General features: G+C 32.4%; 1 protein-coding gene across 1 annotated transcript; it reads left to right on the forward strand.

The window, feature by feature from the left end:
* The first annotated feature begins 14,545 nt into the window (after positions 1 to 14,545).
* On the forward strand, positions 14,546 to 15,022 carry LOC139900448 (uncharacterized). Its single transcript, XM_071883222.1, has one exon. It carries the CDS (start codon positions 14,546 to 14,548, stop codon positions 15,020 to 15,022), a length of 477 nt encoding a protein of 158 aa, XP_071739323.1.
* Positions 15,023 to 144,179: the final 129,157 nt, after the last annotated feature.

Here is a 144,179-nt window from a genome sequence, read left to right on the forward strand (position 1 = left end):
TCGTTAACATACATTTGATGTTCTAACATAGTTTTGAAGTCAAAATATAGCTTGTGAAAGATGTAAGGATCTAAGAGTGATGATTTTGGTCATATCTCGAGTTGAATTTTGAGATTTCAAAATCAGAATATGTAATTAAATTTTGAATGAGTATGGTTGTTTTGATTTCTATAAAAGAATGTATATTGTTGTGAAAGTAGGGAGTATAATGGATGATTTGCTGAATCAGATTCGAAGAATGTAATATATTATTTGTGAATTTATATATCTCTTGGGTATTACCTACCCGTTAAAAAAAATTTCACAATTAATATTTTGTACAAAAAAATTTTATTACAGTCTTTATGAAAATATATATATGTATATTTTCTTCAGATGTAACATAGATTTAATGAGTTAATGTTAAATTAAACTCATTTGATTTACGGTTGAAACTAGAATTTAATAATCCCTAAAGGCTTTAAAAAGTACATAACTTTTACGCAGTATTTCTTTAATGACATTGAAATTATGAATCAATACTTCGTTATTTATTGATGTATGATGTTCGGTTCGTGGAATTCTTGTGAATTTCGCAAAGTACGAATAATGTTATCTGAAAAGTTTCGGGTACATCGATGATGAAAGTGTAAAATCAAATATATACTTGATTTATTATGAATTGGAATTTGTTGAATTGCGACAGAGATTGTAGTTAACGCTAGTTAAGTTGCGACCGAAGGACGTACATTATTGCATATTTGTAATATGAATTAACCGAGTAGTTAAGATTCACACACAATAGTTTAGCACGGAAAGATTTATTTCAAAATATATATAAATATATATATATATATATATATATATATATATATATATATATATAATATACATATAATTTCTTCAGAGGGAATGAGTTAATACTTCATAACTCGTTGATACAATATACACGTTATTGATTCGTAATGATGTCCACAGTGATTCTTGAACTGACGGAGTTTGTGATGTTATCGGTGTTGTTGATTCGGATGTTGACTGTACTGACGATGCTGGTAACTCTGACGGTACTGCTGATGTTGTTGGTAAAGCAAGTTTAGCTTGTTAATGACACACCATTTTTGTCAGGGTTTCTACTCTTCCTTCTATCATTTTTGGTTCGCTTAACTGATTTATGGTTAGGGCTAGATTAGATAATCTCTAAGACTTTAGAGATTACATAATCGCCGCGGAATGTTTCTCCAATGAAGTTATGAATTAATACTTCGTCAGTTATTGTTGTTGGTACTCCTTGGTATCTATAGTGTGTATGACGTTGATGCTCGTGGGACAGATTGTGAAGTTGAGGTTTACGACGCGGTTGTGGTTGGAGGTGGTAATGGTACTGTTGGCGTTGATGATGGTGGTACTGGTTATGCTGCTGATACTGCTGCTGCTGGTGTTTGTAATCTCTGCACCATATTCTCCAAAGCCACTACCCGAGCGCGAAGCTCGTTGACTTCTTCTATTACACCGGGGTGATTGTCGGTTCGGACGAGCGGATAAATAAAATCTAAAATTTGATGTAATATATAATCGTGACGAGATACTCTGGAAATGAGGCAGAACATGGTGTTTCGGACAGGTTCGTTGGTAAGTGCTTCAGGTTCTTCGTTAAGAGGGCAATGTGGTGGATGGAAGAGATCACCTTCTTCTTGTCTCCAATGATTGAGGAGGCTACGAACCCATCCCCAATTCATCCAGAATAGGTGATGACTGATTGGTTGATCTATTCCGGTCACACTGCTTTCGGAGCTTGAATGGGATTCCATTTTGGAATCTGAGTGACTTGAACTGATGACGAATTCCATTTCGTACGATTGGATAAAGGATTTTTTTTTTCGATATGAAATGATTTTGGCTAACGGATGGTATTCTAATTACATAGAATATATATATATATATATATATATATATATATATATATATATATATATATATATATATATATATATATATATATATATATATAGATCAAAAGATTCCGTAGATTACGGAGGACTTTGCGGGATATGTCAGGCAAAGGTTAAAGTAACAGATACGATAAGATATGATTTAGCAGATATACTAAGATATGAATTTTTGTCTATATACTATTCATGCAATCAATGCAGCAAGACGTGTCTTAGACTAAAAATGATAAGCAGGTAATTTCCTGAGGATGATAAGTAGTTAATTTTCGACACAAAATGATAAGCAAAACTTTTGACATGCAGACACGGTCAAAGTCCAGACTCACTAATGCATCCTATCGACATATCAGTTAGACACACTAATGCAGACCTGGTTCGCTAAGACCATCGCTCTGATACCAACTGAAAGGACCCGTTCATATATATTATAAACGATTCACAATAGTTGATTACATTGCGAGGTATTTGACCTCTATATGATACATATTACAAACATTGCATTCGTTTTTAAAAGACAATATTTCTTTACATCGAAAATTGACAGGCATGCATACCATTTCATAATATCCACTATCCAACTATAAATTGATTTAATAATAATCTTTGATGAACTCAATGACTCGAATGCAACGTTCTTCGAAATATGCTATGAAAGACTCCAAGTAATATCTTTAAAATGAGCAAATGCACAGCGAAAGATTTCTTTAACACCTTAGAATAAACATGCTTTAAAGTGTCAACCAAAAGGTTGGTGAGTTCATTAGTTTATCATAATCATTTATTTTCATCATTTTAATAGACCACAAGAATTTCATTTCCAGTTCTCATAAATATACGTCCCATGCATAGAGACAAAAATAATCATTCATATGGTGAACACCTGGTAACCGACATTAACTAGATACATATAAGAATATCCCCTATCATTCCGGGATCCTCCTTCGGACATGATATAAATTTCGAAGTACTAAAGCATCCGGTACTTTGGATGGGGTTTGTTAGGCCCAATAGATCTATCTTTAGGATTCGCGTCAATTAGGGTGTCTGTTCCCTAATTCTTAGATTACCAGACTTTAATAAAAAGGGGCATATTCGATTTCGATAATTCAACCATAGAATGTAGTTTCAATTACTTGTGTCTATTTCGTAAAACAGTTATAAAAACAGCGCATGTATTCTCAGTCCCAAAATTATATATTACAAAAGCATTTAAAAAGAGATTAATGAAACTCACCATACTGTATTTCGTAGTAAAAATACATATAACGTCATTGAACAAGTGCAAGGTTGGCCTCGGATTCACGAACGTATCAATATTGAGATTCAATATTGCAGGAAAGGTACGTAGACGCAACGGAAATGATAAACACTATATTGACCTCACGAGCATACCCATGAACCATACTCAATCACCTCCATAGCTATAACCCATAATTTCCTTAATCCTATCCCACTCGAAAAACAATTTCAAAATCACTCGGACAGCACTCCATCATAATATTTTATGTATACTAATAATATCTTGAAATAATACGGAGTAAATATATATATGTAAATCGATTGAGAGAGTTTAGAGAAAAATATTTTCAAGTTTCTAAGAAATAATGAAACCTATTGAATTCTATTTATAATAGATTTTTGAATTATTAAAGTGAATTATTAAAGTATGAATTATTAAAGTGAATTATTAAAGTATGAATTATTAAAGTGAATTATTAAAGTATGAATTATTAAAGTGAATTATTAAAGTATGAATTATTAAAGTTAAAGTAAAGTGAAAATAAAGTAAAGGTAAAGTTTAAGTATAGTAAAAGTATAAAACTATGTACGTATAATACGCGTATAAATATATAATATTAATTTAAATCGTTATATATTTAATAAAAAAATATAAATATCGTTATCTTTATCATACTAGTTAAGTAATGAGTTGTCAAAAGTGGTTCTAGATATTTATAAAAGTTATATACGTTTTAATAATAAAGTTCTTTTTAAACTGAAAACATTTTTGTACGTTTGAAACTAAATAGATCAATCGAGTCTTTATGAGATTCAATCTTCCACTATCCTTTGTCTAGTTCTCAATGATTGACAATTTGTTCTTATTTATAAATCACTTTACCATTTTCCGAATATTGTTAAAATGGAAAGATTTCTCAAATCAACGTGGGCCTTTCAACAGAGACTTGTAATCATAATTCAATATATCTGATAATTCAATCATTTGATCTTATCTTCTAATTCCATTGATAAACATTTTGAAACAGATACAATCATATAAAGTATTTAATCTAATATTTTGTTTACATTTCAAGTTATAATATATATACACATATACATATATAATCATATTCGTTTAATGGTTCGTGAATCATTGGAACTTGGTCGAGGTTGAATGAATGTATGAACATAGTTTAAAATTCTTGAAATTTAACTTAACAAATATTGCTTATCGTGTCGGAAACATATAAAGATTAAAGTTTAAATTTGGTTGGAAATTTCTGGGTTGTCACAGAATACATGCAGTGCTTTTATAAATGTTTTACGAAATAGACACAAGTAATCGAAACTACATTCTATGGTTGGATTATCGAATCAAATATGCCCCTTTTTAGCTTGGTAGCCTAAGAATTGGTGTTTATTATAAATGCCACTAATTGACGCGAATCCTAAAGATAGATCTATGGACCTCGACACATCCCATTCGGGTTACGAATGCTTTAGTACTTCGATTATCATATCCGATGAGAGTCCCGGAATGATGTGGATATTCTATATGCATCATGTTAGTTCGGTTATCAAGTGTTCACCATATGAATGATTTTTAATTCGCGGGTTACGCGTATTATTTTTTGTACTCGGGTTACGTGTACAATTAAATATCTGGAAATCTTGAGGTCTATTAAAATGATGAAAATGAATGACTATGATAAACTAATGAACTCACCAACCTTTTGGTTGACACTTGAAAGCATGTTTATTCTCAGGTATTAAAGAAATCTTCTGCTGTGCATATGCTCATTTTAAAGATATTACTTGGAGTCATTCATGGCATATTTCAAAAGATGTTGCATTCAAGTCGTTGAGTTTAATAAAGATTATTATTAAGTAAATGACAGATTAGGTCATTTATAGTTTGAATATTATGAAATGGTATGCATGCCTATCAACTTTCGATGTAATGAAAGTTGTCTTTTAAAAACGAATGCAATGTTTGTAAAATATATCATATAGAGGTCAAATACCTCACAATGTAACCATATGTTATTGTATTTGTCCTTATGGATTAGGACGGGTTGTCTCATGTGGTATCAGAGCAGTGGTCTTAGCGAACTAGGTCTTGCATTAGTGTGTCTAACTGATAGTTATTAAGATACATTAGTGAGTCTGGACTTCGACCGTGTCTGCATGTCAAAAAGTTTTGCTTATCATTCTTGTCAGAAATTACCTGCTTATCATCTTAAGTTTATGCGCGTCTTACTGCGTTGATTGCATAAATAGTGTATAGAAAAAATTCATATCTTATTATATCTGCTAATTCATATTTTAGCGTATCTGTTACTGTAAACTTTGCCTGACATATTCCGTAAATTTCTCCATAATGTACGAAATCTTTTGTGCTATATATATATAGATATTCTAAGCAATTAGAATACCATCCGATAGCCGGAAATCCTTTCATATCGAAAAATCATTTATTCAATCATACAAAATGGAACTCGTCACTAGTTTAAGTTCTTCAGATTCCGATATGGAGTTTCACTCGAGCTCCAAAAGCAGTGTAACCGGAATGGATCAACCAATTAGCCATCATCTATTCTGGATAAATTGGGGATGGGTTCGTAGTCTACTTAATCATTAGAGACAAGAAGAAGGTGATCCCTTCCATCCACCACATTTTCCTTTTGGCGAAGAACCTGAAGCACTTACCGATGAACCTGTTCGAGACACCATTTTCTCTTTCATTTTCAGAGTATCTCGTCACGATTATATATTATCTCAAATTCTAGATCTTATTCATCCGCTCGTTCGAACCGACAATCACCCCAGTATAATAGAAGAAGTCAACGAGCTTCGCGCTCGAGTATTGGCTTTGGAAAATATGGTGCAAAGATTACAAGCACCATCAACAACACCAATACCACCAACAATATCCACATCGCAAGCCTCAATACCATAAGAACCAGTAGTATCACCGGCATTAACAGTACCATTACCACCATCAACAACAACATCCGTATCCCACACCTCGACATCACAATTTATACCTTGAGCATCAACGTCTTACGCACCATAGATACCAAGGAGTATCAACAACAATAATTGATGAAGTATTGATTCATAACTTCATTGGAGAAACATTTTGCGGTGATTATGTAATCTCTAAAGTCTTAGAGATTATCTATTCTAGCCATAAATCAGATGTGTGGACGGAAATGATTGAAGGAAGAATAGAAACCCTGACAAGAATGGTCTGTGATTTACAAGCTATACTTGTTATACAAGCGCCACCGGTAGTATCACCAGCATCACCATCGGTATTACCAACACCCACAACACCTATAACACTACAAGCTCCACCAGTTACATAACCACCAATGATATCAACACCACAATCACCTATGGATATATTGAAATAACGAGTTATGAAGTATTAACTCATTATTTCCAAAGAATTTATATATTATATAAATTTTGGAAACATAATATATCTTTTCATACTAAGCTATTACGTATGAATTGAAAAAGGAGTAGATACTACTCGGTTAATTCATATTCATATGACTAATATGCTATAATGTACATCCTTCGTTAACAACTTAACCATTGTTAATTACGATCTCTGTTTCAACTCAATGAATTCCATTTCATAATAAATCAAGTGTACTATTCAAATACCTGTTTGATAATACACTTTCATTTTCGACATACTCAAAAATTTCTAGAAAACATCATTCGTACCTTGCGAAGTTAGCAAGAGTTCTATGAGCATTAACGTGATTCACCGAGGAAATATCAATAAGAATAAATAATGAAGTATTGATCACAATAGTGAAATACTCTGTGAAGATTATGTAATCTCTAATATTAAAGATTACTCATTTCTAGTTCCAGCTGAAAATCAAATGAGTTTAATTTAATATTAACTCATTAAATATGTATTACATCCGAAGAAAATATACATATATTTTCATAAAGACTGTGATAAAATTATCTGTTACAAAATATTACTTGTGAAACTTTTAACAGGTAGGTAATACCCGAGAGATATATAAATTCACAATTAATATGTTACATTCTTCGATTCTGATTCAGCAATCATCAACTATACTCACTACCTTCACAACAATATACATTCCCTCATAAAAACCAGAACGACCATTTTCATCCAAATTCGATTACATATTCTGATTTTGACAGATCAGAATCCAAGTCAAGATTTAACAGAAAACATCACTCTTAGATTATTACATTTTGCAAAGCCATGCATTGAATTCAAAACTGTGCTAGAACATCACATTTATTCATAAAACCCAGAAAGATATTGGAATCATTAAAAATTCACGACAATTTCACCATTTGGATATTGACGATGACAATCTGCATTTAAACCCTTCAAAATTGCTGAAGACACTTCAAAAATGAACAATCTGAATATGAACCAACCACACGTTATCTACAGAAAGAAAGATTTATGCATATAGTTATGCATATAGAAAACTCTTGGAAGCTATGTAAAAATTAACATGTATCCGTGCTAAAATCCATTGGCGTTGTTATTACCAAAAATAACTTTACAATCCCTTTCCAAAGTAGTCAGTTTTGTCACAGCTCTAGCAAGTTAACTTCGACTTTTCAGTCAAAACAGTCTTATTATAACTTCGATATATGCGTTGCCCTTTCACTATCGTTATCAGGGAACCTTTTACATTCCACCATATTAACAGTAAACGTATCAACAACTTCATTACCCTTTAACTTAAGCCTCTCTAAAACCCTATCATGTACTCATCTGCATCTTGTAATGGTAATTGCCATACCAAAAAGCTTGAATCATTATTCTCGAATTTCACAGTAATTTTACGCTAACAGTTATATATATACATATAACGTCTACCTCCTAGACTTGCATACTAGTTCTCCGAATGTGAAGTTTATGAAAAACACCCTAAACTGCGAACTAGTTCTCATAATTTTGGAAAAATGCTGATGAAGCAGCAAAAACTGTAAACGACCTTAACAGTCGAGAGTTTGTTGATAAAGAGTAGTGTGTTGAAAAAGTTCAGAAAATGAGAAAAATTTGGTGCTGAAAAACGGTTGAGCAAACCATGAAGGAGGCTGTGGAAAATCACAAGGATGAAATCTGCCTTCAAAGAATCCAAATGATTCAGTGTCTATTGATATCGTTAGCAAACACCTTACTCCTTATTCTAAACCTTCGCAGACAAATTTCCCGCATCATCCTTTGATTCCAGATATTTTAAAATTCTAAAACATCATCGAATCTTTCATTATAAATATCTTCGGTAATTCTGAAGATATTTTCATAACTATTCTTATCTGAAATCATTTATCCCTTCGCACTATCAGTGTTACATCATAAAGGAAACTGTCTAGTTTTTATATTCTGTAAACCTTCGAGTTTAAATTATAAATGTTTTAGAAGTAATGTTGGGAACTGAAGCATGAGTTAGTATAATATAATAACACTTGATCAACGTGATTATATTACAGTAAGTCATGCTGAGTTTCTAATGGAACGTGATAAAGGTTCACATATCATACCCTCATCATGAACCATGTTACATAACTCCTTTATTCTATTTAACCTCTAAACTATCAAGAAAATATTTTTCCTGATGATTCGGTCTTTTCTGGATATTCTGGTAATTTGAAAAATTAAATCGTGCTACTACCTTTCCTTTCTACTTTATATATTATGATATTTCAAAACTCCATACCTACGAATTCTGGACCATTACTTGCGAAAAGAAAACAAGCATGAAGCTCCAAAATAGAAAAGGGGTATAAATCGCAGCAAACGAAAAAGATCATTAACCGTAGATATCAATAATTAGGGAAAGACAAATACAAGGAAGGATTATGAAAATCAACACCCCAAGAGTGAAGTAGATGTAAACATATTCCTCCGATGGGAGTTGGAATAGAAGGATGATTGTTGTGATAGTCAGAATAAGATCAAGGATCAGAACTGGATGGAGCATATTGACGAATACTTTAAAGTATGAATTGAGGGAGAAAGGGTAGAAGGTATGAGCTGTGGAAATAAGGAAATAAAGAGAGTGGATTTATAGCAAAATATCCGACCGAGCAATTGAGACAGATTTTCTCATTTAACAAAAGAAGATCCTAATTTCCTTAATTATCGAAGAACCAAATCTTATTACAAAGATTTTCTTTAAATCCCTTAAATTTTGAAAATCAATCGTGACTACGTCACCGGTTAAGACAAACCTACATTTACTCATTTCACTGTTTTGCGATAGCTTCACTCGTACTCTTCACATAAATAAATTGTTTTATCCATATTACTCATTGATGATAAAAACTCTAATTTCTAGCTCGTATGCGTCATGAAAACATACTTATTGTCAGCAATGACCATCCTAATAAAATTTCGGGATGAAATTTCTTTAACGGGTAGGTACTGTGACGACCCGAAATTTCTGACCAAATTTAAACTTAATCTTTATATGTTTCCGACACGATAAGCAAAGTCTGCAATGTTGAAGTCTCAAAAATTTTGAACTATGTTCATATATTCAATTACCCTTCGACTATTCCCAATGATTCACGAACAATTATATTTAACTTGATGTGTATATATAATTATATATAAATATTAATTAAAGATGTTAACAAAGTATTAAATGTATAATACTTCACACGAACATATTTGTTTCGATATATGTTTAATATATTTATCGACAGAATTAAAAGATAATATCAAATGCTTGAATTATCAGATACATTGTGATATGATTAGGGGTCTTGGTTGTGAGGTCCACATTGATTTAAGAAATCTTTTCCTTTTAACGGTATTTGGAATAATCGGTAAAGTGATCTGTAAGTAGGAACAAAGTGTGAATTAACTAAAGTTAGATAAAAGTTAGTGGAGGTTCCTGTTTGATTTCTAATACATGCTTTACAACAATTTACACGTGACTTTTAATAAGGTAACTTTTTAATTTTATTATTTAATGTAAAGGTGAAATTATGAAATATAGAAAACTTAGAAGATGAATATAGACAAGTTAAGTAAATTGAAGTTTTATATAATTTCATGCACTTAGTTACCCATTGAACCTTACCGACGATTCATGAACAATTGTGTGTAAATAATATATATATATATATATATATATATATATATATATATATATATATATATATATATATATATATATATATATATATATATATATATATATATATATATATAAAGATAAGGGTATATATAATAATGTGAAATAATAAAATATAAATTAATCAGTAGAATTAAATATGTAAAATAATATATAATTTAATAAGGGTATTATTAAAAAGAAGATATATATATATATATAAACATATGTAATTACAATATTATTATTATATGTAAGATATAAATATTATGTATTAAAATTTATAATATCTATTTCTATTATGAAATAATATAATAATTATATATATAAAACATTGTTAATATATTCATATTTACATGAAAAATTATATAATAATATATACATATATAAAATGTAAACATTAAATATTTAGTATGTGTTATTATACAATATATTATATTACAAAATATTAAAATTAATTATAAATTAAAATATAGTTACTATAGTAATATTATTATCACTTTCAATATTAATATCAACATTAATATTTTTATTATCATTATATATAACATATAGATATAAAATTTTATATATATAAATATGATTAATATTATTATTATTGTTATTATTATTATTATTATTATTATTATTAATATTAATATAATTAGTATTATTATTATTATTATTATTATTAATATTATTATTATTATTATCATCTTCACTAATATTATTATTGTGATTTATTATTGTATTATTTTTATTATTACTCTTATTATATTATTATTATTATTATTATTATTATTATTAATATTATTATTATTAGTATTTTAATTATTAATAATATAAATATAATTATAATTATTAATTATTAATATCATTTATGCAAAATCGTATATATAGAATCAATCGATTTTGGTTTGTATCACTAAATTCGTTACATCACTGTATCAATCGTACAATCAGTTGAATTTAGCTATATGTTTATTAATTTTTTTTGACTGATTGAACAACGATGTACTTCTTGTCTGTAATTCGATTTATGTCGACGTCACAAATCAATTAGAATCCAAATCCACTGTTAAATCATGTACTTAATCACTCTATATAATTTACAAATGGAAATTGGAGATTAAAACACAAAAAAAATCAAGAAAAACAGTCACGATACCTCTGTTCTTCATTTTTTAGCCAAACTTCGAATTAGAGTTTTATTTAAAAATCTATAAATGTAGTATTGTTAGAAATCGTGTGTTTAAACTATCGACAAGGTTTCAAGTTCCAATTTTTAATATCGAATTCGAATTTACGAGTCAAAGTTCAGATTCAAAAAGTCATGTGTTCATCGAGAAATTTGAGCTGGTTTCGATGTTTAAGGATCAACTGATGATTCCTAAAGTTTATAGGAGTGATTTTCAATCTATTTCATGTAGAAAGTTTCTTTTAAAACGTCCTAAAATTCGAAATCAGTTTTGAAGTTTATAGTTTACGCGTATAGACTGTAGGTGCAATTTTATTTTATATTTTTTTATTCAATAAAAATCCCACAATCCGTTTATATTCAATCACAAGTCTCAAACATTTGGGTAACTCTCTGTTTAGATTGAATTATGATTATTGTCGAATTTGATTTTGATTTGGAGAAGATAAAGGAGGAAAAACAGAAACGGTTTATATATATTTAAGTTTAGTAAAATATCAGAAAAATACGAATGGAGGAATGGTTAGTGTGGGTGTCGGGTGAGCGAGAGGTCACGGGTTCGAGCCCAATCTGTGGCATTTCTTTTTAGAAAAAGCTTTGAAAGGTATACACTTTTATTTTTATTTCTATCATTATTATTATTAGTAATTATTATGATTATTATAATTATTATTGTTATTATTATGATTGTTATTATTATTATTATTATTGTTATTATTAGTATTATAATATAATTATTATTATTATTACCATACTTATAAGTATTATAATCATTATTATCATTAGTATTAGTATCATTTTTATGATTATGATTATTATTATTATAATTATTATAAAAATAATATAAATTATTATTGTTTTCATAAATATTAGCATTAGTATCATTTTTAGTACTATTATTATTATTATTATTATTATTATTATTATTATTATTATTATTGTTATTATTATTATTATTATTATTATTATTATTATTATTATTATTATTAGTAACATAAGTATTATTATAAATATTATCATCATTATTATTAATATGATTATCATTATTAATATTGTTATTATTAAAAATTGTTATCATTATTATCATTTTTACTAATATTATTATTTTACTATCATTAAAACTATCATTATTGTTATTATCAGTATTATCTATATTATTATTATTAAAATAATTATGATTACTAAAATAAAGTTTTAATGACGTCAATAAGGTTATAAGTATAAAAATAATGACTATATATATATATATATAAATATATTTAGTACACATAACTTAACTATATTAACATTTATATATATAAAATGAAAATATATAAATAAATAATGAAACTTATAAATTATTAAATATATAAATTACATCACTAATAATAATATATATATTTGTTCGATTACAAGTATATGTTTTAATATATATATGAATGATATAGGTTCATGAATCCGAGGCCAACCTTGCATTTGTCAATGCCATCATATGTATTTTTACTACGAAATACAGTATGGTGAGTTTCATTTGTCCTCTTTTTAAATGCTTTTGAAATATATATTTTTGGGACTGAGAATACATGCACTGCTTTTATAATTGTTTTACGAAATAGACACAATTAATCGAAACTACATTCTATGGTTAGATTATCGAATCGAATATGCCCCTTTTTAGCTTGGTAGCCTAAGAATTGGTGTTTATTATAATTGCCACCAATTGACGCGAATCCTAAAAATAGATCTATGGACCTCGAAAAATCCTATTCGGGTTACGAATGCTTTAGTACTTCGATTATCATATCCGATGAGAGTCCTAAAATGATGGGGACATTCTATATGGATCCTGTTAGTTCGGTTATCAAGCGTTCACCATATGAATGATTTTTAATTCGCGGGTTACGCGTATTATTTTTTGTACTCGGGTTACGTGTACAATTAAATATATGGAAATCTTGTGGTCTATTAAAATGATGAAAATGAATGATTATGATAAACTAATGAACTCACCAACCTTTTGGTTTACACTTGAAAGCATGTTTATTCTCAGGTATTAAAGAAATCTTCCGCTGTGCATATGCTCATTTTAAAGATATTACTTGGAGTCATTCATGGCATATTTCAAAAGATGTTGCATTCAAATTGTTGAGTTCAATAAATATTATTATTAAGTAAATGACAGATTAGGTCATTTATAGTTTGGATATTATGAAATGGTATGCATGCCTGTCAACTTTCGATGTAATGAAAGTTGTCTTTTAAAAACGAATGCAATGTTTGTAAAATGTATCATATAGAGGTCAACTACCTCGCAATGTAACCATATGTTATTGTATTCGTCCTTATGGATTAGGACGGGTCGTCTGAATAACGACTTGTTATTATTGGAGAAAATTAATAACACAAGTTAAAATGTACATACGGCAGTGTGTTGTGTGCCAAAGGAGTAAACCCGACTTAAGTAGTTACCCGGGACTACTACAACCGCTACCCATTCCTAATCGTATTTATTCAGAAATATCAATGGATTTCATTGAGGCGTTACCATAGTATGAGGGCAAGACGGTCATATTCGTAGTGGTAGACCGATTGAGCAAGTATAGCCATTTTATTCCACTTGCTCATCCATTTACGGCTTTCCAAGTGGTACGTGTTTTCCTTTACAACATTTACAAACTACACGGATTGTGTAAAACCATTGTAAGTGATCGTAACAAAATTTTCATAAGTTTGTTTTGAAAAGAATTATTCAGGATGTTGAAGGTTGAGTTGTATCTATCCACGGCTTACCACCCTCAAACCGATGGTTAAACTGAGATTGTTAACAAGGGGTTGGAATGTTATTTACGTTGCATGACAAGTGATAAACCAAAGGATTGGGTTAGGTGGTTATCGTTGGCCGAGTATTGATATAATATGAACTATCACACATTGATTTTCACTACACCCTATGAGGTGGTATATGACCAATCACCTCTAATGCAATTTTGTATACTCCCGGTGAAAGTAGTCTGGAGACTGTCGACCGAACTTTGGTTGCTAGACAAGAGGCTATCAATATTTTAAAATTCCATCTCCAACGCGCACAAGATAAAATGACACATTTTGCGGATAGGCATCATACGGATTGGGAATTTAACAGTGGAGATTGGGTATACGTCAAATTACAACCCCACCGCCAAGTTATACTACTAGGAGGGAAACAACACAAACTATCACCAAAATACTACGGCCCTTTTGCAATTGAAGCTAGAGTTGGTCAAGTTGCATATAAGCTCAAATTGCCTGCCACATCACAAGTCCATCCGGTCTTTCATGTTTCACAAATTAAACGACACTATGGCAACACAACACCAATTATGGGCACGTTACCTCACTTTAACAATGATGACATTATTGCTGACACTCCTCTCAAAATATTAGCACGCAAGATGGTAAAACACAACAATCGAGTTGCGGTTTATGGTTTAATCCAGTGGGTCAATGGTATAATCGACGATGCAACATGGAAGCCTTGGGAGGATATTGCTGTTCAATTTCCAGATTTTGATATCTTGTCTAATGATTCTTGAGGACAAGAATCGTTATAAGGGGAAAGATTGTTATGAGAACACGTGTGTGACAACCCGGAAATTTCTGACCAAATTTAAACTTGATCTTTATATGTTTCTGACACGATAAGAAAAGTCTGTAATGTTGAAATCTCAAAAACTTTGAACTGTGTTCATGTATTCATTTACCCATCGACTGTTCTCGACGATTCACGAACAATTATGTGTAAATAGATATGTATGAATATATATGATATCGTGTATTTCATATGCATTTTCCTTAGCGATATCGGGTACATTTTGGTCCTTTTGGATACGATTTGGAGTTATTTTGGTTAAAGTTGTGAAAGTTTGAGTTCCAAGACCAAGAAGGTTAAATTTGATGTTATTTGATGGTTTTGGATGTGTTTCGATGTTTACAAGTGAAAAGGTTTGATTCGGTTCGAGTTTTGGTGTTAGTATGATGATTTTCAGCTCGTTTCAGTAATCTGATAATGGAGCGCCGCTCCAAATAGGCGCGCGCCGCGCCATTTAACTATAAAAACAGTTCGAGCATATCAGAAAACAAAATGTGAGTTTCCAGACAATCGGCGCGCCGCGCGGGTCTTATGGCGCGCCGTGCGGGGATGTATCCGGGTTCAGAAATCTTCTCCTATAAAAGCCCGAATTATACCCTAATTTATCATAATCGTATCCAGACGAATTCCAGCCACTTTTTGACGAACTTAGGTGATTTTTGGAGATCTTCAAGGTCATTCTATGGTACCAATCATTCTGGAATCAAGTCTCTATTCGTGTATCTTTCAGATTTCAATCTTTGATTAGGTTTATTCTTTTGTTATCAACAATGAATTTCTCTATGTTTTTGATTGTTATTTTGATTTCAGCCATGATTGTAGGCTAAACCTTTAATGTTTGTCTAGATTGAATATTTGCAAGTGTTTGGATGATACTTTAATGTTTTATTGATTGATGCATGATTAATTATGAGTTTTGATTAAAGAACCATTCTTGTGGGTGTTAATTATTGTTACTAGGTTGATTAGTGAAACTTGTTTGAACAAAGGGAACCCTGTTTCAATTTAGTGATCTAATTTCCAATTGATTTGTCTTAACCGATTGGGTGCTTACTGGACCAAGGGGGTAAACCGTGTAACGTAATTAACCAAAATAGGGGTGAATTGTGTGGAGCGAACGCGTAACCAATTGAATCTTAATCTTATAATTAGCTAGTTACTAAGTCACAAATGAATGATGGTTTTTGGTGAAAGGGAACCCTAAGCCAATAAGTCCTAGTTTGATGTGTTTGCTAAAAGAGAACTCTGGGTGAACCGACTCTGTAATTGCGTGCATTGATTAATAGAACTAGTGCTTAATAACAAATCATCCAACACTGCGAATAGGATATCTGGGCGAACATTCTTTTATCCATTGAATTCAAATATCTTTATTTTTCTGTCGAGTCTGCATTTCCTTTATTTAAACTTAAAAACCAAAAATATTGTCTTTTATTTTCAAAGCTATCTTGATTTGGCTAATCGTTAAATAGCCGCAAAACAAACTATCTCGTACTTTCGATTTTCATAGTTTAACTTAGTTTACTTTTATTTACAAACTTAATTCTCACGTTAATACTGTCCTTGGAACGATCTTGAAATTACCATTTTTATACTATTGCACGATCGGGTACACTGCCCGTTAGTGTGTAGTAATCTTTAAACCAGGCATATTTCCAGTGATAAATTTATATACTAGATTTCACACATCAAGTTTTTGGCGCCGCTGCCGGGGACAGTTGTGTTGAAAATTAAGTTTGAAAATTAAGTTTGTTTTTAGTTAATTTTAACTGTTTATTTTATTTTAATTCTAATTGAGTCGGTGCGTTTAATCGGTTTGTTAGCTGTGTTCTTGCAGTTACAGGTAGTGCATGCAACATACGCGTTCTTCAGATTCTCCAATTGTTAAACCATTTGACGAGCCTGAAAGAGAGTTGTTTAAAGCTTTAAGTCAGAAGCAAAAGTTAACAGTGGATTCATCAGTTTTATCGGGTGATACTTACGTTAATTTGGGTAGTACTTCTGAGACTGTGGTGCCCGAGACACCACCTGAAATTTTTAACGAAGAAGACTCTTACGCTTCGTCTGATACTACAGAAACTGAAGAAATGGCCGAAGGAGAAGCACCCCGTCCTCAGACTATGGCAGAAAAGTTGAAGGCCACCCGAGGAGGCCAAGGCAATTCGATTACTCAGCCGAATATTACTCAGCCTTTTCAAATTACAGGGCCGATCCTGAATTTGATTTCTTCTGATTGCCGATTCTATGGCAAAGATACCGAGGATGCTAACGAGCATCTTCGTAATTTTAATGATGTTTGTAACTTGTTTAAGCTACATGAGGTTGCCGATACTTCTATTAAGACTAGACTTTTCCCTTGGACTCTTAAGGGAGAAGCCAAGAGATGGTTAGACAAGAAACCTGAGGGTACGATTAGATCTTGGGAGACTTTGGAGGATAAGTTTTTGTCGAAGTTTTTCCCTGCATCTCGAGCTGCTCGACTTCAAGCAGATATTTCTTAATTTAGACAAAAGAGCAGTGAGACATTGTTTGATGCTTGGGACCGTTTTGCTACTTTGTTACGCTCGTGCCCGCAACACGGGTTGAATGATTTACAGAAGGTTCAGATTTTCTACAAAGGTTGTGATATTCCTACGCGTCAGAGTATTGATCAAGCTGCAGGTGGTACGTTAATGGATAAGACTGAAGAAGAGGCGTTAGAGATCATTGAAAAGCAAGCTGCTTATTCTCATGAGTGGCATCAGGATCATGAATCTTACCCTTCAGCTTCAGTTAAGAGAACAGAGACTACAGGTACAGGTGCTTATGATGATTTTGGGTCTTTCAGTGCTAAGTTGGATTCGTTTGGTAGGAATTTGGAGAAGATGAACAAGGATATTCATGGTATGAAGGTTGGTTGTGAATACTGTGGAGGTTTGCATCTGGGCAAAGATTGTGATGCGGGTTTGACTATGAATCAGAAAGAAGAGGTCAACTATATTAGTCAGCAGAATAACAATCAGTTTCAGGGACGTGCTCAGTTTAATAGGAATTTCAATAATCCTTATAATCCGCAAGGTAATCAGGGTTCGAGGTTCCAACCGGGTTCTAGTGGAGGTTTTCAGCAGCAAGCTCCCGGTTATTTTCAGAAACCACAGGTCGAAGAGAAAAAGTCCAACCTTGAGGCTATGATCGAGAAGTTAGTGATATCTCAGACTCAACTTGTCACTACCGTTACTCAGAATAATGAAAAGAATGACCAAATGTTTCGAAATCAACAAGCAGCTATTCATAATCTTGAACAGCAGATTGGTCAACTTGCTAATAAGAGTAGTGAGAGGAAACCGGGAGAGTTACCTAGCAAGACGGATACTAACCCGAAAAACGGGCATGTTAATGCTATCACCACCCGAAGTGGTTTAGCATATTATCCACCGAGGAAGCCCGACGAGTATGATTTGAGGGTACCGTTAGTTAATGATAGTGAGCCGGTTGTTGAAAGTGAACCGGAAAGGGAAAAGGAGCCGGAACAGGTGGCTGAAAAAGTTGTTAAGGAACCGGTTACTGTTGCTGCTAAACCGGTAGTTAGAGAGTATCAACCACCGCTCCCATTCCCGAGGAAACAGCGTTTGGAGAAGCTAGAGGCCGAAAAGTCCAAGTTCATGGACTTGATTAAAAAAGTTAACATAAATATGCCTTTTATTGATGTTATTGCAGGTATGCCTAAGTATGCGAGGTTTCTTAAGGATTTGCTGACTAACAGGCAGAAGCTGAAGAACGTGTCTTCAGTCAGGTTGAATGCCGCATGCTCAGCGGTTGTTGCAAACAAGCTTCCCGAGAAGCTTGAAGATCCTGGAAGTTTTACCATTCCTTGTTTACTTGGTAATTTGGACTGTATGAGGGCTTTGGCGGATTTGGGGGCTAGCATTAATTTAATGCCTTATTCTATTTACTTAAAGCTAGACCCCGGGGAGTTAAAACCCACGCGTATGGCTGTGCAGCTAGCCGACCGCTCTATTAAATTCCCTCGTGGAATCATAGAGAATATGCTAGTTAAGACCGGGTCGTTAGTTTTTCCGGCGGATTTCGTGGTTTTAGATATGGAAGTGGATGAAAGGATTCCACTTATTTTGGGTCGGCCGTTTTTGAATACTGCTAGGTGTATGATTGATGTTTATGGCCAAAAGTTGACCCTTAGGATAGATGATTTGAGTGCAACATTCTCAATCGACCATGCTTTGAAATACCTTGGCTACACTGATGATACATGTTATTTTCTTAACACTGTGAATGTCCAGTCTGAGTTTTTGCAGGAATTCCCAGAGTTACAGGGTTCAGGAGAATGCTCATTGGTTGAGATTGATGAGGATGTGCAGGTTGAGGAGGTGGATCTTTTAACCACCTTGATGGAAAACGGCTATGAGCCGACTGAAGAGGAGTTCAAAGAACTCGAACGTGATTCAAATTACCGGAGCAAGTCTTCAATTGAAGAACCTCCCGAGCTTGAATTGAAGCCACTTCCAGATCATTTGGAATACGCTTACTTGCATGAGGAATCTAAGCTTCCGGTAATTATTTCTTCTTCTCTTTCAGCAGGTCAGAAAAATGAGCTTATTACCATGCTAAAGGCCCATAAACCGGCCATTGCATGGAAGATTCACGACATTAAGGGTATTAGTCCCTCCTATTGCACCCACAGGATCCTAATGGAGGATAACTCCAAACCCGTGGTGCAACGCCAAAGGAGGTTGAACCCGCACATGCAAGATGTCGTGAAGAAAGAGATCATAAAGCTCCTTGATGCTGGTCTGATTTACCCGATTTCTGACAGTCCATGGATTAGCCCGGTACACTGTGTACCTAAGAAAGGTGGTATGACTGTTACCACCAATGATAAAAATGAGTTAATTTCCACCCGGACTGTCACGGGGTGGCGTGTTTGTATCGACTACCGTAAGTTGAACGACGCCACACGTAAAGACCACTTCCCGCTACCTTTCATGGATCAAATGCTAGAGAGGTTGGCGGGAAACAGCTTCTATTGCTTTCTCGATGGTTTCTCGGGCTATTTTCAAATTCTTATCTTGCCCGAGGACCAAGAGAAGACTACTTTTACGTGCCCGTATGGCACGTTCTCTTATCGACGCATGCCCTTTGGCCTTTGCAATGCTCCGGCCACTTTTCAAAGGTGCATGATGGCCATATTCCATGACATGATAGAAGATTGCATGGAGGTGTTCATGGATGACTTCTCGGTCTTCGGTGACACTTTCGATTCATGCCTTCTTAATTTAGAACGGATGTTGGTCAGGTGCGAAAAATCTAATCTTGTGCTCAACTGGGAGAAGTGCCATTTCATGGTTCAAGGGGGCATCGTTCTCGGGCACAAGATTTCTAAAAACGGTATAGAGGTGGATCCCGCAAAGGTTACCGCTATTAAGAACCTTCCACCTCCCACCGATGTTAAGGGTGTTAGGAGTTTTCTCGGGCACGCCGGTTTTTACCGGCGATTCATTAAAGATTTTTCTAAGATTGCCAACCCGATGAATAAACTCCTTGAAAAGGACACCCCATGGAACTTCTCCGACGAGTGCCAAAAGGCATTCGAGCTTTTGAAGGAGAAACTCATCAATGCGCCAATCATAATTGCTCCGAATTGGTCCCTTCCGTTCGAGCTTATGTGCGATGCATCTGATTTCGCTGTTGGCTCAGTTTTGGGTCAAAGGGTCGAGAAGCATTTCCGACCCATCTACTATGCAAGCAAGACCTTGCAAGGAGCGCAATTAAATTATACTACCACTGAAAAAGAGCTCCTTGCGGTGGTCTTTTCGTTTGATAAGTTCCGGTCCTACTTAGTCTTATCTAAGACTATTGTCTTTACGGACCATTCTGCTCTAAAGTACCTTTTTGCTAAACCGGATGCAAAACCACGACTTCTTAGATGGATCTTGTTTTTACAAGAATTTGATGTGGAGATCCGGGATAAAAAGGGTGCTGAAAACTTGGCGGCCGATCACCTTTCACGTCTTGAGAACCCCTCCCGTGAGGTTCTCGATGAGACGACCATTCATGATGATTTTCCTGGCGAATATCTCATGAAGGTGGATAAGGTTGATGAGCCGTGGTATGTGGACATTGCTAATTATCTAGTTGGGAAATTCTTAGAAAAAGGGTGGTCACATCAAAAGAGGAAGAAATTCTTCAGTGACCTTAAGTACTATTTCTGGGAGGATCCCTATCTTTTTCGTTGTTGTCCCGATGGAGTTATCCGCCGGTGCGTTTCCGGTGATGAGTGTCTGCGTATTTTGACCGAGTGCCATAGTGGGCCTACCGGTGGGCATTTTGGACCCCAAATTACGGGGCATAAAGTCTATGATGCCGGCTTTTATTGGCCGACAATCTTCAAAGATGCCCACTTGGTTTGTAAGTCTTGTGATTCATGCCAAAGGGCCGGTAAAGTCACCAAACGTGATGAGATGCCTCAACAAAGCATCCAAGTTTGCGAAGTATTTGACGTTTGGGGAATTGACTTTATGGGGCCATTTCCGAAATCTCAGAATTATAGTTACATACTCGTTGCCATCGACTACGTGTCTAAATGGGCTGAAGCGCAAGCTTTACCCACAAATGATGCACGAGTTGTGATTTCGTTCCTTAAGCGTTTATTCTCTCGATTTGGAACTCCTAAAGCTTTAATTAGTGATAGGGGTACTCATTTTTGTAACGCCCAAATGGAGAAGGTATTGAAGCGATATGGAGTTCTCCATAAAGTTTCTACTTCATACCATCCCCAAACGAGCGGACAAGTTGAGAATACAAATCGAGCTCTTAAAAGTATTCTTGAGAAAACTGTGGGTTCGAATCCGAAGGAGTGGGCAAATAAGCTCGATGAAGCTTTGTGGGCGTTTAGAACCGCCTTCAAAACGCCAATTTGTACCACTCCTTATCGGTTGGTTTATGGGAAAGCGTGCCATCTCCCGTTGGAGATTGAGCATAAAGCTATGTGGGCACTTAAAAAGTGCAATTTAGATTTGAAGGAAGCCGGACGCCTAAGGGCGGGGCAATTGAACGAGCTTGGTGAATTACGCCTTGATGCGTACGAGAATTCATTGATTTATAAAGAAAAGACCAAGCAATGGCATGATAGGAAGTTAAAGGGTCCAAAGGAGTTTAACGAAGGCGACCGAGTGCTTTTGTTTAACTCTAGATTAAAGCTTTTACCGGGAAAACTCAAGTCCCGGTGGACGGGACCATTTGAGGTTGTTAAGGTGTTCCCATACGGTACGGTCGAGTTGAAAAATGCGAATGGTATCACCTTTAAGGTTAACGGACATCGTGTGAAGAAGTATGTTGATGGTCCGTTAGTGATTGATGACGAGGTTCACGTTGAACCCGATCCCAACGCCACTTGAAGTTGGGGACGAGTCGAGTGAACGACTCGTTAAATAAGGTTCACATTGTTGTAGAGTTTGTAAATTTTTGTGCTTGTTTCATAATATGTGCAACATGATCATGATTAGATTGTTATTGGGGTTGGTTTGGTTGTTTTATGGCGAGAAAACTGGGTTTAGAGGCTTTAAAGAACGAATTTTTGAAGTTACAGTACATGGAGCGCCGCTCCAATAAGGGGCGCGCCGCGCCACTTGAGTATATCTGAAGTACCAGTTTTTGAAAACAGCTCGGCATCAATTTTTAGTTATTCTGCGCGCCGCGCGAGACTTTGGAGCGCCGCGCGAAATCCCTGCGCTCCGCGCGATCTCCTGGAGCGCCGCGCCACCTGGTGTCGGCCAGCTATTTTGCTTATTAATTAAAATCACACCCGAATTTTCTCAACCACATATATTAGAAACGGGATACCAGCTGTTTTTATACCCTTTTACTTCAATTATTTTCATTCTTACATCTCTTAAACACCTACAAATCCTTTGATCTTTCAAAACCCTAATTCTACAAAGTTTGATTCCTTGTTTCAAGTAACCTTAATCTTGCAAGAATGGCACCTAAGAAGGTCCGAATTTGTTCTTTTCTTTACTAATTTCATCTTATTATATGTTAATTGCTTGTTTAATTCTTAATTATCATGATGAATTAGTGTGGGGTTGCTTTAATTTGGGTTATATGATTCAATTAGTCATGGGTTTTTGTTAGATTATGTTTATATGCTTTGATTTCATGATAAAGTTGGTATTTTTGGAAGTTTAACATGAACTTAGGGTTTGTAGGGTTTTGAGTCCGAATTTTGTAAGTAAAAAGGGGTTAATTGCTTGAAGGTGTGTTGTTCTTTGAATTGTTCATGTGTTTTTGAACTAGTGTGGGGTAGTGTCCATATGGGCGGGTCAATTTGTTTTGAATGAATTTTTGCTTTATTGTTCCAATTATGTGATATGCCATGCTAGTGATGATTAAGTATATGATTTTGTATTGAGATGAAGCTTTTGTTTAATGGTTGTTGAATTTGTTAAAAGTTGCTAACATGATGAAGTTGATTGGATTTTTGGAATTTAAAAGAGTTATAAGTAATCATGTTGGTCATGTTTTGGTTGTGTTGTTTGATGATTAAGGTTATGAGTTATTTGTTTTAATGGATAATGTGGTTTGGTTGAGAGTTGTTTTTGAAAAGTTTCCACAAGAGTTATTGGTTTACTTGGTTATTGTTTCTGAAAGTGATTTAACATGAAACAAGGATTGATTGTAAAGGTGTTTGGTGCTTATTGTGATGACTAACACTAACTTTTGAGCTTTGTGTTTGTTTTCTTTACTTGTTTCATGAATGCAGAGAACAAGAGGTAACCAACCACAGCAACCACCGAACAACCCTGAATTGTGGTTGACCCAAGTTGGTAATATTGAGGGTTTGGAACAAAGGTTTAACATCAATCTTGCTCGTCCGATTGAGCAAACTTACTACTTGGATTGGACGCAACTTCGCAATGAAAGTGTTCATGCTTATCGAGAATTGCGTGGTTACTTATGGGTTACGTATAGCGGTAATGAGTTGAGACCGTATGAGCGTTTGTTTGAGATTAACGAAGATGTTTATGAGCAATTGACTGTTGAGTTCTTTTCGACCGTAAGTTGTCGGCCCCGAGTTGCTCCTCGTGATTCGGACTTTTTGACATTTAGGCTTGGCGGGGCGGACCGTCGAATGAGTAAGGTTGAGTTAGCTCGGGCGTTGGGTTTGTACCCCGAGTTAAATGATGATATAGATTTACAGTACCATTTGTTGGGGTGCCGGGTTTTCGGTGACGGCGAGTTTAGTGAAAGTGAGTATTGGCCAACGATTATTAATCCGGGGGTTAGGGCGTTCAGTTCTAGTAGAAGCATTCAGTCTAATCTTCGACGTCCGGTGGACCGTATTCTTTTTAAAATGATTGCTACTATGTTCATGGCCCGGAGAAATGCAAACAAAATTAAACGAAAGGATCTTTGGATCCTCCAGCAGATAAAAGCGAGAGAGGCAATTGATGTGCCGACTATGTTGGGGTCCTGGTTTCAGGAAATCGGTGAAGATAATCGTCCCGAGCGCCCGTTGTTAGGGGGCCATTTTGTGACACGTATAGCTGAGGCATTTTCTGTGCCTACTGATAGGTGTACTATCGCGGGGGTCGAAGCAATGGTAACAAACATTTTGTTTTTCGCTAAAGCCGATTTTATTAGGCGAGGACCGAACGGTTGGGTTTTGGTAGAGGATGAAGAACAACCACAGGGTCAAGGTCAACAGCAACAGCAACAGCGAGGTCAAGGTAGAGGACGTGGTATTGGGTCCACGTATGAAGCAGGGAGTTCTAGTGGTAATGTTCGGGGAGTATGGACTCCCGATGAGGAAGCTTTTAATGGGTTGGTGAATAGTGTTGACGGGCTGCATCTTGAGTTCCAAGATAGTCGTTCATTTTATAATGATCAGGTTGAGCATAATCAGCGTATGTATGACGAACAGCGCCGTCATAATCAGGAGTTGATGACGTGGCATCAGGGTAACTATGGGTCGCTTAACACGAGTTTGGGTCAGGTTCGGACAGAGGTTGGTAATTTGGGCGACCGTGTTGACAGGATAGAGTATGATGTTCGAGGGATTCGGGCCCACAATCAGTGGGAAATTCATCAGAGGCAGCTCCAACGGCAGATGCGTCGTGTGCCGGATGCGTACATTCCTACGCAAACCACTATTCCGGACTACACCGTCGTGACGCCTCCGAGACCGGATCCGTCTTATGACCCATATCAAGCGTGCCAAGATACTTATGGCGTGACTTGGGACCCGTTGAGAGATTTTTGGCCGGGAAGCGATTGATGTGTTGCACGTATTATTGTTGTATTTGTTTAAACTATTTCCGTTTCGATTTGGTTGTACTTGATATTTTTATTTTTCGTATGATGTATTTGAGACCTTATTAGGGGCAAGGCGTTTCGGTACCGGGTGGTACCACCTTGTTCCCATTTATGTATTTGGTGTGTTTTGCTTTTTCTTAGGTGTGTTGGTGAAACGGTTTTTCAAGTCTGGCATTAAGTTCAGCAAAACTACTTGAGTGATGATATTTGTGTGAGAATCGGGAATGGACGATGTTCTTATGCTGGCAGTCAGTTCAGCGCCATCTGTCACTGTCATTCCACGATCTGTGGTTAAGCTCGATAAGTTTTTATTTTTCTTACCCTTTTGATTTTAATCCATTTTTGATCTCAAATAATGGGGACATTACTTGATCTCAAGTGTGGGGTGGGGGATGTAAAATCTCTCGGGTTGGTTATTAATAGAATCATCATTATTTTGGTTTTGACATTTAAAAGACTTAACGTTTCACGGGGTTTTGGTCGTAAAAAAAAATTTGAAAAATTTAGGGGAAAATATAAAAAAAAATGAAAAAATTAGTTAGTTAAAAAAAAAAAAAAAAATATAAAAGTAGTTAAAAATTCGACCAAAACCTTTGTTTAAGTATGGCTTGGAATTTATATTTCATGATGTTTAAAGAAGCCAAGGTTGTTCCACATGTTCATTACCATTGAACATGAAATCCTACGAGTTCGGGGAACTCAATAGTAGGTCACCTGTACCAAAACGGGTGTAAACCGTGAGAGAGCGGTGATTGCATAGCGTGATTGTGACCGAATCACGTGCCAGATCAAAAACTTTTGGTTACTTGGTATAGCATACTTCCGAAACTATATCATTTTATTATTGTATCATTTAATGATGTGATACTGTGGGAAGAGGAGCCTTGAGCTTCACCAGTGCTGTCCTTTTCAGGAGCAATAGCTACGTGCTTGTGTTTGCTTAGACAACACAACCCATAGCCAAAAGCTATGGAACCCGAAGGTTTTCGGGATTTTTCAAAACCGGTGTCAATTGAAACAGATTGGCACTTCCGAGTGATTCAGATCCACTCATTTAAGGAAGTAAAGTCTTCCGACCGTCCTACTTGGTACGTATACCTCTTAAGCGTGCCATTTCATTACCCATCATTTCACGATGAGGTACTGTTAGAGGAGAAAGTCTTGAACTTTCAAAACACGTTCATTATTTTGAATGTGAAATCCTACATGAACATTCAGTTCATACGTAGGTCACTTGTACAAAAACGGGTGTCAACCGTATGAACGGTGATTGGATCGTGTGGTCGAAGCCGGGCCATACGCTAGATCGAAAACTTTATAGGGCGGTCTTCATTGTTTCTCCTAACAAGGACAATGTATGCGCTCGACCACCTTTTATGACCATACAGGATGAATCCACTCCATCCTAAAGGGAGTCAAGTCTCCCGAACGACACACTTGCTGATTCATTTCAGAAGTTGTAGTCCAGACCAGTTGTAGGGTGACGAAAAATCTTGAAAAGTCATTGCTAAAATCGACTGGAAATCTACCAGGCCTCAACATCAAACAGGGAAACTGGTAGTCGAAGCTTATCTCAATGAGGGAGATTTGCTAGCCAAATGGGAAGCGCACCATGATACACAAAATGTCAGTGATTGATCAGATTCCCAGTGGATAACCTCCGGAAAGGTAAGATATCAGCTTTTAAGCCTGATGAACTTCAATCTTTATGATTGACTTAACGGATTAGACGGTTACCTCATAACCATCGATGATATCTGGACGTAATGTGTATCCTCCTAAGCACATTATTTTCTACCGACATCTCGCGATGTTAGGTACTGTGGGAGGCTTGGCTTGACCAATTGCGGGGTAGCCCGTACGTTCTCTTGGCACACATGTTCGATTGTTACATCTTTGGTGCTTGGTTCCCACTTGATTCCCGATGCTATTGAAGACTTATGATTCGAGATTCTCTACTTCATCATGATGGTACGTTATCGAGATTACTTTTGGTTTCTATATCCGTTACATATTGTTTGCGGTTTGGGAAGTTTCAAGGGGGAATGCAAGTGGGAACCATGGTTGTTATTTACTCCAAATCGTGCCCACGCTAGTTGCTTGTTGGTGCTTGTTCGTTTGGTTCTACAAATATGTTTGAAGATGTTATTTTATTGTAGAAGATTATTATCGAGTTTCATTGCTCGAGGGCAAGCAAAACTCTAGTGTGGGGTTGTTTGATATCGTGTATTTCATATGCATTTTCCTTAGCGATATCGGGTACATTTTGGTCCTTTTGGATACGATTTGGAGTTATTTTGGTTAAAGTTGTGAAAGTTTGAGTTCCAAGACCAAGAAGGTTAAATTTGATGTTATTTGATGGTTTTGGATGTGTTTCGATGTTTACAAGTGAAAAGGTTTGATTCGGTTCGAGTTTTGGTGTTAGTATGATGATTTTCAGCTCGTTTCAGTAATCTGATAATGGAGCGCCGCTCCAAATAGGCGCGCGCCGCGCCATTTAACTATAAAAACAGTTCGAGCATATCAGAAAACAAAATGTGAGTTTCCAGACAATCGGCGCGCCGCGCGGGTCTTATGGCGCGCCGCGCGGGGATGTATCCGGGTTCAGAAATCTTCTCCTATAAAAGCCCGAATTATACCCTAATTTATCATAATCGTATCCAGACGAATTCCAGCCACTTTTTGACGAACTTAGGTGATTTTTGGAGATCTTCAAGGTCATTCTAAGGTACCAATCATTCTGGAATCAAGTCTCTATTCGTGTATCTTTCAGATTTCAATCTTTGATTAGGTTTATTCTTTTGTTATCAACAATGAATTTCTCTATGTTTTTTATTGTTATTTTGATTTCATCCATGATTGTAGGCTAAACCTTTAATGTTTGTCTAGATTGAATATTTGCAAGTGTTTGGATGATACTTTAATGTTTTATTGATTGATGCATGATTAATTATGAGTTTTGATTAAAGAACCATTCTTGTGGGTGTTAATTATTGTTACTAGGTTGATTAGTGAAACTTGTTTGAACAAAGGGAACCCTGTTTCAATTTAGTGATCTAATTTCCAATTGATTTGTCTTAACCGATTGGGTGCTTACTGGACCAAGGGGGTAAACCGTGTAACGTAATTAACCAAAATAGGGGTGAATTGTGTGGAGCGAACGCGTAACCAATTGAATCTTAATCTTATAATTAGCTAGTTACTAAGTCACAAATGAATGATGGTTTTTGGTGAAAGGGAACCCTAAGCCAATAAGTCCTAGTTTGATGTGTTTGCTAAAAGAGAACTCTGGGTGAACCGACTCTGTAATTGCGTGCATTGATTAATAGAACTAGTGCTTAATAACAAATCATCCAACACTGAGAATAGGATATCTGGGCGAACATTCTTTTATCCATTGAATTCAAATATCTTTATTTTTCTGTCGAGTCTGCATTTCCTTTATTTAAACTTAAAAACCAAAAATATTGTCTTTTATTTTCAAAGCTATCTTGATTTGGCTAATCGTTAAATAGCCGCAAAACAAACTATCTCGTACTTTCGATTTTCATAGTTTAACTTAGTTTACTTTTATTTACAAACTTAATTCTCACGTTAATACTGTCCTTGGAACGATCTTGAAATTACCATTTTTATACTATTGCACGATCGGGTACACTGCCCGTTAGTGTGTAGTAATCTTTAAACCAGGCATATTTCCAGTGATAAATTTATATACTAGATTTCACACATCAATATACATATGTGTGATTATTAAATTGAGAAATATTTATAAAACATTAAACGGTTTGATTGACATGTAAATATATTAGGAAATCTATTGTATGACTTGTAAACATTAGCAAAATATTAAACGTATAACGTTATACTTATTCGTTATAGATAAATGTCTACGTAATAAAACGTGTTATGTGAAACGTGTATATGTATGTATGTATATATATATATATATATATATATATATATATATATATATATATATATATATATATATATATATATATATATATATATATATATATATATATATATATATATATAGACAAAGTATATTGAGCTTTTATATAAGTGGTTTCGAATACAATTAATAGATATAGTAACACTTGATTTATTAACCAAGTTAATACAAACTTATAAGGATTTAAAATAAACATAACTTCTAGTAATAGATTATGTGATCTGAATATAACAAGTTTTAGAAGAATATATTTTATAATAGTCATTTGATTAATTTTCAAACGTACGAAAATGTTTTCAGCCTAAAAGAATTCTATTATTAAAACGTTTTATAATGTAGTATGTATATAAAATCTAATTAAAGTTTTATGCTATAAAGTACATATAATTATGGTTTCAAAGATATAAAACGTACTACAATATATTTCGAAAGATTTGTACATTTTACAACATGTCAAGAAGTAAATTTTTAAAGTTATTATCATTATCTTTTACTGTTATAAATTTTAGAAATTATATACAATGATTTGAGTGTCACGTCTTCTCTAAAAAGGAATATAACTTTATAAATGTCTGAAACCACTTTTGACAAATTGTTACCGAGTCATTTTAATAAGGATAAAGGTTTTAACGTTATCTTAAAATTTAGAACCTTTCTAGAAACCTTTTGACAAGTTATAAATGATAACGGTCCGTGATTTAATTATATATATATATATATATATATATATATATATATATATATATAATTTTCAATGTGTAATTAAAAACATGTTTATATATATATATTTTGAATTATTTAATAAACGATATTAGTATTCGATTATTGAATCAATTGATATTTAAATAAGTTAATTAAAATATTTGAGACGTCAGAGTAAACGCTAGTATATAAACGATTATACCAATTTATGTTATATTATGAAAACGATTTTAAACTAAATAATAAACTTTGAAATATAATTAGTTTGAGAAACTAAATATTATATTATTTCTAATATATATAAATTTATATTTCTAAATAAAAATATATATATTTTATAAAGTGACAAAATATAATATTAACTTAGTTATATAACGCTTTGATTTAAAATAATATATATATATATATATATATATATATATATATATATATATATATATATATATATATATATATATATATATATATATATATATATATATATATATATATATATTAGTAAATAACGGAACGTTGATTTTTAGAAACAAATGACCAAAACACTCGAACGTTCAAATTACATATAAAATGATATACTTTATTGGCAATTTAAGTCTATTTATTGATAAAGGTACACGTCGCGTATCGATTAATACAAGTTTTCTAAGCGTACAAGCCAATGTTCGATAAACCGGAACCGAGACACATGTCGAGCGACACGAACGAATTATCGGAACTAAATTAACAAATTAACTGTGTACAGAAATATAATATAATATATATAATTATATAAATTAAATATATTATATATATATAATATTATTTAAAAACTATCGGCAGCACGAGGATAAATGAATTTGAGCCACGCCAGCTAGCCATGCGATCACATGGGGTCAGAACCCAGGCCACATTATAAAACTCGTGCAATTTTTGATTTTTACACACACATTCATCCACCTCTCTCTCTTTTACTGATTATTATTAATATTAAGATTAATATTATTATTAATCTTATGATAAGGAATATCATTATTATTAGTATTATTATTAGTATTATACATAAAATACTACGATGAGGTTCTGTTCGCATGTTTTTAAAATGAGTTTTTGAGTGGGATAGAGCTAAGAAAATTATGGGTTATAGCTATGGAGGTTATAGGTAATGTTCGGGGGTATGCTCGTGAGGTCAATCTAGTGTTTATCATCTCCGTCGCGTCTACATATTTTCCTGCAATATTGAATCTCAATATAGATATGTGAGCACTCATATCTTATCTTTTATATAATTATAGTGTATCCCTGACTATTGCTCGAGTAGATATGATTATGCATGCTTGTATGTTAAATTTCGTTGTTAAATAGTCTATGACAGATCATGAAATTAATACATATTCTACTAGGATAAGGTATATGATATCCATGTCGTTGGAAAGCTGACGAAAAATCAATAACTTTTAATTTAGAAATCGTGCGATTTCGATGAACGGACTAAAAGATATGGTCAACTGAATTATTATTAATTTTAATATTATTATTGTTAAAATGATTATTATTACTATCGTCGTTATTATCGTTGTTATTATTATTATTATTATTATTATTATTATTATTATTATTATTATTATTATTATTATTATTATTAATATAAGTATTATTATTAAAAACTGTTATTGTTATTATTATTACTATCGTTATTATCGTTAAGGTTATTATTAATATTATCATTATTATTATTATTATTATTATTATTATTATTATTATTATTATTATTATTATTATTATTATTATTATTATTATTATAACTATTATTATAATTATTAGTATTATCATAATACTTATTAGTATCATTATCATTAAAACTAATATTATGATTGTCATTATTATCATTATTATGAATGCGATACATAAGAGGACTAAAATCTATTAAACAAATCGACTAGGAAATAATGAGTATAAGTATCATGATGAAATTATAATATTGTAAGATATTAATTTAGATAAAAATATCGTTTTCATTATTTTTATCATTATTATTATTAGTAAAAGTATTATTAATATTAAAACTATCATTCTTATTAAAATTATCATTTTTAATAGAAATATCATTGTTATTATAAAGTATCATTATTATTATCATTTTATTATTATTATTATTAAAAATTATCATTTTGAATAGAATTATTATTTTTATAAAATATTATTATTATTACTATTAATATTAAAAAGTATCGTTATTATTAAAATTATCATGATTAGAATTATCATACTATCATAATTAATATCATCGTTAGTAAATATAAATATTGTTATAATTATTAGAGGAATAATAATAATTATTATTATTACAAAATAATACAACTTTTACTTATTATTATTATTATCTAAATTATTTTATCAAATGAATATGTGATACAAAGATATTTTACCACACGTAATATAATTAAATAACACCCTGCCAAAATACCATCTGACGGCGTGTTAATTCTGGTCCCACAGTTAAACAGTTACGCCCTCTATATGAGACGTTTAAAGCAATCGCATTTAATTTTATTTAAATAGTCAGAAATCCCAAAATAGAAACACTGTTGTGATCGTAACTGATAATGCTAAAAATGAACACATATTTCATAGCATTTCCTCAAGAAAGACAAGATTTTAGTTGAAAATTGTTCGATTTACAAGTGATATTCGTTTAAATATTAAAAGATGAAGACAAAAGACAGATTCGACGAATTGAAGACGCAAACGGCCAAAAAGCTCAAAAGTACAAAGTACAATCAAAGTGATTCCAATTATTGATAAGAAACGTCTTAAAATTACAAGAGTACAAGTTACAAAACACAAAGTACACGATATAAAAGAGTACGCAAGGACGTTCGAAAATCCGGAACCGGGATCAAAGTCAACTCGCAACGCGCGACGCAACGGAGCGAAAGTTGCAAATTAATTATATATATAAATATAATATAATATATAATTAATTATATAAATTATATATTTATATTATATTTATATTATAAAATCCGTCGGCAAGTAAGGATCCAAATATGTGTGAGCTGTAAATATTACCTCCGCGACTCGCGGAGTTCGAAGGCAACAAGGGCCGCGACTCGCGGAGCCCCAAATTTTTGTGTGGGCCTATAAAAGGCAACGCATTTTTCTGAATTCAACACATCTTTTTCTTCATTCATCAACGTAGTATATGTATATATATTTATTTTAATTTTAAATTTTAATTTTAATTTCCAATTATAAGGGTATGTTAGCGAATGTTGTAAGAGTGTAAGTTGAAATTCTATCCGTGTAACGCTATGCTATTTTTAATCATTATAAGTTATGTTCAACCTTTTTAATTTAATGTCTCGTATCTAAGTTATTATTATGCTTATTTAATCCGAAGTAATCATGATGTTGGGCTAAAAATATTTAAATTTGGGTAATTGGGCTTTGTATCATAATTGGGGTTTGGACAAAAGAACGACACTTGTGGAAATTAGACTATAGGCTATTAATGGGCTTTATATTTGTTTAACTAAATGATAGTTTGTTAATTTTAATATAAAGATTTACAATTGGACGTCCCTATAAATAACCATATACACTCGATCGGACACGATGGCGGGGTATTTATATGTACGAATAATAGTTCATTTAACCGGACACGGGAATGGATTAATAGTCACTAGAATTATTAAAACAGGGGTGAAATTATGTACAAGGACACTTGGCATAATTGATAACAAAGTATTAAAACCTTGGGTTACACGCAGTCGATAACCTGGTGTAATTATTAAACAAAGTATTAAAACCTTGTTACATTTTAAGTCCCCAATTAGTTGGAATATTTAACTTCGGGTATAAGGATAATTTGACGAGGACACTCGCACTTTATATTTATGACTGATGGACTGTTATGGACAAAAACCAGACGGACATATTAAATAATCCAGGACAAAGGACAATTAACCCATGGGCATAAAACTAAAATCAACACGTCAAACATCATGATTACGGAAGTTTAAATAAGCATAATTATTTTATTTCATATTTAATTTCCTTTATTTTATATTTAATTGCACTTTTAATTATCGCACTTTTATTTATTGTTATTGTATTTAATTGCATTTTTAATTATCATACTTTTTAATTATCGCAAGTTTATTTTATCGCACTTTTATTTATCACAATTTTATTATCGTTATTTATTTTACGCTTTAAATTAAGTTATATTTATTTTTAATATTTACATTAGGTTTTAACTGCGACTAAAGTTTCAAAATCGACAAATCGGTCATTAAACGGTAAAAACCCCCCTTTATAATAATAATATTACTTATTTGTATTTTTATAAATTAAAACTAATATAGCGTTAAGCTTTGTTTAAAGATTCCCTGTGGAACGAACCGGACTTACTAAAAACTACACTACTGTACGATTAGGTACACTGCCTATAAGTGTTGTAGCAAGGTTTAGGTATATCCATTCTTTAAATAAATAAATATCTTGTGTAAAATTGTATCGTATTTTAATAGTATTTAGTTGTAAAAATAAAGCTATTTTATATACACCTCGCATAACATCAAGTAATTTTTGGCGCCGCTGCCGGGGAACGCCGAAGCGAAACGCCACACACATAAAAAAAAAAATTTTTATTAAGTTTTAATTAGTTTTTGTAAAATATATACTTTTTAAATATAAAAAAATATAAAAAATTAAAAACCGAGAAAAAATATATATATAAATTTATTTTTAAGATTTTTATTTATAAAATTATAAAGTATTTTTATTTCTATTTTAGTTTTTAAATATAAGTTTTATTTATTTAATATAAATATTTTATATAATTATTAAAATAGAAAAATAAAAAAATATATATTATATATATATATATATATATATATATATATATATATATATATATATATATATATATATATATATATATATATATATATATATATATATATATATATATATATATATATATATATATATATATATATATATATATTAAAAACGAAAGGTGTCAAACTAAACCACCTAATCTGAAATTTCATACCCCGCGACTCGCGGAGTTTGTTGCCAGGTGTACCGCAACTCGCGGAGCCACCCTGACACGAGCAGAACCCTAATTTGGCATTTATTACGGAGTATAATTTAATTATTATTATTAAAACTTTATTAGGATTATATTTAATATTAATATTTAGTTTTAGTTTTTAAATTAATTTGTATTTTAAATATTAATTAGTATTATTAAATATATATATAAATTAATACTTTTATAAATAAATAAAAATAAATAATATTTTTATAAAAATAAATAATTTTATCAAATTTAAGCTTATTTTTATTTTTGTATCTTTTTATCATTTAATCGTAATATTTGTATTTTTATTTGTTCGTAACTAGTTGTAAGTTCCAGTATTTTGCCGTAGCTTATTTTCACTTCTAGATTTTTAGGCTTTGCCGTAAAATCCCTTAAGTGCTTTTTCTTTAGACTAAGATTTAGGTGCTCTAGAATTTTGCGACGCCATTTTTAAATTTTAGTACCTTTTTAAGATATTGCCATTTGGGATGTAGTTTTACTTGTAAGCTTTAATATTTTTAGACGCAACTTTTATTTTTTTAGTTTTTAGTTCCTTTTTAAGTTTCAACGCGCTACTTTCTTATTTTTATTTTTCGACGCCTTTTACCTATGTATCAATTATCACTCCAATTAGTAATCTCAATTTGCAATTTTAATTTTAAGTTAGTGATAGTAATAAGGTTGGGTTAGTTGAGTGTTTTAAAGTTTTATAAGTCACTCTTTTTCTTTCTTATTTTTCGACGCCTTTTATTTTTCAACCCTTTTCTTTTTCGACCTTTTCCAATGCGCTCTTTTTCTTTCTTATTTCTCGCCATTATAGTTTTTAGGACTTAGAATTTTTCTACTTCTTCTCTAAATTTCTTTAAATTACGAAAATTTATTTTAAGTGGTTAAATTGATAGACATCAAAATTTTCTGGTTCGTAGTAATAGTTGGATTTGTACGTGGACCGGGTTATTGGAGCCAAACAGTACTCAATTATATTGAGACCAAACGAATCCTGCCCCTCTGCTGCATCTTTTGGCTATTTGAAACGTGGACAAAATCAGAAAGGTCTATTAATTGAATAACTTATATAATTTTTCTTTCCTTTTAAAAACTAATAGGATATTCAGTGAATGCACCGAGCAAGACGTTCACCACCTTTTGTACGTTCACCACCTGTAACTCGATCAAGACATCTAGCAAATATTGTCGCCGTTGATTTTCCTTTAGAATCGTCATCCAGTCGACCAAGTACTCCAATTCAAATTTCCGATAATCCATTTTTTGAACCCAACCTCACAATTGAGAATTCGGAGAATATTCAGGGACGATTCATAGATCCTGAACCATTAATTTTTCCTCCGGAACCACCAATCATTCAAACAGAGATTGTTGAGGAACGAACCATTAAATCAGAATCCTCTAGTGATTCAGATTCAACAAATTCAATTATGGAGAATCTGGAACCTCTAAGTATGGAAGACTGAATGAGAGCTAAACGCACTGGCCAAGGTCACGCAATTACTCATCTAGACATTAATGCGCCAGATTATGAAATCAAAGGACAAATTCTACATATGGTGACTAATCAATGCCAATTTAGTGGTGCGCCGAAGGAAGATCCAAATGAACATCTTCGTACCTTTAATAGGATCTGTACTTTGTTTAAAATAAGAGAAGTTGAAGATGAATAGATATATCTCATGTTATTTCCCTGGACTTTAAAGGGAGAAGCCAAAGATTGGTTAGAATCGTTACCTGAAGGGGCAATTGATACATGAGATGTTTTAGTTGAAAAATTTCTTAAACAATTCTTTCCGGCATCTAAAGCCGTAAGACTTCAAGGAGAAATTGTTACGTTCACACAAAAGCCAAATGAAACTCTATATAAGGCATTGACAAGATTTGGAAAGTTATTGAGAGGATGTCCGCAACATGGTTTAGACACTTGTCAAATAGTACAAATATTCTACCAAGGATGCGACATCACTACAAGAAAAGATATAGATATAGCAGATGGTGGTTCTATTATGAAGAAAACAGAAACTGATGCTTACAAAATTATTGATAACACTGCTTTCCACTCACATGAGTGGCACCAAGAAAAAGATATTGTTAGATCATCTAAAGCAGCTAGAGCCGATTCTAGCCATGACTTAGATTCCATTTTCGCAAAGATAGATGCTGTCGAGAGACGAATGGAAAAGATGACTAAAGATATACACTCAATACGAATTAGTTGTGAGCAGTGTGGAGGACCACATTTGACAAAAGATTGTCTTAGTATTGAGCTAACAATGGAACAAAGAGAGAATATTTCATACATAAACCAAAGGCCTGGAAATAATTATCAGAATAATTATCAACCGCCAAGACCGATTTACAATCAAAACCAGAATTATAACCGAAATGTTCCATACAACAATCAACAAGGTCCTAGTAATCAACAAGTATCCAATAATACTTACAACCAGCAAAGACCTAATTTTCAAAACAAACCACCACAAACCGATGATAAAAAGCCAAATTTAGAAGATATGATGTCGAAGCTAGTTGAAACTCAAACACAGTTTTTCACATCTCAGAAACAAACGAATGAACAAAATGCTCAAGCATTTAGAAATCAACAAGCTTCTATTCAAAATCTGGAACAAGAAGTAAGTAACCTAGCAAGGTTAATAGGTGAAAGAAACCCGGGAAGTTTACCTAGTGATACAAATGCTAACCCCAGGAATGAAACAGCTAAAGCTATTACCACAAGAAGTGGTATTACACTTAAACCACCTGAAATACCTGTAATTTCTGATGAAGCTATTCCTACTCCACAAGAACCACAACCTGAACAAGATAAGGAAAAAGAACTGGTAGTTGAAAAGGTTAATGAAGATAACACAGTTAAGGCTAAACCTTATGTTAAACCATACCAATCACCACTTCCTTATCCGAATAAAATGAAAAAAGAGAGACTTGAAGCCGAGCAATCCAAATTCTTGGATATGTTTAAACAGATAAATGTAAATCTTCCTTTCATTGATGTGATTTCAGGAATGCCTAGATATGCTAAATTTCTGAAAGATCTAATCTCGAATAGAAAGAAAATGGAAGAACTCTCGGCTATTACTATGAATGCTAATTGTTCAGCAGTGTTGTTGAATAAGATACTAGAAAAATTATCAGATCCAGGAAGTTTCACAATTCCATGTTTTCTGGGTAGTCTTAGTTCAATAGAAGCATTGGCAGACTTAGGTGCTAGTATAAATTTAATGCCGTATTCACTATACGATAAACTAGACCTTAGAGAATTGAAACCAACAAGAATAAGCATACAACTAGCCGATCGATCAATAAAATATCCTAGAGGGATAACGGAGAACATGCTAGTTAAAGTTGGTACTTTTGTATTTCCAGTAGATTTTGTTGTTCTGGACATGGAAGAAGATTCTCAAGTTCCTCTCATATTAGGAAGACCATTCTTAAACACGGCTAAAGCAATGATAGACGTGTTCGGTAAGAAACTGACCCTAAGTATAGAGGACGAGAGTGTTACCTTTTCAGTTGATAGAGCTATGCAATAACCACAATCTGCAGATGATACATGTTATTATATTCAAACTATAGATTCACATGCAGAATTGTTAGAAGAATTTCCAGAATTACAAGGAACAGGAGAATGTTCTTTAGGAGAAGGAACTGAACCAATTGATGAAACTGAAATGTTAGCTACACTAATAGCTAATGGATATGAACCAACAACAAAAGAAATTCAAATGCTAAAAGAAGAAGACAGATATCGATATAAATCATCGATAGAAGAACCTCCGACATTAGAGTTAAAGCCACTTCCAAATCATTTGGAATACGCTTATTTACATGGTGAATCTGAATTACCTGTAATAATATCGTCTTCTCTTACTGAAAATGAGAAATCACAACTCATTTCTGTGTTAAAAGCTCATAAACCAGCTATTGCATAGAAAATTCATGATATTAAAGGAATAAGTCCTTCGTATTGCACACATAAAATCCTTATGGAAGAAGGTCATAAAATGTATGTGCAACGCCAACGAAGAAATCCTAATATGCAAGATGTTGTTAAGAAAGAAATTATTAAACTGCTAGATGCGGGTTTAATTTATCCAATTTCTGATAGTCCATGGGTAAGCCCAGTTCAATGCGTGCCTAAGAAGGGTGGCATGACTGTCATTACAAATGAGAAAAATGAGCTTATTCCTACTAGGACTGTAACAGGATGGCGTGTTTGTATTGATTATAGAAAATTAAATGACGCCACCAGAAAAGATCACTTTCCCTTACCTTTCATTGATCAAATGTTAGAAAGATTAGCCAGAAATAGTTACTATTGTTTTCTTGATAGTTTTTCTGGATATTTTCAAATTCCAATAGCACTCGAGGACCAAGAGAAAATCACATTCACGTGCCCTTATGGTACTTTTGCTTACAAACGCATGCCATTTGGACTTTGCAATGCCCCTGCAACCTTTCAAAGGTGCATGATGGCAATTTTTCACGACATGATAGAAGAATGCATGGAAGTTTTCATGGATGACTTTTCAGTCTTCGGTTATACTTTTGAAACATGTCTAGCTAATCTTGAACGAATGCTTATTAGATGCGAACAATCAAATCTAGTACTTAATTGGGAGAAATGCCATTTCATGGTTAAAGAAGGCATCGTTCTGGGTCATAAAATTTCAAAGGAAGGAATTGAAGTGGATAGAGCTAAAGTAGATGTAATTGCTAAACTTTCACATCCCACCAATGTTAGAGGAGTTAGGAGTTTTCTAGGGCATGCCGGTTTTTACCGACGTTTCATTAAAGATTTTTCTAAAATTGCCACTCCTATGAATAAACTCCTAGAAAAGGATGCTCCATTCATCTTTTCAGATGAATGTATCAAATCTTTTAATATTCTTAAAGAGAAACTCACTAATGCGCCGATCATGATAACTCCAAATTGGAATTTACCGTTTGAACTAATGTGCGATGCAAGTGATTTTGCAATGGGAGCCGTTTTAGGACAAAGGATTGAAAACCGATTTCAACCTATATATTATGCTAGTAAGACGTTACAAGGAGCACAAACAAATTACACAACTACTAAAAAAGAACTCCTTGCTATTGTCTTTACTTTTGACAAATTTCGTTCATATCTCGTTCTAGCTAAAACGGTGGTCTATACCTACCATTCTGCTCTTAGATACCTATTTTCGAAACAAGATGCCAAACCACGATTAATCTGTTGGATCTTACTATTACAAGAGTTTGATATTGAAATCCAAGATAAAAAGGGAGCAGAAAATCTCGCAGCCGATCATCTTTCTCGTCTTGAAAATCCTGAATTAGAAGTTCTAAATGAATCGGCCATACAAGACAACTTTCCTGATGAATATCTATTGAAGATAGATTATAATGAAATTCCATGGTTTGCAGACTATGCAAACTACTTAGTATGTGGATTCCTTGAAAAGGGATTATCGTACCAAAAACGAAAGAAATTCTTCAGTGATATAAAACACTATTTCTGGGAAGATCCACATTTGTTTAAAAGTTGTCCCGATGGAATAATACGCCGATGTGTATTCGGAGATGAAGCTAGTAAAATCTTAAACCATTGTCACACAGGACCAACAGGAGGGCATTATGGGCCTCAACTAATAGCAAGGAAAGTTTATGATGCTGGATTCTATTGGCCTACAATTTACAAAGACGCACACCTTCTTTGCAAATCCTGTGATGCTTGTCAAAGGGCCGGAAAAATAAGTCAACGTGATGAAATGCCACAAAATGTCATTCAAGTATGTGAAGTATTTGACATTTGGGGTATTGACTTTATGGGTCCATTTTCAAAATCTCATAATAATTTATACATTCTCGTAGCCATTGATTATGTATCTAAATGGGCGGAAGCACAAGCTCTCCCAACTAACGATGCACGAGTTGTAGTCAACTTTTTAAAACGTCTTTTTGCAAGGTTTGGAACACCGAAAGCATTAATAAGTGATCGGGGAACTCATTTTTGTAATAATCAACTTGAGAAAGTTCTTAAAAGATATGGAGTAACTCATAAAATCTCCACCGCATATCATCCACAAACAAGTGGACAAGTTGAAAATACCAACCGAGCTTTGAAATGTATTCTAGAGAAAACCGTAGGATCAAATCCGAAGGAATGGTCCATAAAATTGGAAGATGCACTATGGGCTTTTAGAACAGCCTACAAAACTCCAATTGGAACCACACCTTTCAGACTCGTTTACGGAAAAGCATGTCATCTTCCAGTAGAAATTGAACACAAAGAATTTTGGGCTTTAAAGACATGTAATCTTGATTTACATGAAGCTGGACGTCTACGGTTAAGTCAACTAAATGAATTAGAAGAATTAAGACAAGAAGCATACGAAAATTCATTAATCTATAAGGAAAGAATGAAGAAATGGCATGATAAAAGAATCAGAAGTTCAAAAGAATTTAAAGAAGGAGACAGAGTTCTTCTTTTCAATTCACGATTCAACCTATTTCCTGGAAAATTGAAATCAAGATGGTCTGGACCATTCATAGTCAAAAGAGTTTTCCCATACGGAACGATAGAATTAATAAATTCAAATGGGATTGAATTTAAGGTTAATGGTGAAAGGACCCGTTCATATATGTTATAAACGATTCACAATAGTTGATTACATCGCGAGGTATTTGACCTCTATATAATACATTTTACAAACATTGCATTCGTTTTTAAAAGACAAACTTTCTTTACAATGAAAGTTGACGGCATGCACACCATTTCATAATACATCCAACTATAATTGGCTTAATAATAATCTTGATGAACTCAATGACTCGAATGCAACGTCTTTCAAAATATGCCATGAATGACTCCAAGTAATATCCTTAAAATGAGCTAATGCACAGCGGAAGATTTCTTTAATACCTGAGAATAAACATGCTTTAAAGTGTCAACCAAAAGGTTGGTGAGTTCACAGGTTTATCATAACAATCATTTCAATATATTAATAGACCACAAGATTTCCGTTTATAAATATATGTACACTCGCAAGTGTATAAAAGTATTCTATAAGTTGTAGGCACCCGGTAACAAGCCTTAACGTTCATGTTTTACCCTCTGAAGTACACCAGATCAGGTGTGTTTAAAATAACCTCGAAGTACTAAAGCATCGCGTAGTCAGGATGGGGTTTGTCAGGCCCAATAGATCTATCTTTAGGATTCGCGCCTACCATACATAGACAAGTAGTTTAATGTTACCAAGCTAATGGTATATTTCTGGTTTAATCCCACGTAGAATTAGTTTTAGTACTTGTGCCTATTTCGTAAAACATTTATAAAAACAGCGCATGTATTCTCAGTCCCAAAAATATATATAAAAGGGAGCAAATGAAACTCACAATACTGTATTTCGTAGTAAAAATACATATAACGTCATTTAATAAGTGCAAGGTTGGCCTCGGATTCACGAACGTATCAATATTGAGATTCAATATTGCAGTAAAGTACGTAGACGCAACGGAGATGATAAACACTAGATTGACCTCACGAGCATACCCATGAACCATACCCATCACCTCCATAGCTATAACCCATAATTTCCTTAGCTTCGACTCATTCAAAAAAACTATTTTGAAATCACTCGGACAGCACTCCGTCGTAATATTTTATGTTTACTAATAATATCTTGAAATAATACGGAGCAAATATATATATATATATATATATATATATATATATATATATATATATATATATATATATATATATATATATATATATATATATATATATGTATATATATATATATATCAATTGAGAGAGTTTAGAAAAAATATATTTTCAAGTTTCTATGAAATAAGGAAACCTATTGAATTCTATTTATAATAGATTTTTGAATTATAAAAGTGAATTATTAAAGTATGAATTATTAAAGTGAATTATTAAAGTATGAATTATTAAAGTGAATTATTAAAGTATGAATTATTAAAGTGAATTATTAAAGTATGAATTATTAAAGTGAATTATTAAAGTATGAATTATTAAAGTGAATTATTAAAGTATGAATTATTAAAGTTAAAGTAAAGTAAAAGTAAAGTAAAAGTAAAGTAAAGGTAAAGTTAAAGTATAGTAAAAGTATAAAAAACTATGTACGTATAATACGCGTATAAATATATATAATATTAATTTAAATCGTTATATATATTTAATGAAATAAAATATAAATATCGTTATATTTATTATACTGGTCAAGTAATGAGTTGTCAAAAGTGATTCTAGATGTTTATAAAAGTTATATACGTTTTAATAATAAAGTTCTTTTTAAACTGAAAACGTCTTTGTACGTTTGAAAATAGATTAATAGAATATTATGGAAACCAATTCTCCACTAACTTTTATCTAACTTTCGTAAATGACACTTTTTGTTTTTATTTATAAATAGCTTTACAAATTATTCTGAATATCGTTAAGAGGAATAGATTTTCTCAAATCATAGTGGACCTCTCAACAGAGACTTGTAATCATAATTCAATGTTTCTGATAATTCAATTATTTAATATATTTTTTTTTCGTCGAAAATCATATTGAAACAAATACGTTCATGTAAAGTATTATACGTTTAATACTTTATTAATATTCTCAAGTTATAATATATATATACATATATATATCTATTTATATATAACGGTTCGTGAATCGTCGGAATTTGGTCGACGTTATAATGAATGTATGAATACAGTTTAAAATTCTTGAGATTTAACTTAACAAACTTTGCTTATCGTGTCTGAATAATATAAAGATTAAAGTTTAAATTTGGTCCGAAATTTCCGGGTCGTCACAGTACCTACCCGTTAAAGAAATTTTATCCCCGAAATTTGATAGAGGTTGTCATGACTAACAATGAGAATGTTATTATAACGATTATAGAGTTTTATCATGTTCAAGAAGAATGGATAAAATAATTCGATTACTCGAAGCGTATGAGTGAAGTTATCGTAAATGAATGAAATAAGATAATATTGATTCATCGTATCTTTTGACGTCATCACGATTGATCTCCGAAAAGAAAATCTTTGTAATCTATATTGGATTTGATTATTCGGTGATTAAGGAAATTATGATCCTCTTCGAATTAATGCGATAATCCATTTTGATTTCTCTGTCGGATATTTCACTATAAATCCACCTCATTTGTTTTCTTACAACTCACACCTTCTCAACTCATATTTTAAAGTATTTGTCAATATGCTTCATCCAGTGCTGATTCTTGATATACTCCTCACTTTCATATCTGTCGCTCTTCTTTTTCATCTGCCTCCGGAAGAATCTATTTACTTCTACTATACTCTTGGTTTTATAGTGTTTTTAGTTCTCCCGTGTCTTTATATTGCTATATGCATTGATATATACGGTTTGTGATTTCTGGGTTGTTGTTGGGTTTTATATCTTCCCTTATATTTCAAAGTCCTTGCTTCTTCTATAATCATTATCATCCACAGTTAATGCTCTCTTCTATTTGCTATGATTTATACTCCCATTTCTAGTTCGGAGCTTTGTCCTTCCGTTTCTTCTTCTTGCGATTAAGCACCGCTTGTAATGGTCCAGAATTCGCAGATATAAATTTCGGAATGAACATTGTTAATCTTCTAGGAAGGAAATTGTAATGACACGATCTTGACTTGTCAAATTACCAGAATACCTCGGAAAAGGCCGAATCATCAAGAAATATTTTCTTGATATTTAGAGATCAAAGAGAATACAAGAGTCGTGTAACATAGCACATGATGACATTATGATCTGTGAATCATCATGTTTCATTTAGAAACTCAGCATGAATTACTGTAATATAATCACGTTGATCAAGTGTCATTATATTATACTAACTCATGCTTCAGCTCCCAACACTTCTTCAAGAATATTCCTATTTTAAACTCGAATGTTTCAGAATTTAGAAACTAAAATAGTTTCTTTTATGATATAATACAGATAGCGCGAAGAGGTAAATGATTTCAGATAAGAATAATTATAAAAATATCTTCAGAAGTATGGATGATATTTATAATGAAAGATACGATGATATCTTAGAATGTCTAATATCAGAGGATGATGAAGGATATTGTCCGCAAGGGTTTAGAGTCAGGAGCAAGGTATTCGTTAATGACTTCAGCAAGTACTGAATCATTTGGATTCTTTAAAGGCAGGTTCAGCCTTTGTGATTTGTCCACAGCCTCATTCATACTTTGCTCAATCCGTTTTCCAGTTCCAAAGCTTCTCTTTTTCTGAGCTTTGCCAATATACTATCCTTTATCATCCAACTTTTTACTGTTAAGGTCGTTTACAGTTTTTGCTGCATCATTAGCATTTTTCAAAATTTCGAGAACTGGTTCGCAGTTTAGGGTATTTTTCTGAAATTTCTCATTCAAAGAATGTAAGTCTTGGAGGTAGACGTTGTGTGTATATGTAATTGTTGATGTAGACATGCTGCGAGGTTTCAAAATACTGATTGCTGATTCTCAATAATTGTTATGGCAATTCTTTTTATAAGGTACGAATGAGTATATGATAGGGTTTCGATAATTATAATGATTTTTTTTTTGGAAAGTCAAAGATCAATGAAGTTGTTGGTAAGTTTATTGCTAATGTGGTGAATATAAACGATTCCCCTGTAACGTTGGCGAAAGGGCAACGTATCTATCGAGGTTATAATAAGACTGTTTTGATTGAGAAGTCGAAGATGACTTGCTGGAGCTGTGACAAAACTGTCTATTTTGAAACGGAATTGAAAAGTAATTTTAGCTAGTAAATGCCAAAGGGTCTAACACGGATACGTGTCGAACTATGACTTGGGTTTTGAGAGTTTTTCAGGTGTATAACTGTGGGTAACATGTGGTTGGATCATCATCTCGATTGTTCCTTAGTTGAAGTGTCTTCAGAAATTTCAAAGGGTTTGAGCACATATTGTAATCGTTAATACATATGATGTTTTAACACAGTTTTGAAGTCAAAGTATAGCTTTGAAAGCTATAGGAATCTAAGAGTGATGATACTGGTTATATTTCGAATTGAATTATGCGATTTCAAAATTAGAATATGTAATTGAATTTGAATGAGTATGATTGTTTTGATTTATATGAAAGAATGGATATTGTTGTGAAAGTAGGGAGTATAGTTGATGATTGCTGAATCAGTTTCGAAAAATATAATATATTAATTGTGAATTTATATATCTCTCGGGTATTACCTAGCCGTTAAAAAAATTTTCACAATTAATATTTTGTATAAAAGAAGTTTATTACAGTCTTTATGAAAATATATGTGTATATTTTCTTTAGATGTAATATAGATTTAATGAGTTAATATTAAATTAAACTCATTTGTTTTATGGTTGGAACTAGAATTGATTAATCCCTAAAACTTTATAAATTGCATAAGTATTTCTTCAATAATATTGAAATTATGAATCATTACTTTGTTATTTGTTGGTTTTCGTGAAATTCTTGTGAACTTCGCAAGGTACGAATGATGTTATTTGAAAAGTTTCGAGTACATCGATGATGAAAGCGTAAAATCAAGCATATATTCGAATAATACACTTGATTTATTATAAATTGGATTTTTTATTGAATTGAGACAGAGATTGTAATTAACGATGGTTAAGTTGCGGACGAAGGACGTACATCATTGCATATTTATAATATGAATTAACTGAGTAGTTAAAATTCACACATAATAGCTTAGTACAGGAAGATTTATTATGGTTTAAAAATTTATACATATAAAATATACATATAAATCTTTCGATTGGAAATGAGTTAATACTTCATAACTCGTTGATACAATATATTTGTTGTTGATTCGTAATGATGTCCACAATGATTCTTGAACTGACAGAGTTTGTGATGTTATAGGTGCTGTTGATTCTGACGACACTGACGGCACTGACTGTGTTGATGATGCTACGGTCCTGTTGATGCTGTTGGTAAAACAATTCTAGCTTGTAAATCGTACACCATTTTCGATCAAAGTTTCTACTTTACCATCTCCGTTCACTCATCCGATTTACGGTCAGAATTAAATAATCTCTAAGATTTTGGAGATTACATAACTGCCGCAGAGATATCTCTTCAATGAAGTTTATGAATTAATACTTCATCGTTTGTTGTTGTTGATATTCCTGGATATTTACAGGGCATATGACGTTGATGTTTGAGATACATATTGTGATGTTGCGGTGTGGGATGTGGATGTTGTTGTTGGTGGTGGTGATGGTACTGTTGGTGTTGCTGATGGTGGTACTGTTTATGCTGCTGGTGCTGCTGCTGGTGTTTGTAACCTTTGCACCATATTCTCTAAAGCCACTACCCGAACGCGAAGCTCGTTGACTTCTTCTATTACACCGGGGTGATTGTCGGTTCGGACGAGCGGATAAATAAAATCTAGAATTTGGTGTAGTATGTAATCGTGACGAGATACTCTAGAAATAAGAGAGAAAATGGTGTTTCGGATAGGTTCGTCGGTAAGTGCTTCAGGTTCTTCGCCAAGAGGGCAATGTGGTGGATGGAAGGGATCACCTTCTTCTTATCTCCAATGATTAAGGAGGCTACGAACCCATCCCCAATTCATCCAGAATAGATGATGACTAATTGGTTGATCCATTCCGGTCACACTGCTTTCGGAACTTGAGTGGGATTCCATTTCGGAATCCGAGGGACTTGAACTAATGACGAATTCCATTTCGTACGATTGAATAAAGAATTTTTCGATATGAAATGATTTTCCGGCTATCGGGTGATATTCTAATTATATAGAGCAAAAGGTTTCATAGATTACGGAGGAATTTACGAAATATGTCAGGCAAAGTTTACAGTAACAGATACGCTAAGATATGAATTAGCAGATACGCTAAGATATGAATTTTGTCTATATACTATTCATGCAATCAATGCAATAAGATGTGTCTAGACTAAGAATGATAAGCAGGTAATTTCCGACAAGAATGATGAGCAAAACTTTTGAAATGCAGACACGGTCTAAGTCCAGACTCACTAATGCATCCTAACGACTATCAGTTAGACACACTAATGCAGACCTGGTTCGCTAAGACCACCGCTCTGATACCAACTGAATGGACCCGTTCATATACATTATAAACGATTCACAATAGTTGATTACATCGCGAGGTATTTGACCTCTATATGATACATTTTACAAACATTGCATTCGTTTTTAAAAGACAAACTTTCTTTACAACGAAAGTTGACGGCATGCACACCATTTCATAATACATCCAACTATAATTGGCTTAATAATAATCTTGATGAACTCAATGACTCGAATGCAACGTCTTTCAAAATATGCCATGAATGACTCCAAGTAATATCCTTAAAATGAGCTAATGCACAGCGGAAGATTTCTTTAATACCTGAGAATAAACATGCTTTAAAGTGTCAACCAAAAGGTTGGTGAGTTCACAGGTTTATCATAACAATCATTTCAATATATTAATAGACCACAAGATTTCTGTTTATAAATATATGTACACTCGCAAATGTATAAAATATTCTATAAGTTGTAGGCACCCGGTAACAAGCCTTAACGTTCATGTTTTACCCTCTGAAGTACACCAGATCAGGTGTGTTTAAAATAACCTCGAAGTACTAAAGCATCCCATAGTCAGGATGGGGTTTGTCAGGCCCAATAGATCTATCTTTAGGATTCGCGCCTACCGTACATAGACAAGTAGTTTAATGTTACCAAGCTAATGGTATATTTCTGGTTTAAACCCACGTAGAATTAGTTTTAGTACTTGTGCCTATTTCGTAAAACATTTATAAAAACAGCGCATGTATTCTCAGTCCCAAAAATATATATAAAAGGGAGCAAATGAAACTCACAATACTGTATTTCGTAGTAAAAATACATATAACGTCATTTAATAAGTGCAAGGTTGGCCTCGGATTCACGAACGTATCAATATTGAGATTCAATATTGCAGGAAAGTACGTAGACGCAACGGAGATGATAAACACTAGATTAACCTCACGAGCATACCCATGAACCATACCCATCACCTCCATAGCTATAACCCATAATTTCCTTAGCTTCGACTCATTCAAAAAAACTATTTTGAAATCACTCGGACAGCACTCCGTCGTAATATTTTATGTATACTAATAATATCTTGAAATAATACAGAGCAAATATATATATCAATTGAGAGAGTTTAGAGAAATATATTTTCAAGTTTCTATGAAATAATGAAACCTATTGAATTCTATTTATAATAGATTTTTGAATTATAAAAGTGAATTATTAAAGTATGAATTATTAAAGTGAATTATTAAAGTATGAATTATTAAAGTGAATTATTAAAGTATGAATTATTAAAGTATGAATTATTAAAGTGAATTATTAAAGTATGAATTATTAAAGTGAATTATTAAAGTATGAATTATTAAAGTAAAAGTAAAGTAAAAGTAAAGTAAATGTAAAGTTAAAGTATAGTAAAAGTATAAAAAACTATGTATGTATAATACGCGTATAAATATATATAATATTAATTTAAATCGTTATATATATTTAATGAAATAAAATATAAATATCGTTATATTTATTATACTGGTTAAGTAATGAGTTGTCAAAAGTGATTCTAGATATTTATAAAAGTTATATACGTTTTAATAATAAAGTTCTTTTTAAACTGAAAACGTCTTTGTACGTTTGAAAATAGATTAATAGAATATTATGGAAACCAATTCTCCACTAACTTTTTTCTAACTTTCGTAAATGACACTTTTTGTTTTTATTTATAAATAGCTTTACAAATTATTCTGAATATCGTTAAGAGGAATAGATTTTCTCAAATCATAGTGGACCTCTCAACAGAGACTTGTAATCATAATTCAATGTTTCTGATAATTCAATCATTTAATATATTTTTTTTCGTCGAAAATCATATTGAAACAAATACGTTCGTGTAAAGTATTATAGGTTTAATACTTTATTAATATTCTCAAGTTATAATATATATATATACATATACATATACATATCTATTTATATATAACGGTTCGTGAATCGTCGGAATTTGGTCGAGGTTATAATGAATGTATGAACACAGTTTAAAATTCTTGAGATTTAACTTAACAAACTTTGCTTATCGTGTCTGAATAATATAAAGATTAAAGTTTAAATTTGGTCGGAAATTTCCGTGTCGTCACAAATGGTCACAGAGTTAAACATTACATAGATAGTCTGATGGAAGTCGACAACGAAGTTAATCACAAGTTCAATACCACAGCTAACTAAGTGTGGGGAGAATCAAGTCTTTAAAGGATAATATGTATTTCTGTTAGAGTTAGATTTTCTATTTTCATGTAGTTCTCGAAAATGGAACCCGAATGGTCTTTCCCTAGCAGACCCTAAAGAACTAGTCTTCTCCCCCCATTCTGGATTTTTATTTTTTTTAGGTTTTAACGAAATGAAGACTTCCTGTGAACTAAACCATGGTCACAGAGTAAGAAAAGAATCCAGATGCGAAGATAATAAGTTACAATTTGGTAAAGGAAAATCAAAATCTGCAGCGAAAAGAAGAGCACGACACCTTGAAAGATGTCACAAATGCGGAAAATGGTCACACGAAGGTAAATGTTCAAATAATCAAACCTATTCAAACACCGAATTTGTTACTTTATGCAGAGATGGACCGTTCATATGTTTAGAAGAAAAAACACTGAATGCTCGAGGTTACGCCTATGTAGCCACATTATAGCTATAAACAAATTCAATGAGCTATGTAGCAATGAGCCATGTAAGGTTTTAAATATACCTGTAAACAAATAGGCCTGGCCTTTTATTATTTGTACTAGTGTAATACCCGCAACCTTGCGGGTTCGAAAAATAAAATAACTAATTGGATTAATCTTGTTGGATAATCATGAATTGCCAACAATGTCAGTGTCATCGTTGTATTGTGAGTATTTCACGCATTTAAGAGTTAATTTAGAACTGATCAGCTAATGAAATTATTGGTTAGATGTTAAATCATTAACTTAAATGTATCATTGAAGAACATTTTTCGAAGATCATTTTTTGAAGAACATGTTTTTATCATAAAATTCCCTACCTCCGCATGTCTCTAATGAACTCCGCCACGAGAAATTGAGTCTCATAGAACCTTCCCTTTTTGTATCTCTCCTTCCCTTGAATTTTATCCATTTTGCTTAGTTGGGGAGCGAAGACCCCGAGTAGTGGCTTGAATAGTGTCCATCTTCAAAATATGAAAATAACCACCAAACAAAAAATATAGTTAAACATGTGTGCATTAGTCTACCTAACACTTTATCCTTCATCTCACTTAATAGACTACAGATTGCATATGACCTAGCCCAATGAGAAGAAGAAAAAAACCGGAAGAAAATAAATATATATACCTTCACATTTCTTTGTTGTACATTTTATTAGTTAAAATTAGAGATTGTTGAATAGAATTATTAAGAACAGAAATTGTTGAATGAAATGATTAAAAACATAAATTGTTGAATAAAATTATTAGAAACATACATTGTAGAATCAAAAAGCCTATTTAAAGACTAAGAGTAAGGTTACCTCATTTTCAACGGTAGTTGTCTCTGGTACGACATTTGCAAGAGGGAGTTCGAAATCCCCAATTAGGACCTTACGTCTTTCGTATTCAAACCAGAAAATACTATTTGAAACCATTATTATGATTATGATAACATATATATAGAACACAAGTAATTTGCAACTCCTAACATGACATAAATTAAATGTGTCAATTGTCCCAATCAATTCTGATGACCCATCGGGTTAATGCAAAATATTTTTATTCAAAATATACTCCAACCCAATAGTACCAACAATGGGCCTCAATATGATCTGACCCAGAAACAGAAACAATATTACTTGTACAATCGTTAGAAAATAAAAAACACAATAACACTTCATTGTTGTTAAACACATTTGCCAAGATAGCAGCATCTGCAAAAGCGGCGGGAGGTGTAAAGCTGGGTGCAGCTGCATTTGCTTGATGCTGCTAGTTCATATGTTTAGAAGAAAAAACACTGAATGCTCGAGGTTACATGGCTCATTGAATTTGTTTATAGCTTCACAAGAGTATGAAAATGCTAGACATCTAGCATTTGAAGATTGGAAAGTTCATCAAAACCACATCATAGCTCATTGCCAACATGTAGGTAGAAACTATATTCCTAATCCAAAGCCCGTATTTCCTCCCTAGTCTATAGAGATTCAACCACTGTATCCTACTTATAACCCAGCTGAAGCATTCTATAACACATACGGTTATGCATGGAACCCCTACTGGTATCAGTATCAACCCTAGTTTATTTAGTTTTATTTATTTTATTTTTGTAATGTTACTACATTTAACACTTATGTTGATATTGTAATAGTTTTTATAATTTTCTAAATTTTATTATTAGATTTTAATAATTTTTGAATGTGGGGTAATATACCAAACTTCAAAAAAATATGTATATATGTTTGCAGTTTATCTTATGTACACAACAGGGTAAAACAACGCATTTTTAAAGACTGGCATTAAGTTCAGCAAAAGCAACTAATTTTGACGACAAGATGCAAAATATATGTGATGTAACAACAAACGGAATGAACAAATGATGTGCACCATTTATCATTCAACAACAAAGAACAATATGTTTGGAAACTTTGGTAAAATTTAATCATTTTTCTACGCTAATCACCCTCAATAATTTAAATTGTTATTGATTTCTTGCAAATGAGGGCATTGCAAGATCTTAAGTATGGGAAGGGGTTAAATTCTTTCGGATTTTTAAAATTTTTACTTTATACACTTGGTTACCATTAGAAATACTAGTAAAGCAGTAGTTGTATTAGAATCTAGTGCTCTCTGATAATAAAGAACAGCCCTAGTCTTATATACTGACTACCCAATTCTAGTAAAATTTTTCAAAATTTTCAATTAAATGAATTCAAAATCATGTTTATACATATTTATGAACGATAAAACTAGGTGTTAACACCGAAATTATTGTTACCTCGAAAAGGACATAAATTGAGAAACAAACCAAAATGTTAGAATTCATTTAAAATAGAACAGAGGACAATAAAAAGGCAAATAAAAGAAAATAAAAGCCAATTGTGGGAATATTTACCAAATTATTTTAAACATATGTCACATATTTTTGTACAAATAACTGAAGATACTTTTGTTTTGGACAATTTCTAAAAAGTTTTACCCGATTTCCTGTAAGAAAGATGGATCTACACGATGAATCAATTCCATCATTAAAAGGAAGTAAAGTCTTCCGAAAAAGACACGCGCTTCTTAATTTAGGTCATGAAGTTGTCGTCCAGACCAGCAGTAGGTTGACGAAAAATCTAGAAAAGTCATCACTAAAATCAGCAGGAAATTCACTGACCTCAGCATCAAACAGGGTCGCCAAGTGGTCAGACTTATCCTAACCATGAGAGGATCTGTCTCGTAAAATGGGGAGGACGCCATGCAAATTAGCTGGATAAGACTAATGAATCAGATCCCCAGAAAGGATAATCTCCTTAAAAGATCAAAAATTAGCTTTTAAGACTGATATTACTCAATCCTAGAGATTGACCTTAAAGATTGAGAATTACAAACTCATGGAATTCGATGATATCTAAACTCGAGCTTGAACGAGAAAATATTTTGATCAAAATTACAAACCGATTTGTTTTCTGAAAACCCATTTTCAATGCGTTCATTACCATTGAACGTAAAATCCTAGGAATTCACCTAGAATTCATTAGGTCACCTGAACCAAATCGGGTGTCAACCGTAAGAACGGTGGTTGCATAGCATGGTCAAAGACAGGACCTTGTGCCAAACTGACAAATTATAAGGGTGAGCTTTACTATTGCTCCTACCAAGGATAGTAATTGCATCCGACACGTTATAGACCATAATTAAAAGCATGTCAGGGGACATTGCCTTAACAGTTGCTTGTTCAACGCCTTCCTTTACAACCGGACGGTAGTTTACCGAAAGGTAATATACGGAACAAGTAAACTGGATGTGTGGTTTTCGATACAGGGATAGCAGTGGATTACACGAGCCTAAAAGTTTTAGCCAAAATATTGATCCACAAATATATTTTGCAACACCGATGGTGGATCAAATCAGAAAACTTGTCTAGGGTAAAATCTAGCATGAATTTTCAAAAGATCAAATATTTTCATAAAGATCCAATTTCCTAAAGGATCTAAATTTTTATAGTCATGTGAGACTGTAAACCACATCGTTACTATCATTGTTCATACCGCCGTATTAAAATCACTGATGTACAAAGTGTGAAGAATAAAGAAGTGATTCAAGTATTTTTATTTCAAGACTATATTGCTTGAGGACAAGCAACGCTTAAGTGTGGGAATATTAATAATGCTAAAAATGAACACATATTTCATAGCATTATTCCTCAAGAAAGACAAGATTTTAGTTGAAAATTGTTCTATTTACAAGTGATATTCGTTTAAATATTAAAAGGTGAAGACAAAAGACAGATTCGACGAATTGAAGACGCAAACGACTAAAAAGCTCAAAAGTACAAAGTACAATCAAAGTGGTTCCAATTATTGATAAGAAACGTCTCAAAATTACAAGAGTACAAGTTACAAAACATAAAGTACACGATATAAAATAGTACGCAAGGATGTTCGAAAATCCGGAACCGGGATCAAAGTCAACTCGCAACGCGCGACGCAACGGAGCGAAAGTTGCAAATTAATTATATATATAAATATAATATAATATATAATTAATTATATAAATTATATATTTATATTATATTTATATTATAAAATCCGTCGGCAAGAAAGGATCCAAAGATGTGTGAGCTGTAAATATTACCTCCGCGACTCGCGGAGTTCGAAGGCAACAAGGGCCGCGACTCGCGGAGCCCCAAATTTCAGTGTGGGCCTATAAAAGGCAACGCATTTTTCTAAATTCAACACATCTTTTTCTTCATTCATCAACGTAGTATATGTATATATATTTATTTTAATTTTAAATTTTAATTTTAATTTCCAATAATAAGGGTATGTTAGCGAATGTTGTAAGGGTGTAAGTTGAAATTCTGTCTGTGTAACGCTACGCTATTTTTAATCATTGTAAGTTATGTTCAACTTTTTAATTTAATGTCTCGTAGCTAAGTTATTATTATGCTTATTTAATCCGAAGTAATCATGATGTTGGGCTAAAAATATTTAAATTTGGGTAATTGGGCTTTGTACCATAATTGGGGTTTGGACAAAAGAACGACACTTGTGGAAATTAGACTATAGGCTATTAATGGGCTTTATATTTGTTTAACTAAATGATAGTTTGTTAATTTTAATATAAAGATTTACAATTGCACGTCCCTATAAATAACCATATACACTCGATCGGACACGATGTCGGGGTATTTATATGTACGAATAATAGTTCATTTAACCGGACACGGGAATGGATTAATAGTCACTAGGATTATTAAAACAGGGGTGAAATTATGTACAAGGACACTTGGCATAATTGATAACAAAGTATTAAAACCTTGGGTTACACGCAGTCGATAACCTGGTGTAATTATTAAACAAAGTATTAAAACCTTGTTACAGTTTAAGTCCCCAATTAGTTGGAATATTTAACTTCGGGTATAAGGATAATTTGACGAGGACACTCGCACTTTATATTTATGACTGATGGACTGTTATGGACAAAAACCAGACGGACATATTAAATAATCCAGGACAAAGGACAATTAACCCATGGGCATAAAACTAAAATCAACACGTCAAACATCATGATTACGGAAGTTTAAATAAGCATAATTATTTTATTTCATATTTAATTTTCTTTATTTTATATTTAATTGCACGTTTAATTATCGCACTTTTATTTATTGTTATTGTATTTAATTGCATTTTTAATTATCATACTTTTTAATTATCGCAAGTTTATTTTATCGCACTTTTATTTATCGCAATTTCATTATCGTTATTTATTTTACGCTTTAAATTAAGTTATATTTATTTTTAATATATACATTAGGTTTTAACTGCGACTAAATTTTCAGAATCGACAAACCGGTCATTAAACGGTAAAAACCCCCTTTATAATAATAATATTACTTATTTGTATTTTTATAAATTAAAACTAATATAGCGTTAAGTTTTGTTTAAAGATTCCCTGTGGAACGAACTTGACTTACTAAAAACTACACTACTGTACGATTAGGTACACTGCCTATAAGTGTTGTAGCAAGGTTTAGGTATATCCATTCTTTAAATAAATAAATATCTTGTGTAAAATTGTATCGTATTTTAATAGTATTTAGTTGTAAAAATAAAGCTATTTCATATACACCTCGCATAACATCAGTAACCACAAGCCAACAGTATTTAAACAGTATAAAAGTTTTAAATGTGAAAGTAAATAATGTTTTTTAAAATCAAATGCTGACTCCACGGCCAGACATGCAGCAAACACAGCGGAAGCATACCTCTTAAGGACCTGAGAATAACAACACGTAAAAACAGGTCAACAAATAATGTTGGTGAATCTACAGGTTTAAAGTGATGTAACAGTATCTGAAAAACAGTTATCAGAAAAATAGTTTAATTTCATTGACCACGAGATTCTATCGCTTGCATAAACCGAGCACCTGAATACTAGCATTAACCCGAGTATAGAAACCACTACACCCGACCTTACCTCGTAAAATGTTATACACTTGTTCAAATGTATTTAATGTTCAAAGTAAATGCACAACTGCTTTTATAGTGGGTGAGGTTGTCAACCTAACGGATCCGTCCATCTAAATTGTGCTTACACCGACGGTATTAAAAGTATTCAAGCTAGAGGCTTTTTGAACAAAAATCTGTATGCATATGTGTAGTACTCATGTCAATATAAAGTAATTTGAAAATCTAAATATAACAGCGTGTATTCTCATCCCTGAAAACATGTAAAAAGCGGGACTGTAGACTCACCTTTGAATAAGCTCGGAATGAAAGACAAATGACTTGTACGGTTTAGACCCGAGTAATGTAACCTAAGTATACGTATGTAGGTTGGTCAATATATGTATCTTAAATAAGTGTGGTTTTATAGTGTACGTTGTCTTATTGCGCGACTTGACGCGTTTTAAAGTAAAAGTCAACTATATCATGCAAGTCAAACAAAGTCAACCGAAGTCAAACCGAAAGTCAAACTTGGTCAAAGTAGTCAACTAAAGTCAACATCAGTAGGTTCATGTCAAATATTGGTCAATAAGTCAAACCTAAGTCGAACAATACATTTCAGGTCATGAATGATCATTTTCACAATTTCAGTTTATCGTTATGCACAAAGTTTATGAACACGTAGCATACTTAGCACATTATCTCATAGTACAAAATTCAAGTAAATATGAAAAAATCCAGATCATAATTATACTTAAAATCGATTCTAAAAAGTCTGGCCAGGGACTCATACGACAATTAAAAGTCAGGAATCAGAAGGGATACATTTGGGGTTTGCCAAGTCGGTTTCTGACCGCGCACTGATTTCATTTCATCTATAACCAGAGTTAGGAACATGCAATTGATACAATACCAGTGGAAATAGTTCAAGGACAAATCAAAGTAACATATATCAAAAATCTAGCAACTTTTGTTTAGCCAATTTGTACAGTTTATTCGTGCAAGTTGATCATTCAGTTTTCAGCTCAAATCAAAATTCACATAAAGTATGGCTCTATTGTGCCCAATGCATAAGATTTCAGAGATTGACATAAACTAAAAATAAGTCACATATCATATTAAGTTTGATTTTACAGAAGCATACATGCTCAAAAAATATACAAAATTCACAAAGTACAAAACCGTGTTCAATTTACAGATTCGATTCCCATTTCGTTAGTCACATTCGCATACGATTATCCGAAGATCTAGATACAATTAACCTATGATATCTACATGAAAGATGAAGTAATTTTTGTCTACTTTTCAAATATGCAAATATTTAATCACATAAGTTTCCAAATTTTATCATACAAGGTTATTTTCATGCAAGTGCGGTATAAAACTACATTTATACTAATTCTAGCATATCTTGGGCTATACATAAGCAAACGACATGATATCCTAGTCCAACTTGAGTGTTTTTAAATTATCTTTCCAGTGGTATAAGTCTCAATACCATATTTCTGTTCAAGCAACAAAAACACAACGATAATTCAAATCGACATAACTTAATCATATGGAAACGAAATCAAGCGAATCCAAAGCCTAAACTCAATAGTTTTTCGCAAGGAATCTGATTATAACATCATAGTAAACATTTGAAAAACTTAACTTTTCTGATCAAACAAATACAAATTTGTTTTTAAACCCTATCGCATCAAACAATCAAAATAACGATTACAATTAACACGTACGCGTATAGACTTGAGCAATTGACAACATAACTATGAAACTCACATGAAAATCAGATTTTTGAGACCCCTGGTTCATGCAATTATACCTTTGATCGCTAAATTAAATACACCAACGCGTAGAGGAGATCGAGAATTACAACTTTCGTGTTCAAGGTTTAATCTAAAAATCAAAAATTGATGGTATGGTGGTGGTGATATGGTCGACGATGGGAGGGAGCCAGGGAGGGATCGACTGCAGTTTTTGTGTAAGGGTTTACTAATTTTAGGTTAATACTTCTATTTATACTAACCCTAGTTTAAACAATTAGCACATAAGCCCCTAAACTTACAAAAATTGAAGTATAAGGGGATATGGGGAGGGGTCAGCCGAATGGGGCCCTCATGGGGTTCCCGGGCTCTCGTTTTGTAATCCCGTGTATTCGTGGTGCGTTTTAAGTGCCGTTTAGTCGTACCGAAGGCCCGGAATGCTAATCCGATCGTTAAACGTAACCAATCGCTTAATTTATTAAAAACCCAATAAATTAAATATTTTAAAAAGTTAATGATTAATAAAATTAGTTATTAAAATAAACCCGAGCGTTTCGTTGCTCAAAAAGCTATTATAAAAATCGTTTCGTTTTTATCGTATTTCATTATCCGAAATATTTATTTGAATTAATATCAATCCATATTAATTATTGAAACCCTCCAAAGGTCAAGTACGCATTTAATACACGTAAACACATAAAAGTTAAATAATCGCCGTTAAATAGACTAACGGAAGGGTAACGAAAGTAACGGAAAAATCAGGGTTGTTACATTACCCACCTGTTATTGAAAATTTCGTCCCGAAATTTTAGTGATCGTCCGCTGAAGTAGTTTCCTCAGGAAACAATTGCGGATACTTCAACCACATGTGGTCTTCACGCTCCCACGTGAATTCTGGTCCTCTTCTCGCGTTCCACCGAACTTTAACGATAGGAATTCTGCTTTGCTTCAATTTTTTGACCTCACGGCCCAAGATTTCAACAGGTTCCTCGATTAAATGAAGTTTGTTGTCGATACGTAGTTCCTCTAAAGGAATAATCAAATTATCATCGGCTAGGCACTTCTTTAGATTGGATACATGGAAAACGTCATGAATACCGCTGAGTGCTTGTGGTAGTTCCAATCTGTAAGCTACTGGTCCAACTCTTTCAGTTATCTCAAACGGTCCAACATATCTAGGACTCAGTTTACCTCGTTTCCCAAATCGTACAACACCCTTCCAAGGTGATACTTTAAGCATAACTTTGTCTCCAACTTGGAACTCTATGTCCTTCCGTCTAACATCGACATAACTCTTTTGATGACTTCGAGCTGTTCTCAATCATTCCTGAATCTGTAGAACTTTCTCAGTTGTCTCCTGCATAATCTCAGGACCCGTCAACTGACTATCTCCCAACTCGCTCCAACAAACGGGAGATCTACACTTCCTTCCATACAATGCTTCAAATGGTGCAGCTTTAATGCTCGCATTGTAACTGTTATTGTATGAGAACTCAGCTAGTAGTAAATACTTATCCCATCCGTTTCCAAAATTAATGACACACGCTCTCAACATGTCCTCAAAAGTCTATATATATATATATATATATATATATATATATATATATATATATATATATATATATATCTTCGTTCGCTCTGGCCATCCGTCTGGGGGTGATATGCTGTACTCATATCTAAACGAGTCCCCATTGCTTTCTGCAATGATTGCCAAAACCTGGAAGTAAATCTACTGTCACGGTCGGATATAATTGATATAGACACTCCATGCCTAGAGACGACTTCCTTAATGTAAATCTGAGCCAACTTCTCCATCTTATCAGTTTTCCTTATCGGTAAGAAGTGTGCGGACTTAGTGAGACGATCCACGATAACCCAAATAGTATCGTGACCTTCCGCCATTCTCGGCAGTTTCGTAATGAAGTCCATGGAAATTCCTTCCCACTTCCACTGGGGAATCTCTGGTTGAATCAGTAATCCTGATGGCTTCCGACATAAATAGCAATATCAGCTTTCAAGTTTAGCCACCAATAAAATGCCTTCAAATTTGGTACCTGTTATCTGATCCGGGATGAATTGAGTATCTCGACTTGTGTGCTTCCTCCAACACTAGTTCTCTCAATCCACCAAAATTTGGTACCCAAATTCGGTTAGCAAAATACCGTGTTCCGTCCGCCTTGATGTCAAACTTCTTATCCATCCCTTTGAGAAATTCAACATCAACATTCTCCTGTTTCATAGCTTCTTGTTGTGCTTCGCGGATTTGTGATGTGAGATTCATACGGACAACTATGTTAAGCGCTTTAACCCTAAGAGGTTTCTCTCGCTCCTTTCTGCTTAAGGCATCAGCCACAACATTCGCCTTGCCCGGACGGTATTGAAGTTCGAAGTTATAATCATTAAGTAGTTCCATCCAATGTCGTTGTCTCATGTTGAGCTACTTCTGATCGAATATGTGCTGTAAACTCTTATGGTCGGTGAAGATAGTGAACTTGGTTCCAAACAGGTAGTGTCTTCACATTTTTAGTGCAAAGACAACAGCTCCTAACTCAAGGTCGTGCGTAGTGTAGTTCTGCTCGTGAATCTTTAACTGACGTGATCCATAAGCAATAACTTTATTTCGTTGCATAAGCACGCAACCCATTCCTTGATGTGAGGCATCACAATAAACCACAAAATCTTCACTTTCCTCGGGTAGATACAATACTGGTGCAGTTGTTAACTTCTTTTTCAACAACTTAAAGGCAGTCTCTTGCGGTTCTGACCACTCAAACTTCTTGCCCTTATGAGTCAATGAGGTTAATGGTCGGGCGATCTTAGAGAATCCTTCAATGAATCTCCGGTAGTAACCAGCTAGACCCAAAAATTGCCTAATCTGCGTTGGCGTCTTTGGAGTTTCCCAATTCTTAACCGACTCTATCTTTGCTGGATCGACCTGTATTCCATTGGCCCCTACAACATGACCAAGAAATTGTACTTCTGATAACAAAAAGTCACACTTATAGAACTTTGCATACAACTGCTCTTCTCTAAGCATAGTCAATATCGAACGTAGATGTTGTTCGTGCTCTCCTCTGTTCTTGGAGTACACGAATATATCATCAATAAACACAATGATGATTTTATCTAGGTATGGCTTACACACACAGTTCATGAGGTCCATGAACACTGCTGGTACGTTCGTCAAACTAAACGACATCACTGTAAACTCATAATGCCCATAACGTGTTCTAAACGCTGTCTTCGGGACATCAGCTTCTTTGACTCTCAATTGGTGATACCTGGAATTTAAATCAATCTTTGAATAATAACTAGATCCCTGTAACTGATCAAATAAGTCATCAATCCTCGGTAGCGGATACCGATTCTTGATTGTTAGTTTGTTCAATTCTCTGTAGTCGATACACAATCTCATCAAACCATCCTTCTTCTTAACGAATAGACCGGAGCTCCCCAAGGCGAAGAACTCGGTCTAATAAATCCCTTGTCTAATAACTCTTGCAATTTACTAGACAACTCTTGAAGTTCTGGGGGTGCAAGTCTGTACGGTGCGCGAGCCACCGGTGCCACTCCTGGCACTAGGTCTATCTGAAACTTAATTTCTCGATGCGGTGGGAGACCAGGTAATTCCTCCGGAAAAACTTCAAGAAATTCCTTAACTATAGGAACGTCTTCGGGTCTCCTTTCTTCTGGTACAATTTGGCTTACATGAGCCAAGAACGCGATACATCCCTATATCACACACTTCTGGACTTTCAAGCAGTTAATGAGATGTAATTGTGAGCCATTCTTTTCACCATAAATCATCATAGGTTCACCGTCAGCAATAGGAATACGAATAGCCTTTAGGTCACAGACCACCTCGGCTTTGTTATCAGCTAACCAGCCCATTCCAACCACAAGGTCAAAACTTCTCAGTTTAATAGGTATCACATCAATGCTAAAAGGCTTACTTTCTAACGTCAAAGTACAATCACGATAAATCTTATCAGCTCTCATCAAGTTACCATTCCCTAGTTCTATGGAATACACGTTATCTAAGGAAGAAACAGGTTTCTTAACATTGTGACAAATATCCTTTGATATAAAACTTCTATCAGCATCAGTATCAAACAAAACATAAACAAGTTGATCATCAAGTGAAAACGTACCCGTGACTAGCTCTGGATCATCACGAGCTTCCACAGAATTGATGTTGAACGCCCTTCCTCGAGCATTCCCATTGTTTTTCTTAGGACAGTCCTTCTTGAAATGACCCGACTGTACACAACCATAACAGTTCTTACCACCATTATCATTGTTCGCGTTACTTGCAGTGCTGTTGTTGTTGGTGTTGTTGCCATTGAGATTAACCTTGCAATCCTTTGACAACTGACCAAACTTCTTACAACGGTCACAATTTAGAACAGAACAATTTCCAGTATGATGCTTGCCACACTTCTGACATTGTGGCTTTTTGACCTTATACCCGGAGTTAGTTCCTGTGGTTCCAGTGTCGTTGCGATAAGAATCTTGCTTCTTGAACGGCTGTTGATTGAAATTCTTGTCCTGACCACCGTTCCACTTCCTTTTACTATCATTTGACTTATTCTCATTCACTGTTGAAATGTCCCGTTCATATTGAAATGACCCGTCCTAATCCACCTGGACGAAATCATCAACATTTGGTCCCATTGCAATGATTGACTCCAAGTAATGTCCTTAAATTGAGCAAATGCACAGCGGAAGACTTAATTCATACCTGAGAATAAACATGCTTTAAAGTTTCAACCAAAAGGTTGGTGAGTTCATAGGTTTATCATAACAGTCATTTCAATATGTTAATAGACTACAAGATTTCTTATTCATAAACATTTTAATAAAAATATTCTAAGTGGTTGAGCACTTGGTAACCATACTTAACATTTAATCAACGTCGCATATTCCCTTTATTATGAAATCTCACTACACCGTACTAAGTGTAGCCTACAAAACGAAGTACTGTGCAACCGTTGAATACTGGTCGTCCAGTCCGGTTGGGGTTGTCAGGCCCGATAGATCTATCAACAGGATTTGCGTTTACAATATCCATGTAAATAGTAGTTACCAAGCTACAGGGAAGTATGTCAGTGGTACAACTCAATGTAGAATGTATTTTAAGTACTTGTGTCTATTTCGTAAACATTTATAAAAGCAGCGCATGTATTCTCAGCCCAAAAAATATATATTGCAAAAGCAATTAAAAAGGGAGCAAATGAAACTCACAGTATTGTATTTTGTAGTAAAAATACATATGACGACATTTAACAAGTATAGGGTTGGCCTCGGATTCACGAACCTATATCATTCGTATATATATTAACACACATAATTGTAATCAAACATATATATATATATATATATATATATATATATATATATATATATATATATATATATATATATATATATATATATATATATATATATATATATATATATATATAATAAAGTAATAAGTTTCATTATATATATATATTTTCATTTTATATATATAGAAATATTAATATAGTTAAATTATGTGTAATAAATATATATTTATATATAATCTTCATTTTTATGCTTATAACTTTGATAACATCATTAAAACTTTTATTTTTATAATCATAATTAATAATAATAATGATATAGATAATACTGGTAACAATAATAATGATAGCTTTAGTGATACCAAGATAATAATTTTAGTAAAACTGATTGTCATGAAAATAAATTTAATAATAACAATACTAATAATCATTTTAATAACAAAATCGATAATATTAATAATACTTTTGCTTTTAATAATAATAGTTCTAATAAAATGATACTAGTATTAATATTAATGAAATTAATAATAACTTTTATTATTTTCATTATAGTTGTAATAACTTTTATTTTGTTATATTAATAATAATAACAATAATTGTAATCATAATATTAATATTAATGATAATAATAATAATCATAATAATAATAATGGAAATGAAAATAATAATAATAATAATAATAATAATAAATTTAATATTAATGAATACCTTAGAAGTCTTTTTTTTTTAAAAAAAATAGTTGCACCTAGTAAGAATCGAACCCGAGACCTCTCGAAACCCAACACCTCTCATGACCAACTGATCTGTCACTGCTTTTCTGCTTTTAATCGATATCTACTATTCTTATACAGTTTTTCTGTTTCACTCTTCTTCTTCATCATAACAACGGTTCAAATCAACCCACAAATCTATTTGATCTTACTAGTTAATTCGAAAATCATTTTTAGGAGTTAACATACAACACGTCACATCTATTAGTGATTAATTTGGTTTTTAAAAAAAACAAAAAAAAAAAACAACAGCAAGTGTCGCTGCTGTCGCAGCATATAAACAAAAAAAAAATGATTTTCGATTTGCAGAGTGTATTAGTCCAACATCATAACACGATAAAGTTTGTAATCCATTCCTAGAATCTATTGGAATTATTAATTGAAGTTGAAACATAGTTACAAACTCGAATTTGATTATGAACACTATGGTTGACTTTTTAAAATCCAACCTTTGACTCGACAATTGGGATTCGTTATGATGAATTGAGAGTTCAATTTTTGCAGAAAGATTAAGTAATTGAATCCTAACAAAACTGCGTTATTAGATTTTGAAATTAAATTTGAAATCGAGTTTTTCAAATATTTAGAATACGTACAGAATATGTTCAGTGTTCTTCATATATATATTTATTAAAACTGTAAAAGATGTATGTAATTTATAGTTGATATTAAAAAAAATGAATTGAATTTCGTCTACTGAATTGTTCACTGGTTATATAGCAAATTGGTGGGTCTCGTTCGGTGATTACAGGGAATCAGAAAATAAATAAAAAAAATTAAGGTTGATGTGTATTTCTAACTGATTTTGTTGCTTTGCTTTGATTTTATTCGATCTGCTACATCATTTAGAGACAAGGAAATAATTCTAACACAGTTTGATGGGTACTTCATACAATATCGATTTCGATATAATTTATATAATAATTATTTTTAATATTAATAATTAATTATTATATTAATAATAATATTTGTTATATTATTAGTAAAAATAAATAATGATGATATAAAATGATATTAATTATTTTTATTAATGTTAATAATAATAAATGGTATTATTTCCCAATAACTATAATAATAATGATATTAATAATATTTATACTAATAATAACAAGAGTCCTAAATGATAATGGTAATAATAATAATATTTAATAATAATACTAATATTATTCACAATAACTAATATTTTAACTTTATTAACATTTATAATAATGTTGTTAACAATGATAACAATGATAACTATAACAGGTTAAGTGTATCAAATTTCATAATACATTTTAGTTAATTAGTATTAATATTACTATCTATTTTAATATTGAATGTAATAATAACAATTTTAATATATTACTTATATTATAACTTGGAATTATATTCATATTATTAGTTTTGTATTATCTCATATTTATATAATATACATTATATATTTAATATTTAAACATTTAAAAATATTCATATAATAATAGTTATGTATTGAAATCATATATATATATATATCCAACCTATTATGTTTTAAATATCAAGTTTTTATTGTATACCGTAGATTATCTTACGTTTTTACTTCCAGAAATTAAATCGTATAATATTTCATTGATGTAATTCAAGTTATCATGTTATCATATATATATCTACACATATTTTCATATACATAAATTTATTTATAAATGATTGTTCGTAAATCGTCGGATGTGGTCAAAGGTTCAATTGAATATATGAATCGGTTCAAAATTTTTGAGACTCAACCTTTCAGACTTTGCTTATTATGTCAAGAATATTAAATCGTATCGAGAGTTTGGTTTAAAATTAGTCGAAATTTTCCGGGTCGTGACAATAACTACCCGTTAAAGAAATTTCGTCCCCGAAATTTGATCGAGATCGTCATGGCTAACTGTAAGGATGTTTTCATGACGAATATGAGTTGAGGAATAGAGTTTTATCATTTTGATTGATATAAATAAATCAATTCGATTACTCGAAGAGTACGAATGAAGCTATTATTAAATAGTGAAATGAGAGAGACAAGTTTCATCATAACCTTTGATTAGTCATAGTTGAATTCCGGAATTTAAGGGATTTAAAGGAAATCTTCGAAATCTAAAAGATTTGATTCTTCGGCGAGTAGGGAAATTAAGATCTCTATAATTAAATACGGTGATCTGCCTCGATTACTCTGTCTGATATTTCCATTATAAATTAAACTTTTTCTGTTCCATTATTTTCCACCGCTCCCATTTTCCATACTTTAATTCATATTTCCAAATCATCAGTCAATATGCGTCATCCAGTTTTAATTCTGGATATAATCCTGACTTTCATATCAATCATTCTCCTTTTTCATCTACCACCGAAGGAATCCGTCTACTTCTACTATGTTCTTGGGTTTATATTGTTTTTCATACTCCCGTGTCTTTATATCGTTATTCGTATTAATGTACACAATTTGTGACTCCTGTGTTGTTGTCGAGTTTTATATCTTCGCTTATGTTTCGGAGCTCTTTGCCTTTTATTTTCTTCTCGACCTCTAGTAAAGCGAGTAACGGTCCAGAATTCGTAAGTATGAAGTTTCGAATGAACTTAATGTTCTAAACAAGAAAGAACGTAATAGCACGATTTGATTTGTCAAATTACCAGAATCACTGAGAATAGAACTATCAAGAATATATTTTCTTGATATGTTTAGAAGTTAAGAAGAATGAAAGAGTAATGTAACATGACACATGATGATGGTATGATCTACTGTGAACCATCATCACGTTTCATTAGAAACTCAGCATGACTTTCTGTAATATAATCACGTTGGCCAAGCGCATTATATTATACTAACTCATGCTTCAGTTCCCAACACTTCTCTACAATTCATTCATAATTTATACTTAGACTTTACAGAAGTTTCCAATATAATGGAATAAAGATGTAGATAATTTCAGACAAGAATATTTATGAAAATATCCTCAGAAATATCGAAGATATTTATGATGATATTTTGGAATTTCTAAGTTCGAAGGTTGATGAAGAAAAATTTTCAGTAAGATTTTAACATGGGTACGGAGCAAGATATTCTCTATAGGTTTTATCAGATATAGAATTATCTGGATTCTATGAATATAGGGTTTGGTCCATGTATTTTTTTCTTGGTCTCCTTCATGGTTAGCTCAATCCATTTTTCAGTACCAAATTTCCTATCGAGTGTTCCCCACACTCCATTCTTTATCATCATACTTTTGACCGTTTAGACCATCTACAATTTTTCTGTTTCCTCTGCATTTAATTCTACGATATCTGAATCATCGGTTATCATTCTGAAGTGGTTTCAAGAGAATTGTGTTTTTAGATGATTAAACGCTGATGGTAACATGGTAGAATATGAAAGGTTCCTCGGTAACAATAAAAGAGTATGCAGATATATCAAGATTATATTAAGGTTGTTTCGAACGAAAAGTTGAAGTTGACTTGTTGGAGCTGTGACAAAATTGGCTAATTTGAAAAAGAATTGCAAAGTTATTTTGGGTAATAATAACGCTAAAGGAATTAACACATCTACGTGTTAAACGTTTACTCAGTTTCCGAGACTTTTTCAGGTGCACAACTATTTGCATAAATCTTTCCTTCCGTAGATGAAGTGCGGTTGGTTCATCCTATCGATTGAAGTGTTTTCAAGAATCATGAATGGTTTGAACGCGGATTGTAATCGTTAAGATACAATTGAGGTTTAAGATGAAATCAAGTGGCAAACTTAATTATATATGTTATAATCAATATTTTAATTCATTTTAATTGTCCAATGTTGATAGTCCTCAGTTGATAGTCCACAGTTAGCAATTCAGTAATTCATATATAATTATATATATAATATTCGAATTAATACATATCGTGACCCGTGTACATGTCTCAGACTCGATCACAACTCAAAGTATATATATTATTGTAGAATCAACCTCAACCCTGTATAGAGAACTCGATCATTACTGCATATAGAGTGTCTATGGTGATTCCAAATAATATATATAGATGCGTCGATATGATATGTCAAAACCTTGTATACGTGTCCCGATATTTAAAGTGCATAAAATAAATAACAGAAATTAAATGACGATAAATAAAATTGCGAGAATGTAAATTGCGATAATTAAATTGCGATAAATAAAATGTAACCAGTTAGCTAGGAACAGTTAGCTAGGAACAGTTAGCGTGGATTCTTAACAATATTTCAATTAGTTAGTTCGTTTGTTTCTAACAAATTTTACTTTGTCAGATGTTTTCTTCATTGTGCCGCTTGTTGGATTCTGATAGGTCAAAATACAAATATGAAATTGAATTTGAATGAAAATAGTGGTTTATTAGGCCCAATAGATCTATCTTTAGGATTTGCGTCAATTAGGGTGTCTGCTCCCTAATTCTTAGATTACCAGACTTAATAAAAAGGGGCATATTCGATTTCGATAATTCAACCATAGAATGTAGTTTCACGTACTTGTGTCTATTTTGTAAATCATTTATAAAACCTGCATGTATTCTCATCCAAAAATATTAGATTTTAAAAGTGGGACTATAACTCACTTTCACAGATATTTCCTTCTTCAGAAATAAGACTTGGCCACGGATCGATTCACGAACCTATACAAATATGTACATATATATCAAAGTATGATCAAAATATAATTACAATCATTTTTATTATGTTTTAAAGATTTGAGTGTATTAAGTCAGCTGTCCTCGTTAGTAACCTACAACTAGTTGTCCACAGTTAGATGTACAGAAATAAATCGATATATATTATCTTGAATCAATCCACGACCCAGTGTATACACGTCTCAGCCTAGATCACAACTCAAAGTATATATATTTTTGGAATCAACCTCAACCCTGTATAGCTAACTCCAACATTACTGCATATAGAGTGTCTATGGTTGTTCCAAATAATATATATACATGGGTCGATATGATATGTCAAAACATTAGCATACGTGTCTATGGTATCCCAAGATTACATAATAAATTAGAATATATGTATAATACAATATAAGTTAGCTAGGATATGATTAGTATAGATTTGTTAAACATTTCTCGTAGCTAAAAAGATCAAAAATATCCAATCTTGTTTTACCCATAATTCTTCATTTTAAATCCGTTTTGAGTGAATAAAATTGCTATGGTTTCATATTGAACTCTAATTTAAGAATCCAAAAAGAAAAAGTATAGGTTTATAGTCAGAAATTTAAGTTACATGTCAATTACTAAAGAGGTAGTCATTTCCGTCGAAAGAACGACATCTTGATGACCATTTTGAAAAACATACTTTCACTTTGAGTTTAACCAAGATTTTTGGATATAGTTTCATGTTCATATGAAAAATTATTTTTCCAGAAGAACAACTTTTAAATCAAAGTTTATCATAGTTTTTAATTATCCAAACCAAAACAGCCCCCGGTTTCACTACGACGGCGTATATCCGATTTTATGGTGTTCATCGTGTTTCCAGGTTTTAAATCATTAAGTTAGCATATCATATAGATATAGAACATGTGTTTAGTTAATTTTAAAAGTCAAGTTAGAAGGATTAACTTTTTTTTGCGAACAAGTTTAGAATTAACTAAACTATGTTCTAGTGATTACAAGTTTAAACCTTCGAATAAGATAGCTTTATATGTATGAATTGAATGATGTTATGAACATCATTACTACCTCAAGTTTTCTGGATAAAACCACTGGAAATGAGAAAAATGGATCTAGCTTTAAAGGATCCTTGGATGGCTTGAAAGTTCTTGAAACAGAATCATGACACGAAAACAGTTCAAGTAAGATTTTCACTCGAAATAAGATTGTTATAGTTGTAGAAATTGAATCAAAGTTTGAATATGAATATTACCTTGAATTATAAAGATAACCTACTGTAAATAACAAAGGTTCCTTGATCTTAGATGATTACTTGGAATGGATTAGAAAGCTTGGAAGTAGACTTGCAAACTTGGAAGTATTCTTGATTTTTATGAAACTATACTTATGGAATTTATGAAGAACACTTAGAACTTGAAGATGGAACTTGAGAGAGATCAATTAGATGAAGAAAATTGAAGAATGAAAGTGTTTGTAGGTGTTTGATATATGGATTAGATATAAAGGATATGTAATTTTGTTTTCATGTAAATAAGTCATGAATGATTACTAATATTTTTGTAATTTTATGAGATATTTCATGCTAGTTGCCAAATGATGGTTCCCACATGTGTTAGGTAACTCAAATGGGCTGTTAAGAGCTGATCATTGGAGTGTATATACCAATAGTACATACATATAAAAGCTGTGTATTGTACGAGTACGAATACGGGTGCATACGAGTAGAATTGTTGATGAAACTGAACGAGGATGTAATTGTAAGAATTTTTGTTAAGTAGAAGTACTTTGATATGTGTCTTGAAGTCTTTCAAAAGTGTAAGAATACATATCAAAACACAACATGTATATACATTCTAATGGAGTCGTTAAGTCTTCGTTAGTCGTTAAATGTAAGTGTTGTTTTGAAACCTTTAAGTTAACGATCTCAATTAATGTTGTTAACCCAATGTTTATTATATCAAATGAGATGTTAAATTATTATATTATCATGATATTATGATGTATGAATATCTCTTAATATGATATATACATTAAAATATCGTTACAACGATAATCGTTACATATAAGTCTCGTTTCGTAATTCTTAGGTTAGTAGTCTTGTTTTTACGTATGTAGTTCATTGTTAACACACTTAATGATATATTTAAATATCATTTTATCATGTTAAATATAGTGTATCAATATATTAATATGATACATATGTATTAAGTAGACGTTATCATAACGATAATCGTTATATCTATCATTTCGAGTTTCTTAACTTAGTAATCTCATTTCTTATGTATATCACACATTGTTAATATACTTAGTGCGATACTTACTCATCATAATCTTATGTCAACCATATATATAAGTCTATATATACCACAACATGTAGTTTTTATAATTTTGTAACGTTCGTGAATCGCCGGTCAACATGGGTGATCAATTGTCTATATGAAACTTATTTCATTTAATCAAGTCTTAACAAGTTTGATTGCTTAACACGTTGGAAATATTTAGTCATGTAAATATCAATCTCAATTAATATATATAAACATGGAAAAGTTCGGGTCACTACGTTACCTACCCGTTAAATAAATTTCGTCCCGAAATTTTAACTGTTGAAGGTGTTGACGAATCTTCTGGAAATAGATGCGGGTATTTCTTCTTCATCTGATCGTCATGCTCCCAGGTGAACTCGGGTTCTCTACGAGCATTCCATCGAATCTTAACAATCGGTATCTTGTTTTTCTTAAGTCTCTTAACCTCGCGATCCATTATTTCGACGGTTCTTCAATGAATTGAAGTATTTCATTGATTTGGATTTCGTCCAACGGAATAGTGAGATCTTCTTTAGCAGAACATTTCTTTAAATTCAAGACGTGGAAAGTGTTATGTACAGCCGTGAGTTGTTGAGGTAGCTCTATTTGGTAAGCTACTGGTCCGACATGATCTATAATCTTGAATAATCCAATGTACCTTGGATTTAGTTTCCCCCGTTTACCAAATCGAACAACGCCTTTCCAAGGTGAAACCTTAAGCATGACCATTTCTCCAATTTCAAACTCTATATCTTTTCTTTTACTGTCTGCGTAGCTCTTTTGTCGACTCTGGGCGGTTTTCAATCGTTGTTGAATTTGGATGATTTTCTCGGTAGTTTCTTGTATTATCTTCGGACCCTTAATCTGTCTATCCCCTACTTCATTCCAACAAATCGGAGACCTGCACTTTCTACCATAAAGTGCCTCAAACGGCGCCATCTCAATACTAGAATGATAACTGTTGTAGGAAAATTCTGCTAACGGTAGGTGTCGATCCCAACTGTTTTCGAAATCAATAACACATGCTCGTAGCATGTCTTCAAGCGTTTGTATCGTCCTTTCACTCTGCCCATCAGTTTGTGGATGATAGGTAGTACTCATGTCTAGACGAGTCCCCAATGCTTGTTGCAACGTCTGCCAGAACCTTGAAACAAATCTACCATCCCTATCAGAGATAATAGAGACGGGTATTCCATGTCTGGAGACAACCTCCTTCAAATACCATCGCGCCAACTTCTCCATTTTGTCATCTCCTCTCATTGGCAGGAAGTGTGCTGACTTGGTGAGACGATCAACTATTACCCAAATAGTATCATAACCACTTGCAGTCCTTGGCAATTTAGTAATGAAATCCATGGTAATGTTTTTCCATTTTCATTCTGGGATTTCAGGTTGTTGTAGTAGACCTGATGGTTTCTGATGTTCAGCTTTGAACTTAGAACACGTCAAACATTCTCCTACATATTTAGCAATATCGGCATTCATACCCGGCCATCAAAAGTGTTTCTTGAGATCTTTATACATCTTCCCCGCTCCCGGATGTATTGAATATCTGGTTTTATGTGCTTCTTTAAGTACCATTTCTCTCACATCTCCAAACCTTGGTACCCAAATTCTATCAGCCCTATATCGGGTTCCGTCTTCCCAAATATTAAGATGTTTCTCTGATCCTTTGGGTATCTCATTCTTTAACTTTCCTTCTTTTACAACCCCCTGTTGCGCCTCCTTTATTTGAGTAGTAAGGTTAGTACGAATAATTATATTCATAGCTTTTACCCGTATAGGTTCTCTGTCCTTTCTACTCAAAGCGTCGGCTACCACATTCGCCTTCCCTGGGTGGTATCGAATCTCAAAATCATAATCATTCAACAGTTCAATCCACCTGCATTGTCTCATATTTAGTTGCTTCTGATTAAATAAATGTTGGAGACTTTTGTGGTCGGTATATATAATACTTTTGACCCCATATAAATAATGCCTCCAAGTCTTTAATGCAAAAACAACAGCACCCAATTCCAAATCGTGAGTTGTATAATTTTGCTCGTGAAACTTCAATTGTCAAGACGCATAAGCAATCACCTTCGTTCGTTGTATTAATACACAACCGAGACCATGCTTTCATGCGTCACAATAAATCACAAAATCATCATTCCCTTCAGGCAATGACAATATAGGTGCCGTTGTTAGCTTTTTCTTCAATAACTGAAACACCTTCTCTTGTTCATCCTTCCATTCAAATTTCTTCCCTTTATGCGTTAATGCAGTCAAGGGTTTTGCTATTTTGGAGAAATCTGGGATGAATCTTCTGTAGTAACCAGCCAATCCTAAAAATTGACATATATGCTTCAGAGTTTTTGGGGTTTCCCACTTTTCAACGGTTTCGATCTTTGTCGGGTCCACCTGGATACCTTCTTTGTTCACTATGTGACCGATGAATTGAACTTCTTCCAACCAAAATGCACACTTTGAAAACTTAGCGTACAGTTTTTATTTCCTCAATACTTCTAGCACTTTTCTCAAATGTTCTTCGTACTCTTGATCATTCTTTGAGTAAATAAGTATGTCATCGATGAAAATAATGACAAACTTGTCAAGATATGGCCCACACACTCGGTTCATAAGGTCCATGAACACAGCTGGTGCGTTAGTCAATCCAAACGGCATAACCATAAACTCGTAATGACCATAACGCGTCCTAAAAGCAGTTTTTGGAATATCATCCTCCTTTACTCACATTTGATGATATCCAGAACGTAAATCGATGTTCGAATAAACCGACGAGCCTTGTAGTTGATCAAATAAGTCGTCAATTCTTGGCAGTGGATAACGGTTTTTGATGGTAAGTTTATTCAACTCTCTGTAGTCAATACACAACCTAAATGTACCATCCTTTTTCTTGACAAATAAAACAGGAGCTCCCCATGGTGATGTGCTTGGTCGAATGAAACCACGTTCTAATAGCTCTTACAGTTGGCTTTGTAGTTCTTTCATCTCGCTGGGTGCGAGTCTGTAAGGAGCACGAGCTATTGGTGCAGCTCCTGTTACAAGATCTATTTGAAATTCAACAGATCGATGTGGAGGTAGCCCCGGTAATTCTTTCCGAAATACATCGAGAAATTCTTTTGCGACGGGAACATCATTGATGCTCTTTTCTTCAGTTTGTACTTTCTCGACATGTGCTAGAACACATAGCAACCTTTTCTTATTAGTTTTTGTGCCTTCAAATTGCTAATAAGATGTAGCTTCGTGTTGCCCTTTTCTCCGTACACCATTAAGGGTTATCCTTCTTCTCGTACAATGCGAATTGCATTTTTGTAACATACGATCTCTGCTTTCATCTCCTTCAGCCAGTCCATGCCAACTATTACATCAAAACTCCCTAACTCTACTGGTATCAAATCAATCTTAAATATTTCGCTACCCAGTTTAATTTCTCGATTCCGGCATATATAATCTGCTGAAATTAATTTACCGTTTGCTAATTCGAGTAAAAATTTACTATCCAACGGCGTCAATGGACAACTTAATTTAGCACAAAAATCTCTACTCATATAGCTTCTATCCGCACCCGAATCAAATAAAACGTAAGCAGATTTATTGTCAATAAGAAACGTACCCGTAACAAGTTTCGGGTCTTCCTGTGCCTCTGCCGCATTAATATTGAAAACTCTTCAGCGGCCTTGTCCATTCGTGTTCTCCTGGTTCGGGTAATTTCTAATAATGTGGCTCGGTTTTCCACATTTATAACAAACTACATTGGCATAACTTGCTCCGACACTACTTGCTTCGCCATTACTCGTTCCGACACCATTTGTTCCTATCGTTCTGTTAACCCCTGCTCCGTAGACCTCACACTTCGCCGCGCTATGACCATTTCTTTTACACTTGTTGCAAAATTTGGTGCAAAACCCCGAGTGATACTTTTCACACCTTTGGCATAGCTGCTTCTGATTGTTGTTGTTGTTGCGGTTGTTATTGTTGTTGGGATGATTGTTGTAGTTGTTGTTGTTGTTGTTGTGCCGTTTGTTGTAGTTGCGATTGATGTTGCGATTGTTGGGATAGTTGTTGTTGTTTTGGTGACTCTTATCACCATTTTCCTCCCACTTTCTTTTGACTAACTTCACGTTGGCCTCTTCGGCCGCCTGTTCTTTAATTCTTCCCTCAATCTGGTTCACTAGTTTGTGAGCCATTCTACATGCCTTTTGTATGGAGGCAGGCTCGTATGAACTTATATCTTCTTGGATTATCTCCGGTAACCCTTTCACAAACTCGTCGATCTTCTCTTCCTCATCTTCAAACTCTCTCGGACACAATAGGTACAATTCTGTGAATCGTCTTTCGTACGAAGTAATATCGAATCCTTGTGTTCGTAACCCTCTAAGTTCTGACTTGAGCTTATTGACCTCGGTTCTGGGACGGTACTTCTCGTTCATCAAGTGCTTGAATGCTGACCACTGTAGCGAGTAAGCAACATCTTGTCCCACTTGCTCTAGATAGGTATTCCACCATGTTAACGCAATACCTGTGAAGGTATGTGTAGCGTACTTCACTTTGCCTCCTTCAGCATACTTACTTATGACAAACACCGATTCAACTTTCTCGGTCCACCGTTTTAATCCGATTGGTCCTTCGGTCTCATTAAATTCTGAAGGTTTACAGGCAGTGAATTCCTTGTAGGAGCATCCTACACGATTTCTTGCGCCGTTAGCTGTATTGCTAGATTCAGAGTTATTGTTGGTGTGTAGCGTGGCCTGTACTGCGGCTATGTTTGAAACAAGAAAGGCACGAAATTCCCCTTCGCTCATATTCAAGGTGTATCAAGTAGTCGGTGCCATTTCCTTCAAAATAGTCAAATGAAACAATTTAATCATACAGAATATTAAGAGTAGTCAATAGTATCTCGTAGCATAATATGAACTCATTTATAAAAGCTTTTTCTTCATATTAGCATTTTATAATTTTAAATTCGGGTACTACCTACCCGTTAAGTTCATACTTAGTAGCTAATATACAATTCAACTACTACAATTCCATATGAAAATCTGATTATAATAATATATCACATACAAATATTCTTCAAACTTACAACTTCGCTATATTAAATATAACTTGAAATATAGTACACTATGATACAGGACAGTTTTGAAGATAAATCTAGTTAATACACAAGTTGTTCAGCAAAGGAAATAAAGACACGTAATTCATAAGTCCATAAACAAGTCATGCATTCTGGTTTTACTAAGACGACTTCCCATCCTTGGTCTTGTGGAAAATAACCGTTATGACCATTAGCTAGGCAGCATGTTGTAATGTCGTCAAAAGTACGAGGGGTTTGTAATGTCCAACAGCCCCGTAATAATCTAAAACCCTTGTTTCTCACCCCAACTACTGAATCCGTCACTTGTGGGAAAGTTTTATTTAAAAGCTGCAATCCGATGTTCTTTTTCTCACTTTGGTAAGAAGCGAACATCACTAACCCATAAGCATAACATGCTTCTTTATGTTTCATGTTAGAAGCTCTTTCTAATTTACGAAATCCTATGTTGGGATATGTTGAGTCAAAATAGGTTCTTAACCCGTAGCGTAAAATTGCATTTGGGTTCCCCGCATTTAACGCTTTAAAGAAAACACGGCGTAACTTAAAGTCTCCCCAATGTGATATACCCCACCTATCAAAGGAAAGCCTTTTATAAACTAAGGCATTTCTGGAAAGTCTTTCAAATGTTTGACAAGTTAATTTCGCCATAACTAAATGTGCTAATGAATTCTGACCGACTCTAGACAAGATTTCCTCAATCATATCCTCTAGTAGGTCTTCTAAAATATTCAGTTGTCTACCCTTAACGTTCATTTTGTTTTTATACTGTAAAATAGACAAGGATTAGATTCGTAATAACAAACAATACAAGCAATTTTTACATAGAACATAAAAGTACAAGCACACTACAATACATTTATTACTCAACATGCTCACACCCCTTTAATCTGAATCACTGGTTTCTTCTTCTTCGGACTTGGTTCTTTTTCCTAATCTTCTAGGGATATATGATGTTCCTCTAATACGAGTTGTCGTTTTCCACATTGGTTTAGAAAAACCTGGTGGTTTAGAGGTTCCCGGGTTATTGTCACGATATTGAAAATACGGGTGTTGACGGTACATATAAAGTTCATCTGGGTCGGAATCAGATTTCTCTATTTTGATGCCTTTTCCCTTATTATTTTCTTTTGCCTCACTAAATTGGGTCGGGGTAATTTCTATAACATCATCGGAATCCTCATCAGGATCCGATTCATCAGAAAATTGGTAATTTTCCCAATATTTTGCTTCCTTAGCGGAAATACCATTGACCATTATTAACTTTGGTCAATTAGTTGAGGATTTTCTTTTATTTGACCGGTTTTCTGTGGTTCCTACTATTCCCCCCTCCGGAACCTCTTCTTCTTCCAGTTCCTCTTCTTCTGGTTCCTCTTCTTCCGGTTCCTGTTCTTCCGGTTCCATTTCCTCTTCTTCCGGTTCTTCGGGAACTTGTGAATCTTGCCAATATATATTCGAGTCTTCGTTATTATTAGGTGATTCAATGGGATTTGTGCTAGAGGTAGACATCTATCACACAATATCAAACATGTTAAGAGATTAATATATCACATAATATTTACATGTTAATAATATATAGTTTCCAACAAAAATGTTAAGCAATCAATTTTTTAAAAAAACACGGTCGAAGTCCAGACTCACTAATGCATCCTAACAAACTCGATAAAACACACTAATGCAAATTTTCGGGTTCTCTAAGACCAACTCTCGGATACCAACTGAAATGTCCCGTTCATATCGATTATAAACGTTCCATATTAATTGATTTCGTTGCGAGGTTTTAACCTCTATATGAGACGTTTTTCAATGACTACATTCATTTTTAAAACAACCATAACCTTTATTTTATCAATAAAGGTTTTAAAAACATTACGTAGATTATCAAATAATGATAATCTAAAATATACTGTTTACACACGACCATTATATAATGGTTTACATTAGAAATATATTACATCGACATATGTTTCTTGAATGCAGTTTTTACACAATATCATACAAACATGGACTCTAAATCTTGTCCTTATTTTAGTATGCAACAGCGGAAGCTCTTAGTATTCACCTGAGAATAAACATGCTTTAAACGTCAACAAAAATGTTGGTGAGTTATAGGTTTAACCTATATATATCAAATCGTAATAATAGACCACAAGATTTCATATTTCAATACACATCCCATACATAGATATAAAAATCATTCATATGGTGAACACCGGGTAACCGACATTAACAAGATGCATATATAAGAATATCCCCATCATTCTGGGACACCCTTCAGATATGATATAAATTGCGAAGTACTAAAGCATCCGGTATTTTGGATGGGGTTTGTTAGGCCCAATAGATCTATCTTTAGGATTCGCGTCAATTAGGGTGTCTGTTCCCTAATTCTTAGATTACCAGACTTAATAAAAAGGGGCATATTCGATTTCAATAATTCAACCATAGAATGTAGTTTCACGTACTTGTGTCTACTTTGTAAATCATTTATAAAACCTGCATGTATTCTCATCCCAAAAATATTAGATTTTAAAAGTGAGACTATAACTCACTTTCACAGATATTTCCTTCCTTGGAAATAAGACTTGGCCACGGATCGATTCACGAACCTATACAAATATGTACATATATATCAAAGTATGATCAAAATATAATTACAACCATTTTTATTATGTTTTAAAGATTTGAGTGTATTAAGTCAGCTGTCCTCGTTAGTAACCTACAACTAGTTGTCCACAGTTAGATGTACAGAAATAAATCGATATATATATATTATCTTGAATCAATCCACGACCCAGTGTATACACGTCTCAGGCTAGATCACAACTCAAAGTATATATATTTTTGGAATCAACCTCAACCCGGTATAGCTAACTCCAACATTACTGCATATAGAGTGTCTATGGTTGTTCCAAATAATATATATACATGGGTCGATATGATATGTCAAAACATTTGCATACGTGTCTATGGTATCCCAAGATTACATAATATATTAGAATACATGTATAATACAATATAAGTTAGCTAGGATATAATTTGTATAGATTTGTTAAACATTTCCCGTAGCTAAAAAGATCAAAAATATCCAATCTTGTTTTACCCATAACTTCTTCATTTTAAATCCGTTTTGAGTGAATCAAATTGCTATGGTTTCATATTGAACACTAATTTAAGAATCCAAACAGAAAAAGTATAGGTTTATAGTCGGAAATTTAAGTTATATGTAAATTACTAAAGAGGTAGTCATTTCCGTCGAAAGAACGACATCGTGATGACCATTTTGAAAAACATACTTTCACTTTGAGTTTAACCAAGATTTTTGGTTATAGTTTCATGTTCATATGAAAAATCATTTTCCCAGAAGAACAACTTTTAAATCAAAGTTTATCATAGTTTTTAATTATCCAAACCAAAACAGCCCCTGGTTTCACTACGACGGCGTATATCCGATTTTATGGTGTTCATCGTGTTTCCAGGTTTTAAATCATTAAGTTAGCATATCATATAGATATATAACATGTGTTTAGTTGATTTTAAAAGTCAAGTTAGAAGGATTAACTTTTTTTTTTTGCGAACAAGTTTAGAATTAACTAAACTATGTTCTAGTGATTACAAGTTTAAACCTTCGAATAAGATAGCTTTATATGTATGAATTGAATGATGTTATGAACATCATTACTGCCTCAAGTTTTCTGGATAAAACCACTGGAAATGAGAAAAATGGATCTAGCTTCAAAGGATCCTTGGATGGCTTGAAAGTTCTTGAAACAGAATCATGACACGAAAACAGTTCAAGTAAGATTTTCACTCGAAATAAGATTGTTATAGTTGTAGAAATTGAACCAAAGTTTGAATATGAATATTACCTTAAATTAGAAAGATAACCTACAGTAAATAACAAAGGTTCCTTGATCTTAGATGATTACTTGGAATGGGTTAGAAAGCTTGGAAGTAGACTTGCAAACTTGGAAGTATTCTTGATTTTTATGAAACTATACTTATGGAATTTATGAAGAACACTTAGAACTTGAAAATGGAACTTGAGAGAGATTAACTAGATGAAGAAAATTGAAGAATGAAAGTGTTTGTAGGTGTTTTTGGTCGTTGATATATGGATTAGATATAAAGGATATGTAATTTTGTTTTCATGTAAATAAGTCATGAATGATTACTAATATTTTTGTAATTTTATGAGATATTTCATGCTAGTTGCCAAATGATGGTTCCCACATGTGTTAGGTGACTTACATGGGCTGCTAAGAGCTGATAATTGGAGTGTAAATACCAATAATACATACATCTAAAAGCTGTGTATTGTACGAGTACGAATACGGGTGCATACGAGTAGAATTGTTGATGAAACTGAACGAGGATGTAATTGTAAGCATTTTTGTTAAGTAGAAGTACTTTGATATGTGTCTTGAAGTCTTTCAAAATGTAAGAATACATATCAAAAAACAACATGTATATACATTCTAATGGAGTCGTTAAGTCTTCGTTAGTCGTTACATGTAAGTGTTGTTTTGAAACCTTTAAGTTAACGATCTCAATTAATGTTGTTAATCCAATGTTTATTATATCAAATGAGATGTTAAATTATTATATTATCATGATATTATGATGTATGAATATCTCTTAATATGATATATACATTAAAATATCGTTACAACGATAATCGTTACATATAAGTCTCGTTTCGTAATTCTTGGGTTAGTAGTCTTGTTTTTACATATGTAGTTCATTGTTAACACACTTAATGATATATTTAAATATCATTTTATCATGTTAAATATAGTGTATCAATAACTTAATATGATACATATGTATTTAGTAGACGTTATCATAACGATAATCGTTATATATATCATTTCGAGTTTCTTAACTTAGTAATCTCATTTCTTATGTATATCACACATTGTTAATATACTTAGTGCGATACTTACTCATCATAATCTTATGTCAACCATATATATATGTCTATATATACCACAACATGTAGTTTTTACAATTTTGTAACGTTCGTGAATTGCCGATCAACATGGGTGATCAATTGTCTATATGAAACTTATTTCATTTAATCAAGTCTTAACAAGTTTGATTGCCTAACACGTTAGAAATATTTAGTCATGTAAATATCAATCTCAATTAATATATATAAACATGGAAAAGTTCGGGTCACTACAACTGTAGTGCCCTTCCCTCTCTGGGCAATCTGATCCAACAGCAAACTAGCCATGTCAATAGCTTCCTGCACATTTGCGGGTTTTGAAGTAGTGACCCCGCCTTGAATGTTCTCACTCAGACCTTCAATGTACAGTTCTACCTTATGCCTTTCCGGAGTAACCATTTCAGGACACATTAATGCCAGCTCAAAGAACCTCTTGTTATAGGCGGTGAGGTCGTTACCTACTAACTTCAGCTCTCGATACTCGCGTTCAATTTTCTTAACCTCATTCCTCGAACAATACTCCTCGATAATTCTTTGCTTCAGTGTGTCCCAAGGTAGGGCATAGGCCTGATAATGACCTAGGGATTGAGCATAGTTGTTCCACTAGGTGAGCGCACTGTCTGCCAGTGTGCCCGTTGCAAAGCCCACCCTGTCGTTATCATTACAACCACTAATGCGGAAAACTGATTCGAGTTTCTCAAACCACCTAGTGAGACCAACTGGTCCCTCAGTTCCGTTGAAAGAATGTGGGTTGCAACTAGTGAACGTTTTGTAGGAACATCCATTACGGCCTTGTGTGCCATTTCCATTGGTGTTGCTCGAGCCACCACGATCATTATTGTTTCGAGCGTTGTTGAATACTCTCAGTAGTTCAGCTCTTTCAGCCGCGATTCCTTCGGCGACCATTCTCCTAATTTGGGCGGCGGTTGATTCCTTCGGAGGCATCTTCAACACAGAAAAACACACCAGGTCCGTGTCAAAACAACGCTATATATGAAAATATACTAGCAACGAGTGTTGAAGTCTAGTAAATAATAGTATGAAAAGATTCGCTAGTAGTGAGAAGTAGTGTAAGTAGTGATAGTAGTGTTAGTAGTGTTAGTAGTAACACTAGTAGTAGTAGTAGTGGTGCTAGTGTTATGTAGTGATAGTAGTAACACTAAGTAGTAACATTAATGGCAATAGTAGTATAACATAACACAAGTATTATGATCATACAAGTTACTAAATACAGAATATTACCGCATGCAATAAAAGATAATAGTTACTAATAGCATAATCCACCATTAATATAAATAAAATCTAGAAGTGATAAACCAAATTCCAAAGTAGTAAACCAAACAATAAACATAATGTGCTAATAGCCCGGTTTATAACACCCGGTAAGTCTTATATAATCAATTAAAGAAGGTATGGCGGATGAAAAAGGAAAAGAAGCTCATGGTCAACGACCCTTCACTTCCTCTTCTGTCGGGTATGGAAGGCAGGTCCATCATTCCTCGGCCTATTTCTTTCTGCCTCTAACACAGCAACCCTGGCAGTTAAGGCTGCTATCAATCTCGCCATCTCAACGAACCTCGCTTCAGCCTCGTACGTATAAGTATTTATACCTGTGACTATTTCCTCCATCCTCTCAAGATCATCGGGGTACGGATATGTCCTAGTAATATTGCTCAAGGCATTAACACGATCAAAAATATCCCTGTTACGGTTAGTATGAACCAAATCCAATACATAAAGGTTCACGGGATGGTTAGGTATCTGATGTGGAGCAGGTGCTAGTGCTGGGGCTGGAACATTCACCTCAGCCACACTGGAGTCGCTGTCACTGCTTCCTGAATCCTGTGACATCTAACTCATAGTACAAGAACACAAACAAAACAGATTAGTCAAGTAAATAACGTTAGTCACAAAGTACTCATGTAATGACTAAGTCCCAGTCGTAGTCTAGACTCATCAAGGCGTCCTAATGACCAAATCAGACACACTAATGCAAGTCCTACTTTCCCTACGAACCGTTAGCTCTGATACCAACTATAACACCCTGCCAAAATACCATCTGACGGCGTGTTAATTCCGGTCCCACAGTTAATAGTTACGCCCTCTATATGAGACGTTTAAAGCAATCACATTTAATTTTATTTAAATTAATAACTTTCAAAAACAAAAGTCAGAAATCCCAAAATAGAAACACTGTTGTGATCGTAACCACAAGCCAACTGTATTTAAACAGTATAAAAGTTTTAAATACGAAAGTAAATAATGTTCTTTAAAATAAAATGCTGACTCCAAGGCCAGACATGCAGCAAACACAGCGGAAGCATACCTCTTAAGGACCTGAGAATAACAACACGCAAAAACAGGTCAACAAATAATGTTGGTGAATCTACAGGTTTAAAGTAATGTAACAGTATCTGAAAAATAGTTATCATAAAAATAGTTTAATTTCATTGACCACGAGATTCTATCGCTTGCATAAACCGAGCACCTGAATACTAGCATTAACCCGAGTATAGAAACCACTACACCCGACCTTACCTCGTAAAATGTTATACACTTGTTCAAATGTATTTAATGTTCATAGTAAATGCACCACTGCTTTTATAGTGGGTGAGGTTGTCAACCTAACGGATCTGTCCATCTAAATTGTGCTTACACCGACGGTATTAAAAGTATTCAAGCTAGAGGCTTTTTGAACAAAACTCAGTATGCATATGTGTAGTACTCATGTCCATATAAAGTAATTTGAAAATGTAAATATAACAGCGTGTATTCTCATCCCTGAAAACATGTAAAAAGCGGGACTGTAGACTCACCTTTGAATAAGCTCGGAATGAAAGACAAATGACTTGTACGGTTTAGACCCGAGTAATGTAACCTAAGTATACGTATGTAGGTTGGTCAATATATGTATCTTAAATAAGTGTGGTTTCATAGTGTATGTTGTCTTATTGCTCGACTCGACGCGTTTTATAGTAAAAGTCAACTATATCATGCAAGTCAAACAAAGTCAACCGAAGTCAAACCGAAAGTCAAACTTGGTCAAAGTAGTCAACTAAAGTCAACATCAGTAGGTTCATGTCAAATATTGGTCAATAAGTCAAACCTAAGTCGAACAATACGTTTCAGGTCATGAATGATCAATTTCACAATTTCAGTTTATCGTTATGCACAAAGTTTATGAACACGTAGCATACTTAGCACATTATATCATAGTATAAAATTCAAGTAAATATGAAAAAATCCAGATCATAATTAGACTTAAAATCAATTCCAAAAAGTCCGGCCAGGGACTCATACGACAATTAAAATTCAGGAATCAGAAGGGATACATTTGGGGTTTGCCAAGTCAGTTTCTGACCGCGCACTGATTTCATTTCGGCTATAACCGGAGTTAGGAACATGAAATTGATACAAGACCAGTGGCCATAGTTCAAGGACAAATCAAAGTAACACATATAAAAAATCTAGCAACTTTTGTTTAGCCAATTTGTACAGTTTATTCGTGAAATTTGATCATTCAGTTTTCAGCTCAAATCAGAATTCACATAAAGTATGGCTCTATTGTGCCCAATGCATAAGATTTCAGAGATTGACATAAACTAACAATAAGTCACATATCATATTAAGTTTGATTTTCCAGAAGCATACATGCTCAAACAATATACAAAATACACAACGTACAAAACCGTGTTCAATTTACAGATTCGATTCCCATTTCGTTAGTCACATTCGCATACGATTATGCGAAGATCTAGAAACAATTAACCTATGATATCTACATGAAAGATGAAGTAATTTTTGTCTATTTTTCAAATACACAAAGCTTTAATCACAGAAGTTTCCACATTTTATTATAAAAGGTTATTTTCATGCAAGTACTGTATAAAACTACATTTACAATAATTCTAGCATATCTCGGGATATACATAAGCAAACGACATGATATCCTAGTCCAACTTGAGTGTTTTTAAATTATATTTCCAGTGGTATAAGTCTCACATGCCAATTCATTTTCTATCAATACCAGATTTCTGTTCAAGCAACAAAAACACAACGATAATTCAAATCGACATAACTTAATCATACGGAAACGTAATCAAGCGAATCCAAAGCCTAAACTCAATAGTTTTTTGCAAGAAATCTGATTATAACATCATAATTAACATTTGAAAAACTTAATTTTTCTGATCAAACAAATACAAATTCATTTTTAAACCCTAGCGCATCAAACAATCAAAATAACGATTACAATTAACACGTACGCGTATAGACTTGAGCAATTGACAACATAACTATGAAACTCACATGAAAATTAGATTTTTAAAATTTAGGGTTCATGCAATTATACCTTTGATCGCTAAATTAAATACACCAACGCGTAGAGGAGATCGGGAATAACAACTTTCGTGTTCAAGGTTTAATCTAAAAATCAAAAATTGATGGTATGGTGGTGGTGATATGGTCGACGATGGGAGGGAGCCAGGGAGGGATCAACTGCAATTTTTGTGTAAGGATTTACTAATTTTAGGTTAATACTTCTATTTATACTAACCCTAGTTTAAACAATTAGCACATAAGCCCCTAAACTTACAAAAATTGAAATATAAGGGGTATGGGGAGGGGTCGGCCGAATGGGGCCCTCATGGGGTTCCCGGGCTCTCGTTTTGTAATCCCGTGTATTCGTGGTCCGTTTTAAGTGCCGTTTAGTCGTACCGAAGGCCCGAAACGCTAATCCGATCGTTAAACGCAACCAATCGCTTAATTTATTAAAAACCCAATAAATTAAATATTTTAAAAAGTTAATAATTAATAAAATTAATTATTAAAATAAACCCGAGCGTTCCGTTGCTCAAAAAGCTATTATAAAAATCGTTTCGTTTTTATCGTATTTCATTATCCGAAATATTTATTTGAATTAATATCAACCCATATTAATTATTGAAACCCTCCAAAGGTCAAGTACGCATTTAATACACGTAAACACATAAAAGTTAAATAATCGCCGTTAAATAAACTAACGAAAGGTTAACGAAAGTAACGGAAAAATCAGGGTTGTAACAAATTACATCAATAATACATACCATATGTTTTATGATATTAAGTGAACGTTATAAATTTTGGTACTTAAGATATATAAAAGTGTATTTTATCATATTTAAATTTTAATATAAATTTTTATTTATTAACAAATGACTTATATTATTTATTCTAATAAAATCTGATAAATATATTGAAATATATAAAACAACTATATTTATGTTAAATAATAAACATGTATAGATTTTGGAAATCATTTTGGGTCAAGTTAACTTTTGTTGACTTTTGCATGATAATCTCGAGCATTAGGATTGTGATACACTACGACTTGACCTAAATTGTTAGACAGATATTGACTAGCATATAAATATATATACTTAATATAGGTTCGTGAATCCGAGGCCAACCTTGCACTTGTTCAATGCCGTCATATGTATTTTTTACTACGAAATACAGTATCGTGAGTTTCATTACTCCCTTTTTAAATGCTTTTGCAATATATATTTTTGGGACTGAGAATACATGATAATGCTAAAAACGAACATATATTTCATAGCATTATTCCCCAAGAAAGACAAGCTTTTAGTTGCAAATGTTCTATTTACAAGTGATATTCGTTTAAATATTAAAAGGTGAAGACAAAAGACAGATTCGACGAATTGAAGACGCAAACGACCAAAAAGCTCAAAAGTACAAAATACAATCAAAGAGGTTCCAATTATTGATAAGAAACGTCTCGAAATTACAAGAGTACAAGATTCAAAACGCAAAGTACAAGATATAAAATAGTACGCAAGGACGTTCGAAAATCCGGAACCGGGACCAGAGTCAACTCTCAACGCTCGACGCAATGGACTAAAAATTACAAGTTAACTATGTATATAAATATAATATAATATATAATTAATTATATTAATTATATATATATATTATATTTATAAAATAAATCGTCGGCAAACAAAGAGCCAAATGTGGGTGAGCTGTAAAAACGATCTCCGTGACTCGTGAAGTTTGAAGAAGAAAAGGGCCGCGAGTCGCGGAGCCCCAAATATTGAAACTGCCTATAAAGCTCGCGCATTCTGATCGTAAAAATGATCCAAAAATAATTCAATCTCTCTCTATATATGTATACGTAAATATATTTATATTTATATTTTAATTTTAATTATAATAATAAGGGTATGTTAGCGAATGTTGTAAGGGTGTAAGTCGAAATTCTGTCCGTGTAACGCTACGCTATTTTTAATCATTGTAAGTTATGTTCAACCTTTTTAATTTAATGTCTCGTAGCTAAGTTATTATTATGCTTATTTAATACGAAGTAATCATGATGTTGGGCTAATTACTAAAATTGGGTAATTGGGCCTTGTACCATAATTGGGGTTTGGATAAAAGAACGACACTTGTGGAAATTAGACTATGGGCTATTAATGGGTTTTATATTAACTAAACAATACCTTGTTAATTTAATATACAAACTTATAATTCGATGTATTTATATATAACCACATATGCTTGACTGGGTACGGTGGGCGGGATATCTATAAATACTAATAATCATTCATTTTACCGGACACGGAACAGGATTAATAGTTAATAGACTTGTTGAAACAGGGGTGAATTACATTCAAGGGTAATTGGTGTAATTGTTAACAAAGTAGTAAAACCTTGGTTTACATGCAGTCGATAACCTGGTGTATTCATTAAACAAAGTATTAAAACCTTGTTACAATTCGAATCCCCAATTAGTTGAAATATTTGACTTCGGGAATAAGAATAATTTGACGAAGGCTTTCGCTCTTTATATTTATGACTGATGGACTATTATGGACAAATCCGTATGGACATATTAAATAATCCAGGACAGAGAACAATTAACCCATGGGCATAAAACTAAAATAAACACGTCAAACATCATGATTACGGAAGTTTAAATGAGCATAATTCTTTTATTTCATATTTAATTTCCTTTATTTTATATTTAATTGCACTTCTAATTATCGCATTTTTATTTATTGTTATTGTATTTAATTGAACTTTTAATTATCGTACTTTTTAATTATCGCAAGTTTATTTTATCGCACTTTTATTATTCGCAATTTCATTATCGTTATTTACTTTACGCTTTAAATTAATTTTTTTTTATATTTTACATTTGGTTTTAACTGCGACTAAAGTTTTAAAATCGACAAACCGGTCATTAAACGGTAAAAACCCCCTTTATAATAATAATATTACTTATATATATATATATTTGTATTTTTATAAATTTAAACTAATATAGCGTTAAGCTTTGTGAAAAAAATTCCCTGTGGAACGAACCGGACTTACTAAAAACTACACTACTGTACGATTAGGTACACTGCCTATAAGTGTTGTAGCAAGGTTTAAGTATATCCATTCAATAAATAAATAAATATCTTGTGTAAAATTGTATCATATTTAATAGTATTTCCTGTTAAAATTTAATTGTATTTTATACCCCTTAGCTTTGACATCAAGTATTTTTGGCGCCGCTGCCGGGGAACTCTTAAACGGCAAAAGCGCAACGCTAAATATTTAAAAAAAAAGATTTTTATTTTTAGTTTACTTTTATTAAAATTCCCTTTTGTAAAAATACGTTTTTAATTATTCAAAAATATAAAAAGAAAACAAAAATTTATATATTATTTTTAAGAGTTTGTTAAATATTTAAGTTTTATAAAGTTTCTTTATTTTTATTTTATAAAAACATAAGTTTTATTTAAATATTTCGTTTTTATTTAAAACATAAAATCAAAAACCGAAAAAAAAAAATTTAATAAATATATAAATCTAGTTTTAAGATTTTTATTATAATTATTTCTATTTTTATTTTAGTTTTTAAAACATAAGTTTTTATTTAGTTTTTATAAATATTTTATTTAAATATTTAAACAGAAAATATAAAAAAAAATATAAAAATAAAAACGCGTCGAATTTTAATCAACCTGTCATTTGAATTTTGGAACCCCGCGACTCGCGGAGTTTGCAGCTTCGAATACCGCGACTCGCGGAGCCACCCTGACACCGACAGAAACCCTATTCAACATTTATTACGGATAATTATTATTATTATTAATAAACCCTAATTACTTAATTATTATTATAATTAGTTTAAGTTTTTAAATTAAATTGTATTTTAAATTTTAATTAGTTTTATTTATATATATAAAAGTAATAGTTTTATAAAATAAATAATATAAAAATAATATTTTTATAAAAATTGTACTTTTTACAACTTTTAGTATATTTTTATATTTTGCCCTTTTTAATTGTTTTAGCGTAATATTTGTATTTTTCGCTAGTTTTTAGTTTTAAACTTAGTTTTTGCCATAGTTATTTTTTACTTCTAAATTTTTAGGCTTTGCCGTAAAATTCCTTAAGTGCTTTTTCTTTAGACTAAGATTTAGGTGCTTTAGAATTTTGCGACGCCTTTTTTAGTTTTAGTTTTTTTTTAAGTTATTGCCATTTGGGATATAGTTTTTCTTTTAAGCTTTAATATTTTTAGACACCTTTTACCTATGTATCAATTATCATTCCAATTAGTAATCTCAATTTGCGAATATAATTTTAAGTTAGTGATAGTAATAAGGTTGGGTTAGTCTAGTGTTTTTAAGTTCTATAAGTCACTCTTTTTCTTTCTTATTTTTATTTTTCGATTTTTTCCGACACGCTCTTTTTCTTTCTTATTTCTCGCTATTTTAGTTTTTAGGACATAGATTTTTATTCTACTTCTTATCTAAATTTCTTAAAATTACGAAAATTTATTTTAAGTGGTTAAATTGATAGACATCAAAATTTTCTGGTTCGTAGTAATAGTTGGATTTGTACGTGGACCGGGTTATTGGAGCCAAACAGTCCTCAATTATATTGAGACCAAACGAATCCTGCCCCTCTGCTGCATCTTTTGGCTATTCGAAACGTGGGCAAAATCAGAAAAGTCTATTGATTGGATAACTTATATAATTTTTCTTTCGTTTTAAAAACTAATAGGATATTCAGTGAATGCACCGAGCAAGACGTTCACCACCTTTTGTACGTTCACCACCTGTAACTAGATCAAGACATTTAGCAAATATTACCGCCGTTGATTTTTCTTTAGAATCTTTATCCAGTCGACCAAGTACTCCAGTTCAAATTTTCGATAATCCATTTTTTGAACCCGACCTCACAATTGAGAATCCGGAGAATATTCAGGGACGATTCATAGATCCTGAACCACTAAACTTTCCTCCGGGACCACCAATCATTCAACCAGAGATTGTTGAGGAACGAACCATTAAATCAGAATCCTCTAGTGATTCCGATTCAACAAATTCAATTATGGAGAATCTGGAACCTTTAAGTATGGAAGACCGAATGAGAGCTAAACGCACTGGCCAAGGTCACGCAATTACTCATCCTGACATTAATGCTCCAGATTATGAAATCAAAGGACAAATTCTACACATGGTGATTAATCAATGCCAATTTAGTGGTGCACCGAAGGAAGATCCAAATGAACATCTTCGTACCTTTAATAGAATCTGCACACTATTTAAAATCTGAGAAGTGGAGGATGAACAGATATATCTCATGTTATTTCCCTGGACTTTAAAGGGAGAAGCCAAAGATTGGTTGGAATCGTTACGTGAAGGGGCGTTGATACATGGGACGTTTTAGTTGAAAATTTTCTTAAACAATTCTTTCCTGCATCTAAGACTTCAAGGAGAAATTGTTACGTTTACACAAAAACCGAATGAAACTCTATATGAGGCGTGGACAAGATTTGGAAAGCTATTAAGAGGATGTCCGCAACATGGTTTAGACACCTGTCAAATAGTACAAATATTCTACCAAGGATGCGACATCACTACAAGGAAAGACATAGATATAGCAGCTGGTGGTTCCATTATGAAGAAAACCGAAACTGATGCTTACAAAATTATTGATAACACTGCTTCCCACTCACATGAGTGGCACCAAGAAAAAGATATCGTTAGATCATCTAAAGCAGCTAGAGCCGATTCTAGCCATGTCTTAGATTCCATTTCCGCAAAGATAGATGCTGTCGAGAGACGAATGGAAAAGATGACTAAGGATATTCACTCAATACGAATTAGTTGTGAGCAGTGTGGAGGACCACATTTGACAAAAGATTGTCTCGGTATTGAATTAACAATGGAACAAAGAGAGAATATTTCATACATAAACCAAAGGCCTGGAAATAATTATCAGAATAATTATCAACCGCCAAGACCGATTTACAATCAAAACCAGAACTATAACCGAAATATTTCATACAACAACCAACAAGGTCCTAGCAATCAACAAGTGTCCAACAATAATTACAATCAGCAAAGACCTAATTTTCAAAACAAACCACCACAAACCGATGATAAAAAGCCGAATTTAGAAGATATGATGACAAAGCTAGTTGAAACTCAAACGCAGTTTTTCACATCTCAAAAACAAACTAATGAACAAAATGCTCAAGTATTTAGAAATCAACAAGCTTCTATTCAAAATCTGGAACAAGAAGTAAGTAACCTAGCAAGGCTAATAGGTGAAAGAAAATCGGGAAGTCTACGTAGTGATACAAATGCTAACCCTCGGAATGAAACAGCTAAAGCCATTACCACAAGAAGTGGTACAACACTTAAACCACCTGAAATACCTGTAACTTCTGATGAAGCTATTCCTACTCCACAAGAACCACAATCTGATCAAGATAAGGAAAAAGAACCGGTAGTTGAAAAGGTTAATGAAGATAACATAGTTAAGACTAAACCTTATGTTAAACCATACCAACCACCACTTCCTTACCCGAGTAAAATGAAGAAAGAGAAACTTGAAGCCGAGCAATCCAAATTATTGGATATGTTTAAACAGATAAATGTAAATCTTCCTTTCATTGATGTGATTTCAGGAATGCCTAGATATGCTAAATTCTTGAAAGATCTGATCACGAATAGAAAGAAAATGGAAGAACTCTCGGCTGTTACTATGAATGCTAATTGTTCAGCAGTGCTGTTGAATAAGATACCAGAAAAACTATCTGATCCAGGAAGTTTCACAATTCCATGTTTTCTGGGTAGTCTTAGTTCAATAGAAGCATTGGCAGACTTAGGTGCTAGTATAAATTTAATGCCGTATTCACTATACGCTAAACTAGACCTTGGAGAATTGAAACCAACCAGAATAAGTATACAACTAGCCGATCGATCAATAAAATATCCTAGAGGGATAATGGAGAACATGCTAGTTAAAGTTGGTACTTTAGTATTTCCAGTAGATTTTGTTGTTCTGGACATGGAAGAAGATTCTCAAGTTCCTCTCATATTAGGAAGACCATTCTTAAACATGGCTAAAGCAATGATAGACGTGTTCGGTAAGAAATTGACCCTAAGTATAGAGGACGAGAGTGTTACCTTTTCAGTTGATAGAGCAATGCAACAACCACAATCTGCGGATGATACATGTTATTATATTCAAACTATAGATGCACATGCAGAATTGTTAGAAGAATTTCCAGAATTACAAGGAACAGGAGAATGTTCTTTAGGAGAAGGAACTGAACCAATTGATGAAGCTGAAATGTTAGCTACACTTATAGCTAATGGATATGAACCAACAACAGAAGAAATTCAAATGCTAAAAGAAGAAGACAGATATCGATATAAATCATCGATAGAAGAACCTCCGAAATTAGAGCTAAAGCCACTTCCAAACCATTTGGAATACGCTTATTTACATGGTGAATCTGAATTACCGGTAATAATATCGTCTTCTCTTACTGAAAATGAGAAATCACAACTCATTTCTGTGTTGAAAGCTCATAAACCAGCCATTGCATGGAAGATTCATGATATTAAAGGAATAAGTCCTTCGTATTGCACACATAAAATCCTTATGGAAGAAGGTCATAAAATGTATGTGCAACGCCAACGAAGACTAAATCCGAATATGCAAGATGTAGTTAAGAAAGAGATTATTAAACTGCTAGATGCAGGTTTGATATATCCAATTTCTGATAGTCCATGGGTAAGCCCAGTTCAATGCATGCCTAAGAAGGGTGGCATGACTGTCATTACAAATGAGAAAAATGAGCTTATTCCTACTAGGACTGTAACAGGATGGCGTGTGTGTATTGATTATAGAAAATTAAATGACGTCACCAGAAAAGATCACTTTCCCTTACCTTTCATTGATCAAATGTTGGAAAGATTAGCCGGAAATAGTTACTATTATTTTCTTGATGGATTTTCCGGATATTTTCAAATTCCAATAGCACCCGAAGATCAAGAAAAAACCACATTCACGTGCCCTTATGGTACTTTTGCTTACAAACGCATGCCATTTGGACTTTGCAACGCCCCTGCAACCTTTCAAAGGTATATGATGGCGATTTTTCACGACATGATAGAAGAATGCATGGAAGTTTTCATGGATGACTTTTCAGTCTTCGGTGATACATTTGAAACATGTCTAGCTAATCTTGAACGAATGCTTATTAGATGCGAACAATCAAATCTAGTACTTAATTGGGAGAAATGCCATTTCATGGTTAAATAAGGCATCGTTCTTGGTCATAAAATTTCAAAAGAAGGAATTGAAGTGGATAGAGCTAAAGTAGATGTAATTGCTAAACTTCCACATCCCACCAATGTTAGAGGAGTTAGGAGTTTTCTAGGGCATGCCGGTTTTTACCGACGTTTCATAAAAGATTTTTCTAAAATTGCCACTCCTATGAATAAACTCCTAGAAAAGGATGCTCCATTCATCTTTTCAGATGAATGTATCAAATCTTTTAATATTCTTAAAGAGAAACTCACTAATGCGCTGATCATGATAACACCAAATTGGAATCTACCATTTGAACTAATGTGTGATGCAAGTGATTTTGCAATGGGAGCCGTTTTAGGACAAAGGATTGAAAAACGATTTCAACCTATATATTATGCTAGTAAGACGTTACAAGGAGCACAAACAAATTACACAACTACTGAAAAAGAACTCCTTGCTATTGTCTTTGCTTTTGACAAATTTCGATCATATCTCGTTCTAGCTAAAACGGTGGTCTATACCGACCATTCTGCTCTTAGATACCTATTTTCAAAACAAGATGCCAAACCAAGATTAATCTGCTGTATCTTACTCTTACAAGAGTTCGATTTTGAAATCCGAGATAAAAGAGGAGCAGAAAATCTCGCCGCTGATCATCTTTCTCGTCTTGAAAATCCTGAATTAGAAGTTCTAAATGAATCGGCCATACAAGACAACTTTCCTGATGAATATCTATTGAAGATAGATTATAATGAAATTCCATGGTTTGCAGACTATGCAAACTACTTAGTTTGTGGATTCCTTGAAAAAGGATTATCGTACCAAAAACGAAAGAAATTCTTTAGTGATATAAAACACTATTTTTGGGAAGATCCACATCTGTTCAAAAGTTGTCCCGATGGAATAATACGCCGATGTGTATTCGGAGATGAAGCTAGTAAAATTTTAAACCATTGTCACACAGGACCAACAGGAGGGCATTATGGGCCTCAACTAACAGCAAGAAAAGTTTACGATGCTGGCTTCTATTGGCCTACAATTTACAAAGACGCACACCTTCTTTGCAAATCCTGTGATGCGTGTCAAAGGGCCGGAAAAATAAGTCAACGTGATGAAATGCCACAAAATGTCATTCAAGTATGTGAAGTATTTGACATTTGGGGTATTGACTTTATGGGTCCATTTCCAAAATCTCATAATAATCTATATATTCTCGTAGCCATTGATTATGTATCTAAATGGGCGGAAGCACAAGCTCTCCAAACTAACGATGCACGAGTTGTAGTCAACTTTTTAAAGCGTCTTTTTGCAAGGTTTGGAACACCGAAAGCTTTAATAAGTGATCGGGGTACTCATTTCTGTAATAATCAACTTGAGAAAGTTCTTAAAAGATATGGAGTAACTCATAAAATCTCTACCGCATATCATCCACAAACAAGTGGACAAGTTGAAAATACCAACCGAGCTTTAAAACGTATTCTAGAGAAAACTGTAGGATCAAATCCGAAGGAATGGTCCATTAAATTGGAGTATGCACTCTGGGCTTTTAGAACAGCCTACAAAACTCTAATTGGAACCACACCTTTTAGACTTGTTTATGGAAAAGCATGTCATCTTCCAGTAGAAATTGAACACAAAGCATTTTGGGCTTTGAAGACATGTAATCTTGATATACATGAAGCTGGACGTCTACGATTAAGTCAACTAAACGAATTAGAAGAATTAAGACATGAAGCATACGAAAATTCGTTAATCTATAAAGAAAGAACGAAGAAATGGCATGATAAAAGAATCAGAAGTTCAAAAGAATTTAAAGAAGGAGACAGAGTTCTTCTTTTCAATTCACGATTCAAGCTATTTCCTGGAAAATTGAAATCAAGATGGTCTGGACCATTCATAGTCAAAAGAGTTTTCCCATACGGAACGATAGAATTAATAAATTCAAATGGGATTGAATTTAAAGTTAATGGTCACAGAGTTAAACATTACATACATGGTCCGATGGAAGTTGACAATGAAGTTAATCATAATTTCACCACCAAAGAAAACCTTCAAAATGAAAACATAAATATGTTATCAACAACATATGAAAAATCAAAATTAGAATATAAGGAGGATTCAAATTTGAGTGATGAAGAAGAATTCTTATACAAACCTCCCATTTCAAGAAACGAAGAAAAATGTGAACAAGAAATTCAAATAGAAGTGAAAGAACCAAGGAAAGAACACCCGAAAAAGGTTTACAAACCAACTCGACTTACTAAAGCAGGAGACCCGGGTGAATTTATCATTTCTTGCTTACTTAATGATGGGGCTGTATATAATGGACTCGCAGATTTAGAAGCAAGTGCAAATATTATGCCTCTTTCCTTATACAAAAGATTAGGCATGGGTAAATTAAAACCAACCAAAATAGGTGTTCAATTATTTGACCAAACCATTAAACACCTGGTTGGAATAGCAAATAATTTACTTGTTAACGTGGGAAGTTTGACCTTTGTTGCAAACTTCATAGTGATTAATATGGAGGAAAACCTTGATATTCCTCTAATTCTAGGTCGCCCATTTTTAGCAACCACCGAGGCATTCATTGATGTAAGAGAAGGTAGAATAACACTTAGGGATAGTGATACATCGATCATCTTTGTTAACCAAAAGTTTAGATCTCCACCAACCAAAACTGTTAGACCAATAAAAACGCATAAGTGTGGGGAAGATGAAGAAACACTTAATGATGATCCAATCTGAAAGGACCCGTTCATATACATTATAAACGATTCACAATAGTTGATTACATCGCGAGGTATTTGACCTCTATATGATACATTTTACAAACATTGCATTCGTTTTTAAAAGACAAACTTTCTTTACAACGAAAGTTGACGGCATGCACACCATTTCATAATACATCCAACTATAATTAGCTTAATAATAATCTTGATGAACTCAATGACTCGAATGCAACGTCTTTCAAAATATGCCATGAATGACTCCAAGTAATATCCTTAAAATGAGCTAATGCACAGTGGAAGATTTCTTTAATACATGAGAATAAACGTGCTTTAAAGTGTCAACCAAAAGGTTGGTGAGTTCATAGGTTTATCATAACAATCATTTTAATATATTAATAGACCACAAGATTTCCGTTTATAAATATATGTACACTCGCAAGTGTATAAAAGTATTCTATAAGTTGTAGGCACCCGGTAACAAGCCTTAACGTTCAAGTTTTACCCTCTGAAGTACACCAGATCAGGTGTGTTTAAAATAACCTCGAAGTATTAAAGCATCCCATAGTCAGGATGGGGTTTGTCAGGCCCAATAGATCTATCTTTAGGATTCGCGCCTACCGTACATAGACAAGTAGTTTAATGTTACCAAGCTAAGGGTATATTTCTGGTTTAAACCCACGTAGAATTAGTTTTAGTACTTGTGCCTATTTCGTAAAACATTTATAAAAACAGCGCATGTATTCTCAGTCCCAAAAATATATATAAAAGGGAGCAAATGAAACTCACAATACTGTATTTCGTAGTAATAATACATATAACATCATTTAACAAGTGCAAGGTTGGCCTCGGATTCATGAACGTATCAATATTGAGATTCAATATTGCAGGAAGGTACGTAGACGCAACGGAGATGATAAACACTAGATTGACCTCACGAGCATACCCAAGAACCATACCCATCACCTCCATAGCTATAACCCATAATTTCCTTAGCTTCGACTCATTAAAAAAAACTATTTTGAAATCACTCGGACAGCACTCCGTCATAATATTTTATGTATACTAATAATATCTTAAAATAATACAGAGCAAATATATATATATATATATATATAAATCGATTAAGAGAGTTTAGAGAAATACATTTTCAAGTTTCTATGAAATAATGAAACCTATTGAATTATATTTATAATAGATTTTTGAATTATTAAAGTGAATTATTAAAGTATGAATTATTAAAGTGAATTATTAAAGTATGAATTATTAAAGTGAATTATTAAAGTATGAATTATTAAAGTGAATTATTAAAGTATGAATTATTAAAGTTAAAGTAAAGTAAAAGTAAAGTAAAGGTAAAGTTAAAGTATAGTAAAAGTATAAAACTATATACGTATAATACGCGTATAAATATATATAATATTAATTTAAATCGTTATATATATTTAATAAAATAAAATATAAATATCGTTATCTTTATCATACTGGTTAAGTAATGAGTTGTCAAAAGTGGTTCTAGATATTTATAAAAGATATATACGTTTTAATAATAAAGTTCTTTTTAAACTGAAAACATTTTTTGTACTTTTGAAACTAAATCAAATAAATAAGATAATTTTGTTTTCCAAAACTAAATATATTTAAGAATCATTTTGTTAAAAGGTTAAAATAATGGAAATCGCTATATCATAAAACATTTTAGAAAAGTAGAATTATATATATTCATAATAGGTTTTAAGTTTTTAAATTACAGTCTATTGGTGAAGCATGGGATAAAGTCCAAAGGTTAAATAAACGTATGAAATCATCTTAATGAAAAATGTCGAGTTACTTAACTTGTCGATATCCAACATCTAAGTTTCTTATTTTCATATTAAATAAAATGAAAGTTAACATAGTTATCTTATCAAGGTCACGAGGAAAATATTATAAAACATGCCTTGGAAATTAAACAGGAATTTTCACTAACCCTTGTCTAGTTCCCGTTAATTGACACATTTGTTCTTATTTATAAATCACTTTGCCATTTTTCGAATGTTGTCAAAAAGAATATATTTCTTAAATCACAGTGGACCTCATAACATAGGCCCGTAATCATATCATAATGTATCTAATAATTAATTATGTCGATAAATATATCGAAACAAATAAGTTCATGTAAAGTATCATATATCTAATACTTTGTTAATTTTTTTCAGTTAATATTATATATTATATATACATATCTATATACTCATAATTTTTCGTGAATCGTCGAACACGGTCAAAGGGTAATTGATTACATGAATGTAGTTCCAAACTTTTTGAGATTCAACATTACAAATTCTGCTTATCGTGTCGGAAACATATAAAGGTTAAGTTTAAATTTGGTCAGGAATTTCCGGGTCGTCACAGTACCTACCCGTTAAAGAAATTTCGTCCCTGAAATTTGATAGAGGTCGTCATGACTAACAATGAGAATGTTATTATAATGATTATAGAGTTTTATCATGTTCAAGAAGAATTGATAAAATAATTCGATTATTCGAAGCGTGTGAGTGAAGTTATCGTAAATGAATGAAATAAGATAATAGTGATTCGTCGTATCTTTTGACGTCATCACGATTGATCTTCGAAAAGAAAATCTTTGTAATCTATATTGGATTTGATTATTCGGCGATTAAGGAAATTATGATCCTCTTCAAATTAATGCGATAATCCATTTTGATTTCTCTGTCGGATATTTCACTATAAATCCACCCCATTTGTTTTCTTACAACTCACATCTTCTCAACTCATATTTTAAAGTATTTGTCAATATGCTTCATCCAGTGCTGATTCTTGATATACTCATCACTTTCATATATGTCGCTCTTCTTTTTCATCTGCCTCAGGAAGAATCTATTTACTTCTACTATACTCTTGGTTTTATAGTGTTTTTAGTTCTCCCGTGTCTTTATATTGCTATATGCATTGATATATGCAGTTTATGATTTCTGGGTTGTTGTTGGGTTTTATATCTTCCCTTATATTTCAAAGTCCTTGCTTCTTCTATAATCATTGTCATCCACAGTTAATGCTCTCTTCTATTTGCTATGATTTATACTCCCATTTCTAGTTCGGAGCTTTATCCTTTCGTTTCTTCTTCTTGCGATTAAGCACCGCTTGTAATGGTCCAGAATTTGCAGATATAAATTTCGGAATGAACATTGTTAATGTTCTAGGAAGGAAATTGTAATGGCACGATCTTGACTTGTCAAATTACCAGAATACCTCAAAAAAGGCTAAATCATCAAGAAATATTTTCTTGATATTTAGAGATCAAAGAGAATATAAGAGTCGTGTAACATAGCACATGATGACGTTATGATCTGTGAATCATCATGTTCCATTTAGAAACTCAGCATGAATTACTGTAATATAATCACGTTGATCAAGTGTCATTATATTATACTAACTCATGCTTCAGCTCCCAACACTTTTTCAAGAATATTCCTATTTTAAACTCGAATGTTTCAGAATTTAGAAACTAAAATAGTTTCTTTTATGATGTAATACAGACAGCACGAAGAGGTAAATGATTTCAGATAAGAATAATTATGGAAATATCTTCAGAAATATGGAGGATATTTATAATGAAAGATACGATGATATCTTAAAATTTCTAATATCAGAGGATGATGAAGAATATTGTCCGTAAGGGTTTTGAGTCAGGAGCAAGGTATTCGATAATGACTTCAGCAGACACGGAATCATTTAGATTCTTTAAAGGTAGATTTCGTCCTTGTGATTTATCCATAGCCTTCTTCATGGTTTGCTCAATCCGTATTTTTCAGTACCAAATCTTCTCTTTTTCTGAGCTTTGCCAACACACTACTCTTTATCATCAAACTTTTTACTGTTAAGGTCTTTTATAGTTTTTGCTGCTTCATCAGTATTTCGAGAACTAGTTCGCAGTTTAGGGTATTTTTCAAAAATTTCTCATTCAAAGAATGTAAGTCTTGGAGGTAGACGTTGTGTGTATATGTAATTGTTGATGTAGACATGCTGCGAGGTTTCAAAATACTGATTGCTGATTCTCAATAATTGGTATGGCAATTCTTGTTATAAGGTACGAATGAGTATATGATAGGGTTTCGATAATTATAATGATTTTTTTTTTGGAAAGTCAAAGATCAGTGAAGTTGTTGGTAAGTTTATTGCTAATGTGGTGAATATAAACTATTCCCCGGTAACGTTGGCGAAAGGGCAACGTATCTATCGAGGTTATAATAAGACTGTTTTGATTGAGAAGTCGAAGTTGACTTGCTGGAGCTGTGACAAAACTGTCTATTTTGAAACGGAATTGAAAAGTTATTTTAGCTAGTAAATGCCAAAGGGTCTAACACGGATACGTGTCGAACTATGACTTGGGTTTTGAGAGTTTTTCAGGTGTATAACTGTGGGTAACATGTGGTTGGATCATCATCTCGATTGTTCCTTAGTTGAAGTGTCTTCAGGAATTTCGAAGGGTTTGAGCACATATTGTAATCGTTAATACATATGATGTTCTAACACAGTTTTGAAGTCAAAGTATAGCTTTAAAAGATATAGGAATCTAAGAGTGATGATACTGGTTATATTTCGAATTGAATTATGCGATTTTAAAATCAGAATATGTAATTGAATTTGAATGAGTATGATTGTTTTGATTTATATGAAAGAATGGATATTGTTGTGAAAGTAGGGAGTATAGTTGATGATTGCTGAATCAGTTTCGAAAAATGTAATATATTAATTGTGAATTTATATATCTCTCGGGTATTACCTACCCGTTAAAAAAATGTCACAATTAATATTTTGTACAAAAGAAGTTTATTACAGTCTTTATGAAAATATATGTGTATATTTTCTTTAGATGTAATATAGATTTAATGAGTTAATATTAAATTAAACTCATTTGTTTTATGGTTGGAACTAGAATTGAGTAATCCCTAAAACTTTATAAATTGCATAAGTATTTCTTCAATAATATTGAAATTATGAATCATTACTTTGTTATTTGTTGGTTTTCGTGAAATTCTTGTGAACTTCGCAAGGTACGAATGATGTTATTTGAAACGTTTCGAGTACATCGATGATGAAAGTGTAAAATCAAACATATATTCGAATAATACACTTGATTAATTATGAATTGGATTTTTATTGAATTGAGACAGAGATTGTAATTAACGATGGTTAAGTTGCGGACGAAGGACGTACATCATTGCATATTTGTAATATGAATTAACTGAGTAGTTAAGATTCACACATAATAGCTTAGTACGGGAAGATTTATTATGGTTTAAAAATTTATACATATAAATCTTTCGATTGGAAATGAGTTAATACTTCATAACTCGTTGATACAATATATTTGTTGTTGATTCGTAATGATGTCCACAATGATTCTTGAACTGACAGAGTTTGTGATGTTAAGGTGCTGTTGATTCTGACGATACTGACGGCACTGACTGTGTTGATGATGCTACGGTCCTGTTGATGCTGTTGGTAAAACAATTCTAGCTTGTAAATTGTACACCATTTTCGATCAAAGTTTCTACTCTACCATCTCCGTTCACTCATCCGATTTACAGTCAGAATTAAATAATCTCTAAGATTTTGGAGATTACATAACTGCCGCAGAGATATCTCTTCAATGAAGTTTATGAATTAATACTTCATTGTTTGTTGTTGTTGATATTCCTGGATATTTACAGGGCGTATGACATTGATGTTTGAGATACAGATTGTGATGTTGCGGTATGGGATGTGGATGTTGTGTTGGTGGTGGTGATGGTACTGTTGGTGTTGCTGATGGTGGTACTGTTTATGCTGCTGGTGCTGCTGCTGGTGCTGCTGCTGGTGTTTGTAACCTTTGCACCATATTCTCCAAAGTCACTACCCGAGCGCGAAGCTCGTTGACTTTTTCTATTACACCGGGGTGATTGTCGGTTCGGACGAGCGGATAAATAAAATCTAGAATTTGGTGTAGTATGTAATCGTGACGAGATACTCTAGAAATAAGAGAGAAAATGGTGTTTCGGATAGGTTCGCCGGTAAGTGCTTCAGGTTCTTCGCCAAGAGGGCAATGTGGTGGATGGAAGGGATCACCTTCTTCTTGTCTCCAATGATTAAGGAGGCTACGAACCTATCCCCAATTCATCCAGAATAGATGATGACTAATTGGTTGATCCATTCCGGTCACACTGCTTTCGGAACTTGAGTGGGATTCCATTTCGGAATCCGAGGGACTTGAACTAATGACGAATTCCATTTCGTACGATTGAATAAAAATTTTTTTGATATGAAATGATTTTCCGGCTATCGGGTGGTATTCTAATTATATAGAGCAAAAGGTTTCGTAGATTACGGAGGAATTTACGGAATATGTCAGGCAAAGTTTACAGTAACAGATACGCTAAGATATGAATTAGCAGATACGCTAAGATATGAATTTTGTCTATACACTATTCATGTAATCAATGCAATAAGATGTGTCTAGACTAAGAATGATAAGCAGGTAATTTCCGACAAAAATGATGAGCAAAACTTTTGACATGCAGACACGGTCGAAGTCCAGACGCACTAATGCATCCTAACGACAATCAGTTAGACACACTAATGCAGACCTGGTTCGCTAAGACCACCGCTCTGATACCAACTGAAAGGACCCGTTCATATACATTATAAACGATTCACAATAGTTGATTACATCGCGAGGTATTTGACCTCCATATGATACATTTTACAAACATTGCATTCGTTTTTAAAAGACAAACTTTCTTTACAACAAAAGTTGACGGCATGCACACCATTTCATAATACATCCAACTATAATTGGCTTAATAATAATCTTGATGAACTCAATGACTCGAATGCAACGTCTTTCAAAATATGCCATGAATGACTCCAAGTAATATCCTTAAAATGAGCTAATGCACAGCGGAAGATTTCTTTAATACCTGAGAATAAACATGCTTTAAAGTGTCAACCAAAAGGTTGGTGAGTTCATAGGTTTATCATAACAATCATTTTAATATATTAATAGACCACAAGATTTCCGTTTATAAATATATGTACACTCGCAAGTGTATAAAAGTATTCTATAAGTTGTAGGCACCCGGTAACAAGCCTTAACGTTCATGTTTTACCCTCTGAAGTACACCAGATCAGGTGTGTTTAAAATAACCTCGAAGTACTAAAGCATCCCATAGTCAGGATGGGGTTTGTCAGGCCCAATAGATCTATCTTTAGGATTCGCGCCTACCGTACATAGACAAGTAGTTTAATGTTACCAAGCTAAGCGTATATTTCTGGTTTAAACCCACGTAGAATTAGTTTTAGTACTTGTTCCTATTTCGTAAAACATTTATAAAAACAGCGCATGTATTCTCAGTCCCAAAAATATATATAAAAGGGAGAAAATGAAACTCACAATACTGTATTTCGTAGTAAAAATACATATAACATCATTTAACAAGTGCAAGGTTGGCCTCGGATTCACGAACGTATCAATATTGAGATTCAATATTGCAGGAAAGTACGTAGACGCAACGGAGATGATAAACACTAGATTGACCTCACGAGCATACCCATGAACCATACCCATCACCTCCATAGCTATAACCCATAATTTCCTTAGCTTCGACTCATTAAAAAAAAACTATTTTGAAATCACTCGGACAGCACTCCGTCATAATATTTTATGTATACTAATAATATCTTGAAATAATACAGAGAAAATATATAAATATATATATATATATATATATATATATATATATATATATATATATATAAATCGATTGAGAGAGTTTAGAGAAATACATTTTCAAGTTTCTATGAAATAATAAAACCTATTGAATTATATTTATAATAGATTTTTGAATTATTAAAGTATGAATTATTAAAGTGAATTATTAAAGTATGAATTATTAAAGTGAATTATTAAAGTATGAATTATTAAAGTGAATTATTAAAGTATGAATTATTAAAGTGAATTATTAAAGTATGAATTATTAAAGTGAATTATTAAAGTTAAAGTAAAGTAAAAGTAAAGTAAAGGTAAAGTTAAAGTATAATAAAAGTATAAAACTATATACGTATAATACGCGTATAAATATATATAATATTAATTTAAATCGTTATATATATTTAATAAAATAAAATATAAATATCGTTATCTTTATCATACTGGTTAAGTAATGAGTTGTCAAAAGTGGTTCTAGATATTTATAAAAGATATATACATTTTAATAATAAAGTTCTTTTTAAACTGAAAACATTTTTTGTACTTTTGAAACTAAATCAAATAAATAAGATAATTTTGTTTTTCAAAACTAAATATATTTAAGAATCATTTTGTTAAAAGGTTAAAATAATGGAAATCGTTATATCATAAAACATTTTAGAAAAGTAGAATTATATATATTCATAATAGGTTTTAAGTTTTTAAATTACAGTCTATTGGTGAAGCATGGGATAAAGTCCAAAGGTTAAATAAACGTATGAAATCATCTTAATGAAAAATGTCGAGTTACTTAACTTGTCGATATCCAACATCTAAGTTATTTACACTCCACGTTCTTATTTTCATATTAAATAAAATGAAAGTTAACATAGTTATCTTATCAAGGTCACGAGGAAAATATTATAAAACATGCCTTGGAAATTAAACAGGAATTTTCACTAACCCTTGTCTAGTTCCCGTTAATTGACACATTTGTTCTTATTTATAAATCACTTTACCATTTTTCGAATGTTGTCAAAAAGAATATATTTCTTAAATCACAGTGGACCTCATAACATAGGCCCGTAATCATATCATAATGTATCTGATAATTCAATCATTTAATATTATCTCTTAATTATGTCGATAAATATATCGAAACAAATACGTTCATGTAAAGTATCATATATCTAATACTTTGTTAATTTTTTTCAGTTAATATTATATATTATATATACATATCTATATACTCATAATTGTTCGTGAATCGTCGAACACGGTCAAAGGGTAATTGATTACATGAATGTAGTTCCAAACTTTTTGAGATTCAACATTACAAATTCTGCTTATCGTGTCGGAAACATATAAAGGTTAAGTTTAAATTTGGTCAGAAATTTTCGGGTCGTCACACAATCACAAAGAATGTCGTTGATGATACGAAATTAGATGAACCCATTTTTAACAGTTCAACGAAGAAACTTTATAAACGGATTCACGATGCTAAGATTAAAGGAAACTTTAAGTTATATAACCGATTAATATCCAATTTATCGTCAAAAGAAAAGGCAATGTTAGTTGAATTTGTGAAAGTTACGGAGGAAATCAACAAATGGATTGAAGTAAAAGTCAAAGATATACAAGTTGTTGATGATTCAATTGAAAATAATGTTAATCACAATTTCAACTAAGTATAGGGGGTTTATGTATTTCTGTTAGAGTTAGATTTTCTGTTTTCGTGTAGTTCTCGAAAATGAAACTCGAATGGTCTTTCCCTTGCAGACCCTAAAGAACTAGTCTTCTCCCCCCATTCTGAATTTTTATTTTTTTAGGTTTTTACGAAATGAAGACTGCCTGTGAACTAAACCATGGTCTAATGCTACACATTTTGATCACTAAACGTAATAATGACACACTTCCGAGTGAAATAGTATCAGTAATCAGAGTAAGATTAGACGGAGTAAGAAAAGAATCCAGATGCGAAGATAATAAGTCACAATTTGGTAAAGGAAAATCAAAATCTGCAGCGAAAAGAAGAGCACGACACCTAGAAAGATGTCACAAATGCGGAAAATGGTCACATGGAGGTAAATGTTCAAATAATCAAACCTATTCAAACACCGAATTTGTTACTTTATGCAGAGACGGACCGTTCATATGTTTAGAAGAAAAAACACTGAATGCTCGAGGTTACGCCTATGTAGCTATGGAAAACCAATTAAACCGACTATCTTATGAATGGGATAGATCATATAACTAAGAATACTATCTCACAGGTAAATCTGTACAGTTTTTTTTTAACCTTTTGATAATAAATGCTAATTTGTTCGCTATAAAGTATTAAATTGGTATTGAATAAAATTAGGTTTGGCGACCGAAATTATTGATATCATACAAAAATTTATTACATCACTGCGAAATTTAACGTTTATTCTTAAGGTATAAATATCTTTAATCAATCAACCCAAAATATTTCAAAAATTCGTCATGAGTTAAATTAGGTCATGGAATCGAAATTACTTTACCGAAAAGAGGGGCGCATATTTTTGATAATATTTGATTGATTAAAGTGGGATAAAAGCCAAAAAGATTTTTAATTTTATTTTTACCATGTTTTTAAAATTAATATATAAATCTTAAATTAATATTGTAAACTTTGTAAAATCAATATATTTAAAATTGTAAATATTTGAAAAATTAATATAAGTTTGGTGTGAATTTATAATATGAATTTTTAAATTAAGTTTGGTGTGAATTTTTAATTTTTAAAATATGAATTTTATTTTTATGCATTTTAAATTTTAAGTTTGGTGTGAATTTTTAATATTAATTTTGAATTTTATATTTAAGTTGTGTGAATTTAAAAACAAAAATTTACTTTATCTCATTAAGTTAAAAATATGATTTTTAAAATTCGTCGTAAGTTGAAGACTAGGTCGTTGAACCGAAATTGCTTTACCCAAAGGGAGGGACGAGAACTTTTATTATCATTATTTTTAATCTTATTGAATTAAAGTATGCCAAAAACAAAACAAAACAAAACAAAAAAACTAAAAATCTTAGCTTTTAAAACAATCGCTAAAAAAAGATAAATTTTAAAATTTTGTCGAAGGACGGACTAGGACATCGATCTGAAACGACCTCATCCTAAATAACAAGGGAAACAAAATTTTAAAATTAATTACTTAATTGTTTTAATTAGTATAAGATATATAAAAAAAATTACAAACTCCGCGACTCGCGGAGATTGAAGGGTCAAACACCGCGACTCGCGGAGCTTGCAAAATCTAGAAAAAAATAAAAGCTGAAAAAAACTGATCAGTCCCCAACCCAACACCCACAAATTCTGCGAAATAAAACCCGAAAATACACGAAAAACACACACCAAATTCACAATTTTTCACCGTTAATCATCAAATCTTTTACTAAAATCATGTTAAGAAGGATGCTATCAAGGAATTACTCAAGAAAAACGGTAAATTTCTACACCTAAACACCATTTAATCAAAAAATTAGTGTTCTTGAGCAATTTTATACCCAATTTGATTTTGATGCTTTTTAGTGTAATTATGCTTAAATTGTTTATGTATTATGCTTGTATAACCTAGATTGATGCTATTTAACATGATTAGAAGCCTTAAACTTCAAATTTTGAGTAATCTAGGGTTTGTGTTCTTGAGCAAATTTGGGGCTTTTTGATATAAACAGGTTATGGCCGATTTTTGTCATGAATTATTGCTAAATTAAGTAGTGTAACATGTTTAGGTAGTTAAATGATCCAAACTTTGAGCCTAAACATGATTTTGAGAATTAAAGTGGACTTTTTCAAGTCTAAAATTCATGAACTTGATTTTTGAGAGATAATGCCATTTGAAACTTGTTTAATTGCTAGTAATGATTATTTTGACATGTTATTTGAGTTGAATGCTTATGAACTTGGTGAACATTATCGTATATGCTTATTTGAAAAAGTGTAGATTTGATGAAAATATGAAAATGAGCTTAAGTTTGATATAAATTGATCATGTCATTGTAATTATTTTGATTGATGATTTTGCTGACACTAATGCATATTTGGATGCACAAAAATTGTGTTTGATGTGTTTTGCAGACTGAAATGGGTGAATCTTCATCCCAAGCTCGCAATGCTCCTGCTGAGAATGCGGAACAACAGGAGGTGGATAACTACTACAAACAAGATATACCTCATCCAGTCATGACATTTTCTGATATGCACTTGGAAGATTTGCACCCGAACCTGAGATTTGACAGACTTTGGATAGATTATCTAAAATACCAAAGGGGTTTGCATACTCTTCATTCTAAAGCTATTGAGGTACCTAGGGTCATAGAATGGGGACCATTAGAAGCTGTAGAATTGGCCGGGCCAATTAGGGAATTACTTGCACAGAGGTATGGTAATTCTACTTTTAAAGATTGGGTACGATTATTCAACATGCATAGACCTGTATATAAAGTATGGTGTGAAGAATTGTTGTGTAGTATAGAATTAAATGATCGGGTAGCTAGTTTAACCGATCGATCTTTTCTTAGATTTTTGTTAGGAGGTTCGATGCGCCACATGTCTTTACTAGACATGGCTCAGGCTTTACGTATATATACGCCTGAGGAGTTAGCATCTGCCGATTGTAGAGGGTTAATATTGAACGGTAGGAAGATAGACGAAAATTTTGATATGCATGGTGTATGGAGTCAAATGACAAGCCATCACCGATTCAAAGGGGGAAATTACTCTTATTTGGATATAGATAGAGCAGAGTTAAGAGTAATTCATAGGTTTTTAGCTAATTCGATTACACAAAGAGGTAAGAATAAGGAAAAGGTAAATGAACAGGATTTGTTTTACCATATGTGTATTCGAGACCCACAAAGCGCTGTAAGTATACCTTATTGTGTGGGTTATTATTTATCAGCTATGGTTAGGGGGATGAGACCGCATAGCATAATAAGAGGTGGTATATTTATTACTTTGATTGCTGAATATCTCGGTGTGGATATAAGTCGGGGGGGATCACTAATCGAAGAACCAGAACCCCGAGATACAATAGGTTTAAATGTATACCATGGTGCGAAAGTTTTGAAGAGGCGAAATAACGCCGCAGTACGATAATGGTAGACATCCACAGGTTGAGAGAAACCAACAGCAAGGTAATGTAGGAGGGGGAAATGAAATGGCAGAAATGCAAAGGTTTATAGCTTCACAAGAGTATGAAAATGCTAGACATAGAGCATTTGAAGATTGGCAAGTTCATCAAAACCAAATCATAGCTTATTGCCAACATATAGGTAGAAACTATATTCCTACTCCATCGCCCATATTCCCTCCCTGGTCTATAGAGATTCAACCACCGTATCCTACGTATAACCCAGCCGAAGCATTTTATAGCACCTATGGTTATGCATGGAACCCGTACTGGTATCAGTATCATCCCTAGTCTACTTAGTTTTATTTATTTTGTAATTTGTAATGTTGATACGTTTAATACTTATGTTAATATTGTAATAGTTTTTATAATTTTCTAACTCTTATTCTTAGATTTTAATAATTTTTGAATGTGGGGTAATACACCAAACTTCAAAAATATGTATATATGTTTGCAGTTTATTTTATGTACACAACAGGGTAAAACAACGCATTTTCAAAGACTGACATTAAGTTCAGCAAAAGCAACTAATTTTGACGACAAGATGCAAAATATATGTGAAATAACAACAAGACGGAATGAACAAATGATATGCACCATTTATCATTCAGCAAGCAAACACAAATATGTTTGGAAACTTTGGTAAAATTTAATCATTTTCACACAAATCACCCTCAATAATTTAAATTGTTACTGATTTCTTGCAAATGAGGGCATTGCAAGATCTTAAGTGTGGGAAGGGGTTAAATTCTTTCGGATTTTAAAATTTTTATCTTAAACACTGGGTTACCATTAAATATACTAGTAAAGCAGTAGTTGTATTAGAATCTAGTGCTCTATGATAATAAAGAACAGCCCTAGTCTTATATACTGACTACCCAATTCTAGTAAAAATTTTCAAAATTTTCAATTAAATGAACTCAAAATCATGTTTATACATATTTATGAACGATAAAACTAGGTTTTAACACCGAAATTATTGTTACCTCGGAAAGGACATAAATTGAGAAACAAACCAAAATGTTAAAATTCATTTAAAATGGAATAGAGGACAATAAAAAGGAAAATAAAAGCCAAGTGTGGGAAAATTCTCCAAGTTATTCAAAACATATGTCACATATTTTTGTACAAATAACTAAAAATACTTTTGCTTTGGACTAAACTAAAAAGTTTTACCTGATTTACTGTAAGAAAGATGGATCTACACGATGAATCAATTCCATCATTAAAAGGAAGTAAAGTCTTCCGAAAAAGAAACGCGCTTCTTGATTTAGGTCATGAAATTGTCGTCCAGACCAGCTGTAGGTTGACGAAAAACCTAGAAAAGTCATCACTAAAATCAGCAGGAAATCCACGGACCTCAGCATTAAACAGGGTCGCCAAGTGGTCAGATTTATCCTAACCATGAGAAGGATTTATCTCGTACAATGGGGGGCACCATGCAAATTAGCTTGATAAGACTAATGAATCAGATCCCCAGAAAGGATAATCTCCTTAAAGATTAAAAATCAGCTTTTAAGCCTGATATTACTCAATCCTTGAGATTGACCTTAAAGATTGAGAATTACAAACTCATGGAATTCAATGATATCTAAACTCGAGCTTGAACGAGAAAATATTTTGATCAAATTACAAACCGATTTGTTTTCTGAAAACCCATTTTCAATGCGTTCATTACCATTGAACGTAAAATCCTAGGAATTCACCTGGAATTCATTAGGTCACCTGAACTAGATCAGGTGTCAACCGTAAGAACGGTGGTTGCATAGCATGGTCAAAGACAGGACCTTGTGCCAGACCGAAAAATTATAAGGGTGAGCTTTACTATTGCTCCTACAAAGGATAGTAATTGCGTTCGACACGTTATAGACCATAATTAAAAGCATGTCAGGGGACATTGCCTTAACAGTTGCTTGTTCAACGCTTTCCTTTACAATCGGACGGTAGTTTACCGAAAGGTAATATACGGGACAAGTAAACTGGACGTTTTGCTTTCCTAATACAAGGTTAGCAAGTGGGTGACACAAAACCGCAAGTTTTGAGCTAAAATTTTCAAATATGAAACCCACCAAACCCACAAAAATAATTTGCAAACACCGGTAAAGGGTTATTCCGGAAAACTTATCTAGGGTAAAAACTAGATTTAATTTTCAAAAGATCAAATGTTTTCATAAAGATCCAATTTTCTTAATGGATCTAAATTTTTATAGTCATGTGGGACTGTAAACCATATCGTTACTACCATTGTTTATACCGCCGCAAAGAAATCACTGATGTACAAAGTGTGAAGAATAAAGAAGTGATTCTAGTATTTCAAGACTATATTGCTTGAGGACAAGCAACGCTCAAGTGTGGGAATATTTGAGAATGCTAAAAACAAACATATATTTCATAGCATTATTCCCCAAGAAAGACAAGCTTTTAGTTGCAAATGTTCTATTTACAAGTGATATTCGTTTAAATATTAAAAGGTGAAGACAAAAGACAGATTCGACGAATTGAAGTCGCAAACGACCAAAAAGCTCAAAAGTACAAAATACAATCAAAGAGGTTCCAATTATTGATAAGAAACGTCTCAAAATTACAAGAGTACAAGATTCAAAACGCAAAGTACAAGATATAAAATAGTACGCAAGGACGTTCGAAAATCCGGAACCGGGACCAGAGTCAACTCTCAACGCTCGACGCAATGGACTAAAAATTACAAGTTAACTATGTATATAAATATAATATAATATATAATTAATTATATTAATTATATATATATTATATTTATAAAATAAATCGTCGGCAAACAAAGAGCCAAATGTGGGTGAGCTGTAAAAACGATCTCCGCGACTCGCGGAGTTTGAGAAGAAAAGGGTCGCGAGTCGCGGAGCCCCAAATATTGAAACTGCCTATAAAGCTCGCGCATTCTGATCGTAAAAATGATCCAAAAATAATTCAATCTCTCTCTATATATGTATACGTAAATATATTTATATTTATATTTTAATTTTAATTTTAATTATAATTATAATAATAAGGGTATGTTAGCGAATGTTGTAAGGGTGTAAGTCAAAATTCTGTCCGTGTAACGCTACGCTATTTTTAATCATTGTAAGTTATGTTCAACCTTTTTAATTTAATGTCTCGTAGCTAAGTTATTATTATGCTTATTTAATCCGAAGTAATCATGATGTTGAGCTAATTACTAAAATTAGGTAATTGGGCCTTGTACCATAATTGGGGTTTGGATAAAAGAATGACACTTGTGGAAATTAGACTATGGGCTATTAATGGGTTTTATATTAACTAAGCAATACCTTGTTAATTTAATATACAAAATTATAATTCGACGTATTTATATATAACCACATACGCTTGACTGGGTACGGTGGGCGGGATATCTATAAATACCAATAATTATTCATTTTACCGGACACGGAACTGGATTAATAGTTAATAGACTTGTTGAAACAGGGGTGAATTACATTTAAGGGTAATTGGTGTAATTGTTAACAAAGTAGTAAAACCTTGGTTTACACGCAGTCGATAACCTGGTGTATTCATTAAACAAAGTATTAAAACCTTGTTACAATTCGAATCCCCAATTAGTTGAAATATTTGACTTCGGGAATAAGAATAATTTGACGAAGGCTTTCGCTCTTTATATTTATGACTGATGGACTATTATGGACAAATCCGTATGGACATATTAAATAATCCAGGACAAAGAACAATTAACCCATGGGCATAAAACTAAAATCAACACGTCAAACATCATGATTACGGAAGTTTAAATAAGCATAATTCTTTTATTTCATATTTAATTTCCTTTATTTTATATTTAATTGCACTTCTAATTATCGCATTTTTATTTATTGTTATTGTATTTAATTGCACTTTTAATTATCGTACTTTTTAATTATCGCAAGTTTATTTTATCGCACTTTTATTATTCGCAATTTCATTATCGTTATTTACTTTACGCTTTAAATTAAGTTTTTTTTTATATTTTACATTTGGTTTTAACTGCGACTAAAGTTTTAAAATCGACAAACCGGTCATTAAACGGTAAAAACCCCCCTTTATAATAATAATATTACTTATATATATATTTGTATTTTTATAAATTTAAACTAATATAGCGTTAAGCTTTGTGAAAAAGATTCCCTGTGGAACGAATCGGACTTACTAAAAACTACACTACTGTACGATTAGGTACACTGCCTATAAGTGTTGTAGCAAGGTTTAAGTATATCCATTCAATAAATAAATAAATATCTTGTGTAAAATTATATCGTATTTAATAGTATTTTCTGTTAAAATTTAATAGTATTTTATACCCCTTAGCTTTGACATCAATACATGCGATGTTTTATAAATGTTTGACGAAATAGACACAAGTACTCGAAAATTACATTCTATGGTTGGATTATCGAAATCGAATATTTCCCTTCAAGTCTGGTAACCTAAGAATTAGGGAAATGGCCCCTAATTGACGCGAATCCTAAAGATAGATCTATTGGGCCTAACAACCCCCATTCATGTCTATGGATGGCTTTAGTACTTCAAGATTATTATTATACAGACGTCGATGTATGTGGGGATATTCTATGAATTATGGTTAATGTCGGTTACCAGGTGTTCAATCCATATGAATGATTTTTATGCAGATGGCTATATGCATGCATGATGTTTATGAGAAATGGAAATATGAAATCTTGTGGTCTATTAAAAATGATGAAATGAATATTGATGATAAACTAATGAACTCACCAACCTTTTGGTTGACACTTTAAAGCATGCTTATTATCAGGATTGAAAGAAATCTTTCGCTGTGCATTTACTCAATTTAAAGATATTACTTGGAGGCATTCATGGCAAAAGTTTTGCTTATCATTTTTGTCGGAAATTACCTGCTTATCATCTTAAGTCTAGATACATTTTAGTGCAATTATTGCATAGATAGTGCATAGACAAAAACTCACATCTTAGCATATATATTATTATAAACTCTGCCTAACAGCTTTCGAAAGTTCCTCCGTAATCTACGGAATCTTTTGGACTATATATAGGTATTCTATATAATTAGAATATCATTCGAATTCAAAAATCATTCCATATCGAAAATCCTTTAGCTGATTGTGTAAAATGGATCCTGTTCCAAATTCGAATTCATATAATTCCAAAGGCGATTCTGAAGACTCTGAAGGTAGTGTGACCGAAGTACCCAAACTGGTTAACTACACTTCTTTCTGGAGGAGATGGAGATGGGTTCGAGGCATACTTACTCGCTGGAGAAATGAAGAGGGAGAACCCTACCACGAACCAAATTTACCTCCCGACATCGGAGAAATTGACGCGCTCACCGGTCAACCAATTCGCAATACCGTTTTCACACTCTTTGCCCGAATATTCCGCCTCGAAGAATGCATTTATAGAATTATGTTGGTAATTCAACCCCTACTCCCGACTACTAATCAAGTAGGATTAGTGGAAGAAGATAGAGAGCTTCGTGCTAGGTTTGAAGAAAGAATGGAATTTCTGGATAATACAGTACATAATTTGGAAGGTAGACTTACGTCTACAGCAACAACACCAGTACCACTAACAACATCCACATCGCAAGCCTCAATACTACAAGCACGCGCAGCATCACTGGTATCAACAGAACCACCATCATCAATGCCAACAGTATCATTACCACCACCATGTAGTGACCCGAACTTTTCCATGTTTATATATATATATTAAATGAAATTGTTATTTTACATGATTAAGTGTTTCCAACATGTTAATAAATCAAACTTGTTAAGACTTGATTAATTGAAATAGGTTTCATATAAACAATTGACCACCCAAGTTGACCGGTGATTCACGAACGTTAAAACTTGTAAAAACTATATGATGACATATATATGGTTATATATATATATATAGTTAACATGATATTATGATAAGTAAACATATCATTAAGTATATTAACAATGAACTACATATGTAAAAACAAGACTACTAACTTAATGATTTTGAAACGAGACATATATGTAACGATTATCGTTGTAACGACATTTAATGTATATATATCATATTAAGAGATATTCGTACATCATAATATCATGATAATATAATAATTTAAAATCTCTTTTGATATTATAAACATTGGGTTAACAACATTTAACAAGATCGTTAACCTAAAGGTTTCAAAACAACACTTACATGTAACGACTAACGATGACTTAACGACTCAGTTAAAATGTATATACATGTAGTATTTTAATATGTATTCATACACTTTTGAAAGGCTTCAAGACACTTATCAAAATACTTCTACTTAACAAAAATGCTTACAATTACATCCTCGTTCAGTTTCATCAACAATTCTACTCGTATGCACCCGTATTTGTACTCGTACAATACACAGCTTTTAGATGTAAGTACTATTGGTATATACACTCCAATGATCAGCTCGTAGCAGCCCATGTGAGTCACCTAACACATGTGGGAACTATCATTTTCCAACTAGCATGAAATATCTCATAAAATTACAAAAATATGAGTAATCATTCATGACTTAGTTACATGAAAACAAAATTACATATCCTTTATATCTAATCCATACACCAACGACCCAAAACACTTACAAACACTTTCATTCTTCAATTTTCTTCATCTAATTTATCTCTCTCAAGTTCTATCTTCAAGTTCTTAGTGTTCTTCATAAATTCCAAAAGTTCTAGTTTCATAAAATCAAGAATACTTCCAAGATTGCAAGTTTACTTCCAAGTTTTCTTAATCCATTCCAAGTAATCATCCAAGATCAAGAAACCTTTGTTACTTACAGTAGGTTATCTTTCTAATACAAGGTAATAATCATATTCAAACTTTAATTCAATTTCTATAACTATAACAATCTTATTTCGAGTGGAAATCTTACTTGAACTTGTTTTTCGTGTAATGATTCTGCTTCAAGAACTTTCGAGCCATCCAAGGATCCTTTGAACCTAGATCCATTTTTCTCATTTCCAGTAGGTTTATCCAAGGAACTTGAGGTAGTAATGATGTTCATAACATCATTCGATTCATACATATAAAGCTATCTTATTCGAAGGTTTAAACTTGTAATCACTAGAACATAGTTTAGTTAATTCTAAACTTGTTCACAAATAAAAGTTAGTCCTTCTAACTTGACTTTTAAAATCAATTAAACACATGTTCTATATCTATATAATATGCTAACTTAATGATTTAAAACATGGAAACACGAAAAACACCGTAAAACTGGATTTACGCCGTCGTAGTAACACCGCGGGCTGTTTTGGGTTAGTTAATTAAAAACTATGATAAACTTTGATTTAAAAGTTGTTATTCTGGGAAAATGATTTTTATTATGAACATGAAACTATATCCAAAAATTATGGTTAAACTCAAAGTGGAAGTATGTTTTCTAAAATGGTCATCTAGACGTCGTTCTTTCGACTGAAATGACTACCTTTACAAAAACGACTTGTAACTTATTTTTCCGACTATAAACCTATACTTTTTCTGTTTAGATTCATAAAATAGAGTTCAATATGAAACCATATCAATTTGATTCACTCAAAACGGATTTAAAATGAAGAAGTTATGGGTAAAACAAGATTGGATAATTTTTCTCATTTTAGCTACGTGAAAATTGGTAACAAATCTATTCCAACCATAACTTAATCAACTTGTATTGTATATTATGTAATCTTGAGATACCATAGACACGTATACAATGTTTCGACCTATCATGTCGACACATCTATATATATTTCGAAACAACCATAGACACTCTATATGTGAATGTTGGAGTTAGCTATACAGGGTTGAGGTTGATTCCAAAATATATATAGTTTGAGTTGTGATCAATACTGAGATACGTATACACTGGGTCGTGGATTGATTCAAGATAATATTTATCGATTTATTTTGGTACATCTAACTGTGGACAACTAGTTGTAGGTTACTAACGAGGACAGCTGACTTAATAAACTTAAAACATCAAAATATATTAAAAGTGTTGTAAATATATTTTGAACATACTTTGATATATATGTATATATTGTTATAGGTTCGTGAATCAACCAGTGGTCAAGTCTTACTTCCCGACGAAGTAAAAATCTGTGAAAGTGAGTTATAGTCCCACTTTTAAAATCTAATATTTTTGGGATGAGAATACATGCAGGTTTTATAAATGATTTACAAAATAGACACAAGTACGTGAAACTACATTCTATGGTTGAATTATCGAAATCGAATATGCCCCTTTTTATTAAGTCTGGTAATCTAAGAATAAGGGAACAGACACCCTAATTGACGCGAATCCTAAAGATAGATCTATTGGACCTAACAAACCCCATCCAAAGTACTGGATGCTTTAGTACTTCAAAATTTATATCATATCCGAAGGGTGTCCCGGAATGATGGGGATATTCTTATATATGCATCTTGTTAATGTCGGTTACTAGGTGTTCACCATATGAATAATTTTTATCTCTATGTATGGGATGTGTATTGAAATATGAAATCTTGTGGTCTATTGTTACGATTTGATATATATAGGTTAAACCTATAACTCACCAACATTTTTGTTGACGTTTAAAGCATGTTTATTCTCATGTGAATACTAAGAGCTTCCGCTGTTGCATACTAAAATAAGGACAAGATTTGGAGTCCATGTTTGTATGATATTGTGTAAAAACTGCATTCAAGAAACTGATTTCGATGTAACATATTTGTATTGTAAACCATTATGTAATGGTCGTGTGTAAACAGAAGATTTTAGATTATCATTATTTGATAATCTACGTAAAGCTTTTTAAACCTTTATTTATGAGATAAAGGTTATGGTTTGTTTTAAAAATGAATGTAGTCTTTGAATAACGTCTCATATAGAGGTCAAAACCTCGCAACGAAATCAATTAATATGGAACGTTTTTAATCAATAAGAACGGGACATTTCAGTTGGTATCCGAGCGTTGGTCTTAGAGAACCAGAAAAATTTGCATTAGTGTGTCTTATCGAGTTTGTTACGATGCATTAGTGAGCCTGGACTTCGACCGTGTTTTCTTTAAAAATGATTGCTTAACATTTTTGTTGGAAACTATATATTATTAACATGTAAATATTATGTGATATATTAATCTCTTAACGTGTTTGATATTATGTGATAGATGTCTACCTCTAGAACAAGTCCCATTGACTCACCTAATAATAATGAAGAGTCAAATATAAATTGGAATAATTCGTAGACTGATTCACAAGTTCCCGAAGAGGAACCGGAAGAAGAGTCGGAACCGGAAGAAGAATCGGAACCGGAAGAAAAAATAGAACCAGTGGGGGAAATAATAAAACGGTTAAGTAGAAGAAAATCCTCAACCAACCGACCAAAGTTAATTATGGTCAATGGTGTTTCCGCCAAGGAAGCAAAATATTGGGAGGATTACCAATTCTCCGATGAATCGGATCCCGACAAGGAATCCGATGATGTTATAGAAATTACCCCAACACAATTTAATAAGGCAAAAGAGAACAATAAGGGAAAGGGCATAAAAATAGAGAAATTTGATTCCAAACCCGATGAACTTTATATGCATCGTCAACACCCGTATTTCTTAAGTTGTGACAATAACCTGGGAACCTCTAAACCACCAGGTTTTTCTAAACCAATGTGGAAAATGACGGCTCGTATTAGGGGAACATCATATATCCCTAGAAACTTGTCAAAACGAACCAAAACCGAAGAAGAAGAAACGAGCGAGTCGGAATAAGATAGTTGTATTCGTGTGGTGTAATATCTGTAATATAGTGTGCTTATGCCTTATGATATATGTAAAAATTGCTTGTATTCATAAGTATTTTTTTTATGAATCTAACTCTTGTCTATTTTACAGTATAAAAACACAAAATGGATAGACAACCCAATATTTTAAGAGACCTACCCGGAGACATGATTGATGAAATCTTGTCTAGAGTCAGTCAGAATTCCTCGGCACAACTATTTAAGGCGAGATCAGTTTGTAAGACATTCGAAGAACGTTCCAAGAATTCCTTGGTTTATAAAAGGCTTTCGTTCGAAAGATGGGGGATATAACATTGGGAAATCCATAAGTTACGATGTGTTTACTTTGACGCATATATTGCGGGGAACCCAAATGTTATTTTACGCAACGGGTTAAGAAATTATTTTGACTCAATATATCCGAATATAGGACTTCGTGATTTAGAAAAAGCGGCTAACATGCAACATAAAGAAGCATGTTATGCTTACGGCTTAGTAATGTTCGCTTTTCACCAAAGTGAGAACAAGAACATCGGGCTACAACTATTAAACAAAACGTTCCCACAAGTGACGGAGTCAGTAATTGGGGTAAGAAATGAGGTTTTTAGATTGTTAAGGGACTGTTGGATATTACGTAACCCTCGTCCCTTTAACGACATTACAACACGCTGTCTTATCAACGGCCATAACGGTTATGTTCCACAAGACTAAGGATGGGAAGTTGTCCTAGTAAAACCAGAATGCATGACTTGTTTCTGGACGTATGAATTACGTGTCTTTATTGCCTTTACTAAACGACTTGTGTACTAGCTAGAATTATCTTCACAACTATCTTGTATCAAAGTTATTGTGTGCTATATTTCATGCTATATGTAAAATAAGCGGTATTGTAAGTTTGTAAAATATTGTGTAAAAGTTTGAACGCGAAATATTATTATAATCAGTTTTTCATATAGAATTGTAGTAGTTGAATTGTATATTAGCTACTAAGTATAAACTTATAAAACGCTAATATGAAGAAAAAGCTTTTATAAATGAGTTCATATTATGCTACGAGATACTATTGACTACTCTTAATATTCTGTATGATTAACTTGTTTCATTTGACTATTTGAAAGAAATGGCACCGACTACTCGACAAACCTTGAATATGAGCGAAGAGGAATTTCCTGCCTTTCTTGCTTCAAACATAGCCGCAGTACAGGCTGCGCTACATACCAATAATAACCTTGGATCTAGCAGTACAGGAAATTGTGTAGGATGCACCTAAAAAGAATTCACTGCCTGCAAACCTTTGGAATTTGATGGAACCGAAGGACCGATCGGATTGAAACGGTGGACCGAGAAGGTCGAATCGGTGTTTGCCATAAGTAAGTGTACTGAAGAGGAAAAAGTGAAGTACGCTACGCATATCTTCACAGGTTCTACGTTAACATGGTGGAATACCTATCTAGAGCAAGTGGGAGAAGATGATGCGTACGCACTACCGTGGTCAGCATTCAAGCACTTGATGAACGAGAAGTACCGTCCCAGAACCGAGGTCAATAAGCTCAAGACAGAACTTAGAGGGTTACGAACCCAAGGATTTGATATTACCACGTACGAAAGACGATTCACAGAATTGTGCCTATTGTGTCCGGGAGCGTTCAAAGATGAGGAAGAGAAGATCGACGCGTTTGTGAAAGGATTACCGGAAAGAATCCAAGAAGATATAAGTTCACATGAGCCCGCCTCCATACAACAGGCATGTAGAATGGCTCACAAACTAGTGAACCAGATTGAAGAAAGAATTAAAGAACAGACTGCTGAAGAGGCCAATGTAAAGCAAGTCAAAAGAAAGTGGGAGGAAAACGGTGATAAGAATCACCAATACAACAACAACAGCAATTACAACAATAATAGCAACAACTATCCCAACAATCGCAACATCAATCACAACTACAACAAATGGCCCAACAATAACAACAACAACAACAACAACAACAACAGCATCAACTACAACAATCATCCCACACACAATAACAACCGCAATAACAATAACCATCAGAAGCAGCTATGCCAAAGGTGTGAAAAGTATCACTCGGGGTTCTGCACCAAATTTTGCAACAAGTGTAAAAGAAATGGTCATAGCGCGGTGAAGTGTGAGGTCTATGGACCAGGGGTTAACAGAACAAAAGGAACAAATAGTGTCGGAACGAGTAATGGCGGAGCAAGTAGTGTCGGAGCAAGTTATGCCAATGTAGTTTGTTATAAATGTGGAAAACCGGGCCACATTATTAGAAATTTCCCGAACCAGGAGAACACGAATGGATAAGGCCGCGGAAGAGTTTTCAATATTAATGCAGCAGAGGCACAGGAAGACCCAGAGCTTGTTACGGGTACGTTTCTTATTGACAATAAATCTGCTTACGTTTTATTTGATTCGGGTGCGAATAGAAGCTATATGAGTAGAGATTTTTGTGCTAAATTAAGTTGTCCATTGACACCGTTGGATAGTAAATTTTTACTCGAATTAGCAAACGGTAAATTAATTTCAGCAGATAATATATGCCGGAATCGAGAAATTAAACTGGGTAGCGAAATATTTAAGATTGATTTGATACCAGTAGAGTTAGGGAGTTTTGATGTAATAGTTGGCATGGACTGGCTGAAGAAGGTGAAAGCAGAGAGCGTATGTTATAAAAATCCAATTCGCATTGTACGAGAAGAAGGAGAACCCTTAATGGTGTACGGAGAAAAGGGCAACATGAAGCTACATCTTATTAGTAATTTGAAGGCACAAAAACTAATAAGAAAAGGTTGCTATGCTGTTCTAGCACACGTCGAGAAAGTACAAACTGAAGAAAAGAGCATCAATGATGTTTCCGTCGCAAAAGAATTTCCCGATGTATTTCCGAAAGAATTACCGGGACTACCTCCACATCGATCTGTTGAATTTCAAATAGATCTTGTACCAGGAGCTGCACCAATAGCTCGTGCTCCTTATAGACTCGCACCCAGCGAGATGAAAAAACTTCAAAGCCAACTGCAAGAACTATTAGAACGTGGTTTCATTCGACCAAGCACATCACCATGGGGAGCTCCTGTTTTGTTTGTCAAGAAGAAGGATGGTACATTTAGGTTGTGTATTGACTATAGAGAGTTAAACAAACTTACCATCAAAAACCGTTATCCACTGCCGAGAATTGATGACTTATTTGATCAACTACAAGGCTCGTCGGTTTATTCGAAGATCGATTTACGTTCTGGATATCATCAAATGCGGGTAAAGGAGGATGATATTCCAAAAACTGCTTTTAGGACGCGTTATGGTCATTACGAGTTTATGGTTATGCCGTTTGGATTGACTAACGCACCAGCTGTGTACATGGACCTTATGAACCGAGTGTGTGGGCCATATCTTGACAAGTTTGTCATTGTTTTCATCGATGACATACTTATTTACTCAAAGAATGATCAAGAGCACGAAGAACATTTGAGAAAAGTGCTAGAAGTATTGAGGAAAGAAAAACTGTACGCTAAGTTTTCAAAGTGTGCATTTTGGTTGGAAGAAGTTCAATTCCTCGGTCACATAGTGAACAAAGAAGGTATCCAGGTGGACCCGACAAAGATCGAAACCGTTGAAAAGTAGGAAACCCCAAAAACTCCGAAGCATATACGTCAATTTTTAGGATTGGCTGGTTACTACAGAAGATTCATCCAAGATTTCTCCAAAATAGCAAAACCCTTGACTGCATTAACGCATAAAGGGAAGAAATTTGAATGGAAGGATGAACAAGAGAAGGCGTTTCAATTATTGAAGAAAAAGCTAACTACGGCACCTATATTGTCATTGCCTGAAGGGAATGATAATTTTGTGATTTATTGTGATGCATCAAAGCAAGGTCTCGGTTATGTATTAATGCAACGGACGAAGGTGATTGTTTATGCGTCTAGACAATTGAAGATTCACGAGCAAAATTATATGACGCATGATTTGGAATTAGGCGCGGTTGTTTTTGCATTAAAGACTTGGAGGCTCTACTTATATGGGGTCAAAAGTATTATATATACCGACCACAAAAGTCTTCAACACATATTTAATCAGAAACAACTGAATATGAGGCAGCGTAGGTGGATTGAATTGTTGAATGATTACGACTTTGAGATTCGTTACCACCCGGGGAAGGCAAATGTGGTTGCCGACGCCTTGAGCAGAAAGGACAGAGAACCCATTTGAGTAAAATCTATGAATATAATGATTCACACTAACCTTACTACTCAAATAAAGGAGGCGCAACAAGGAGTTTTAAAAGAGGGAAATTTAAAGGATGAAATACCCAAAGGATCGGAGAAGCATCTTAATATTTGGGAAGACGGAACCCGGTATAGGGCTGAAAGAATTTGGGTACCAAAATTTGGAGATATGAGAGAAATGGTACTTAGAGAAGCTCATAAAACCAGATACTCAATACATCCTGGAACGGGGAAGATGTACAAGGATCTTAAGAAACATTTTTGGTGGCCGGGTATGAAAGCCGATGTTGCTAAATACGTAGGAGAATGTTTGACGTGTTCTAAGGTTAAAGCTGAGCATCAGAAACCATCAGGTCTACTTCAACAACCCGAAATCCCGAAATGGAAATGGGAAAACATTACCATGGATTTCATCACTAAATTGCCAAGGACTGCAAGTGGTTTTGATACTATTTGGGTAATAGTTGATCATCTCACCAAATCAGCACACTTCCTGCCAATAAGAGAAGATGACAAGATGGAGAAGTTAGCACGACTGTATTTAAAGGAAGTCGTCTCCAGACATGGAATACCAATCTCTATTATCTCTGATAGGGATGGCAGATTTATTTCAAGATTCTGGCAGACATTACAGCAAGCATTAGGAACTCGTCTAGACATGAGTACTGCCTATCATCCACAAACTGATGGGCAGAGCCAAAGGACGATACAAACACTTGAAGACATGCTACGAGCATGTTTTATTGATTTCGGAAACAGTTGGGATCGACATCTACCGTTAGCAGAATTTTCCTACAACAATAGCTATCATTCAAGTATTGAGATGGCGCCATTTGAAGCACTTTATGGTAGAAAGTGCAGGTCTCTAATTTGTTGGAGTGAAGTGGGGGATAGACAGATTACGGGTCCGGAGATAATACAAGAAACTACCGAGAAGATCATCCAAATTCAACAACGGTTGAAAACCGCCCAAAGTCGACAAAAGAGCTACGCCGACATTAAAAGAAAAGATATAGAATTTGAAATTGGAGAGATGGTCATGCTTAAGGTTGCACCTTGGAAAGGTGTTGTTCAATTTGGTAAACGAGGTAAATTAAATCCAAGGTATATTGGACCATTCAAGATTATTGATCGTGTCGGACCAGTAGCTTACCGACTTGAGTTACCTCAACAACTCGCGGCTGTTCATAACACTTTCCACGTCTTGAATTTGAAGAAATGTTTTGCTAAAGAAGATCTCACTATTCCGTTAGACGAAATTCAAATCAACGAAAAACTTCAATTCATCGAAGAACCCGTCGAAATAATGGATCGTGAGGTTAAAAGACTTAAACAAAACAAGATACCAATTGTTAAGGTTCGATGGAATGCTCATACATGACCCAAGTACACCTGGGAATGAGAAGATCAGATGAAGAAGAAATACCCGCACTTATTTTCAGAAGATACGTCAACACCTCCAACTGCTTAAAATTTCGGGACGAAATTTATTTAACGGGTAGGTACTATAGTGACCCAAACTTTTCCATGTTTATATATATATATATTAAATGAAATTGTTATTTTACATGATTAAGTGTTTCCAACATGTTAAGCAATCAAAGTTGTTAAGACTTGATTAATTGAAATAGGTTTCATATAGACAATTGACCACCCAAGTTGACCGGTGATTCACGAACGTTAAAACTTTTAAAAACTATATGATGACATATATATGGTTATATATATATAGTTAACATGATATTATGATAAGTAAACATATCATTAAGTATATTAACAATGAACTACATATGTAAAAACAAGACTACTAACTTAATGATTTTGAAACGAGACATATATTTAACGATTATCGTTGTAACGACATTTAATGTATATATATCATATTAAGAGATATTCGTACATCATAATATCATGATAATATAATAATTTAAAATCTCTTTTGATATTATAAAAATTGGGTTAACAACATTTAACAAGATCGTTAACCTAAAGGTTTCAAAACAACACTTACATGTAACGACTAACGATGACTTAACGACTCAGTTAAAATGTATATACATGTATTATTTTAATATGTATTTATACACTTTTGAAAGACTTCAAGACACTTATCAAAATACTTCTACTTAACAAAAATGCTTACAATTACATCCTCGTTCAGTTTCATCAATAATTCTACTCGTATGCACCCGTATTTGTACTCGTACAATACACAGCTTTTAGATGTATGTACTATTGGTATATACACTCCAATGATCAGCTCTTTGCAGCCCATGTGAGTCACCTAACACATGTGGGAACCATAATTTGGAAACTAGCATGAAATATCTCATAAAATTACAAAAATATGAGTAATCATTCATGACTTATTTACATGAAAATAAAATTACATATCCTTTATATCTAATCCATACACCAATGACCAAAAACACTAACAAACACTTTAATTCTTCAATTTTCTTCATCTAATTGATCTCTCTCAAGTTCTATCTTCAAGTTCTAAGTGTTCTTCATAAATTCCAAAAGTTCTAGTTTCATAAAATCAAGAATACTTCCAAGATTGCAAGTTTACTTCCAAGTTTTCTAAATCCATTCCAAGTAATCATCCAAGATCAAGAAACCTTTGTTACTTACAGTAGGTTATCTTTCTAATACAAGGTAATAATCATATTCAAACTTTAATTCAATTTCTATAACTATAACAATCTTATTTCGAGTGAAAATCTTACTTGAACTTGTTTTCGTGTCATGATTCTCTTCAAGAACTTTCGAGCCATCCAAGGATCCTTTGAACCTAGATCCATTTTTCTCATTTCCAGTAGGTTTATCCAAGGAACTTGAGGTAGTAATGATGTTCATAACGTCATTCGATTCATACATATAAAGCTATCTTATTCGAAGGTTTAAACTTGTAATCACTAGAACATAGTTTAGTTAATTCTAAACTTGTTCGCAAATAAAAGTTAATCCTTCTAACTTGACTTTTAAAATCAACTAAACACATGTTATATATCTATATGATATGCTAACTTAATGATTTAAAACCTGGAAACACGAAAAACACCGTAAAACTGGATTTACGCCGTCGTAGTAACACCGCGGGCTGTTTTGGGTTAGTTAATTAAAAACTAAGATAAACTTTGATTTAAAAGTTGTTATTCTGGGAAAATGATTTTTATTATGAACATGAAACTATATCCAAAAATTATGGTTAAACTCAAAGTGGAAGTATGTTTTCTAAAATGGTCATCTAGACGTCGTTCTTTCGACTGAAATGACTAACTTTACAAAAACGACTTGTAACTTATTTTTCCGACTATAAACCTATACTTTTTCTGTTTAGATTCATAAAATAGAGTTCAATATGAAACCATATCAATTTTATTCACTCAAAACGGATTTAAAATGAAGAAGTTATGGGTAAAACAAGATTGGATAATTTTTCTCATTTTAGCTACGTGAAAATTGGTAACAAATCTATTCCAACCATAACTTAATCAAATTGTATTGTATATTATGTAATCTTGAGATACCATAGACACGTATACAATGTTTCAACCTATCATGTCGACACATCTATATATATTTCGGAACAACCATAGACACTCTATATGTGAATGTTGGAGTTAGCTATACAGGGTTGAGGTTGATTCCAAAATATATATAGTTTGAGTTGTGACCAATACTGAGATACGTATACACTGGGTTGTGGATTGATTCAAGATAATATTTATCGATTTATTTATGTACATCTAACTGTGGACAACTAGTTGTAGGTTACTAACGAGGATAGCTGACTTAATTAACTTAAAACATCAAAATATATTAAAAGTGTTGTAAATATATTTTGAACATACTTTGATATATATGTATATATTGTTATAGGTTCGTGAATCAACCAGTGGCCAAGTCTTACTTCCCGACGAAGTAAAAATCTATGAAAGTGAGTTATAGTCCCACTTTTAAAATCTAATATTTTTGGGATGAGAATACATGCAGGTTTTATAAATGATTTACAAAATAGACACAAGTACGTGAAACTACATTCTATGGTTGAATTATCGAAATCGAATATGCCCCTTTTTATTAAGTCTGGTAATCTAAGAATTAGGGAACAGACACCCTAATTGACGCGAATCCTAAAGATAGATCTATTGGGCCTAACAAACCCCATCCAAAGTACCGGATGCTTTAGTACTTCGAAATTTATATCATATCCGAAGGGTGTCCCGGAATGATGGGGATATTCTTATATATGCATCTTGTTAATGTCGGTTACCAGGTGTTCACCATATGAATGATTTTTATCTCTATGTATGGGATGTGTATTGAAATATGAAATCTTGTGGTCTATTGTTACGATTTGATATATATAGGTTAAACCTATAACTCACCAACATTTTTGTTGACGTTTAAAGTATGTTTATTCTCACGTGAATACTAAGAGCTTCCGCTGTTGCATACTAAAATAAGGACAAGATTTGGAGTCCATGTTTGTATGATATTGTGTAAAAACTGCATTCAAGAAACTGATTTCGATGTAACATATTTGTATTGTAAACCGTTATGTAATGGTCGTGTGTAAATAAGATATTTTAGATTATCATTATTTGATAATCTACGTAAAGCTTTTTAAACCTTTATTTATGAAATAAAGGTTATGGTTTGTTTTAAAAATGAATGCAGTCTTTGAAAAACGTCTCATATAGAGGTCAAAACCTCGCAACGAAATCAATTAATATGGAACATTTTTAATCAATAAGAACGGGACATTTCACACCAACCACAACCATGTCGTAAACCTCAACTTTACTATCTGTCCCATAAGCACCAATGTTATACGCCCTATAGATACCAAGGAATACCAACAACAACAAATGATGAAGTATTGATTTATAACTTCATTGAAGAAATATTTTGCGGCGATTATGTAATCTCCAAAGTCTTAGAGATTATTTATTCTGATCGCAAATCAGATGAGTGAACAGAGATAGTAGAGTAGAAACCCTTTCAGGAATGTTACGTGATATTCTTGTTATGCAAACAGCATCAATAGTACCGTCAACATCACCAGCACTGTCAGTGCCATCAACATCGTCAGTATCAGCAGCACCTCCAACATCACAAGCTCTGCCAGATCCATAATCACTGCGAACATCATCACTAATCAACAACGAGTATATTGTATCAACGAGTTATGAAGTATTAACTCATTCCCTCTGAATAATTTATATGTATATCTTATATATATAAATTTTGAAACCATAACAAAATATTACCGTACTAAGCTATTACGTGTGAATCTTTAACTGGTAGGTACTACCCGGTTAATTCATATTACTAATATGATATGATGTACATCCTTCGTTAATAACTTAACGATTGTTAACTATAATCTTTGTTTCAACTTAATAGATTCCATTTCATAATAAATCAAATGTATTACTCAAATACATGTTTGATTTTACATTTTTATTTTCGATATACTCGAAACTTTCTAGAAATCATCATTCGTGTATTGCGAAGTTCACAGGGATTCCACGAACACTAATATCATTCATCGAGGAATATCAATAAGAATAAATAATGAAGTATTGATCACATTAGTAAAATACCTTGTGAACAATATGTAATCCCTAATGTTAGAGATTATCCATTTCTAGTTTCAATCAAAAATCAAATGAGTTTAATTTAATATTAACTCATTAAATCTGTATTACATCTGAAGAAAATATGCATATATTTTCATAAAGACTGTAATAAAATTCTCTTGTACAAAATATTACTTGTGAAATTTTTTAACGGGTAGATAATGTGACGACCCGGAAATTTATGATCAAATTTAAACTTAATCTTAATATGTTCCGACACGATAAGCAAAGTCTATAATGTTAAATCTCAAGAATTTTAAGCTGTGTTCATACAATTCATTTAACCTCGACCAATTTTCGACGATTCACGAACCATTTATTTAAATGAATATGATTATATATATATATATATATATATATATATATATATATATATATATATATATATATATATATATATATATATATATATATATATATATATGTATATATATTATATAAATATAAATATAAGTATATATATAATATTTTGAATTAATAAAGTATACTTTAATTAATTGAAATTTAAAATGTAAAATAATACTTAAAATAATTAAACTATTATTAAAATAATTACATATGTATATTAATATATAAATATATAGGTTATTATGAGTCTATATATATGAATTCTATTAAAGATATATAACATATATATATATATATATATATATATATATATATATATATATATATATATATATATATATATATATATATTAAAAATTTAATAAATATCATCACATAATATTACATAAATGGTATTATATTTAATTCCAAGTTTGAAATATAATTGTTATATTAATATTATTATTATTGTTAATTCTATTATTATTATTATTATTAGTTTCATTATTATTAATAAATTTAATATTAAATATTAAAGTTTATATTATTATGTTTCTTTATATAATTCATATTCAAATATAAATTCGATGTACGGATATAGATATGTACATAAAAAAAACATATAACTTGTTATATCTTAATTATTACTTGTATTAATAGTAGATATTAAAATTACCTTTATAATTACAATCATTACTAGCATTATCAATACTAATATTATTTTTATCATCTTACATTATTTTTATTAGTTATTAGTATTATTATGATTATTATTACTAGTAATTGTATTATTATTATTGTTGTATTTAAGATTAATACATAAATATAATTATATAATTATATAAGATATACAAATGCAGGATATAAAAAAAAAGATATAGATATATATAGATACACATATAGATACGCGGTTATATACATGTATATAATAAGAAATGTGTATTAATATTAAAGGTAAGTATTTTTATTAATTTTATTAATACATTTATCATTAATATTTATTAAATTCAAATAATTACAAAATTTGTTGTATATCATTGTCTAACCTATGCAGTTGGTCAATATAATTGAAATCAAAATCAGATAGAGTTAAAATCAGTAGTTATCTATTCCAGGCTTTATTTTTTTTATTATATTTTCTGTCCTTGATAATATATCTTCTGTCCTTGTTAATATATTTTCTGTCGATCCATTTGGGCTTTACAATTGATACAAATCAGTGATTAGTATTACAATAAACACACATTATCAATTATCAATCCAAATTATCATTTACAGCTCTCATAGTGTCGAATTTAATCAGAAAAGGGAAGAACACAAGAAAACTACCCTGTTCTTGGGTAATTTTTCAAACAGTTCAATTACTTAACGAATTCCAAAAGTTAGGAATGCATAGTTACTTGAAATCATGTGTTCAAACTATCTGAAAAGCTTCAGGTCTTAATTTTTCATAACGGATTCAAATTTTGGAGTCAAAGTGTCGATGTAAAAAGTCAAACGATCTATGATTTGTAAAATTCGAAGTCGTCTTTGAGTTATTGGAAAAATTGGCGATCTGTAAAGATTCTATTACTGAATTAAAACATATTTCATGTTGCAAGTATGAGGTAAATCGGTCTTGAAATCAAAAACTGGAATTGAGTTATTAACGGGTTATAGTTTGATTTTTTTTAAATTTTTTTTGTTCTTTTCTTTTTCTGTAAATCCTACTCAGCTCAAATCATTGTTTATACTTCATTTGGATAGACCTAAATCTCGTTAGTTAATAAATTGATACTTGGTTTTTGGATCCTGGTCGATTTTTATTGGGAGGAAGGAGATGAATTAAGAACACAGATAGATAAATGATATATAAATATGAGATGGAGTAATAACAGAAAAGCAAAACTGGTTCGATGGTCTTAAGTGTATATGTGTAGCGAGTGGTCTCGGGTTCGAGCCCGGTCTGGGGCAACTCTTTTTAGAAATCCGTTTTTGAGGTAGTTTTCAATTTATTTTATTACTATTATTATTATTAATGTTATTATTATGTATTAATATTATTATTATTGTTGTTAGTATGATTATTGTTAATTATTAAGAATGTTATGATTATTATTAATATTATCATTATTATTATTATTATTATTATTATTATTATTATTATTATTATTATTATTATTATTATTATTATTATTATTATTATTATTATTATTATTATTATTATTATTATTATTGTTACTAGTGTTATAGTTATTAGTACTATTATTTTCACTAATAAAAGTATAGTTACCACTTATGATTATTATCGTAATTATAATTACAATGTTAATATATATTTGTTATTACAAAAATTAACATCATTACTAGTATATGTATTAATATTATTAACATGTTTAGGATCATTATTATTATCATTAATATGAAAACAATAAAATTATTATTATTTCCTTTAATTAGTATCAATTTTATAATTATCATCACTAACGATATCATTATTATTATTAGTAAGTTATTATTATCAAAACTATCATTTTGTTACAAATAACTATATTCTTACCTAAAATATACTTAATACATATATTATAATTATAGTAATAGTTTATATACCTACATATCAAACCTAATAACAATAATTATATAAATACTTATATATAACAAACTAATGATATATTTTTTATATATATATATATATATATATATATATATATATATATATATATATATATATATATATATATATATATATATATATATTAATATAACTAAATATATAGATATTAAACATTTTGAATATATATACAAACTAAATATATAATATATAAGGTTATAAGATATGAAATTGTTCGATTACGAGTATATATTTTAATATATATATATATATAAATATATATATATATATATATATATATATATATATATATATATATATATATATATACAAATGATATAGGTTCATGAATCTGAGGCCAACCCTGCATTGTTCAATGTCGTCATATGTATTTTTACTACAAAATACAGTACTGTGAGTTTCTTTACTCCCTTTTTAAATGCTTTTGCAATATATATTTTTGGGACTGAGAATACATGCGCTACTTTTATAACTGTTTTACGAAATAGACACAAGTAATCAAAACTACATTATATGGTTGAATGATCGAAGCCGAATATGCCCCTTTTGCTTGGTAACCTAAGAATTAGTAAACCGATCTACTAATTGACGCGAATCCTAAAGATAGATATATTGGGCCTAACGAACCCCATCCAAAATACCGGGTGCTTTAGTACTTCGATGTTATTTTTATCATGTCCGAAGGATTTCCTGGAATGATAGGGGATATTCTTATATGGATCTAGTTAATGTCGGTTACCAGGTGTTCACCATATGAATGATATTTTTGTCTCTATGCATGGGACGTATATTTATGAGAAATGAAAATCTTGTGGTCAATTAAAATGATGGAAATGATTTTTTATGTTAAACTAATGAACTCACCAACCTTTTGGTTGACACTTTAAAGCATGTTTATTCTCAGGTACGAAAGAAATCTTCCGCTGTGCATTTGCTCATCTTAGAGATATTACTTGGAGTCATTCATGACATATTTCAAAAGACGTTGCATTCGAGTCGTCGAGTTCATCAAGATTATTATTAAGTAAATTATAGATGAATATATTACGAAAGAGTGTGCATGCCGTCAAATTTCAATGTAAATGAAAGTTTGTCTTTTAAAAACGAATGCAATGTTTGTAAAATGTATCATATAAAGGTCAAGTACCTCGCGATGTAATCAACTATTGTGAATCGTTTATAATCGATATGGACTTCGTCCGGATGGATTAGGACGGGTCGCTTCAGGTAATACCCGAGAGATATATAAATTCACAATTAATATGTTACATTCCTCGATTCTGATGCAGAAATCATTAACTATACTCACTACTTTCACAAAGATATACATTCTTACATAGAAATCAGAACAACAATTCTCATCCAAATTTGATTACATATTCAAGATTTTGACAAATCAAAATTCAAGTCAAGATTTAACAGAAGACATCACTCTTAGATTTCTACATATTTCAAAGACATACTTTGAATTCACAATTGTGCTAGAACATCACTTTTATTCATAAAACCCAGATAGATATTTGTATCATTCAAGATTCCCGATGATTTCATCATACATATATTAATGAAGACAATCTGCATTTAAACCCTTCAAAATTCTTAAAGACATATCAATCAATGAACAATCGAGAGGATGAACCAACCTCACGTTATCAACCGAAAGAAGGATTTACGCGTATAGCAATACACCTAGGAACTCTCAAAACCAAAGTCATAGACAAACACATATCTGTGACAACCGGAAAATTTCCAACCAAATTTAAACTTTATCTTTATATTATTCCGACATGATAAGCAAAGTTTATGAAGTTAAATCTCAAGAATTTTAAACTGTGTTCATACATTCATTATAGCCTAGACCAAATTCTGACGATTCACGAACCATTATATATAAATAGATATGTATATATATGTATATATATATTATAACTTGAGAATATTAATAAAGTATTAAACGTATAATACTTTACACGAACGTATTTGTTTCAATATGTTTATCGATGGAATTAGAAGATAATATCAAATGATTGATTTATCAGATACATTGTGATATGATTACGGGTCTATGTTATGAGGTCCACTGTGATTTAAGAAATCTATTCTTTTTGACAACATTCGGAAAATGGTAAAGTGATTTATAAGTAAGAACGTAGAGTGTAAATAACTTAGATGTTGGATATCGACAAGTTAAGTAACTCGACATTTTTTATTAAGATGATTTCATACGTTTATTTAACCTTTGGACTTTATCCCATGCTTCACCAACAGACTGTAATTTAAAAACTTGAAATCTATTATGAATATATATGATTCTACTTTTCTAAAACGTTTTATGATATAACGATTTCCATTATTTTAACCTTTAAACAAAATGATTCTTAAATATATTAGTTTTGGAAAACAAAATTATCATACTTATTTGATTTAGTTTCAAATGTACAAAAACGTTTTCAGTTTAAAAAGAACTTTAAAACGTATATAATTTTTATAAATATCTAGAACCACTTTTGACAACTCATTACTTAATGAGTATGATAAAGATAACTATATTTATATTTTATTTTATTAAATATATATAACGATTTAAATTAATATTATATATATTTATACGCGTATTATACCTACATAGTTTTATACTTTTACTATACTTAAACTTAAACTTTACCTTTACTTTATTTTTACTTTACTTTAACTTTAATAATTCAATTTAATAATTCATACTTTAATAATTCACTTTAATAATACATACTTTAATAATTCACTTTAATAATTCATACTTTAATAATTCACTTTAATAATTCATACTTTAATAATTCACTTTAATAATTCATACTTTAATAATTCACTTTAATAATTCATACTTTAATAATTCACTTTAATAATTCAAAAATCTATTATAAATAGAATTCAATAGATTTCATTATTTCATAGAAACTTGAAATTATTTTTCTCTAAACTCTCTCAATCGATTTACATATATATATTTACTCCGTATTATTTCAAGATATTATTAGTACACATAAAATATTACTATGGAAGTTATGGGTATGGTTCGGGAGTATTGCTCATGAGACAAACTAGTGTTTATCATCCCCGTTCCGTGTACGTACTTTTCCTGCAATATTGAATCTCAGTATTGATACGTGAGCCCTCATAACTTAAATTTTATATTGAAACAACCCGTCCATATTACTATAAACGCAGCACGTTCTCATTGGTCCCATAGCGAGGTATTTAACCTCTATATGATACGTTTTAGAAAATATTGCATTCGTTTCATAAAAAGCACATCATTATTATACATAATGCATGTTTTAAACAAGTGGGCGATTATTTAAGAAATAATCCCCAAAATACATCGGTTTCCAAATACTACACACGTGACGTAACAGTCGAATATAATACATGATAAAGGTTTTATTGAATTTAAAACTTTATTTAAATAAAAGTATGAGACTCCATGCACAGCTTGTTCAGATAATGCAACAGCGGAAGACTTTCTTAAGCACCTGAGAATAAACATGCGTAAACAGTCAACATAAAGGTTGGTGAGATATATAAGTTTATCATCGATATAAATATAGACCACAAGATTTCATAGTTATAAATATATGTACACTCGCAAGTGTATAAAAGTATTCTATAAGTTGTTGAGCGCTTCGGTAACCATACTTAACCATTAATGTGGCATATTCCCTTTATTATGAAATCTCCCTACACTGTACCAAGTGTAGTAAAAATGAAGTGCTATGCAACCGTTTACGATACTAGAGCGACTAGCCCGGTTGGGGTTGTCAAACCTGATAGATCTATCAATAGGATTCGCGTATACATGTTCTTACAACATGTAAATATTAGTTACCAAGCTATTAGGGAAGATATGCAAAGTGGTACAACTCAACGTAGAATATATTTTAAGTACTTGTGTCTATAGCGTAAAACATAAAATGCATGTATTCTCATCCCAAAATATTTGTAGAGTTTAAAAATGGGACTATATACTCACAGTAGTAAAAGTATATTAATAATAAGTTTTCAACTTATTAAAAATATGACCGACGTCCTTGGATTCACGAACCTATAACAATAATAACGATTCAGATAATAATACGACATATGAATAAAATAAAGCAAGTTCATAGAATACTTATATAATAATTTTTAACATTTTATGTTAGTAGTCCATTGTTATTAGTCCTTTGTTAGTAGTCCAAAATAGTCCGAAAAGTCCAACAGTCCAATAATCGGTATATATATATATATAATCTTAGAATTACCCCACGACGTATTGTATACGTATTGTCTTTGCATCAACCCATAGACGTATTGTATACGTATTGTCTTAGAATTAACTAAGATGTATTGTGTACGTATTGTCTTAGGATTTATCAAAACGTATTGTATACTTATTGTGTTAGGACGTACCAAGAATATTATTATACATATATAGAATCACATAATTAACCAAGATTATAATATTTAATTATACTACTGATAACATGTCCAAACATATATAGGATATATGAAAAGTTAACAAGGATATGGTTAATATAGTTTTTATAATATAAATTTCGTCCATACAACGTTAATTTTAGCAGATTTTGTTTTGCTCGCCAAATATTCATTACAACTCCGTTTAAAGTGAATAAATTTTCTATGGATTCATTAAGAAGTAAATTTTACAAAACCAATTCGAATAGTTCATCTCAAGTAGTAATTTTTAGAGCTTTACCCTCTTTTTGTGTCGGTGGACAGATTTGGAAAAATCCCGGCATCCACCCAATATATGATTTTTGATAAAATACTTCCACTTTGTATAAAATCATGGAAAAAATACTGGAAGTATTATTTACATATATTAACATATTTCCAAAGTCTTAGCCTCGAACTCAAAGTCTAAGATAGGTTTTTAATTCCCAACCTAAAACAGCCCGCTTTTTACCGAATGGAGATTAAAGGATATATGTTAAGTTTCAAGGTGTTCTTCATATGTACAAGTTATAAGTTCTTATATTAACTTAATATAACATCATAATACATATAAATAAGTGTTATTAGAGTTAAGTTAGAAAGATTAGATTAGTTTTTCAAACAAGCTTGGTGTTCACCAAAACATGTTCTAGTTTTTACAAGTTTTATAAGTATAATAAGATAGCAACTATACAAGGAATTGAACAAGAATTTTGAGAAGTATTTTACCTTTATTATGAAGAGGAAAGTTGCTGAGATTATAGTATGATATGAGAGCATTCAAGTGTGTGTTTTTAGTTTAAGAAAATGTGGAGTAAAAATGAGTTAAAATGGTCCTTATTTATAAGCTTATAATTTTGGCTTTTAGTAAAAATATCTAAGATAAGTTAAATTGTATTAAGTCATGCATGACATATTAAATTGATTAGGTCATGGATGACATATTACACAAATAATTCAGATTTTTATTGGTATATACCAATAGTAAATACTTTTAGAAGTTGTGTATAATACGAGTAAAAATACCGTATGAATGCGAGTAGAATTCTTTGAGGAAATTGAATGGAAATACGAGTATAGCTATCCTTTATATGTATTGGTATATTATAAAGTGTATTCAATACTTGTAAGGATGTATTTACACTCGTAATACATTATATGTAAATACATTTTAACATAAGTTAATTACGTTATTTAAATAGTAATATATATTGTTTGAAAACTCTTTAAATTAGTAGTATGAAAATATATATATATAATACTTTATTAATATACTTAATGAGATATTTAATTATCATATTTTCAAGTTAAATATATATAAATCCATATATATACACAATAATTAAACAACTAAAAAATTAAATCAAGTTATGACGTTCGTGAATCGTCGGAATAAAAGGGTGACCAAAAGCTTGTGTAAAACTCTTTTAGGAGGTTCAAGATTTATTAAAATTCATTTCTTATCAAGTCGGAATTATATAAAGATTAAGTTTAAATTTGGTCGGAAATTTCCGGGTCGTCACAGTACCTGCCCGTTAAAGAAATTTCGTCCCGAAATTTGATCGAGGTCGTCATGGCTAACAATAAGAATGGTATTATGAAGAATATAAGTTGATTCATAGGGTTTTATCATGATTGAGAAATATGGATAAAATAATTCGATTACTCGAAACGTATGAGTGAAGCTATCGTAAAATAGTGAAATGAGAAAATAGGGATTCGTCTTATCTTTTGACGTCATCACGGTTGATCTCCGAATTAAAGAAAATCTTTGTAACCTATATAGGATTTTATTCTTCGACGATTAAGGAAATTATGATCCTCTTCGATTTAATGCAATAATCTGTCTTGATTTCTCTGTCGAATATTTTACTATAAATCAACCTCCTACCTTTTCTTATTTCCACATCTCCCATCTTTTATACTTTCTTCCTTTCTTCGTACTTCCAAAACATTCGTCAATATGCTCCATCCAGTTTTAATTCTTGATATATTCTTGACTATCACATCTGTCATTCTTCTTTTTCATCTTCCACCGGAGGAATCCGTTAATTTCTACTATGCTCTTGGGTTTATAGTTTTCTTAGTTTTCCCGTGTCTTTATATTGCTATACGCATCGATATACACGGTTTGTAATTTCTGCGTTGTCTTCGTGCTTATATTTTTCCTTATATTTTGGAGTTTCATGCTTCCGTCTTCTTTTCTCGACTTCAAGTCAAGCGAATAATGGTCTAGAATTCATAGATATGAAATTCAGAATGAACATAGCTAATGCTCTAAGAGAGAAATTGTAATAACACAATTTGACTTGTGAAATTACCAGAATCTAAAGAAAAAGATAGAACTATCAATAAAATATGTTCTTGATATGTTTAGAGATTAGATTGAATGTAAGAGTCATGTAACATGGCACATGATGACATTATGGTCTGTAAATCATTACGTTCCATTTAGAAACTCAGCATGACTTACTGTAATATAATCACGTTGATCAACTGTCATTATATTATACTAACTCATGCTTCAGTTCCCAACATTACTTCAAAAACATTCATACTTTACACTCAGAGGTTTCATATATTTAGAAACTAAAACAGTTTTCTTTATGATGTGATACAGATAACGCGAAGGAATAAATGATTTCAGATAGGAATGGTTATGAAAATATCTTCAGAAATATGAAGGATATTTATAATGGAAGATACGATGATATCTTAGAATATTTAAGATAAGAGGATGATGAAGAATATTGTCCGCAAGGGTTTTAGAGTAAGGGGCAAGGTTTTGCTAAGGATTTTAGCAGACACCGAATCATTTGGATTCTTTGAAGTTAGATTTTGTCCTCGTGATTTATCCACAGCCTCTTTCAGGGTTTGCTCAATCCGTTTTCTAGTTCCAAACCTTCTCTTTTTCTGTGCTTTGCTAACACAATATTCTTTATCATCAACTTTTGACTGTTACGGTTGTCTACAGTTTCTGCTGCTTCATTCAGCTTTTTCAAAACTTCATAGTACTAATTCGTAGGCTGAAGTGCTATTCCGGATTTCAGAATTATAATTTCAGGAAATAACGTTATATGTATATGCAGAAATAATGTGAGATTCAAGAATAATTATTGATGCTTCCTGGGGTTTGGTATGACAATTATTGTTACAAGATGTAGATGGGTACATGACAAGGTTTTATAGTGATCTTTTACAGAGATTTAAGTCAAAGATCAATAAAGTTGCTGGTAAGCTTACAACTAATGTGGTGGAATATAAAAGGTTCCCCAGTAACGATGGCGAAAAGACAACGTATATATCAAGGTTATAATAAGGCTACTCCGGATGAAAAATTGAAGTTGTCTTTTTGGAGCTGTGATAAAATTCTCTATTTTGAAAAGGGATTGCAAAGTTATTTTGAGTAATAATAATGCTAAAGGATCTGACACGGATACGTGTTGAACCTTTGCTTAGGTTCAAGTGTCCTCCGAAAGCATACTATATGCATATATTCTTCGTATGTATCGTGTGATTGGTTCATTCTCTCAATTGTTCCTTAGTTGAGATGTTTTCAAGAATTTTGAAGGGTTTAGATGCAGGCTGTCATCGTCAATATCCGTATAATAAATTCGTCGTGAATCTTGAATGATACGAATATCTTTATGAGTTCTGTGAATGAAAGTGATGTTCTAGTATAGTTTAAATTTAAAGTATGATTTTGAAGGATGTAGGAATTTAAGATTGATGGAACTTCTTAAATCTTGACTTGGATTTTGATCTGTCAAAATTAGAATATGTAAATATATTGGTATGGAATATGGTTGTCTTGAATTTTGTGAAATGATGTATATTGCTATGAAAGGAGAGAGTATAATTAATGATTGTCGAAACATCATTGAAAATATACAGTGTAACATATTAATATGAACTTAAGTATTTCTCGGGTATTACCTACCCGTTAAAATAAAATTTCACAAGTAATATTTTGTACAAAAGAATTTTTATTACAGTCTTTATGAAAATATATGTATGTATATTTTCTTCAGTTGTAATATGGATTTAATGAGTTAATATTATATTAATCTCATTTGGTTTATGGTTGGAACTAGAAATGAATAATTACTAAAACTTTAGAGATTACATAATAGCCGCGGAATATTTCTTCAACGTAAATGAAATAATGAATTAATACTTCATCACTCATTATTGTTGGTATCTCTCAGTGCCTGCGGTGCGTATGATGTTGATGCGCGTAATGCAGCTTGCGATGTTGAGGCTTGTGATGTTGTTGGTAATGCTGCTGCTACTGGTGGTAGTGGTTTTATGTGAGTATAGATGATGAGAATTTATTTTGTTTTGTATTGTGAAAGAAGATGTTTAAAGTTTCTTGAATAAAAAGAGAGGTCAAGAGCTTTATAAAGGGAATGAAATGATGTAGGATGCACTTGCTAATGAAGTTTTGCTTTTCATGACAGTACATTTTTTATTTTTTTTACTAAATAATTCACCATGCAAGATACGAAGTAAAGGTCGGATAGCCTCAATAATATTAGTAATATTATACTCGTTGCGACATATCCTGGAAAGGAGAGAGAAAATAGTATTACGAACGGGTTCGCCAGTAAGTGCCCCATGTTCTTCACCAAGAGGGCAATGTGGTTGATGGAAGGGATCACCTTCTCCTTGTCTCCAATGATTAAGTAGACTACGAACCCATCCCTAATTCATCCAAAATAGATGATGGCTAATTGGTTGATCCATTCCGGTCACACTGCTTTCGGAGCTCGAGTGAAATTCCATATCGGAATTCGAGGGACTTGAACTAGTGGAGAGTTCCATTTCGTACGATTGAATAAATAATTTTTTGATATGAAAGGATTTCCGGCTATCAGATGGTATTCTAATTACATAGAATATCTATATATATAGAGCAAAAGATTTCATAGATTACGGAGGAATTTACGGAATATGTTAGGAAAAGTTTACAGTAATAGATACGCTAAGATATGAATTTGCATATACGCTAAAATATGAACTTTGTCTATACACTATTTATGTAATCAATGTAGTAAGACGTGTCTAGACTAAGAATGATATGCATGTAATTTTCTAAGGGTGATAAGCAGATGATTTCCGACTAGAAATGATAAGCAAAACTTTTGACATGCAGTTAAGGTCGAAGTCCAGACTCACTAATGCATCTTAATAACTATCCGTTAGACACACTAATGCAAGACATGGTTCGCTAAGACCACCGCTCTGATACCAACTGAAATAACCCGTCCATATTACTATAAACGCAGTACATTCTCATTGGTCCCATAGCGAGGTATTTAACCTCTATATGATACGTTTTAGAAAATATTGCATTCATTTCATAAAAAGCACATCATTATTATACATAATGCATGTTTTAAACAAGTGGGCGATTATTTAAGAAATAATCCCCAAAATACATCGGTTTCCAAATACTACACACGTGACGTAACAGTCGAATATAATACATGACAAAGGTTTTATTGAATTCAAAACTTTATTTAAATAAAAGTATGAGACTCCATGCACAGCTTGTTCAGATAATGCAACAGCGGAAGACTTTCTTAAGGACCTGAGAATAAACATGCGTAAACAGTCAACACAAAGGTTGGTGAGATATATAAGTTTATCATCGATATAAATATAGACCACAAGATTTCATAGTTATAAATATATGTACACTCGCAAGTGTATAAAAGTATTCTATAAGTTGTTGAGCGCTTCGGTAACCATACTTAACCATTAATGTGGCATATTCCCTTTATTATGAAATCTCCCTACACTGTACCAAGTGTAGTAAAAACGAAGTACTATGCAACCGTTTACGAAACTAGAGCGACTAGCCGAGTTGGGGTTGTCAAACCCGATAGATCTATCAATAGAATTCGCGTATACATGTTCTTACAACATGTAAATATTAGTTACCAAGCTATTAGGGAAGATATGCAAGGTGGTACAACTCAATGTAGAATATATTTTAAGTACTTGTGTCTATGGCGTAAAACATAAAATGCATGTATTCTCATCCCAAAATATTTGTAGAGTTTAAAAATGGGACTATATACTCACAGTAGTAAAAGTATATTAATAATAAGTTTTCAACTTATTAAAAATATGACCGGCGTCCTTGGATTCACGAACTTATAACAATAATAACGATTCAGATAATAATACGACATATGAATAAAATAAAGCAAGTTCATAGAATACTTATATAATAATTTTTAACATTTTATGTTAGTAGTCCATTGTTAGTAGTCCTTTGATAGTAGTCCAAAATAGTCCGAAAAGTCTAACAGTCCAATAATCGGTATATATATATATATATATATATATATATATATATATATATATATAATCTTAGAATTACCCCACGACGTATTGTATACGTATTGTCTTCGCATCAACCCAGAGACGTATTGTATACGTATTGTCTTAGAATTAACTAAGATGTATTGTGTACATATTATCTTAGGATTTATCAAAACGTATTGTATACTTATTGTGGAAGGAGTACCAAGAATATTATTATACATATAGACAATCACAGAATTAACCAAGATTATAATATTTTGTTATACCACTGATAACATGTCCAAATATATATAGGATATAGGAAAAGTTAACAAGGATATGGTTAATATAGTTTTTATAACATAAATTTCGTCCATACAACGTTAATTTTAGCAGATTTTGTTTTGCTCGCCAAATATTCATTACAACTCCGTTTAAAGTGAATCAATTTTCTATGGATTCATTAAGAAGTAAATTTTACAAAACCAATTCAAAAAGTTCATCCCAAGTAGTAATTTTTAGAGCTTTACCCTCTTTTTGTGTCGGTGGACAGATTTGGAAAAATCCCGGCATCCACCCAATATATGATTTTTGATAAAATACTTCCACTTTGTCTAAAATCATGAAAAAAATACTGGAAGTATTATTTAAATATATTAACGTATTTCCAAAGTCTTATCCTCGAACTCAAAGTCTAAGATAGGTTTTTAATTCCCAACCTAAAACAGCCCGCTTTTTACCGAATAGAGATTAAAGGATATATGTTAAGTTTCAAGGTGTTCTTCATATGTACAACTTATAAGTTCTTATATTAACTTAATATAACATAATAATACATATAAATAAGTGTTATTAGAGTTAAGTTAAAAAGATTAGATTAGTTTTTCAAACAAGC

Source organism: Rutidosis leptorrhynchoides, chromosome 1, assembly GCF_046630445.1.
Source record: "Rutidosis leptorrhynchoides isolate AG116_Rl617_1_P2 chromosome 1, CSIRO_AGI_Rlap_v1, whole genome shotgun sequence".
Taxonomy (NCBI): Eukaryota; Viridiplantae; Streptophyta; class Magnoliopsida; order Asterales; family Asteraceae; genus Rutidosis; species Rutidosis leptorrhynchoides.

Excerpts from the sequence above, each read along its gene's own strand:
- LOC139900448 (XM_071883222.1), top strand. The coding sequence starts at position 14,546 with ATGACACATTTTGCGGATAGGCATCATACGGATTGGGAATTTAACAGT.